This window comes from Styela clava, chromosome 11, assembly GCF_964204865.1.
Source record: "Styela clava chromosome 11, kaStyClav1.hap1.2, whole genome shotgun sequence".
Lineage (NCBI taxonomy): Eukaryota > Metazoa > Chordata > Ascidiacea > Stolidobranchia > Styelidae > Styela > Styela clava.
This window is the reverse complement of record NC_135260.1, coordinates 5,723,187-5,837,597: the sequence shown is the minus strand read 5'-3', so window position 1 is coordinate 5,837,597 and position 114,411 is coordinate 5,723,187. Positions and strand designations below refer to the sequence as shown.

General features: G+C 34.9%; 10 protein-coding genes across 11 annotated transcripts; 1 reads left to right on the top strand and 9 right to left on the bottom strand.

Annotated features, from left to right (window-relative positions):
- Window positions 1–1,741: 1,741 nt before the first annotated feature.
- On the bottom strand, window positions 1,742–19,717 carry LOC120346955 (uncharacterized). The gene is made up of 10 exons (XM_078117918.1): window positions 19,694–19,717; window positions 18,941–19,090; window positions 17,322–17,514; window positions 15,034–15,201; window positions 14,162–14,352; window positions 13,451–13,560; window positions 12,237–12,371; window positions 8,914–9,088; window positions 8,321–8,402; window positions 1,742–7,400 (listed from the first exon to the last, which is right to left on the bottom strand). Exons 2-10 carry the CDS (start codon window positions 18,992–18,994, stop codon window positions 5,443–5,445), a joined length of 3,066 nt encoding a protein of 1,021 aa, XP_077974044.1. The 5' UTR covers window positions 18,995–19,090; window positions 19,694–19,717; the 3' UTR covers window positions 1,742–5,442.
- A 14,561-nt stretch (window positions 19,718–34,278) lies between these two features.
- On the top strand, window positions 34,279–39,605 carry LOC120347072 (large ribosomal subunit protein mL64-like). The gene is made up of 4 exons (XM_039416894.2): window positions 34,279–34,426; window positions 36,352–36,527; window positions 37,302–37,463; window positions 37,988–39,605. The coding sequence occupies exons 1-4, from the start codon at window positions 34,358–34,360 to the stop codon at window positions 38,226–38,228; spliced, it is 648 nt and encodes a 215-aa protein (XP_039272828.2). The 5' UTR covers window positions 34,279–34,357; the 3' UTR covers window positions 38,229–39,605.
- Window positions 39,606–43,347: 3,742 nt separating this feature from the next.
- On the bottom strand, window positions 43,348–51,199 carry LOC144429678 (uncharacterized). The gene is made up of 6 exons (XM_078117848.1): window positions 50,953–51,199; window positions 50,188–50,442; window positions 50,043–50,096; window positions 49,299–49,364; window positions 45,590–45,698; window positions 43,348–43,898 (listed from the first exon to the last, which is right to left on the bottom strand). The coding sequence occupies exons 1-6, from the start codon at window positions 51,059–51,061 to the stop codon at window positions 43,817–43,819; spliced, it is 675 nt and encodes a 224-aa protein (XP_077973974.1). The 5' UTR covers window positions 51,062–51,199; the 3' UTR covers window positions 43,348–43,816.
- A 12,449-nt stretch (window positions 51,200–63,648) lies between these two features.
- Window positions 63,649–70,433, bottom strand: LOC144411732 (uncharacterized). The gene is made up of 5 exons (XM_078117897.1): window positions 70,291–70,433; window positions 69,729–69,974; window positions 69,382–69,642; window positions 68,563–68,791; window positions 63,649–66,021 (listed from the first exon to the last, which is right to left on the bottom strand). Exons 1-5 carry the CDS (start codon window positions 70,343–70,345, stop codon window positions 65,718–65,720), a joined length of 1,095 nt encoding a protein of 364 aa, XP_077974023.1. The 5' UTR covers window positions 70,346–70,433; the 3' UTR covers window positions 63,649–65,717.
- Window positions 70,434–72,221: 1,788 nt separating this feature from the next.
- On the bottom strand, window positions 72,222–74,724 carry LOC144429795 (uncharacterized). The gene is made up of 4 exons (XM_078118003.1): window positions 74,616–74,724; window positions 74,252–74,509; window positions 73,403–73,667; window positions 72,222–72,873 (listed from the first exon to the last, which is right to left on the bottom strand). The coding sequence occupies exons 1-4, from the start codon at window positions 74,722–74,724 to the stop codon at window positions 72,609–72,611; spliced, it is 897 nt and encodes a 298-aa protein (XP_077974129.1). The 3' UTR covers window positions 72,222–72,608.
- A 2,908-nt stretch (window positions 74,725–77,632) lies between these two features.
- Window positions 77,633–79,904, bottom strand: LOC144429794 (uncharacterized). The gene is made up of 4 exons (XM_078118002.1): window positions 79,883–79,904; window positions 79,439–79,702; window positions 78,939–79,137; window positions 77,633–78,581 (listed from the first exon to the last, which is right to left on the bottom strand). Exons 1-4 carry the CDS (start codon window positions 79,902–79,904, stop codon window positions 78,320–78,322), a joined length of 747 nt encoding a protein of 248 aa, XP_077974128.1. The 3' UTR covers window positions 77,633–78,319.
- A 4,561-nt stretch (window positions 79,905–84,465) lies between these two features.
- Window positions 84,466–87,881, bottom strand: LOC120347070 (uncharacterized). Of its 2 annotated transcripts, XM_078118084.1 has the most exons (5): window positions 87,157–87,881; window positions 86,757–86,837; window positions 86,533–86,676; window positions 86,260–86,452; window positions 84,466–86,107 (listed from the first exon to the last, which is right to left on the bottom strand). In XM_078118084.1, the coding sequence occupies exons 1-5, from the start codon at window positions 87,209–87,211 to the stop codon at window positions 85,798–85,800; spliced, it is 783 nt and encodes a 260-aa protein (XP_077974210.1). In that variant the 5' UTR covers window positions 87,212–87,881; the 3' UTR covers window positions 84,466–85,797. The 2 variants fall into 2 exon arrangements, with proteins under 2 accessions (XP_077974210.1, XP_077974211.1); XM_078118085.1 differs by lacking the exon at window positions 86,757–86,837.
- Window positions 87,882–91,674: 3,793 nt separating this feature from the next.
- Window positions 91,675–95,028, bottom strand: LOC144429925 (uncharacterized). Its single transcript, XM_078118174.1, has 5 exons — window positions 94,866–95,028; window positions 94,354–94,602; window positions 93,995–94,255; window positions 93,177–93,405; window positions 91,675–92,714 (listed from the first exon to the last, which is right to left on the bottom strand). The coding sequence occupies exons 1-5, from the start codon at window positions 94,918–94,920 to the stop codon at window positions 92,453–92,455; spliced, it is 1,056 nt and encodes a 351-aa protein (XP_077974300.1). The 5' UTR covers window positions 94,921–95,028; the 3' UTR covers window positions 91,675–92,452.
- A 9,737-nt stretch (window positions 95,029–104,765) lies between these two features.
- LOC120346958 (uncharacterized) lies at window positions 104,766–107,696 on the bottom strand. The gene is made up of 6 exons (XM_039416757.2): window positions 107,422–107,696; window positions 106,664–106,909; window positions 106,338–106,601; window positions 106,169–106,255; window positions 105,900–106,092; window positions 104,766–105,747 (listed from the first exon to the last, which is right to left on the bottom strand). The coding sequence occupies exons 1-6, from the start codon at window positions 107,474–107,476 to the stop codon at window positions 105,438–105,440; spliced, it is 1,155 nt and encodes a 384-aa protein (XP_039272691.2). The 5' UTR covers window positions 107,477–107,696; the 3' UTR covers window positions 104,766–105,437.
- Window positions 107,697–109,910: 2,214 nt separating this feature from the next.
- Window positions 109,911–113,440, bottom strand: LOC144429793 (uncharacterized). The gene is made up of 6 exons (XM_078118001.1): window positions 113,281–113,440; window positions 112,774–113,019; window positions 112,410–112,673; window positions 112,231–112,326; window positions 111,515–111,665; window positions 109,911–111,170 (listed from the first exon to the last, which is right to left on the bottom strand). The coding sequence occupies exons 1-6, from the start codon at window positions 113,390–113,392 to the stop codon at window positions 110,963–110,965; spliced, it is 1,077 nt and encodes a 358-aa protein (XP_077974127.1). The 5' UTR covers window positions 113,393–113,440; the 3' UTR covers window positions 109,911–110,962.
- Window positions 113,441–114,411: the final 971 nt, after the last annotated feature.

The window sequence follows — 114,411 nt, the reverse complement described above, 5'->3', positions numbered from 1 at the left end:
CCAATATTTAACATTTTTTTAAAGCAATTTTGCGATATTTGCAGTGAGACATAAATTCTTACGCTTTTTCTATTTACCATTTTTGAACGATTTACTGAAAACTGACTTTTCCTGACTTGCTATCAATAATCCTTTCACCAAATGAACAAATCGAGATGGATGACAATGCGAGCTTGTATACCTTGGATAACTTCGACAGCAAAGTAAGTCTGCAGAAAGATCCCTAAGATATCATTAGAAATCAGTTGCTGTTTTCATCTAGCCTTGTTTGGAGCAAGAGGCACGAGTAAGCGTCGTATTACGTCATTATACAAAAAAAAATTGCCCCCTCCAAATAAAGAGAAAATTTGAGCTGGCTATACGCTCTTACTCCACTATGGTGTACTTATTCGTTCCTGTCCGATTTCTCGACTAATATGGGGCTCAATAGCGTTTTCCCTTACATTGATGGGTATTGACAAGCTGATGATATATTTGACTACCTTGTTGGACACGGATCGTCTTGTTATTATGTTGTTCTTATTATAGAATTCTATCGTTATGAAAAATTTATTATACCGGACAAATTGCTTTGAAATTTTCACTGGTTGTTTCATGTAATTACGTATCTCCAATATTGCGAGATGAAGGTAATTTGTATATTTGATTCATGGTTTCAATCAATATTTTTAAAGAAATACCGTAGGAAATAGTTCGCAATGTGCAATTTCTACAATGATTGGAAATAGGATCGCTTCATTTTGTTAGATTACGAAACGACGCAAAATAGAATTTTCACCTTTTGGACTTCGCACTTTTATTTGGAAACACACTTTCCCGCACAAGTAAAATGTCGCAAGCGTGGATTTATTTCGAAATTGATTTTGAATATGAAAATTGGAGACTAGTAGAAATCACTCGCGCAACAAGGTTTTTATTAGGAATTTTAAAAATATATATTAAAAAAAATGACCTATCGTCTTGACTCAGTTCGGTAGTGACTACATATATGGATATCGATTGCCCCCCCCCCCCCCTTTTAAAATGTAAAAAAAAGCATTTTTCCATTTCGTGCATAGCAAATTTTTGTAGCTTGGGACGCTATCAAACCCACGTAACCCGTTAGGTGTTAGTAACTAACAGCGGGTCCTAGCGGTCCCTCCCCCCCTTTGAAAATTACTAGCTACGCCCCTGCAATCTTCTGATAACTTTTTTTCGGCATCGTTTTTAGATTGGTTACTTACTTACCAAAACCTCATATTTATCGAATACAGATACCACGAACCACACATACCGTGTTTCCCCGAAAATAAGACCTAGTCAATCACTCGATTTTTTTGACCTAGTCGATAGCAAGAAATCTCTTCTACACGTTAGAAATGATTAATCTAAAACGTGTGCGAGAGGAAAACGTGTTATTTAAGTAAATGGATATCGGTTTTCATATTTTGTATAATTGGAAATTTCATATTTCTCTACATTGTAATATTGATTTTGATAAATTAAAATAAGAGACATCCTCTGAAAATAAGCCCTGGTGTTATCTTTCGAAAGAAAAGTGAAATAAGACCCAGTCTTATTTTCGGGGAAACACGGTAGAACCAATGACATTAAACAATGTTTAATGTCATTGGTAGAACATAGAAAATAAATCTGATTAGATATTGTAATATTTCATATATATGCAACTCAGGAACATTACTGTTTCTATCCAAAAATATTTAGCATATACGACGATATGGCAATATAATCACGGGTGAGATTGGAATCATATTTTCAATTTATTTTCATAAGCAAGCTAGCACAAACACAACAACTCAAAAAATGCTTCTGATGTACAGCAAAACCGCAATAAAACACCTTTTAATTACAAGTCAATTAGGCAAAAGTGAAAAGTTTCATTTCATAATAAAATATGTCGTGTATCAAATCTTTCTATGTGATTACTGTATCTCAAGAGAGCAATGCCCAAGTGCATGGACGCGTAAAGATACTAGTACGGCCTGAGAACATCAAGTTTGTTGAGAATATCGGCGGATAATTGTGACGGAATAAAGCGTGTACATGAAGTGTTCCCATATTTTATTTAAAAAAGTGTTCCCATGAATTAAAATGAAAGAACAAAGTTGCATATGGAGTTCCATGAGCACACCCGATGTTAGCATATGAAAGCTTTCGCAGCTTTTAGCTTTCAAATGGATGTATTTAACCCCCAAAACAGCACTATTTTGCCAAATAAATATCAGCGACGGTACTGAGCAATACTGTCAAACATACAAATTTAGTATTGGGACAAAAAGATCCATAAATATCAAACGGAACTAAACATAAAAAAATTAGGTCACGAAAACAGTGAAAATGAACTTTCTAAAGTCAAATAAAGAATTTACGTTGACAAACAAGAATTAATTTCCGCGTGACTTTTAGCCAGTCATCTGCTGGCTGCAGCAAATATGCTTCAAAAAGCTCAGATGGACAAATGGCGCTGCATTACTTGCAAAATAACCAAAATTTGAAAACAAATTTTAAAGGATTGTTGAACTTACTGAAAAAAGAAATTCTTATCAGAATATTTGATTTGAATATGACAACTCATTGAAACTTTCTCTGCGGGGTATATTTATATTATAGGATTCACAGTTAAATTAAACCAAATGAAATAATATATATAATTTAGATATTTCATCTTACAAAATCCTAAACATCGCATCAGTGATGAAATTTAGCCAGTTATCTGGCGATTAGACGATGTTCCAATACTTAGAGTAGGGGTCGGCAACCTTTTGTTGCTCGCGGGCCAAAATTAAGGGTTACAAGTCATTGGCGGACCGCACATATTTTTAGATAGTTAAAAACCGAACGGATGATACGTTTTATAATAAAAATCAAGCAGTGATACATCTCTCGGATAGAATATAGATTTATTTCCTAATCGCATTGAATCTCAAAAAATTCCATTTTAATATTCGGCGCCATTGAACCCTTTGCACTTAGCATCAACTTTTCTGCATTTTGTTGCAATTCGTCTAATTATAATTAAATTATATTCTCATTAAGCGAGTAATTGTGAATTTTATACTTGTTGGATTATAATATAATTTAGTCTACACGTGTCTCACAATAAATTCTGATACGTAAAGGATATAATCGTCAAACAGCTGTTTTGTTACTATAATTCAGTGAAGCGTCGCGGGCCGGATTATATTACTCAGCGGGCCGGATCCGGCCCGCGGGCCGTAGGTTGCCGACCCCTGACTTAGAGCAAAGGCATAAATATGCTGCAAAAAGCTCAGATGGTTCTGCATTACATACAAAAAAAGCAAAATAATTGAGTTGGTTAGCTAACTTTAAAGGATTGTTGAACTTACTAGAAAAAGAAGAAAAAACTTTTACGGAATATATGATTTATGTATTACAACACATTTCACTTTAGGTGGAAAAACACGTAAGAAATAAGTTCAGTGTGGAATTTGATAATATACATAGCCTATTTGTATTGGTATGAAACCAAACGAAATATTCAATTTCATTTAGATACTTCATCTTGCAAAATTCCAAACAAAAAAATTAGTGATGAAATAGATAAGAAGAATATCGTGGCTGTAATAGAATGTTGATAAATCATTGTATTAAACTATTGTCAGATGTACGTGTTACTTATTTTAGGATGTATTTGAATAAAATACTTATATTTTGACAGCAGGAACCATAAAATTATTACTTTTGTGTGATAACAGCATTGGCTATTCCAGATATGTTTATATGTTCTGAATTGGGATAAGAATCGGAAATTAATTCTCGCGTTAAAAGTATGAAATTTAGACAAATAAATATCAGCGACCGTTCTGAATAAAGCTGTCAAGTAAAACATACAAAATCAGTATTCGGAAAAGTTCTGTTCAGCTAAAAACCATTCGAAAAATTAACCCCGTATTAACAAAAAATCGGACTCGGGAGTAAAAATACACTCTACATAGAGATTTAGGAAATACCATATTTTGACAACCGAAACGTTGTCGTAACAGGTATTTTCAAGTCTGGAAACTAAACTCCATAAAATGTGAGAATATGACTCCAACCCGAATTTCAAAAACGCGCAGAATGTAGGCCATCGACTCCGATGCCATTGTAGATAGCCCGTCATCCTGTATTCTATTTCGTGGGTAATTTGTATTGTATTGCATTAGCCACTAGGCAAGGGATGGCGAACCTTTTCAAATGAATGGGTCAAAAACTATATTTTTATCGCGTAACAGGAGAAAGAGGGTCACAGATATTCAATCAATGCTAGTATCTGTATGAAAAACATCTGAAACCAATTTTATAAGCTTCTGTTGGTGTTGGTGTAGCTTTGGGCTTTACTTATGCAGCACTTTTTTTATGACACTCGATTTTATGAAATTATTACGAAAACACGCATATGAATTACTATAAACGTTTAGGATGATGCGGCAAATTATTTTACGGTTCCAAAGAGTTTGGAAAGAATTCCACTCTGATTGTGTTATGTTTTTCGATCAGCTTAAACCACATTAAGGAACTTTTCACTGTTCCATTGTTATTTCTGATTTCTTATTCATTTTTTTTTTTCAAGTCTGAAAAATTTTGTGCAGACAGCGGGGCAAATTAACAATTTGAATATGAGCGATCGCAGCCTGAATGCCCAACTGACAGTACATTATAATAGTTTAATTATTGTTAGATTAATTTAAGGCCGGTTTTAAAAAATTTTTATCACTGATATGTTAGGATTTATTTTTATTTTATTCGTGCCTTGGCGGGTCACGAATAAAACGCAGTGGGTCACTATGTGACCCGCGGGTCTGTGGTTCGCCACCCCTGCTCTAGGCCCTAGTAGTTAGTGTTCAGATGTAATTGGTCTATTTTATGAATGGGCAAGGTTTTTGGACCAGGTGCCAGAAATTTTGCCCATCTAGACAGGCGGGCCATGTAAGTGTGACGTAAACGTTACATTTCATGAACAATATTTACAGTGTTAAAAAAGCAAAAGTGGAAAACAATGAGCCTCGCGCCAAAACCAAATTTAATCGCAATCTCAACAAATCAGGCGGGCCAGATTCAATTACCCGAAGGGCCGGATTTGGCCCGTGGATCGTAGTTTGCCCATGCCAGGTCTATATACTACGCCGGAGCTTAGTAGGGGAGTGTTGGAATATCCCTGAGTGTAAACCAGTCGTTTCCAACTTTTTGGTGGCGTTGATCTTCAATAAACCATTTGAGAGGCTCGAAGAACCCCTGTACAACAATTAATTGTTGAATAAAAGCAAACCTAGGATACCGCGATACTCCGGTGTAACCAATAATATGAGTTTCGCAAATAATTTGAAAATACTGTTGAACTTGATGGAGAAAAATAACAAATAAAACGATGCTAACACCTTCTTCTCTTGCAAAATGTTGAACTTTTATGGACTGAAGCGTTTTTATATAAGTAAATTGTTTTTATTTGGCCTTCCGCTTCTTTTTTATTGCTTTTTTGTCAGCTTTCTTTGCCTTCGCTCGTTTTTGAGCCTTTGGTTTGATCTTTTCCATCGCTTTATCTTTTCTTTGGTCATCCTGGGTTTCTGAAGTTGTAACATCGCGATAAACCACGCTGGGTATTAATACAGCCTTTTCGGGGGCTTGAAGTCGTCCAGGGCCATTCGGGTCCGGTTGTGGGAGTCCATGGGGTATTTCATCAGCGTATTCGTTTAACCGTCTATATTGGTTCAAAGAAAACGGTACCGGTAAAGGTGGGCTCCAAATGCGCGCAAATTCAGGTTCCGGGTTCACGAATGGAATCGAATTGGCAGGGAGATATAAATTGGCTGAATTCGGTGGGAATATATCGGAATACATGTGGTAAGATGGAGTACAAGGAATATTAGATGGGAATTGGGATACCGGATTTATTGACGGTGCCGTGTGAGACCACCAACAACATGGGTGTAAACGTATCCATGGCGTATCGAGTCTGTTCGGAGCGGGTGGAATTGTAGCAGGATCTTGGGGCTGCATTGGAGTATATATCGGATCTAGATCGGGACTTACCATATTGGAGCTATCTTCCTGGCCATTAGGGGTTACGTTCTGTGGTTCAAGTTCACTCTGTACTCTTTGTGATGATTTGGGAATCTGCCTCCATGGTACATATATATTCGTAGCTCTGGGTTTATTCCGACAGGGGAAGATGGTTTTGAGTTGAGTTTCTTGCTCTGAATAGGTTGGGCCTAAGTTAGGCTGTTGCGATATGTTTTCCTGAGATATGACTTTAGGAACCGTTTCTGATTGGCAAAGTGATTTCGTTTGAGTTTCAGGTATGTCCGCTGTTGTTTCAAGGTCACTTGAGATACTTTGAAGGTCAATCAAATCGTTTTGAATTTGATTTTCGTGACATCCTGTTGATTGAACGTTTGGTGAAAATTCTTCGGATATCACCTTTGGGATGGTTTCCACTTGAGGGCGTAGTGCGGCCAAGGAGTCTTGTTCTGGATTTGATTCAAATGGATGATTTTCATACTTTGGACATAAATACCCAGTCGAGCCTGTATCAGACGGATAACCAAAGTCAGACGAAGTGGAAAAAAGTTCTGGCGTATATGGCTTCTGCCATATGTGTGACATGAAATGTGCCGGTAGTGCGGAAAATTCTGATTCTGCTGCAAAATTACTGGGTGATTTCATGGACGGTGCCGGTTCCGAAATCAGAGGTGCTAATACCGAATGACGTGTTGATAATGAAGGCTGGTGACGTAGGGATGGGGGTTGAGCAATAAGTGATGACGTAGGTCCTGTACTCCAACTTTCATTATCATTGCGAGTATTTGTAAAATCCGGGCATCCACATCCAGAACCGAATTGCGCATTCATTGAAGATGTATTACGTGGTTGAAAGAAATTGACGCTAGGTTGTGAAAACACAAAATCGCCCGGTTCTGGAGACATGGGTTGGGGGCCGTTCGGAATGGGTCTTAGATTTTCCGAATCTCCGTAATTAGGCTCCGAATATGAAGATATGGTCGGACGTTCTGATCCTGACTCTGAGCTTGAACGATAAGATAACGACGGTTGAGCCTCTGGTTCGTATATGCTTGATTCATCCGAGCTGTAAGAATATTGTCTTCGCCTTTTCTTTGCCTTCCTTGCTCGGTTAACAATGATTAACAGGAATACAATAACTAAGATGAGCCCAAATGCGACAAAAAAAAATATTTTTTTCATTCCAGTGTTTTCTGGTGCTACGTTGGGCTCTGGACGAGGTGATGTAATGTTCGGCACTTTCGCGCAAACTGGGGAGAGAAATCGGCAAAAGGGGTCCTCCCTGGGGCAAGTGCTGTTTGGGTGTAGAGGAGGAATCATACCCATGTTAATTGTAGGCGAAGTTTCACAAGTCGGCGATGATAGATATTGTTTCTTGCCACCTAAAAATATATAATTCGTGTAAAGTGTAAGCTTTTCTGATTGTAGATTATAAGTGTTGAAATCGTAATTAGTTGCTAATGGTTACAACCAGTATTGAGATTCAAATTTTAGGGTTCTCTTTTTGGTACTCCCTTAGTATGTGTACCAGGTTAGGATAAGGGCATAATTGTAATTCCGATTTACCTTAATTTAGTTCTATTACGAGTTCGGGGACTGTCTGTGTTAGCCAAGTGATATATACCCCCTGCTCATAGGCTTCCGTCCCTTTATATAACATGATGTAAAGTAGGCGAACAAAATTAGTTACCTATATATTGGTACACATACGTCTGGAGCGCCCTCTTTTGTATAAAACTCGCTAACAACGGGTTCCCTACTACCCTCATTTAAGAGAACGCTTCACTTAAATCTAATATATATATATAACTTCCGAAACGCCAAATATAAAGCAAGTCAGCTGCGATGCAAGTTACCCATTTGCCTCGGTCGTCTCACGTCTAAAACAAGGACGTGATAGAGTATCATTCTTACAGCCCATGAATACGTTAGCGCAGTGGTTCTCAAACTTTTTAGGCCGCGCCTCCTTTTCAGAATTTTCTAGGTCTCGTGCCCCACTTAAAAATAACTAGGTAACAATAAGCTACAAAGAACAGATAGTAAGGCAAAGGTATGTTTTATTCAAAAACACGTTGAAAATATGTGAATGGAACGTAAACATCCAAAATTAAATAAATGTAAATATTTAAAATAAAGCGGGCAAGATCAAATCTAACAGATATTTTTATGGTTAATTAAATTCACGTCCCCTCGAAAAATTATCTACGTCCTCCGTGTGGGGCGCGCCCCAGTTTTCCGAAACCACTGCTTATTGCGAACCCTTTCAATACGGTCTTTTGAGTGAAAATATTCAACACGGTACCTGATATGCAAATTATATTCAAAGCGTCGAACCAGTTTGAAGAAACCATATTTCTCACAGTGCATAGCTGGCCCAGCATCACCTGAATTGAGAAAATATTGTTTAATTTTGAACCAATGTTTTCCGAACGAGTAAAAATCCCTCTCTGATGTTCTTGGGTAAGAAATATCACCTTGTATTAGGTTAGGCGTAATCTCACAAATATTGTCCAGTTATTTAGTATTATTATAATACGTATTTACGGAGATATTTTATGAACTTCTATATTCATTCTAGTAACGTCCACCCGATCTGTGTACCTTTTAAGAGTTTTTATACTTATTCATTTATTCATTCTACACTGACATCTCATCAAAAAATAAAACCCAAATTAAAAGATTTAGTTCAGTCAGATCCTAATCTGAAAGTTGTGGTATCCCTGCCATAAGATGAAATATTTATTAAAAGACAGTCAGACTGTAACTGGAATTTCCCATCATAAAGTCGGGCCCATATGTGAATATTCATAAATTTTAACTTGGCATATTTATCCCGGGGGAGAGGAAAGTAGATTAGACGGCTTAAATATATGGAGAACCTCAGCCCTCAGTTACCTGATATTTGATTGAGTCTTCATCACATTTCCAGTCATTGTCAGCGGTCACCGGTCTACCATGATATTTTTCGAGTTCTTTGTCATTCCTGGTCAACCAGAAAACCATATTGGCAAACCACTGATAATGAGGTGTTGAGAGTCGATTGGAACTGATGTCCAGGAAAGATAAATCGCTGTTAAAATATTTGTAATGTTAAGTTGTAATTCAAGACAATAAAGGGGGCTCCCGAAGTATGCGAACCAAGATGGCGGACATCGGAATGTAACATGTGTACTAGGTTAGGGTTAGGCCATAATTTTAGGTATAAATACTACGGGAGGCTCTTGGCTAGTCTTCGAACTGATAATAGCACTAAAATAAGGGAATTGGAAAAAAATTATCGCCTAACCTGTTACCCATGTTACGTTCCGATGTCCGCCATCTTGGTTCGCACACTTCGGGAGCATCCAATAAAGTCCATACGCGAGGTTTTATTTTGTAAAGGCTTTATTTTGCAAGGTTTTATTTTGTAAAAGCCGCATTCAGAATATCTTTTTTGCAAATGACTGCATTGAAAAAAGGGTGCTCCCGAAGTATTCGTACCTATGTGTACCAGATTAGGGTTGTTCAGGTTGTGCGTCATCTTGGTACGAATACTTCCGGAGCACCGAAAAATGTACTTATTTATATTAGATCGCATCTAAATTTACCGTTGAAATTTTTAAAGCGGAAATGGCAATAAATATTATTTTAATAATTTGTACCTTTTGTGTAAAGTTTAAAAATAAATCAAAATTTTGTAAGTTTTCACAACTTTTGCGAAGAGTTGGGGGCCGCACAATATCCTTTGGCAGTCGCATGCGGCTCGTGGGTCATCTATATACGTAAGTGCAAACAAAATCTTCAGTCTACTCTTGCCCGTGTTGTTATTTTTGTACGAGCGGTTAAGTACTAGGGCACCAACCAGAGTACTAGTTTGGACCCTTTTTCCCAGTAGTACATATGAGGCGCTTATTAAAACGCGGTATTTTATGCAAATTTGCTTCATGTAAGGTTTCACTCAAGTCTGGGCAAAGTCACGAGTGATCGCTGATATGCCAAGAACTAATAATTAAATACATACAGAATTATTTGGACGTTAGAATGCGCAAGAGTTTTTAAGCAACGCATCTGAAATTCCCACCTGGGACATATTTCCTTAAAACGTTATATCAAACAGTTTAAATTGGAGATGAAATTTTGCGCAGTTAGCCAATTTATTATGTAAATCCTTGTATTCGAGATACTGAAGTTTTTGAGGTTTCTTTATGGTTATCATTCGTAATTAACGCATTGGGTCCTCGTTTTACTCATAATAAGGCCATAGAAACTTATAAATGTTCAATAAAAGATTTACAGATTTTATTATGTGAGTGACTGTGTAACCCGACATATCGTTGACATCAGACGACGTAATGCGGAAGTTCGACAAAAGAGACGGATTGTAACAAGATGTTGTGAAAACAAACAAAAAGTGAGATATTATTTTCTGTTCGTTTTTATTGAAAATGTTTGACGCACGAAGCGGTGGAGAATTTCACGATAGATTACTCGATAGAATGATTATTTTCCGTAGACTCTTTATTTCCGTATTTGTTGTTAATCAGACATAAGCTCATGACCTAACAATCCAAATTTCGAATGATCTACCTTTGCTGACATTTCATCCCCGGAACAGTTTAGTTAGGATAAAAAACATAACAACAGCGCCACAATAACTCGGATATACCAGGCTGAATTTAGAATGTAGACTTCTTAAATAGTTTAATTTGAAGTATATAATAGTTTAGGTGTGCTTATACGGTTTGTGAAAGCCAGCTGGAAAACAATATATAAAAGGAAAGCGAAGATAAAATATATGGACACGAAAACCCATAATCGCAGTATTGTTAGACTAAATGCGCGATTCATTCGGAATATTTGCAAAATCAAAGCGGAAGACATCGTAGACGTAACGTGTGGCGAAATAAAAATAAAACAGCAAAAATGGGATATCGGACTTATGGGAATTAAAAACCCATAAAAGTAATCATAGCATTCTGGCGACCAATTCTTAAATCCTAAAATAGTAAAATTTTGAATTCGATCGGTGCATTACTTACGGAGAGAAGCGTTTTTCAGCATCAAAAAGTCGCCCTGACAACAACAACGATTTCAAACGACCCACATGACCACTTCGTGTGATATAATAGTTATCACTTTCGTGAAGGAGAAGAGCATTTAGGTTGAAGGTCGACAGAGACAAAGAAATACAATCGTCAATATTTTATTGGTTGAACAAGTTAAACAAACTTCGAGTTGCGAGTTATTCTGGTGGAAGTCATGAAAATCCACACAATGTTAATATAATTCCTATAAAACTTTATCACATCTCAATATGGTTTAATAATATTGGGTAATTTTGTAAATTTGCACAACATACTAGTTCAACAAATTAGACATAAAAAGAACGATACTCCCGTAGTATGTGTACCAGGTTAGGGTTAAGCCATAATGTTATTACAATTTTCTCTATTTTAGTTATATTACGAGTTCGAGACTGCCTGTGTTAGCCAAGTGAATATACCCCCTACACATAGGCTTCAGTCCCTTTACACAACATGATGTAATGTAGGCAAACAAAATCAGTTACCTCCATATTGCTACACACACTTCTGGAGCGCCAAGAGAACACACCTCATATATACAATATACATATACGGTCCATTCTCAAATCAAGGTAAATGAACTTTTCTGGCGGGAAAATTTCGGGAACATGTTCCTCAATTTAACGTTCAAAACTTGTTTCGTGTTTGCTTTTTGTTGGAGATGGATTATTTATTGACAGGAATATATAAAGTAATGACGTATGAAGTACATTAAAATCGTGTTGCCACAACATCACGATACGCAGTAGGGAAACTCAGGGGGTTCGCCCAGTTTGCTTGAGTCCAATGAGCAAACATTATTATGACTATCTGCAGAGGTTACGCAGAATACTTAATTCCCAATCCTTCCCCCAACGCCTTTGCGCTAGTGGTCTGTATGTGTATAACGCAAGGATACTGTAGCAAAAACAAAGATGACTATTCTATTTAAGAGTCTTGCTGCTCACCAACACAAATATATTTCTGTAACGTTTCGTCTAACCGAGGTCAGATATCTTCAGACAAGCATTTGAAACTATAGGCCTCGGTCAGATAAAACGTTACAGAAATACATTTGTGTTGGTGTGCAGCAAGACAAATCGAATTATTATATGAATTCTGAAATATTAGCTTCCACGATAATTCAAAATTTGAATTTTTTGATAAAACACTTACCATAAATTGGAAAAAGTGTTTTCTGGAATCGTCTTCAATCTGTTGTTGTTAAGATGAACCCTGACCAGTTCTCGGTTGTTCTCGAAAATATTTTCATTTAATTCAGTCAAGTGATTGTAGCTGAGATCGAGCGTACTAAAAATGAGGAGATAATGGCAAAATGAGATTTGGCAGTCATTGGCATGATTGCCCAGTCCTAGTCCATTGGTTCTCAAATGGTGGGGCGCGCCCAACAAGGAGGGGTGTAGACATTTTTTAGGGGGCGTAAAGCTAATTAAAAATAAAAATATTTGTTAGATTTGATCTTGCCCGTTTTATTTTGGATATTTACGTTCATTTCACATATTTAAACGTGTTTTGTGAATGAAACATACTTGTGACATCCTGTCTGATAGCTGTAGCTTATTGTTAGCTAATTATTCTTGGAGTGGGGCGCGAGACAGATTTTCCATTGTACAGCACGAAATGCTATTTTGCGAAGTGCTTTTTATAAAAAAAAAAAAAAACACTGTCCTAGTCGATGGAGCAGTTGTTCTCAACTCTTTCGTTAAATTCCTTCTTTCGTCTATTTTCCTATTTTGAAACTGTTTATCCCTCCCTCACTATGCATAAACACTAGTAAATTTATTCACTCCCGCTTTATGTTTGAGTAGTTTATGATATATGAAAAAAATAGGCATTATAGTAATAATGAAGAACTGGAGAATATTAGTAATACCACATCAAATACAATGCTTAACAAGGAGTCGGAGTGGGAACAAAAATTTCCGAAGTCGGTTGTGAATTGACACCGACTTCCCCAGCCTAGAGTTAAATAAAATAGGGAATTCACGAGAAGAATGTCTTTATGACTCGCAAAGTTTAAGTATTCGTCTATTGAACTAGAGTTATTATTTTATTGCAATTTCAAATTTGAATAGCGAACTTGCATGATATTATGTAAATTGTCAAATGTATTTTGACTGAAATTTGTAATTGCCAAGTTAGACCGTAACAGATGGCGAGTCCAGCCCGTAAACCCTGCAAATCCATGTGGTATCCCAGCGTTTAATAAAATAGGGAATCCACGAGAAGAAGAATTAAAAAAGTCTAGACAATTTCCTGTATCACTCGCAAAGTTGAGGTATTCGTCTGTTGAACTAGATTTCTATAATATATAGTTCTCTATAAAATTAATATTTTACAGGAGTTTCGAATTCCAATAGCGAACTTACATGATATTATGTAAATTGACAAATGTATTTTCACTCAATTCCGAAATTGAACTATTTCGCAGCTCAAGATTGTTGAGATCCATAATGTCTGACGGAAATGGGAGAAGAACCTTGGAAAATAATGGGTAACAATTAGTATTCATTTTGGTTTAATACACGACTGACATGGATTTATAACACCAAGTCCATGTATCACGGGCACGGGAAAACTACAGCCACATACGGCCCACAAAAGCATTTTGTACGGCTTCTCTGCCCTTGGAGAAAGTTATGAAAATTTTTTGCAACTAGCGCGCTTTTTAGAAAAAATATTTTCTGAACGCGGATAATTTTGAAAAAAAAATATAAATTTTCAGACAATAGGCAAATTTCAAACAAAGATTTATTGCGAGAGGTTTGGCAGCGCACAATTGGATTAAACAACTAAATGGAAAATACAAATTTAAGCGGACACAGTTTTAGAATCGCAATAGATTTTCTGCTGAAGCCTGGGAATAAAAAAATAATAACAAAATAAAACACAAGCCAAGTATCTGCACCGGTTTTGTGAAATCAGTGAACAATGAACATATTATTTAATATACAAATCATTCTTATTTGTGCTAATCTGGACAATTTAAAAGTGTCATCTCAGTCGTGAGCTCAAAACTCTAGTAGTAGTTCTTGAAGATTGTGTAAGACTAAATATAATAATTGATTCTGTATACGCACCTTGAGTTGGTTTGAATTGATGGTCAGGTATTTGAGTGATATTAAACCCTCAAATAATTTCATATCCAAAGATGAAATCGAATTCCCGTCCAGTTTTAGCTCTGTGAGTTTTGTCAACCCGTTAAATACGCCGGGTTGCAAGTCAATATTTTCGTTCCAACTGAGATCTAGTTTAACGAGATTCGTCAAACCTAAAACAAATATGGAGATGAATTAGGGCCAAAATTAGTGTCAAATATAAGATTATGTCAGTGTGTCTAAAACTGGGATCTCGGGGGACAACACATTATTTTAAAGGGCATTGACAGTAAGTTTTACAGTTTTTTAACTATGGTGCATTCAGTATTTTTTCCGTTTTTTGGTTTCATATCAACATAGTTGCAAAATATTTAATGATAAAAAACGTTAACGTTAACGCTTTCCTCTCCATCTGGATGAATATGTCAAATTTTATCTTATCACGGAAGTAGTGTATAGTCATATCGCCATGGATTAAATATTTCAGGCAACAAAAAAGTCAGTATCTTCTGAAAAAGTCGGCTTAATTGCGGCGATTGTTTTAGAATCCGTTTCCAACTTTGATTTTGATCCCCACGCCTGTTTTTAAAAATCCTGACTGCAGCCCTGCATGGAAGTAGCCAACTCCGGATTGTAAAAAATTAGACTCCGACTCCAGTTCCGAAATCTTTGTATTGGCCTATAAAAGTAGCCAACCCAGCTCTGAAAGCATTGATGTCAATTCATCACATTACAAAAGTCACAGACAATTACATGCCTTCCAAATATTCGAGACCCGATTCGAAAAAAAATTTCGATTTGATTCTAAAATCATCAGGTATTCGAAAATGCCCATCTCTACATAGATTACTCACCTCTGAAAGCGTTGATGTCAACTTTTTTGATATTATTATTTCTGAGTTTAAGAACCTTCAATTTGCTCTCCCCATATTCAGGAAGGTGAAACTCATCTTCTCCCAATGACGTCAGCTTGCAACCATTCAACGATATGTTGAGGAGGTTTGGGTAGTGTCGAAACATACCTGAATAAACCAGAAAAGGTCGTTATTATTAAGTTTCTTTCAGTTGTTTATAATGCAATAACAAGGATAAAGCGATGACTATACCTCAAAGCTTATCAAGTTTATTGTTTAGTAGTTTCTCCGTGTGCTTCCGAAGTATGTACATCAAGATGGCGCACAACTTGAACATTGTATGTGTACCAGGTTATGGTTCAGGTTGTGCGCCATCTTGGGGCACATACTTCGGTTACTTCTTTCTCCGAACCGAGATAATCTTAAAGATGAAGTAGATTTTGGCTTTCAATGATGGTCATTCCAACATACCGTATTTTACTCTTAAGGCGATCTTTAAATGTTTTTCTCGAAAATCGATCGCGCGCCTTATAAATATAAGCCAACGCGCATGATGTATGAAGCAGATAGTGCTTTTTGCTTCATCGCCTACACTCATAACCAGCATGGTACAGCTTGGAAACTCAATAAGTATAAGTATAAGTTTATTTCGACTCCATAATCAGCATAACAATAAAATGCTCGGTAAAAATAAATAAATAAAAACTGATTATGAAATCAGGGGAGCAAACAAAACCTTAGATAAGGTTTAACACGTACAGAATGTATATAAGATGGAAGAAGAAGCGGTACGTGTTTACTCACTAATCTAAGTACCTCATGGACGGTGCATTTTATGGCCCGTGAAATACGGTATATGATGGGTATCGAAGATGGTTATTGGTATTACATTATTGCTGATGAAAGACAAATAGTTAAAATACAGTATAAGCCATAGGAAGTATCTCGAAAATCAAATATTCTGGTTATCGTCTTTGAGTGAGAGAAAAGGAAATTAAGGGTAGAGAAGCGAGAGAACGAAAAAGGAGAGAGAAAAATAGAAACAAAATGAGAGAGAAAATCAAATATCCGGGTTGTCGTCACCTCAATGGTTGTCGTCTTGGAGTGAGAGAGAATAGAAAGAAGGGAAAACGAGAGAAATAGATTGAGAGAATAAAAAAGGAGAGATAGAAAAATAAAAACCAAACGAGAGAGAGACCCAGTAATAAGGGCGCTTCAGAAGTGTGTGTACCAATATGGAGGTAACTAATTCCGTTCGCCTACTTTACATCAAGTTGTGTAAAGGGACGGGAGCATACGGGCGAGGGTATATTCTCTTGGCTGACACAGACAGTCCCCGAACTCGTAATATAACTAAAATAAGGAAAATCGGAATATTATTATGACCTAACCTGGTACACCCACTACGGGAGTCTCGTAATAAGACCATGCTGATTTCATCACGTATAGTCGTATACAATAATTCATTTCTCCAGAAATAATTAAATTTCTATTTGCCAATGGAAGCCCAACTCATAACATTGACAAAGAAACACAAGACTTATTAAAGTAATATAGGAGTTATCAACAAATAGCAACGTTGGTCTTTGAAGAAAATAAAAATAAAACGTTTTCGCAGTTTATTATTAAATCAAGCGTTAACAATTACATAATAAATCATTTTGTTCGTGTACAAATTAGCAAATATTTTTAGAATGAGGAAATTTATTGGATGTTGAGAGAAAACGCACTGTTAACAGACAGTAATAAAGAGTTCTGAGGTTATGATATTATGATAAACTGCATATTGTTCCCGAGTCAACTCATTTGAATAAAATCATTTTCTACTAAACGTCCTAGGTTGGATTCAAAACAAGAATATTAAATATAATTGGCTTTCCACTGCTATTAAACTTACTACCGTTCAAAGGTCATTTGTTTTATCAGCTTGTTTGGTTCTCCCGAAGTATGTGAACCAAGATGGCTGACACTGGAACGTAGTATGTGTACCAGGTTAGGGTTAGGCTAAACTTTTATGCAAGTTTTTCTCATTTTAGATATATTACGAGTTCGGGGACTAGCCAAGTGACTCCCGTGGTATTTGTACCTGAAATTATGGCCTAAAACTAACCTGGTATACATCTGGGCTCACATACTTCGGGAGTACCGCTTGCTTATGTATATTTATATTTTATACAATGCATACAATACGAGGGGTTTCTCGAGTCTAAGAAATTTTTAATTGTGGTTCCGTTGCGACTTAAACTAATGCTACTGCTCTATTCAATTTTATTTTAATTCAATTTTACCTTTGTCGACTTTCGTGGTCGCTTTACTCAGCAAGATGGTTTTTATCGAAGAACCATTGTTATCCCACAGTAGATTGCCACACCAACCTTTGGCGTCCGTTTTCGGTTTAGGAAGGGAAATAACCGAACTTTTGGAGCAGTCGATCATATCCAAACTTTTGCAACAGCATGTTGAATAGCAACAAGTGGCGATCTGTGATAACAGAACATTTACCTAGTCATCAGAGAAAAAAGAGCAATCAGAAAAATATATTTTTGTGCTGGCAAGACTTATTGCACAAAAAAACCGAAAATCTTTACCAATATTGCACCACCAATATTACTTGTTGTGCAAGTTAGGGTATTATCTTGTTTTCGCCCTACCACTTATTTTTTACACTATCTCTTCGATTTTGTTTATGTTAGGCTAGAAAAATCAGGCCGGGTCATCGCTCAATTTTAATCGTTTATTCTCTCTAACAATTATTTACTAAAATAATACAAAGACATGTGAGGGAATAAGCAAATCAGACACAAAAATACGCAATTTCGAAACAATTTATACTGTCTGAAAACGAGTGTGAGAACGATGTTAATCTCCACTTCCCTGCGACATTTTAATGATGTTGCAACATTTTCATGTGATGTTCTCACGCTTGCTGTTTGTGACAAACAACTTGAGTATCCTTCATAAGCTGAATGCCGTAAACGCATGGATGGTCTTTCTAATGTGTACCCATGCACCTCGCGTGCGGAGTGAGGAAACCGCAGAAGGGAATTTCATAAACAGATTAGACACGCTCGTACTTCAAAGCTGAATCGTGAAACAAAACAGGCGTTTCATGTGATTTTGAAACCAAAAAATCTCTCAATAAATCTAGGATTGCAATTAGTAATAAATCAATGCGAATGTAGACTCAGCTATGCCCTAATATCACAAATGCTTGGTAGGCAACAACGAGAACTCACTAGGAATAACGTTATTGAAAACAGGAATGTAGAGTCAAGTAAAATATACAATCGTTTCCGATTCCGGATTATTTTACTCCGACTCCGCGTTAAGATTATTTTTAATTTTGACTCCGGATCCTAAAAAATTAGACTCCGACCCCAGCTCCTAATTTTTTGTTTTGGCCTATGACGTATGCAAACCTTTATTAATAGATAGATAAATACATTTAGTCAACTCGATGACTTTTAGGTGCCGAAGAAAATTTTGATTCCAATATCACTATTGAAAGTAAGAAATAATTCCGACTCTACAGAATTGATTGAAAGTAAATTGTTTCTGTAATCTTGCTGTTGTTGTTATTGTGAAAACATCGCTTTCTTTTAAACTACCGGAACAATAACTTCGAAATTTTCAGTAGTTAAAGAATGCTGTTGCCACCAGAAGACTATTACTTTTACCTATTTCAAAAATTAATGATAATTTTATACGATTCGTTTTCAACTTTTTAGTTTTGTGTGATTACGTCATCAGAATTAAAAATCGCATTTTAGCAATATGGTAGTCGAAGTTGTTAACTTTGGTAAGAAAGACTACGGGGAAAATTTATTACGACTTCGAGTCCTTATGTATCTAAAAATTGTCATCTTGTTATATTAATCTCTTCAAAAAGAAAGTCAAAATATCTTACCTCACAGATCATGCACAAGCATGCCAATAGAAGTGGATTTTTACAGAGAATCATTTCGCGTTTTACATCATGGAACTCGATTCACCGCAACGAGGGTTTACTTTTTCTTCTTTTATCTTTTGTTTCAAATCTCATGTTACAAAATTAAATCTGAAAAACATTAATTGTAAGTGAAAAAAAGTTGCAGCACCAACTTTTTTTATAATCTAAGTTTGAATATTATTTACGATCACGACACCCAAAAGTTACATCTGCTCGGACTGGATAAGAAACACATAATAGATCTAATGATTCGGGAATCATGTTTATATATACATGATGCACCAATGAATTGAGATATTTTATGTTTGATAGTCAATCCCGATAGTAACACTAAGATTTCGCGCCATAGAGGCACCAACCTTTTTCGGAGCTCCCGAAGTATGTGCACCATGATGGCGCACAACCTAAACATAGTATGTGTACCAGGTTAGGGTTTAGGTTGCAGGTTGTGCGCCATCTTGGTGCACATACTTCGGGAGCGGCCCTTTTTCTATAATAAAAGTTGCGAGGCGACCCAGAAACTCCACCTAAAGTTTCTTCTGCTTAGATTTTGCGACAAATAAGAAAAAGATCAAATGATCCGGGAGCAGTGACGTGTCTGGAGGTGGATCAAGTGGGCTGCCGCCTCGAGTAGCACGGTATGGGGGTGAGTTTGTTGCTTAGTTTGATGATTTGAACAATAGTATTACAAAAATTCTACTCTTACTTAACCTTTAATTCATTTATTCTCATGTATAACAACATCTATAATTTGTTTATACTCCAAATTATTTTTGAAGTATAAGGCAGCATTATCAGAAACTCGCTCCGGGCATCAGAAAAGTTCGACACACCACTGTTCGGGAGGCATGTTTATGCTGCGCCAATATTGAACAAGTTATCGTGCATCAATGAATTGAGCTATTATATTTATATGTGAGAATCAATCACGAAAGCGCAACTGAAAAGGGAACATACACGGAAATATTAAACCTATGACAAAGAGCATCAAGACTAAGACCGATCGTCAACATTAATCAGTGATTTATTATTTGCGTAAATGCGATTTCTATATTCTCATCTACCAAACAAAAGATTTAAAAAATAATGCTTAAAGTCAACAACGGGAACTAGCCAAGTGACTCCCGTAGTATTTGTACCTGAAATTATGGCCTAACCCTAACCTGGTGCAAATACTACGTTCCGGTGTCCGCCATCTTGGTTCACATACTACGGGAGTACCCGTTATACTGTACAGAAATGCAATGTTATATCGAACGATTTTGTCTAAAGGAGTCTTATATCGAACTAGACGAGGTTTGCCCCAACTTTCAATTAGTTTCTCTCGTCAAAAAATTGCATCAAAAACTTCTGCTTATTCGAAAGTCAATTCACCTACTGCTACGATCGTGTTCTCCTCAACCCCCGAGTCGTATATGTTTGTTTGTCTTGGACTCGCTAAATCTAACTTGTTTTACGTGTGATAGCTTAAATCTGACGCGTGATGCTTCACAGAACTATCAGTTACCCTCACAATACTTCTGCATTACCTTATGACCGCATATGTCACTAATCCGACCTTTCGATAAAATTACCCAAAGCACAGATATATATAAATAGTTCTAACCACAATATCTGTCGCGTAGTCTAGAAATTCCTGAATAAAATGGTTTCTACCAGTTAAACGAGCACATAGTTAAAGAGAAACGATCTAAGTTCTCGCGGGAAACTTCAAAAAGATGTTCTGAGAGAATGAGTAAAATTATTTTTTTTTATTTTTAAACTCCTGTAACTTCCTATGAAATAGTTTGGTAAAGTTTCTTTAAACTACAAATAAATATTAGCTTGAAAAAGCACATATTTATTTGCTACGTTTTAATAAAAACTCGTTCGAAATTCCAACATTCGTCCTTTGTTTTAAAATCTTTGATTTGTCAACGTTTCAGATGGGTAAACAGATACGAAACAAGGTGTTTCATTGCCACCGAGTCATGAAAATTAACTTAAAAGTTTTGGGTATTACGCGCATTCTAGGGGTAGAGGATATTCATCCTAAGTTTATTTTCAAGCCTATGGGAAACGCATTCGGTTCCTCATATTTTTTTGGTGCTCCAGAAATATTTGTACCAAGATGGCGCACAACCTGAACATAGTATTATGTGACAGGTTAGGGTTGTTCAGGTTGTGCGTCATCATGGTACGAATACTCCCGGAACGCCCTTTTTTCTATTATTTGCAATTATGAAACCCCCTACGTGCAAGTATTTAAGTCGATGCTTGTCGATAGTTTGTCGAAACTTTTGAATAACAATTTTTCCAAGATGGGTGACCACACCAAGGCTATACTTAAAATATTTTGAAACTCTCGACCTGTGATTTTTAACCTTTTTGCTGTTGAAGTGAAACCCCAATGTAACATCCCAGAGGCTCGAGGAACCTTTGTGCAATAGTTTAATTGTTTTTTCTTGTCTGATTGCGAAAACCATAAATATATATATTATATGTAAAACAAAATGTGGCAATTTCAATAATAGTGGCAAAACGAGTAGGTATTTAAATATATTTAAACAATTTACTCGGGCTTGAATGTAAACTTAAGAAACCCTGGGTTGCCGCGGAAACCCGATTTGAAAACATTTGGCGCATCGTGCTAAGCGTTGAGAATACTCTCGTAACAGCACCTCTATTTAATCTGCGTGGGTTCGCAGGTTCCAATCCCGTGTAGGATAATTATGTGCGAGAGGATTGATGGACTCCTTGCCGTCGTGAGGTGATTCATGCGGCTTCCTCCACTGCCAAGTCCATGCATCTGAAACAAATAACTTGCTAAATAATCCCAACCCGACAAGGACCGGACGGCAGGTCGTGGTTCGCCAAATGATTGAGCTGTCTAATCGGCATTCCTGGGATAGCGTATCAAATTTATACCTAGGAAAAAGAGCAGTTAGCTAGCATATAGTCCGGCTATACTTGACTTCATATGTCTTACTCATAACTAGCATATCAGGGCTACTCAACTATTTTTACCGAAGATCCGCATACAAAACTTCAAAAATATTTGGGTCCGGTCTTTCCAGAAATTATATTTCGCCATCCTTAAACACGCACTTCCTCGGCCGACTAATGATTATGAACTATTCAAGATTGTTTATTATGGCGTTATAGTTCTTTTCTTCATATATATTTAAATCTATAATAAAGTGATTTTATAGAAGGAAACTCCAAAAGTGGGTCTTATGATCCAAATTAAGAATTAGGCGCGGTCCGAATCGAATACCCGAAAGGTCCGGATTCAGACCGCGGTCCGCCAGTTGAGTAGCCCTGCTCTAGGGATCATTCGAATCGAAAGTTCAAATCAAACTGATCGGAAAATGTTTGAACATGATCATATTGCGGCATATATTCCGATATGACCGAGAGTAACTCCTTTGTGTCTGAATAAAGCACAGTTCCGATGAGGGCATTAAATTACTTAATGTCTTAATCCATGATTTAGGTAATTGTGATATCATAATATTACCGTCGTTCATTGTTTATGTCAAAACATTTGCTTTAATTGTAGGCTACACAAGAAATGGAATCCACATTTTGTTGTCCGTCGTACGAAAAGTAATTGGCACAAAAGAAATCTATCGAGCACATATCAGATCATATATCGTATCGCCCTTATTTGACCGAGACAAATACCTAAAGATCTATTTTTCCTTTTTCCCGAGAGTGGAATAGGAAGTTGCTGTGCTTAGCGACAAAATTTTTAAAAAACATCTCGAATTCTTATCAAAATTGTTCGCTTTGTATGAGAAAAAAATTATCTAATATTCATATTTTATGTCTATTTGCTGAGTAAAATTGGAATATTTTGTACAAAGCCCCCGTAACAAATAAAAGAATGTGAGATTTGAGAAAAACACCTCCGCCACGTTTTTAAGTGATAAATTGGAAATTATTTTATTGGGATTAGGGAATTATTTAAAATTTTGAATTTCCACCGCAATCTGCATTCCTAACCCTAACCGGACACTAATTTTAAAATTATTCTAGGACGAATGACTATACTTCTATAAATCAAGACATTAAATGAAATCCAGTTATATACCTCGTTGCCTCACAGCAAATGCGACTTGAGACCATATATACATCCCTACTACCAGCTATAGTTTCATTGCCCGGGTACGCGGTTAGGACTGTACGTTGTTTTTGATTCTCAGTGTAGCGGACGTATGATGCGTTTCTCGTTTTCGAAAATTACCAATATAGACTAAAGCAGTGGTTCCGAACCTTTTGTGTCACGTGGCTCCCCTTTTTGTCCAAACAATTCATGCTCAACAAAGTAAAAACACTCTGTGAAATAATTTTATCAAGCAATGAAACTGATAAAAACGGGGAGTTTTCTTGTGAAGGGAAAAATAAAATCAGTTTTGCGTCTATCACTTTGGCCCCCTTCAACTACTCTGTGCCCCCCTTCAGGTCTGAAATCGCTGGACTATAATCATCGATCGCAGCAACTTATCGACTATAACGAATAGCAGCATATTCAGCAAAGTTCAATTTAAGTCCTATGGCGAGGAATCAAATAAATTGTGTCAAATTACTGCAATATTATACAGTATCGTATTATGCGAACTAGGAACAGGTGTCCTATAAAATATAATTTGAATATGTAAAGATATGTACGTGTAGCTCAATCGGTGAAAAGTGTTTGATATGTATTTTAATAAGGTTCACAAGTAGCATAGAACGTGCTCTACATGCTATAGGTTTATATATACCCATAGTCCAACGAAGAAAACAATCGTTTCGAGGTTGACAGCTTAAATAATATAAAACAGAAAAACAATGCTGTTGAAGTTCCCTAATCGCAATATGATATTGTTTAAATCTCATCACGCAGGTAACTGTTTTAATATTGAATTGTCGCTACATTTGCTGCTTCAATTCAGCTACAAGGTGTCGCAAACTCATTAAGTCTTTCGCGTCCTCACGTTAACGGCAGATAAAAGCCGATATCCGTGTTCTTGTTGTGTTATATTCATTAATTTTTTATCGTAATTTAGTTTTGTGAGACGAAAATAACTACCTAGATCAGGTATATAAAACTGAGATATCGTCACGCTGATAACGAATTGCGTAAGTCATTTTTAGCAGTTTTGAGAAAAACGTAAAAAATTTCCTAATGATATTGTTATGCCATTGGGGGTCAATAATTTACCATGGTTCAATTATTTGATCGTAGCCGAATTTAAGTTAATTTGTATGACGCAGTTAAGTGACGTCATAATGGCGCACTGTGACTTAGGCAGAAATGTGTCTATGACTTGGGGACATACGCAATTTTGCAACTTTACTATATGCACCAGTCCTGAAAACAAAACATTCCAGAAATGAATGTAATTTTCAGTATCTACAATGTATAATCCCCAAAATAGCTAATCAGTTTCAATTACATTATTTTTTATGTTTAAAAATATATATTTCCTCAATATAACACGTTCTGCACACCCATCGAAATAAGACTAAGATTAAATATAAAAAATAAAACAGCAATGCACCCAATATAAAAGCCAACCAAGGTGAATTGGACTCGGACAGTGAATATCACAAGAGCACGTATTCTTATACTGTAGTATAAATTCGAATTAATACGCGCTAAGCTAGAATCCGAGATGAAAAGACTCGAAAAAACTTAGCAGAGGTTATTTTGCCTTTGTGACGTCACAATAGTCCCGCGGTAACAATGATAGTTCATTATGACGAAACAATTGCACAAATGTGCATGTCATACTAAATCTCCATTTTTATGGGTTTCGGAATTCTTGAAATAAAATCTGAGTTAAAAGACAGGTGCGCAGCATTACATAAATACCTATTTTATAAAAAAACCAAAAACGCCAAAAATGACTTACGCAATTCGGTTATAAGCGTGACGATATTCTAATGATATGCCGACGCACTGCATTTGCGGCCTCTAAATGAATAAAATAATACTGGGTTTAAAAAAATACCAAAGCCATCTATTTATTGTATCATTGCATCTAAGAATGTTATTGAAATTACCATTCGCATCGTATTGTGCATGCGGGGGCGATGGTTCATTGGCAGGGTCGTTGGTTTTAACTAACCGTGTTGGTATACAGCACTAGATGCAATGAAATCACGAACCTGAAAAAAATCGGTGGTTCCAGAATATAACTTTCACCGACGCATGCTCCTACAGAGCATTATCCTGAGATAAAAGCGTGTAAAACATCGTTTAAAAACTTATGAACTTGAATAGAAAAATTTAATCGTCAATTAGGTACCAGCGATGAATCGCACCCGCGATGACGTCCATTGATGTTAGAAAGATATCGTATAAATTGCTTTGTGTAGTTTTGTTTACGATTTCAATTCTCTAAAAAGTCTAATCTGACAATCCTAAATATAATATTGCCATAATATCATTATGCGATACAGCTTTATTGAACTAGAAATCGGAGTGTCTCGCCTTTAGAATACAATTCATCCGTGTCCCCTTACACACCCCATTTTTGTACAAAACAAATCTCCCTCGATCGGGGTTCTCCACAAAGATTGTTATTATTATACCGTGTTACATCGTTGAATTTCGTCAGCTGTGAGACAATGTAGCATACGAAATAAAGGAAAGTATTGTTAAATCTAATGACGTAATGCCCGCTGCTTTATTGATAAACTCTTCTAATTCCCGGATATTCCGAATATTAGGAATAATTTTACTTGCCAGTTATACCTTTATTGTTTTTAAATGATAATATATAATAAAAAAAAACGGTACTTTGATGGTATGTGTACCAGGTTAGGGTTAGGCCATAATTTTTTTCCGATTTTTCTTATTTTAGTTATATTACGAGTTCGGGGACTGTCTATGTTAGCCAAGTAAATATACTCCATGTCTAAAGGTTTCGGTCACTTTACACAACTTGATGTAAAATAGGCGAAAAAAATTAGTTGCTTCCATATTGGTACACTTTACTTATGGAGCGTCAAAAAATCTCTATTTTAGTTCATTTTGTGCTTGTCACAAATTTCTGCGTGTGATAAGTGAAGTTCCAATTTTCAAGACTTAAAATAAGACATCGACATTATATTATGCAAGCGTTATTGCTAGCAAAATTAATATTTCTTTCGAGATCTTTATGCCTCTAACTCCCGATCAAACAATATAATGTTTACCAAAGAAAAATTCAACCGAAAAAAGTAACTTTAACCTTAAACTTCTCTTGATACCAGTCCTTGCTTCATATATCGTAACCAAAACCATTCACAATAAAATAAATCCTGTATGATAAACTTATCGTTGCAAGCCCTTATTAGTCAGATTTGCGCAATTTTCCTACACAATTTGAGAAAGTAAAAGTTACCCAGTTCCGCTACGCTCCTACCGCAGATACTTCTCTCTTTTATCTAATGTTGCGTTTCAGTGGCGAACCTGTGAGATACAACACACAAACACTTCTGTATAACTACCCCAACTTTTCGCGTTAGCACGTATTCGTCTGATTGCAATCAAGCGCGCCCATGTCGAGGTTCTGCGTATTCTTTCATTTGGAGTAATAATTTTCATTTCATTTGATAAGTTTGCCTAAACGTTATGCTCAACGTTACCCTTGAACTTTTGCAATAGATTGTCAGCATATGCTTGAAGCATATATTGTTATTCGAGTTATCGGCAGCCAGCGTGTGTTAAAGGGTTAAAAACCCTATTATAAGATTAGCCATTTCCTACTTAGTCTGCTATTGAAAAATCCAAGGATACTTCGTCTTAACCCTTCATGTGGGCGTTGGGTTTGCGCGAACCGTTCTGGGAATGTCGGGATAATCAGCGAATCCGTATGAATCCTGCTACTACCTTGATCTGAAAACCGTTAAAGTACAATAAAAAGGATAATGAAATATCCAACGACTAATCAACGTTCCGTCGAATGCGCTCTACGGAGTATAAATAAACGAAACCCCAAAACGTACTTTCCTAATCTGTTGTCCGTGACGAACTACCGGTAATACTTCCGCATTACTCAGAGTGAATCGACCTTTATACATAATAGGGAACAGACCGTCAGTCATTGTGACCAAACAATTGTTTTATTACGTATGCGTGACATAATAATACCAGTTAATTAATAATTCTTGATAAGAAACACTGATTAACTGTCAATCACGTGAATAAATATTTCCAGGCCACAAACTTTGAAGTGTTTTCAACTTAAACTTCTCATTTTTGAGTTGAATTGGAGGCACTGGGCAGTGGGAAAGGAAGGAATTCCTTTTCTCCCAAGCCGTATCCCAGTTACATCTGAGTTCACATGTATGTAGTCTCTGTGCGTTTTACCATGAAAGTTTAAAATATTTACCAAGTGAATCATACTTTCTGCAACGCGTTCGGCAATTGTACTGACCAGTGATTCCGCTACATCGTTAAAATCACCCATCACCCCCCCCCCCCCCCCCTTTTTGAGCGGTGACACCACTCTTAACCCAAATATAATTGTATTTGAATATCCAGAAAATGGTGTACATACCAGTGCAGATGATCATTCAACTACGTAACACGTTTTATAACATTACAAATTATTATAATACTAATAGCAAAATATCAACAACCCCATAAATTAGGAAACACCCCTTTTAGAATGAAAATCACGTGAGCAAACAGGTTACGGCATAATTTCCACAAAAATAATTCATTATCGACCACAGTAAAAATACCGCTGACATTTTCCTCAAGTACCTGACCCCAAAAAGCATAACAGCGACTGCAAAACAATCGCGCCATGAGTCGAGTTTCAAGAGCGCAAACATTCTTATCAAATATAAATACTCGATAAGATAAAATCCCTGATACGCTGTTTCATGAATTTGCAGCAGGTACTGCAATTAGGCAGCATATAACCTCGGACTTGAACCCGGTTTCATTCATCCGATTGAGAAACATTGATTGTTGCCACATATGGTTAATATTATAATACAAGTATAAAAGAAATATCGGACAATAGATATATTACAAAAGTTTTCGTTACAGTGTCAGAAAAACGTAATGGGTCCAACTAATCCCTAACGAAAATAGGTATGCCTCCAAATTCTTATACATAATGAAAAATATGGGTTGAGAGTGTTCGAAGATCATTGAATACTTTCTGTTGGTGACCGTACATTTGAACCCATGTACATTTGAACCCATGCGTATATCCACGGGTTCAATCTATATGCGGGTGCCAAAACCCATGGGTTAGGGTTAGTATGGGTTTAACTATCCGTGAAACAAAAAAAAATCCATAGGTGCAATAGCATACAGGTGCAATTGTCATGGGTTCAAATGTACGTGGATTCAAATGTAATGGAACCCTTTCTGTTAGTTGAGCACGGGCAATAGAAGGTTTGTACAAACAGTCTAATCAATATACATTGCCTAATTACACGAACATTAACAAAGAAGAGTAAACTTTACATCGACCACCTGTCAGTTTATGATTAATAATCTACAAAATAGATATTTCGGGATTTCCTGATAATATTGACATACAGTTATAAATCATGTAATACGTCCTGATTGGCTAGGTGGAGTCTAATTTGCGAAGCGTGTTTGCTGCGTGTGACCCGCTCATACCACAAGAATAAAAGTAAATAGCAAAGCACAGACATAAGTATTCGTGGCAATATATCTTATCAGATTTATATAGCTAATGGAGGGTTTATTGTCTAACTCAACATTTATTAACCGGGGTTAAATCGTTTTGTTTTTACAATAAATAAATCCTAAGTAAAAACAATAAAAAATCAAATCTAAAGTACGTATCTGACAATTGAATTTACCATGCTCCGCCCCACATTGATAAGCTAGTCGCCAATATAGATAGCATTGCAGTAAATGAAAAGTAAATGAAGTTATTATTTAATTACGTTCGCCAATAAATAAGCAACATTAAGGGCGCTCCAGAAGTGTGTGTACCAATATGGAAGTAACTAATTTTGTTCGCCTACTTTACATCAAGTTGTGTAAAGGGATTGAAACCCATGGGCAGGAGGTATATTCACTTGGCTAACACAGAGTCTCAAACTCGTAATAGAATTAAATGAGGAAAATAGGAATAAAATTACGGCCTAACCCTAACCTGGTACACATACTACGGGAGTACAAAATTAAGTGCATGGGGATGAATCTAATATCCAGCTTTGCGGATGGGGTGAAAAGTGCAAAATAGATTAACTCAACTTGCGACTCTTTCTATCTCATGTTGTAACCTACCCCAATCCCGCATACGACTCGCAGGTATTAAGTGTTAAATTTATAAACTCAGACACTAGTCTTTCATACTAATGTACGTGACATTGGCGCGGCATTCATCCCTTGACTAGTAACACTCCTCTAACAAATTTATCTCCAGTCATATTCAGTTGCTCAGACAAAGAAACTAAGATAATTTGTGGTTTTGAGGCGAGAGTCGCGACCCAATACGTTGTCAAACTTTTTATTTTAAAAAAAAAATATGAGTTTACAGTGCGCTTATGTCAATACTAAATACAAATAAATGAACGCAGATACACTTTGATTGCACAAAGTCTGACGGGTGTTTTTTTGAGATGCCCGACATTGACGTCACGAATGTCTGGAGAAAGAGTATGTACCAAATGAATTCAAACCGAGCCCTAACACCAACAGGGCGATTGCAAGCAAGCACACTGATGTTGCTTTCATTTCTGCACAAGTGCTAATAGTTTTGCACTTGCATTAAATTCTCTGTTCGCGGTTAACTTTTATTGCAGTTGCGAGAAACTAGCGGTTTCTTCACTATGTATCAATATCGTTAACAACCAAAAAATCTATTTGCAATATTTATATAAGACCACAAACAACCACCATTCATGGTAAAATATTTGAATCTACTTAAAAGTTATGTAGCCTACCTCGCTTAGCAATAAAATTAATTTTGGTTTCGATTTCGATTTATATTCTCATTTTCATCCCACGACCCACCGCCACGAAGGTAATTAGTTAGCTATTAAGGTGCTGAGGGAAAAATTTGGAAGCAATTTTTGATTTCTGCAATAAAAGTCCGAGCACCCCAAAAAATTGTTCGCGGGCCGCAGTTTGCCGAATACTGCTGTCAAAACGAACAATTCAACCAATACACAATCTTCGTCTTTCCTGCCCCTCATTATTTGACATCACAGCGGTAACTGATTTGATACCACCTCAGAACATTCACGATTTCTTATCGGAGATGAATAATGCACAACAGCGTTGCATTAGTGTCTTTTTCCATATCTTCTTCTGACGAAGTTTTATCTGGTATCCTATTAGCCCCATTTTTAAATTTTTACGTCGTGATAATTTTTTCCTTTTTTTGCTCTATATATATACGATAGTGTGCTTTCCATATCATGCACGCCCTGATGAAGTTTTTCTAATTAGAAATCCAAAAGTCGTCAAATTTTATCGTTTTGCAAACACTGGTTGTGCTTTTATTTATCCTCGACGTGAATATACCAATGATATTTCTATTGCTATACTATTTCCTAGTCGAAGCGATGAACGGACTTTCCGCAAAATATGTTGTTTACCATCCATCAGCCATAAGGTCGTTTTTGTTTGCACTGTAAATATTATGAAAAGTTCCCCGAATGCAAAATGCGTATCAGTGCAAACTATCATATGATTCGGGGCAAATAAGTCGAGAGGGTCGAGGCTATTTTTATTTGTGCAAAAACCTCATTATTCTGGTCGTTAAATCAAAAATGACGAAAGTGTTGCAACAACTGAACAAATTTAGAAACAAAATTTTACAAATTTTTTTTTTTTTGCTCTGTGGGAAGCGACACATTGACGCCGATATTGCAACATATCAAAATATTAAAAAAAAATCGTCACGCGGCCGCGATCACAAAAACAAAACGAATCCCATTATTCTGGTCGTTAAATCATATGCAAAAATGACGACAGTGTTGCAATAACTGAACAAACTTTGGAATGAAATTTTACAAACGATTTTTTGCTTGACCCATTGATGGTGTAATATATCAAAATATTTGAAAAAATCGCCACGAAGCCACGATCACAATAACTCTACCGCAAATTATGCGCTTCTAAACACAAATGCTGCTAACAGAATATAATTTCATTTTGGGGCGTCAAGGCGTGTCTCAAAATAATTGTCATGGCCAACAGTTTATTTATTGAAGATATTCTGAGACCCGCGACAAAAGTTTATATTAAATATTTTGACACCAAGAATTGTATGAACAATAAAACTAAACTTTGTTCTTTCCAACTACTTTCCTTTCTAACAAAAGTCTACAAGCGCACAGCGGAACACAGATTGCCGTGTTTGACTAGCTCTCGACGCTGTTTATATGTTATAATATCAGTCGTACATTAGAACTTGAATATCCAATAAGATATCAAATCCCGCTCTTTGTTTTCAATGCAGAACAGCTAGTGACCTGCGATTTCCTCGGGTCAAGTATTGTAAATTTAATATCATTATTACATCACTATATGTATTTGATTTCCTTATTCGGTCATAAAACAAATATCAGTAAGGCTTCTGCTTTCAGTGGAAAGTTACAGCAACCCTCACGAACTTATGATAGAAATTATGGACAGTTTTAATTTATCATTGGGCCATATGCGAGAGCCCAAACAATCCTATCGAGTAAAAATAACGTTTTCTTTCTAAACAATGGCTCCGTAAACTTCATAGAACCGTGATATTGCACGCGTCAGTGACACAGAAGTGTAAACGGATAACATGGGTGAAAGGGCTTGGTTGACACTCGATATTAACCAAAGTTTTTTGTGTATTTTGTTTGCTCAGTTATTATATTGCGTGAATAAAATATGATTTTTTATTCAGAAGAAAGCATTTCGTAGGATTACATCATTGATTTTCAAGATTATGGTTGCCAACCGTCCCTCATTCATTTTTTTAAAAATAACATATATAGTTCGCCTTTTTTTTAGTATTTTCATTTTCATACTTTTTTTACGGGCGCCTCTGCTCGATAATTTTGGTTTTCCGCGGCTCTCCTCACACTGAAATACATTTTTCATAGTTTGTTGTAATTTGTATATATATCCAGTTCATTTTCAGTATAGTGGAAAAATAAATTACTGATTACTGATTGATGGACACGATATGTACATAAAGATCATTTTGTTGTTACTGTTTTATGTTGTTGTTCTTGTTAGTCACTCTTTCCTTCTCCTTGTTGTGAAAAATCAAGTTTCAATTAAATACTGGACCACTGTGGGATCTATGGAATTCGTTTTTTTTTGCGTGCGATGAAATCACCTAAATAAAAAATGACACACCTTGTGGCGGTTCCACGGGTACCTTTGGATGTCGTGCAAGTTCGGATAAAGTTTTCTCTGAATCTGTTATCATATTTAATCGCGTTATCCATTTTATTTTTTGACTAAAAAAAATCAAAATTCAACAAAAAATGCACCTTTTTTTTCGAGCGGCTCAAATCGACTTATACCGACGCTAACTTCGTCAAAATATCATCATTCGATAGCGGTAAATATTATTAAACAAGAAAGCTATACTCAAATATATATGGACACGTAGCGCCACATAATTTTGATGACGTCATAGCAGGAAATGAAAATAATAGCCTTCTGGAGAAAAATTCCATCTTCAACCACTGAAAATTTCAAAGCAATTGGTCCAGTAATCAAAGAGAAAAGCGATTTCTCCAAGACGTGTCAAAGAACAACATGAACAAGAACAACATAACAACAAAACGATCGTTATGTCCACTAAACGTGTCCAATAAACAAGGAGACTGATTGCGCGAGACAGTCGAAAAAATTCAAATTCAAACAAATGAATTTCATGAAAACAATAGCACAGACTTCTTCGTGTAAGCTGCACAGATAAGCGAATAAACGAATGGGTTCTGAAAAAATTAAACCTCTACAGATGCTTCAGGGAGCAATAAACGACAGAAAATTGCGTTTCCTGGGATTTATTGCAAGAACGGACGGTCTGATCAGAGAAAACGTGGACAAACCGAAACGAGGATGTCACACAATGTTAAGGACATGGCGGATCTCAGCATGTACCAATTGTTCAAAATGTCGCAGATCGGTAGCAATGGCGTCGATTTGAGTCTGATCGCGGGATGTCACAAGAGATTCTAAAAAACTTAACATCAAACAAATAAATTTTATGAAAATAGTAGCATCTCACGCATACGTTGAACTTGACGCCGCCCTGACGTTGATGACTAGTGGCGACGTAACGTTGCGGTATGTTAGTCGTTGGTCGCAGTTACAGATTAGGACACCGATCAGTTGGCGTAGATTTGAAAATTGCAACGAAATTCTCTCATTCGATGTTTGATTTGGTTCAAAATTGGTTAAATATTGTGGGTGGTACAGTTTGTTTTATCTGAGTAATGCTGAATAAATATAAATAACATAACCAGCAATAAATAAAAACAATCAATGTTGCAAGTGAGTCACGCGCAATGAATTTATCGAAAGCATTTCAGGAGTAATATGAAAAACTTATCCTATGGACCTTTCCCCGACCTTTGACCCCCGAAAAATTCCTCCTATACTTTACCATTGCAAAATTTTCGGGGCTATTTTAAAAGTGCTTTTGAGAGCTGGCGCCTTTAAAACGGGGTATGTGTTACAAACCATCATTATGATTCATCGCATACAACAACCTGTTTTTTAAAAATACCGGTAAAGAATTTTAGCCTAGTCTATCACAGCTATTTCTACTCTAATTTTTTATTACTGCAATTAAATTAAAACTCCTAGGAAGACAGAGTGATCATTGAATTATCTGATTTATATTTAAGTTTTCAAAACACAACAAAAAACTAACGAATAGAGTTAAAAAACGCAAAAACGAGGTAATGTTTACGACCACGCTTGAAAATCTGTCTGAGTAAGAAAGTGTCTGAGCGGATGCGAAAAGGGGGCATTGTTACGTCACTTTTTGCATCTTGCTGATTGGCCAATGTCACGAAGTAAACAAGGAAGTGGATGCTCGGGAAAAGGTCCATCGCTCTCTTTTTTTTAATAAAAAAAATTATCAGCCACATCTATGATAGCAGCCCTCCATGCCCTCCTGTTCATGCGTCAATATTACAAGGAACATCTAGTGTGTAAATTTCTGATATTGCTGGAATTGTTGAGTAAAATTATGGGAATTTGTCGGGATTTCTTCAATCTAGTTTCCCGGGATAAATATGTATAATCCTATCCTATCCTAGTCCCCAGACGTACCACATGTGCTATATGACCTATACCCTATGACTGTTGACCTTTTGATACGCATGATTTCACATTTGATTGACATGCTGTTTTGAGCGCTGCTATGAGAAAAGAAATTTTACCCAGAAACGTATAACGTTTGGAAAATGATGGATTTAGGCGGAGTTTCTCGCATTCTATTTCGAAATTTGCTCATCAGAAGTGCCACTTTACAGGTGAGCTAATTTTCTAGCATTTTGTGACTGCAATAAATATTGAAAATGTTTAAAAACTGAAATATAAATTAAAGTTTTCTACAACACCAATTACAGAATTACGGAATCCTACCACAGTATCACTGTCTGACTGTACCAATTGAAAACTGCACTCATTTAAGTTATTTCAGTATTTCAAAGCATTACAAAATGATAGGCTACCTATTGCAGTATTGATAACAGGTGAATTTGTTTCCCTCATGGAAAATGGGCCACACACTAAGCTAGGAAGGAGCTACATCCTCCAGATACTTGAACGTTCCTAATATATATATATATATATTGGTGTGAATACTTTGTTTCTATATTTAATTTAAGCTTGCTATTTTTATTTCTTTTTTTCATGCTGTGTTAGACCCTATGTAGGGTGACTATTTTGTTTCTATATTCTTATTTAATTTAAGCCTTCTGAAGTTCCAGTTTTATTTCATTTTTTTCATGCTGTGTTAGACCACTGAGGTGCACACCTCAATGTGTTAGACCAGTGTTCCCTAAACTATTTAGGCAGCTGGACCCCTGTTTGTGAATCCTATTTTTTACGGACCCCCATCCAATGCGTATCAATTTATGTGTCTAACTAACGAGGATGAATAATGTTTCATCCGGATTTAGAACACAACAACACAAATGACATTAATGTGAAGAATCAAATTGTGACAAGAAAAAAATGGCCTGACTCTATGGCAACGATGTTTGGCCAAAATAAAACTAATGAAAGTCTGGATCCATACATACTAAAGTTAAATATTAGTAGGCTAAGGGTAATGCGGTAAAATTATGATCTATTTGCACTTTGATGTCTGGGCTGTCGGTGGAACTAATTTAATTGTGTATTCTTGGATAGTCTCACACAATTAACTTGTTTTCACGCTTCTTTCTTGCCACAACGGGGCTCAAATGATTTTTGCAAAGTCGCACGAGATCTCGACTGGTGATAACTCAATAACGCATACAGTCAATTATTACTGACCATGTAGCTCTGTGACGGAGGTCTTCCACACAGACGCAAGGATCGTCTTCATCTTGTTTACGAATCTCCATGTGACAGTGAAATATATATATTTCAGACTCCTAATATCGCTGCGGACCTTCTCTGTTGTCGTCGCGGACCCCTGTTTAGGAAACCCCCATTGAGGTGTCGCTGCTCGATAACCAGTACTGGTTTTTAAGCGATTCATTCTGTAAATGCTATTCTAATTTTATTCTACACGTATATGTAAGTTGCGTATTTTCAGCATTGGCGGAAAAATAAAGTACTGATTACAGAGGTAGAAAAAATATCACCATCGGATTGAAAAAAAGGACCTAATCCATCAGGAATAAAAATTTCTCATTTAGGCCCAATATTTTTGTATTTCTTAACAATTCTCAAGGCTGATTCGAAACTAAATCAAAACTCAAATATCTTGTAATGTAATCTAAAAAGTCCGTGGGGCAAACCATCTGGGACGAAATGTCCATGGGGCAAAAAAAAAATTGTACGTCATCGTAGAAAAATTGAATAAGTAACTTTGTAAATTTGCCTTTCTGGCCTCCTGGCTACAATATCACTGTTAAAATTACGGCATACTCACAAATACCAGGACATTCATGGAATTTAGAACCATTAATTCAATCAATCAATTCATTTTGATACAAAATTGATGACCAGAGCTGCGAATTAAAAAAACTAAGCGAACTAAAAATGCTAGGATTGGATTCCTTGAAAAAATACATCATTGCATGCCAGACATCCATTTTATAGAATAATGAGATCTTGGAATCTGAAAACTGTGTCAAAAAGGCTGTAAAGAGTGTAACTGACAGTTATGGCATTATATCTTAAGCACAAGATTCTCTGCCAGATTTTCCCATTATCATAATTAAAAAAAAATTTTATAATTAAGGTTAATCAGCAATGCCGTTGTTATCTCCCGTACAAACTCCCGGACAACATGAAGAAAAGATTGGATCGGCACAGAAAACCCTTCATTCCTGGGGAAACAACATCTGAAGAGTTTCTTCAAGATTGGCAGAAAGAGCCAGAAAAAGTCGCAGAGTACAAGAGATTAGCTTGGGCAAAGTGAGTCTAGGATAGGATAGGATTCTAGGATAGGATTTAAATATTTATTCTGGGATGATGAAAACCGAAAAGACGGCTTAATTGTATGGCGAACCGCAACCTCTCGTCTGGTTACCGGTCCATTTCAGGTATACGATTAGTTAGTAGTTGATTGTTTTCGATAGCATGGACTTGAGGGGTGAGGAAATCGCAATCGACCAGCGGTTACATGAACCACCCTACGGCGTCAATGAGTCCAGCAAATACAGAAAAGCTTTTACTGTTTACTTTTTTCTATTCACTATTTTTGTTATGTTGAAGGTTTAGCCTACATATCATGATAATTGACTATTCTTTCTTTTTTAAATTCATTATTAATTTTTTGAAATAGCTTATACCACACAATATGGATGTCTAATAAGCTTTATTTTAATGGAATTATCGCTATTTGGAAATATCCATTTTAAGAATTTTGATTTTCTAAGTAAAATGTACTATATGGTGCTAATGGTATACAGTGCTTTTTTTAAGTAAGTTAAAAAGTTAGAAAGAAGGTTAATGCACAATAAATTAAAGTTGATCATCAAACTTACTGGCAACTACTGAAATGCCAAGATTCGAATGATTTTTACACAAATTTCAATGTCACATTTTGGATTAAAAATATCTAATGATCTATTCCAATCTTTAACTCACCAATTTAGTATATGAGTATATGACTTATTTTTATTATTTTTTACCTGTGTAGCTTACATTTAATTTATTGAAATTTCAAACAAACCACTTTTATTTCAGATTTGGTTCAGCATCAGGGGTTGATATTTCATCCATTTTACCGACTAAGAAAGATCTTGAAGAGGAATGGGAGGCGGAGAAAAGATGGTGGCCAACATTGGAAAATATGAAGAACAGGATGAAGATGAAACAAGAACAACATGCTGCTAAAAAGGCTGCATAGTAAGTGGTTAAGTTGTTGTGCATTATGAAAGGCTCTGAATAAAATATTGCATTCATTATAATTGTACGAAACAGTGTTGGGAGAGACTCGGTTGGAGTCATTATGTAGCCAAATTCATGTCATCTAAATGGAATGACATCGACTATATTAACTAGGGTAGGATTTACGTATTTATCCCGGCGAAGAGAAAACCAGATGACGTAATCATATGGTGAACCACTCTCTCATCAGATTACCAGTTTTACCAGTGTCCATGTCGGGATAATTATTTGTTTCAGATGCACGAACTTGATGGTGGAGAAAGCCATAACTGACCAGTGGTTATGTGAACCATCCTACAGTGTTGGGGAGTCCAGCAATTGACAACATGCTCCTACTCGAACAGTGCATTTATTCAATCTAAAAAGCTCCTCATCTTTTAAACCACTGAGTGGCCTGATTTAAGCGAGCAGCAGCAATATAATTAGTCAATGCCCTGATTTATTCTTCATGATAATTGAATTAACTATTGATGTTATTTCAGTGAAAAGAGAGTTGCTGAAAATATGGCGAAGATGCCAAAATGGATAGCTGAGTGGGAAGACCAACAAACAAAAGATGCAAATCGAGAATTAGCTAAAGCAGAGCAATATCAACAAAATATGGAAATGGCTTTAGAAAAAATGAATTACAAACTAGACCCTTCGTCAATGGAATTTAAAAAACTGTTTAAAGAACAACAATTACAAGATAAACTTGCGAAGAAAAAGTTACAAAAAGCTTAATTGGAGAGTGTAATATTGGCTTACGACAGAGGTTCCCAACATTTTATAGTTTGTGGCCCCCTCCAGTGTTTTTTACCACTCCAATAATACGGACAATGCAAGAATTGCGCATATTAATATAATTACGAGGCCTATCTCACAGTTTTGTCAAACTGTCGTTAAAGGTGGATCGTTATTTGCAGGTAAGATGGCCAGCCAATCACAAAGGTTAGGATTCACAGTACATAGAGGTACATAGAATGTTTTTTGATTTGTAGATTCCGAATTCCATTTGGCTCCTGGCATTGTGGGCCCCCTGCAACTGCTCCGTACTCCCCTTGCCTGGTTGGGAACCACTGGCTTCAGGTGATATTGAGAACATGGTTTATCAAATTTGGTGATAATGTCAGACTTTGGAGTGTGGACAATGTTTGTCAGATTTCTAGAAAATTAATTTTTTATAGCTCTATTCGGAAGGGTTGTTATGTTATTTTTATTTTCCATGGTGAGATTTATCCAGAAATATCAAATATTCAAATCAATTCTGAAATCTAACGCATTGAATATACCGTAGATGCTCGTTTTACCGCCCAATCTTGATTAAGGGCCCGTTTGAATAGCCGCCCGTGTGAACAGAACATAAAAATAAATAAGGGCCGGTGCTTGTATACCTGCCCGATGTAAAAGCTGAGTGGTAGAGTACAATAGGAAATAAGAAGCGTTTTTGTCACAACGCTTTTGAATTTTAAGCGCCGGTTGATAACACACACGCCTTTCGGCGTCCAAGTACATAACAGATAGCATTGATTACGTAACACCATGGTTCTCAAACTGGGCATCGTGACGCCCAAGTGCGTCGTTTCAATATTGATAGGGCGTCGCAAAACTTTTCTTCTTTTGTGGATTTGTACCTGCGATGCGTAGAAAAAGTCAAAATTTTTGTTATTCTTGTTTAAATCATACTTGAGAACTGGAAATAACAATAAATTAAGTATTCTAACGATCGAAAATAACGAGTGCCCGTGCTTGAATAAGGGCCCGTTTAGTGAGTTGGTTGAAAAAAATATGGGCCTGGGCTACAAAACGAGCAAATACGGTATATACCAATATTCGTTCACTTTTAAATAATTAACTAATTGTATTAGACGTTTAAAGGTTTACTGTACTGAGTAAGCTCCTTTATTATTATGTGTAACTGAAGGTGCTACCATAACTGTTAATTTTCCTGTATTTCTTGTGTATATTTTGAAGCCTAAAGTCCGCTTTACTACTTTGGTTCAATTATACAACTGTTCTAATTGATTCTCTGTAATACTATTCGGCTAGCTATTGTAATTGATCAAAATTTTTATTATGATTTCCTATTTTGTTTTATAACATTTCATTTTTCATTTATAGCATTTGTTGTAGTTGTTACTTATAAATAGCTGAAATGAATTTTCAGAAAAGATAATTATTCATTCTGTTGATCTCTGGATTTCACATGGATGAACTGACATATTTCATATAAAAGTGAGTGACTGTTATTTCAAATTTTAGGTTTTGATTTACATGCAAATTGTAATGTGCATTAGTCTATGTCTGATCAAGGCTGGGGATTTGATATGAAATCACATTGATTTCGGCTTCAGCTTGGTGTGATGGATTGTGCCAAGCATTAGGAATAAGCTTGCCACAGCACCTCTGATTATCCTGCGTGGGTTTGCTGGTCTAAATCCCACTCCTTGCTGTCGTGGGGTGGTTCACCTAACTGCTGGCTGCTCACGGCTTCCTCCACCATCAAGTCCATGCATCCAAAAACAAATACCTCTGCTAACTACGCTCATACCCGTCGTGGTTCGCCATATGATTGAGCTGTTTTGATGGCTTTCCTGATGTCCAGGATAAATATGTAATTCTGAAGCCTTTGACATTTTTGAATGTGACCACTATCATGAAACATCACGTCAAATGCGGTTTCATGGAACCTGGACTCAAAACTGTGATAAAAGAGTTTCAAATTTGGAACTAAACTTATATATATATATTTACCTAGGAAACATTTAAACTGATGTTAGAAAGAATAGATTTCATAACATCATTAGAAAATAAATATGAAAATAAATGTGAGTAGATTATTAGATTGTTAGGAGATAGAGCCACAAAAATTCCTAATAGCTCGAGCTCCATCTAATAGGGTAATCTCAGCTCCAGATCCCTGTCCCTGGGTCTGATGGCCCAGCGATTAATAAAGCACAATGCTAATCAAACTGCCACTGTAGGTGCTTAATTATTGCTAAAAATTGGCCACATCTTATTTTCTCGAGCTGGCTTGATGCGGGAAAATATTGTACTTTTGATACTTTTATTTTGATTGTGTATCGATTATTTTTTGAAGATTATATAACATAGAATTCAACTTGAATTGAAAATTTTCAAATAAAAATATTTTGTATTATCCTAATGCTGTTTTTTTTTTTCAGGTTTTCCACTCTTTACGCACAAAATCATTTCAAGACAACTCTGTTTTCATTCACACAAAAAAGAACGCATGAAAGAATGAAAAATGCAAAGAATGCAGCAATTAGTGACTCTGAAAAGTTTATCGGTAAGAGACTACTACCTTTTCATTCTTTTTCAAGTCAATCACTATTTTGAGAAATGCTACTGGTCAGAACTAGGGCTGAACATTTTCATATATTTCTGACTCAAACTGAATAATATTTTCTATTTGAATACTTGGTAGATGTAGGGGGTGGTATATAGCTTGCTGTTAGCTTTGAAACTATTTGTGAAAAAGTGTATATATTTCACTGACCATCTGTGCTTGCATATTCACCACTCTCTGGATATTCAATTACAATTTTTAGTTCAAGTTTAGAATTGAAGTGTAGTGTCACACATCAGAATTTATTAGGGGACGGGTTGTGGGGAATAGGGATAAGGAGAAGAAGGTTTTCACCCCTAGAGGAGGTGTAGGGTAAGCACTCACTGAATTGTATAGTTAAGCAAGGTCATAGCATCTTATCAGTAATAGCAATTCTCATTAATCTGCTTCTAATGCTACACCACCAAAAGTTATGGATTGCATTAAATCAGTGGTACCCAACCTTTTTGTTGGAATTATTCCTTTGCCTATTTTGGTACCTTTTTATTCCTACCTATGCATAAAACTACTTTATTTGTTCAAACTTCAATTGTTCTCTAGCTAGGTTAATGAGAAAGTCACACCAATGTTTTCCCACAGTTTAAGTTGTTTGTTATGTGTTCATGAATAAGTATTATAGTAATTATAAAAAACAAAAAAATATCAGTAATAGAATAACAAATACAGAGCAAGATTCCTGAAATCGACATAAATCATCCCGGGAGAAGAATCACCCTCCGTTTGGGCAATGTTGACTTAAGTATTTCTCTTTAATATGGCATTGTATCACAAGCATTCATAGCTATCATTATTTTATTCCATATAAAAATTATATATCAAACCAGAAGCAAAAATTTGAAACAGGAATAAAAAGTTATGATATGTACACTACATGTAAAATATGTGCAATAACAAAAAAATAAATAAATCAGCAAAAATTTAATTATTAAAATTGATAGGGGATCGAAAGTGCTGTAAGATCTCTAACACTCTAACGGGTCAAGTTTAATAAGGAGACTGCGTTCAGGAAATCTTCTTTACATAAAGGCTGTTTTGAGAAAAGTACTCAATTTCTTTTCCAAAGACCATATCATACTGTTACGTTCAGTTATATGTTAATATGTAAAATATCCCAAATTAAAGTTTTTCAAAGAAATACAGGGTGTCTATGAAGACTCTTTACAATTTCAATTTTGCTCTTAAGTCATTCTCAATATATCTTGATCATGTTTGTTGTTTTTTTAATCAGTAATTGTTTTTACTTTATTTAATACATCTGTGAGGGCCAAAACAATATATGGTATGGATAAATTCCCTTTGCAATTACTTTGCCTGATGAAGCAAAGTAAGTAATTCGGTTAAAGTTCATGAAAAGAATGATATCAATATTAATGCATTTGATGAAAGTCATCAACCAATTTATCAAATTGAGTGAAAATTAGCTTTACTGATTTTCAAAACTGACTGCACATTTATGTCCATGATAAGGTTTTTCAGTTTAGGAAGAGTTGAATCTAAATTTGTGAGAAATTTTCACAGCTTTCTCCAATAGCAGAATGGGTACGCTATTTTACTCAGCGTGAAATAAGTTTATTAACATTCTAGATACAATTGTAACATAAATTTTTAATAAACAACATGAAAAGGGGGATATATAACATGCCTTTTTTCGTCAGTTTTCCCAAAACAATGTTCTCACACAGAATTTGGAATATCTTCACTGTGATTATTTTTTTAAGAATTTGAAAACATACGAATAGTCCTAGTTTTCAGTTGTGTCAATCCCTAGCTGTAAACATGTCAAAGGGAGAGAAGACATGGAGCATAGTTGAGAATAAAAATGAGTAAAACTATATTGATAAAAATAGAGCTCGTATTGGTGCTTAACTGAAGAACATAGAAAAAACTAACACAATTTTTCTGTTTTGGCTCATTTTTTGTCGGTAAATTGAAAAACCCTCATTTATAGGGCTAAAGATTGGCCTCTGCTCATTTGCTGAGTCGGCCTGTTAGCCAGAAAATACGTAAATATAACAAAGTAAAATCTGAATATTTTAATATAGAGACATAAAAAGATGAACATTAGATTCTATAGTAAGATGAATTGGGAAAATCAGTAATGCAGCATATGATGTACAGTGACAGTGGTTTTCAAACTTTCTGGTCACGCTTCCTTTTTAGAATTTGTCAAGTCTCGCACTCTATCTCGAAAATAACTAGCTAACAATAAGCTACAAATGACAGATAGTAAGGCTCCACACTAAGGATAATAAGGATACAAGCACAACAGCGCTATGCAATCTCTAAACCAGGGTGGTCCAAGGTTGTCGGCTCCGCGGGCCACAAATTTATTTTTTCATTGTTTGCGGGCCACAATAGTGCCAAGAATAGGTAAACAGTGCAATACAAAACAAACACTTTTATAGTGCAAACACATAGTTATCAGACATAGCCATCCCAGTCGAATAGAATCCGCATTCGATTTTTAGTTTTCCATGATGCCTATATCTATAATGTTGGCATATATTCCCGACCAAAAAGATAGAAAGCCAGATAATAATTTAGACTGCCAAGCACATCATTCAACTTCACTATTTGCCTCGGCTACCCATAACCCTAGTCAGTTCAGTGACATTAGTGATGTAACAATATGTCAAAAGATTTTTCTGATTAATTTTATTAGTACGAAACAACACGAAATGCGATTTATTGATTACACTCCGAATGTGACGCGGGCCACAGATAAGGAAGTGGCGGGCCACATGTGGCCACATATTTGTACACGCCTCCCTTTTGGTGCACGCCCATCGTTTGAGAACCACTGATGTAGGATATGATTTCTATATTTATCCCGGCAAGAGGAAAGCCAATAAAATGAATAATATGACCATATTATGGCGAAACAGCCAAGCAGTCATGGGAACAGTTATTTGGAATGTGGTAAAGTAATTTAGTGGACAGGGAAAGAGTTTTGTAAATTGCTTCATAGATCAACAAGTTCATTGATTTCTGCCGGGAAGCTGTTTTGTTGTTGTCCAGTTATTGTCACTTTTGCTCTCTTTCTTCTAAATTCAAAAATAATGTTCAATTGGTAACTTGGATTTTTTATTGAAGAAAAATTATATTTGAAAACTTCATTTGATCATTTTGACTATCAAATTGATTACCACACAAAGTAATGACTTTTTATTCACAGCTGTTTGAGGGAAACTTGAAATTTCAATATTTGCTCCTTTGTCAAGAAACTGTGCACATCCAATTTTGCAATTGGTTTATATTAACCTCCTGTGTACAGTGTACTTACGTGTTTTCATTTCCATGGGAACCTAAACTCATCGTGTACGAAAATTTGTGTTTGAATAAAGAATTGTACCGGTAATTGAAGTCTAAAATTAGGATTCTTTTTTTATAATGCTGGGGTGCTTTTGCCCCAATCGTTAGTATATTGAGATTTGAAAATTTATGTTAAAAAAGTTAGCAGACTTATCAAGCTTGAGTGAATTATCGATGTAAGTATATGTCTAATAAGCACCGCTGATACTACTAAATTTATGTGAAAAAAAGCAATGCACCTACTTATTTGGGTACTGTCACATAAATGGCCTAATTATTTTTATTTCAAATCAAGTATTCATATCCGGTATTCAATCGATTTAAAAATGACCCCTACTCCCAATTGTGGCTTCTAAATGCAAGTTCAAAAAAGTTTAGACTCCAACCTAGAGTAAATCAATTTTTGACCTCAAATACATTGCCATACGCAAGTCTCATTCAATTACTATTAGTGTAGGTTTTGCAACACCTTCTTCAATTTCTTTTGGTAGATTTGTATTTGTACATATGCAAGGATGCTGTAGCAGAAATATACATAAGCATTCTATGCAATTCAGGACTCCTTCAACACAAATGTATTTCTGTAACGTTACAGGAATACATTTGAGTTGGTGTTGAGCAGGAGCATTGCTTATTACTTATCGATCTTTAGATTGGTATTTCGGTAAGTATGTTGATTTGTCTGTCTGTTAGATGCACGCGATATCTCACAAAGGCGTGGTTGAATCTGCTCCAAATTTTGCATGTGCATTCATCATATCTCGGACCAGAAGCCTATTGATTTTGGATGAATTATGTTGTATAATTAGCGAGTTATTAATTAATTAGTGATGGGACACGCGGTGTCACTATAGAGTCATGAATCGAAACCGCAGTTTCGATCGATAAGTCTTCGGTCTCTGACCGATATTCTCTGTCGAAAATGTTTGGTTAATTCAAATACTTTTAGGGCAGGGGGTGCAAATTTTTGTTGTCAGTGATCCATGTAAACAACTTCAGGCATCTAGCCGTGCCACACAAAAAATTTAGTTTATCAATGCGGCAAAGACGAGAGAAAAGAATGTGGCTATTGATTATCCTTGCAGTAATATCGGGAAATGGCGAACAATTTAACGCAGCAACAAGAACAAAAAACATTACGCATTTTCATCCTGATGAGCGACCTATTAAACATAAATTGTCGGATTTTATGCTTCATATTGAAAAATCTAAGTGTTGACAAGGGCCACACTAATTGTCTTGGCAGGCCAGGTTGTGGCCCACCGGATACCTGTTGCACTTGTTTTAGAGTCAGTAATTTTGAATTTGGTTATTTTACTTTAATTAAGAATCCGAAACTTCTTGCTACTTAAACATCCAATAACTCACTAGTGATATCTTTGAGATGTACTCATAAATTGCTTGTACAGTTAACTTGTATTACCTTATAATGTAGAAAGCAATGATTGGTATGGTGATTACAACTGCAGACACTAGGACAGCGATGACGATCAGGGTTGTAGGGCCTGCTGTTCTTGTTGAGTGACCTTCGGCTGTTAAAATATTGAGGATAATTTAAATCAAGAGGTCTCAAATTGTGGTACATTGTGAGAGATTTCTAGATGTCCTGAGGAGCTTCTAGAATTACTGGAACGCAATAGTTTTGGAATTGGAACATTGGAACGCAATGTTTAATTTTTCTCTCTTTACCTCTCTTTACCTCTCGCTTTACCTGTGTCGGAACTCTTCATTCCTTTCCCACTATGCATAAAAACTACTTTATTTGTTACCGCTTTCGTACTGTTTTAGTGTCTATACTATGTAGAAGTGTTATAGTGGTAATGATAAAATAAAAATTTTAGTAATATTACAGAAAATACAAAGCAAAATTTCTCTCCACGTCTGAAATTCCTTTCTAGCCGAAAGTCTCCATAACAATTTTAGCTATTCAGTAGGGCTGTCCAATACCGAATAATTTTTTGATTCGAATCGAATTGAATATTTTCGCCGAGTCGAACGGAATAATCGAATATTACTGCACAATCCTAAATCTGTCTCTGTTATACAATAAACGCCTGTCCTTCGATGTTGTGGTAACCTATGTGCAGTTACGTACATCTGACTTACTGCTGGTATTTTGCAGTACCATGTTTTCAGATTTATGAAAGGAGATCACATGCTTGTATGAACCAGTCAAAAGTAGGGTTTTGAAAACTGTTGGGGGTTGAGAGAAACAATTGCACAATTCAAAAATTGCACTCTCAATTCTAAATGATTAGGTTTTAATAGGGCATGCGAAGCCTGTAGATGCTATTTTAATCTTATTATCTCATGTTTTTTTGTGTAAATTTCAGCAAAATGATAGCAATCATTAATATAGATAAAACTGTTGCTCAAATTCAAAATTGCATTTAACAAATTCAAAGCTAGTTTGATGACAATATTATTTTATATTGTTAGTGTACAACAGCCATCAAAATGCAAGAGTGCAATTATATGTTTTGGTAATTTCCATTGATAGAAGGTATTGCCATCATAAGGATCCCACAATACCTGTTTCAGATCATTAGAGTTGCCTATACCATGTTCCTATGATAACTAACTCCATAGCTTCAAATTGATTCTATTTATAGAACTATAGTTTATTAACGGCACTAAATTGCCCTTTTCTCCTTGTTCTCTCTCAAAAACGTCATTACGGATTATAACTTTTAAATTATGATGACCATGCATGAAATGGCTAATCACGTGCCACCGGGCATTAGGAATAACATGTTTATCGCAAAATGAAGGTGAGAGAAATATCAGGAAACCAAGTAAGCCGGGAGCGAGAGTGGTCTAAGCTCGAAGCGCCACCCCTTGCCTGATGAATAACATCCTGTAAAGGTAGTTTCAATCCTTTTCAGCTTTATGTACCTAATTTTAGCGATTCGAAAATTAGCCGAAAAACGATTTGAATAATTTGCGATTCGATTCGATTTCGAATATTTGGTTCGCTTGGAAAGCCCTACTACTCAGTAAAAAATAAACTAATGTTTGATATTCGGTGAATAAATTTGGTGCTCCTGTAGTATGTGTACCAAGTTAGGGTTCAGGTTGTGCGCCATCTTGGTGCACATACTACTGGAGCCTCAAAAATTTTGGGTAATTGGCTAATTTCTCGCAACTCCTACTCAATTAATGTTAAATCCATGAAAAAATAATATTGCTATTCATATATTTACGATTATGCAATTTTTTTTATACGGGCTTACTGAGGTAAAAAAAGAAAAGCCACTGATACAAATGCAAGTAATTTAAACTGTATCATACCAAAGGGAAGTTATTTCCATTGTATTTACATACAGTCCATTGGGCATACTATGACTATTCTTCAAATTGCATACAAAATATTTCAAATTAATTCAAATTTTTTATTTTGGGGTTCCATATTCATATTTATTATGCATATGACTAATAATAGTGATAGAATAATATTTGAATTCAAATTTTATTCGAATACCTGTTATGAATAATTTTTTTTTATATGTTTATCGCAATGTTTTTAGTGAGATAAAATGGTACTCCCGTAGTATGTGTACCAGGTTAGGCCATAATTTTAGGTACGATACTACGGGAGTCACTTGGCTAGTCCCCGAACTCGCAATAAAACTAAAATAATGACAATTGGAGTCACTTGGCTAGTCCCTGAACTCGCAATAAAACTAAAATAATGAAAATTGGAGTCACTTGGCTAGTCCCCGAACTCGCAATAAAACTAAAATAAGGAAAATTAGAATAGAATTATGGTCTAACCCAGGGTGGTCCAAACCCAGGCCCGCTTCATTATCTGTGGCCCGCGCCGCATTCGGAGAGTAATCAAAATATCGTATTTTAAATTTCTTCTCATAAAATAAATCAGAAAAATAGTTTGACATATTGTTGTTATAACACTATTGCGACAGAATTGACTAGTATGATGGCTAGTTGAGGCGACTAGCGAAGTTGAATGATGTGTTGGGCAGTCTAAATTGTTACCTGGGTTTCTATCGTTTTGGTCGGAATATATGCTAACAATATAGGCATGATAGAAAACTAAAAAATCGAATGCGGATTCCATTAGCCTAGGTTGGCAATGCCTGATAACTATGTGTTCACACAATAGAAATGCTTGTTTTGCACTATTTATCTATTCTTGGTACTATTGTGGCCCGCGACCAATGCCAAAATAATTTTGTGGCCTGCGGAGCCCACAACTTTGGACCACCCCGGTCTAACCTTAACACATATTACGTTCCGGTGTTCACCATCTTGGTTCACATACTACGAGAGTACCGATAAAAGGGGTTGGTAAAAGCCAGATTTCTATAGTTTTTGCTTTTTTTTCAACCATTTCTGGCCGCAATGACCTAGTTGTTAAAGCATTGGACTTCACAATGCTAGCATCTCAGGTGTAAAAGTTCAAATTCAAATCCTATACCCACCATCTCACCCTGATTGTTATAAAGTGAGTAACCAATGCCGAAACTGAAAAAATATAGTCTTTTCGAACTAGTGAATCTTTACCAAAACATTTATTGCTTGCACAGAGCTTTGTTCGGAGTGGAAAGGCGTATAAGAAATGTTTATTAGGATAGGATTTACATTATTCTCCTGGGAGAGAAGAAAACCGATAAACGATTTAATCATATGCTGACCCACAGCTTCTCGTCCGGTTAACAGTCCGTGTTTGAAGCTGCAAACTCACGCAGAGTATTCAGAGGTGCGGTGGCGAGCTTATTCCTAACACTTAGCACAAAATGCCACACCGCCAAGAAATAAATACATCTATAATTATTGTTTTTATGGGACATTGTTCAGAGTGAAATACGTATAAAAATTGGGATAAAAATGTTCTTAAAAAATTCAGCTGGAATTGGGGTTCACAACCTTCTTCTATGAACGGCCTCATGATGTTTTCGTAGAAGGACTACGGCCGCCAGTGAAATCAAGGGACAAGATGATGGTGTCACAAAAAATAATGAACATAGGCAAGTACGTCTTGTGATGTGCGTATTTCACAGATAAAACCCAAACCATCACGGCTGCACATATTGTCTTTGACGGCCGCATGCAGCCATTTGGCCGCAGGTTATGCCCCCTGGATTACAGAATATCATATTTATTAAACTTACTGGTATCTTCGATTATGTCATTTTTTGTTGTTGTTTCTGCCTGTTCTTTGCTTCTTACTGTATAGCCTATTAAAACCAAAAAAATTTAATTAATTTTCAATTCTAGATTGCCAATATGTTTAAATCAGAGGTGCACAAAACAGGCACTCCTGTCGTGTGTGTACCAGGTTAGGGTTAAGCCATAATTGAATCCTGATTTTCCTTATTTCAGTTCTATTACGAGTTCGGGGACTGTCTGTGTTAGCCAAGTGAATATACCCCCTGTCTGTCATAGGTTTCAGTCCCTTTACACAACTTGTTGTAAAATAGCAAACAAAATTAGTTACCTCCATATTGGTACACATACTTCTGGAGCGCCCCTAAAATTGCACGCTATTAGCTCGAATGTGGCACACGGATGGTTTGGCAAAAAAAAAGTATTGTATGTATAATAAATCCTAATAACTTTTGTCAAAATCATTTTAAATCACCATGTTTATTCATACATTGCTAGCTTGTGGCCCTGTTATCAGAAGGTAGTAGCTGAAAATAAGTATACTACAGTAGCGAGTTTGGTAGGTTGGTAAAAAACATTTCTATTTGGGGTAAATCGCGATAAAGCAGATTTTTGTGAGTCGTGGTAAAGTTGAAGTCCATTTACACATGCCTAGCTTCTTGTTCTATCTGAAGCAGAAACTAACAACGAAATACCAAGTAATGTTAATGTCTGATTTTGATACCTAAATTGTTTCAGTATATATTCACCTTGTGTAGTCTGCTCATACTGTTGCGTTGTGCTAATGTCTGTTGTCTGATATCCTAAAAAACAAGAATAGACAATTTTTAAACTACTACTGTAATACATTTTGCACTGTTTTTACCGCCCTATCGATTCATTTTTTTAACTTACTTGTTGTAAATGGCTCAGCACAATTGATCACATGATATTGTATTGTGAAGGATTTTATGTAACCAGCAAAGTTTTTTGCATAGTATTGTATCTTGTATGGGCTTCCTCCAGCATTATTCCATGGAATGATTGAATCACAGGTGTGATTTGCAACTGGAATTTTCTCTCTGGTTTTGTTGATGTTGCAAATGGTTGATGCAGTTGCAAATACGAGACAGTAGTTGATTGCAAAATCACATTTGTGAGAAGCAGTGCCTGTATAAAAAATAATATCATTACATTGATTTTAGTGTCATGGTGGGGCTTTGCTGAATATTCGAATAACGGATAGCGAATACTATTTTACTATTCGAATTTCCGAATTTCCATGCGACCTGCACTGCTTTGCTTGGACATGTAACTCACTAAATTAATCAATTGAATTTTATAAATTGATCTACGTCTCTCGCTGAAAGATAGAAGCTACAAATTTGAGTAGCCGCTGTCTATGGGGTATGTGTTTTTTTTTTCTTTTTGCACCTAATATATTGTTTCAATTCCTAATTTTGCGTAAACAAAGCATCGTATTGCTACTGATTTCTTCAGTCTTTCAGTAATTTTGAAGAGGTGTGCCCCTCTCTGATGTTCTGGACTCATGTTGTATATTGAAAATATTCGTTATTCGACTATTTGGTATTCATTAAAATTATTCGAATTATTCAAAAAATATTCGATTTTGTCCAACCCGAATCATGGATAGCATCAGTGAATAGTCAGTCTACTTACTTGGGAATCTGATTTCTCCAGAGCAGTCTCTACTTCCACTACCAGTTGTCCTTGGCAATGAAACGTTTTGTAATAACAGAACAATTGCAGTTTCGTGATCTGTGTCCATACTTGTTGGTATCGTCCAAACACACGTGCATGCATATTGATTACTTGGTCCATATGTGATATTATTGCTCTCTGTTCCAATTTTTGCATTTGTACAGTCAGTGCATTGTGCTGCTTCATTCAGACAATAACAAAGACCTATAAAGTTGAATATTTATTTTTATAAATTTTCACAAAATAAGATTGAGTTGAGTCAATTTACTTGTATTATTTGGACTTTTGGATTTTAAAACGTGATCCTTTCCCCAAATAAAAATTATCTTCGTATTATCTGATAGAAATCTGTGTTTGTTTTTTCATTTTTGTTTATTTTTCAATTTATTTAATTTTAATATGTTGATGTACTAACTAGCTCAGGGGAGGGCAAGGTTTTCGAACCAGGGGCTGAAAATGTTACCCACCTAGACTGGCAGGCCTTGTGAGTACGACGCAAAAAGTTACATTTTATGAACAGAATTTTATTTACAGTGTTACAAAAGCAAAATTGGAAACAATTGGCCTCATGCCAAAACTAATTTTGATCACAATTTCTCTTCTCATCAAGCTATTTGTTAGCTAAACCATAAAAATTTGAAACCTTAAGTTTTGTCCCCATAACGAGAAAGCATGTAGCAACCTGAAGTACAACTTGCACAGACTATGAACATAATCCAACAAGGCTATTGCACCATACAGATTTTAATAACAATGGCTACGTAGTGCATGCAAAATTGGTTGAAAACAAAAATTCATGGCAATGTCAGGCAGGCTAGATTGTATTATTCAATGGGCCACCAGATATGGCCCGCAAGTCGTAGTTTGCACATGTCAGAGCTATCTTCTACCTCCAACAAATTTTTCTCAAGCGTAGTATTATTTGGCTTCGTTCTTACGTACCGGTAATATATTTCGTCTGTTTAATTTTTTTTTCATTTCGGCTTGATTTTATGAAATTGTAGAGCGTATGCTTATGCTAGTTAGGCTTGCTTGTCAAGTTCACATACACACATACACATCTTTAAAAATGTCAGTAGTATACTCTCGCAACTTTCGCTTGTCACATGGGAGAATTTTGTCATTGAATACGGTCGATTTTGTCATGTCAACCAAAGAAGGTTGTTCACTCCTGTACCAGGCCATCACCCCAGTCCAGAGTGGCCCATAAAACAGATTCCAGTTCATTTGGAAGATATTTCAGAATCCAGAAATTACATAACTTTTGTGCAAACTGTCCCTGATTGCTGAAACTTTCGTGTACAATAATACATGAACGAGAATATCGGTCAGAGACCGAAGACTTATCGATCGAAAGTTAGGGGATCATCCAAAACAGCGCTCTTTCTTCATAGTGACAGCTTGTGTCCCATCACTAATTAATTACCTAATAACTTGCTAATTATACGACATAATTCATCCAAAATCAATAGGCTTCTGGTCCGACATATGATGAATGAAGTTTTTTTTGGTATTTGTGGATTTTGAAGTCTAACCCTTCAAGTTATCTTTATCAAATTCCAATTGCCATTAAACAATATTCCTCTCTTTATTTTAACACAAAAGAACTTCTTATTTTGCTTCAATAAATCTCTTGGAACTTACCTGAAAGCACCAAAATCAACGTGTAAATGTTGTCCATTCCCCAATGTTTTTTGCGTTGTCTTGCATTAAGCTGATTGCCAGTATGAGCCCTGGAAACTCCAGTCAATGCATTTTAATTATAAAGAATCCATTCTATTTCCTGCTATTGCTACACTTCCATTTGAATATTATGCCAACTGTTTATTTTGAATTCAAATTATTCTTTATAATTAGGCTTTGTAGTTTTGTATATCCCTGCATTTCATTTGCAAACTTAAACACCTTTCTTCTTATTCATTTAGTCATATAATCTTCCAAAACTTTAATTTTCAATTCATTTATTTTTCAAATGATATCCGTATAATCTGAATCATGGTTGTACATTATGAAATTGTCTGAGTATTTTTGTCTACTTGTCATTGATGTTTCAGAGCGGTGGTACTCAATCAACTGCACCGAATACAAATTAATATTTCTGTATTTCATCCCTAAAAATGGAGCAAAAAGTTTTGAAAACTAAATTGAAATCTATCATATTAAGCAATATGATTCTGTGGATTTTTAATAAAGAATCTTTGTTAAGGGATATTAGAAATAAAATAAATAAGCCATTATAATCGTGAATGGCATTTTTTATGTATTTATTTTTACTCGGCCATTTTGATATATAGTTGTGATAGCATTCTGATGTATCATGTATCTGCTTCCTATATCACACTACAAAAATAGGCTGGGCCATAGTTTTAGGTTTTCAATACTACCGGAGGTACTTGGCTAGTCCCCGAACTCTAAACAGAACTAAAACAAGGCAAATTGGAATAAAATTATGGCCCAACCCTAACCTGGTACACATACTACGTTTCGATGTCCGCGGTCCACGGTCACATTCCGTGCGGACCGCAGAATAGTTTTAGCGTACGCTAAACCATTGGCAGATATTCTTTTATATTGGCAGAACATTTTTAGCTATTCCAACTGGGGTCATGATCCCTATATTTAAACCCTTTTCCTAATCCTGATATCGAGAATTCTATTGGTTAATATATTTGAATTAAACTCGCAGTATTTTGATCACTTTTGAATATTCCCATCTGCTGGTTGCAAGGCCTTCTCAAAATATTTATGGCTCTTCAATCTCGCAACCTTTGGACCACCCTGCTGTATCTCATATATGTCATTGTATTGCAAGCAGTTTTAGTTATTATAATTTTATTCCATATAAAGGAGACAAATAGCAAGTAAAAGATGAAGAATGTTGGAATTATTTAAATGTGCATCCATGCAACCACAGGTTCAACAAAATTTTGATAATTAAATAGTTGTTAAATTGATATGAATTTGAAATTGCTGTTTAGTCATTAAATTGAAGCAGTTTTAATATGTGTGAGCCTTAACAATTTACACTATATAATTCGATTGGTAGTTGTAAACAGCATAATTTTGTTATCTATCTTATGTTATCTTTTGTTATTCTTTTGTTATCTACCTTATCTCCAACAAGCACATGTTTGGCATTCATGACGAGCGAATTTTGATTTTTTGAGATTTTGATTCACCCTCATCAAATTTGTCTCTTTTTGTTGTGGAATTTTGTTCTTGAGTGTTTGAAGCCTTGGATTTTTTTTTTGTGAATTGATAAGAATGTTCAATACTCGAATTGGATTGAGTTACAGTAGCCTTTATATTAGAAAGATATAGCTAAATAGACCTACCTAATTTACAGATTTAGACACTTTTTTGTACACTTAGTTTACTATACAATGCTTTATTTTACCTATCAATTTTGTGAATCGGTCTGTTGTGTTGGATAAGTGAGTTTTTTATTTCATGAATAATTCCTAATCGAAAACTGATCATTTTCAGCAACAAATTTAGCCTTTTAAATCCACCGATGCGGATCAGCGGTTCTCAAATTTTCATGATCATCGACCAACTTCCAAAGACTCTCAGCTCATAAAAATACCTTGTTTCACTATCTCATTTTTCATCATTTAACAGTTCTTTTTAATAAAGAGAAAGATCCTTTTGATAACAGTAATAAAGGAGTCAATGAATGAGAGAAAAATATAATGCATTAAAAATAATTGATGCCTCATAAAATTATTTAATGCCTCATATTTAAAGAATTAACAATTCACGGTTCATTTACTTTAAATTAATGTAGTCATTGTGAATGGTACCTTGTTGTGGCTTTTGCTTATGGCCCCCAGAACACTACTCCGTGGCCTCCTAGTGGTGCTCAGTTCTGAATCCATGGACTAAATTTTTGAACTATCCTTGGATTTATGTAGTGTTTATGTATACAAAATTCATTTTAGTTTTAGATTTCAAAATGTGAGTATTGAACATCTATTCTATCGTAAATAAATACATATGCTTGACATGCATTTCTAAAGTTAACTTTAGTTAATAGGCAGTACCTTATTATGAAGAGTGCAGCGGTTGCCATGGCGATTAATACTGCAGGCACTATGCCAGCGATAATGATAGTACTGGATTTTATTTGTGAGTGGTCATCACCTGGTAAAATAATACAATAATTTCAATTGTGAGAACACTTTTCCATATATAATGCTTACTTGAGCCTTTTGCTCTGAGTAAGGTCCTGAACAAGTAACCACTGATATCTCACGATATGTAAGAAGCTACGCCTATTTGGAGGTACCGTATTTTTTCATTTCTGCAGTGTTTTCCCAATTTATAAACATTCTTGGTGAGGTGAGGGGCTTCAACCAAAGATGTATAATCTGCAATGCCAGGACAGTTAGGTTTGACGCTCCATCTGTGCATTAAAATTTTATTTGTTTTTATTAGCTTGGAAACTTTTGAAATTTCCATACCTTCATAGATATTAAGTTTTTTGATACTCAGAAAATAGTTCATTATTATTCAATAATGAAGTTTAATCTATCAATCAAGATAATATACAGGGTGTAAAAAAAGTTACGCAAAATTACGAAATTTTTTTTGTCATGCCAACGTTGAAAAAAGGTCCTTTTAAAAAGCATCATTCGTGAAATGTTTGAATGGCATTTCACCGAAACTCGATACTGTTGAGAGGTCTCAGTCCTTAAATGTTTGGGGTTGCATTTCATCTTAACTTCTGTTAATTTTGCATTACTTTTTTAACACCCCGTACATTATATAACCAGAAGATAATTATTGTGACAGAAATTCTTTTGCTCCTTGTATTATCCTGCACACCATCACAGGAAATATTATATTTAATTGGGATGTCTATTTTACTAGCAATTCACCTGATATTTCACAATCAATTACAAGATATTGTATAGTGAAGTATTTCATGTAACCAGCAAAGTTTTTCGCATAGTATTCGATCTCGTATGGGCTTCCACCAGCTTTATTCCATGGAATGATTGAATCACAGGTGTGATTTGCAACTGGAATTTTCTCTTTGATTTTGCTGATGTTGCAAAGGGTTGATGTAGTTGCAAATGCAAGACATAGTTGCTTGCAAATTTACATTTGTGAGAATCAGTGCATGTGATAAGTAGATAACTATCACTCACACACAAATAGAATCAATAGTCATGGGACATTTACTGTACATTTATTAAACAGTAATGCTCATAATAACTGTAAACAGAAAGAAACGAACGTTAATATATGCATGTAATGGGGATAATTATATATGCCCCCCCAAGTCTTTGAGAAGAATGAATCACAAGACTGAGTAGTCTTTGAATGTTCAAGCCATTACTGCGTTGACTGACTTCGTGTTCTTGGTAGAGCATCAGTGGATTCTCCGAGTCCAGGCGAGTTATGGGGCATAAGAGCCCGTAGTGCACGAGGCAATTTTTGTGTAGCTGGAGCAACGTCTTTGTGTCCTGTGGGAGGTAGAGGTCTTGGCTTTGCAATATCTTGCTGGTTCATGACTGGTTGTGAGAGTTTGGTGACTTTAATCTCAGTCTGAGGAGGCGGAGTCACAGGTAGCTGGGGCACGAATTGTGCCTGATTGTACGTATTGTTGTGTGTTGACTTTGTGAGTGGTTCACGGTCGATGACTGGTTGGTATTTACGTAAGAATTTACGATTTCTGAGAGTGACACGACCGGAACCATCTACTCGAACCACATATTGATCGAATTGTCGCACCTCAATGACAACTCCAGTTTTGTCCCATTTTAGAGGGTGTGGGCCAGTCTGATTTTGGATGCGAACATGGTTGCCAATAGATAATGGTGGCAGAGATCGGGTGTGTTCGGTTAGGCGCTCTGCAGCTCTCATATGCCGATGGCGTAAGGCATCTTCCCTGGCAATCAGTGTCTCGCGCCATGTATTATGTGGTTTGTATTTGCCAGGATGGATGGGGATGAAATCACGTATGGCACGGCCAAAAATGCACATAGCAGGAGATAAGCGAGTATCCCTGTCGGGAGTATTGCGGTACTGAAGTATCGCTCGTTGAAAATGATCGGTGTCGAGTGAGCCCTCTTCGTCAGTGTTATTGGTGATGAGACGTTTGATAGTTTTGACGGCAATTTCAGCTCGTGTGTTGCTGTGGGGGAACGCCACTGACGATAAGCGATGTTTAACACCCCAATTCTTGAGGAAAGTGGTTGTCTCCTTCGCAGTAAACTCTGGACCACCGTCAGAAGTGAGTTCGTCGCTAATCCCAAAAGTAACAAATGTTCGTCTTAAAGTCGTGATCAGTCCAGCGGCTCCTCCTTTCGCTTGTTCAACAATTGGCCAGTTACTGTATCTATCTACTGCCACCAAATAATGTTTACCTCTGTAGCTAAAAAAATCCGCTGCCAGGCATTCAAAGGGATACATTGGTTGTAGAGGGGGAGTTGGTGGGGCACTAGGTTGTGAGGGGGCCATTCTGTTACAAGCTGAGCAGTTGTTGCGTAGCTTGATGATGGCATTAGTCATACCGGGCCAGAAAAAGGAGGATTCTGCACGACAGCACATTGTTGATACTCCTTGGTGTGCAGAGTGTAAAGTTTTGAGTACCCTATCTCTTAAGGAGGGTGGAATGATAACGCGATCCTTGTAGAGACAGACACCGTCAAACTCTGAGAGATTGTCACGGTATTGATGAAAGGGGCGAATTTCAGTGTGGATATCTGCTGGTCGGTCTGGGAAGCCGTCTTGGATTTTGTCGATAAGAAAACGCATTGATGGGTCGCTGGCTGTGGCAAGCCGTATGTCATTCCATGTCACATTCTTGATGATTTCTTTTGTGGAATCGGTTGAATAAGAGCAGATTTCCGCTGTTTCGGGGTCGAATGTGCGAATGGCGGTGAAAATGGCGCCTGAGTCAACGTCGTCAGGAAGCTCCAACATGTTTGGTTCGCCAACTGGGTGGCGTGATAATGAGTCTGCAGCGACATTGCGAATGCCAGGCAAATGCACGACTTTGAATCTGTAGCGCAGACATTTCTCCTTGAGATTGCGAAGGCGAGGATTGGCAATGTCGTTTAAGCAGCGATCGCCCAAAACCTTTACTAAGGGCCTGTGATCAACAGCAATCATGAGATCTGAACAGCCTAGTACAAAGTGTCGTGCTTTGTCAAGTGCGTCCACGACAGCTAGTGCTTCCCCCTCAATTGGCCAGTAGCGAGATTCAGCCCCGGAGGTGAAACGACTGCCAACCAGTGTAATCTTCCAGCCAGTTTTACAACAGAAGGGTTTAGCTGAAGTGCATTCGCAATGTTTCTGCATTAGCCAGAAACCAACACCGTCCTTGCACCAGTCAGTTACAAGGCATGTGGGTCTTGACTTGTTAAATATCTCGACGCCCTTCTTGATCTCATCTACAATGACAGCCTTCGATTGCTCAAAAAGGTCGTCAAGTTGTTTAGTCCATACAAATGATGTTTTAGATTTGAGGAGAGATCGGAATGGTAGCATGTGTTTTGTGGACGCAAAAGCGTATGCAACTTGGTTGACAAGTCCAAACCAACTTCGAATGTCTGTAATGTTTTTTGGGGTTGGAAAATCTGCTATCGCCTGCAGTGTTCTTGAGCAAGGACGAACTGCTGTTGGTGTGATCTCGAAGCCAGCGAAAGCTACGATTGGTGATGCAAATTGGAATTTGGTGGGGTTTTGAATAATCCCATTTCGACCACATTTGTCTAGCCATTCAATTGTTTGAAAGAATGCTTCTTCCGTGTCATTGGACCATATGAGAGTGTCATCGACACATTTAGTCTTGTTGTGTATATCAGACACTATTTCGTCAAAACGACGGCTATACCCATCACCTGATGCGACGTATCCCTGTGGTGCTACGCAATAGCGATATCGGCCCCAGGGGGTAATAAAGGTGGTGTAGTGACGGTCACTTGGGTGTAGGGGCACTGCATGGTATCCATTCCATGCGTCGAAAACTGTCTTTAAAGTGTTTGGTGGGACCGCTCTAGCTTGATGAAATGGTGACTGTGTATGATGTGTTTCACGTGTAGAGTGTTTATTCAGTGCTTGGAGGTCGACCGTGCGGCGTGGTTTACCAGACCTTTTCGCGCAGATGACCATTCTGTGGCACCATGTTACAGGTTCACCAATTGGTACAGGTTATATGACACCAAGTCTGCAATCCTGGTCCAGGCCTGACTTTACCTCATTTTGCCAGTGTATGGGGATGGGAATTGGTGTGTGGTGGGCGACCGGTCTTGCTTCTGGATCCACCATCAAACGTAAGGGAGGACCACTCATCCTTGGCAATGGTTGATGTTGACAAACGTTGAATGAGCTTGATGCGTAATAAGTGAGGATCCATTTTTCCAACTTTTCTCGGTTTTCGTGGGTGAGTGGAAAAGGTGCCGAGGTTGGGATTGGCGGAGGTGGTTCTCGTATAGGGCATCCGCACGGGGCGACCATGTCCGATCCGGTGTGTATAGGAGACGAAGTTGTTTTAGACCTGTAACCCTCTTTATGTTCGCCAATTGTTGGGAAGGATCGAGATATGAGGCCGAGTGCTTTACAAGCCTGTTGAGATAGGTAGAGCCTATTCGTTGAGTCAGTGAAGTATACCAATTGGCGTGTTTCAATTATCGACGCGCTTGAAGGAGCTGATATTCTCAGCGAAAGTGCGCCTATGATCTGAATACGACGGCAGTCAGCTGCACTCATCTGCAATTTTACTGGGTTCAGATGCTGTGGGCCAAGACCCAGCTTTTCCAGTAGATTGATGCCAGCGAGGCATGACTGGCAGCCAGTGTCAGCTATGGCAGGGAATGTGACAGAACGTGTTGGGTTTGAAATTTGAGGGCTTGAGCCAATGAGACGAGTATCAGATGGGTCATGGAGGATTGAGACATTAACACTTGGCTGTGGGTCAGAGGCTCTTCTTTCCCAGATATCACACAGTTCGTTATAAATGTGATGGTCAAGTGTGACGCTGCTGGCCTCTGGACTTTGGGAAGAGCTGTCATCTACTGAGCAAAGTGTTGCAAGGATAGAGGCCGCGTCTTCAGTGTTTCCAGAATCATTGTGAGCTTTTCGTTTTGGGGAAGGAAAGACCTTACGATCCCGTTGTCGCAATTTCCATTCAGGTTGGCGGCATAAACTTCCAAAGTGATTTTTGATCCCGCATCTTGAGCATGTTTGGCCATATGCTGGACAAGATTTAATTCGATCTTTGTTGCTTCCATGCTTAGATTTCCCACAGTATTCGCAGGATTCGCGTTTGTCACGAGCCCTATCCCGTTGCTTTCGCTGGTAAGAACTGTTTATAGCAGCAGAGGTGTCATGTTCGGTGAGGCGATGTGCTGAGCGTTTGCCGCTTTCTTTTGCCTCGATGAATTTGATGGATTCCTCTAAAGTTATTTCCTCGTCGGCCTGTGAGAGGAGATCAAGACGGATGTCGTCATCATAGAGGCCCCAGACAAGTGCGTCGCGAATCATGGCGTTACTGTAGTCTACATGTGTTTGGGGGTCACATTGGCATTTAACATGAAAGCGGCAAGTGCTAGCTTGCCCACGCAGTCGTGCCACGAATGCTCGAATAGGCTCGTCTCGATCTTGTTGGAGCTTGTGTAGTTGAAGTCGAGCTACCAAGATGTTCTCCTTTCTGATCGCTAGAGACATTATGTTTTTTAGGATTGTGTTTTCATCTGATGTCGATAAATCATAGTATGTTCGTGTGAGGTCTCGTCGCAAATCTTCAGTACAGCAGTCTAAAAGTTGATAAGTAATATCAGGATCAGTTATTCTTGAAGCACATTTATATTCCTTCCATCTTTGTAAGAAATAAGTCCACTCCTCTGCAGTGCCTCTCGGTGCGATGGTTGGACGTTTTGGTTTTTCTACTCTTACAGTCTGGTTGATAGGAGTAGAGTGTAGGGCTTCCTTGTGGAGCTGAAGTAAGGCTACTGCTGCGTTATAGTCTGCATCATCAGGTGTAGAGTAATCACAACCGGTCCATGGGCATTGTACAGAAGGCATCGTTTGATTATGAGCATAGATAACTATCACTCACACACAAATAGAATCAATAGTCATGGGACATTTACTGTACATTTATTAAACAGTAATGCTCATAATAACTGTAAACAGAAAGAAACGAACGTTAATATATGCATGTAATGGGGATAATTATATAATAAGTGCATAACTGTATATCAAATTGTATATTTAAATTGGGTATTCTGTACTACCGGTAATTCTCAACAATTCAATACTTACTTGGGAATCTGATTTGTCCCGAACATTCTGCCGAACTGCTAGTTTTAGTATCTATTGGCAGTGAAACGTTTTGTAACAACAAAACAACTGCAGTTCCATGATCTGTGTTCATACTTGTTGGTATTGTCCAATGACACCAGCAGTCCAGTTCGTTACTTGGTCCATATGTGATATTATAGCTCTCTGTGCCAAGTATTATTGTTAGGCAATCATTGCATGTTGCTGCTTCATTCAGGCAATGACAAAGAGCTTCATAGTTGAAATGTGTCATTAGCTTTAATTAATATTATATTGAGCCTATACCAGTGTTTCACAAACTGTGATGCGCATCCCACAAGGGGGACATGGACAATTTTTTGATGGGGTGCAGGCTAATTAAAAATAGAAATATTAGATTTGATCTTACCCACCTAATTTTGGATATTACCGTACATTTCTTCATTTTAGATATCTACGTTCCATCCACATATTTTGAACGTGTTATTTGAATAAAATATCGGTATTTTTGAGGTGGGGAGCGAGACCTGACAAATTCTGAAAAGGGGCCGCGACTTGAAAAGTTTGTGAACTACTGGGCCCTATACAGTTTGTAATAATTGTATTGTTTTAGTGTAGAGGTTGCTTTGTGATTGATACTTTTGAATGCTTGAACGCGAAGACTTTGAACATGCTTAAATTAGAAGACTATTTATGGTGTCAACTCTAAGCTTAGATCTTCAAATTTTGTAAAAATAATTAAGACATGGCTTGAAATAAACTTGTTAAAAAGGCCGTATCCCAGACAATATAGAAGCTTATACGTCGTTTTTATTTACCCCTTCCGTTTTGTACAAGGCTTTTTACACAAGCAGCCACAGATATCTAATGATATGTAAGAAGCTTCTTTTTTAGAAAGACTAAATATTTCCAGTTCGGCATTGACTGCCTAATTTATCGGATAAACTGGATATGAGACACGGGTCTGCTCCGAGAGAATTTTGCTTTGAGAGTATTGAGTGGTGATAATTTAATTCCTTTCAAGCACATGTACTTTAAAGATTGGACACCCATAACATATAATAAAAATTATAACAATAATATTTATGAGTTAGATGTATTTTTAGGATAACAAATAAAAAAGAATTCACATTTTTCTTCTTTAAATCCCTCAGAACTCACCTGAAATGACCAAAATCCACCTATAAATGTTATCCATTATCCAGAGATTGTTGCTTGCATTAAGCTTTCTGTCTTTTGAGCCTTCAATCAGTTTAAATCATTGACTGCTTTTACAACAACTTATTAATTTTCATTAGTATGATAACTGAGTGATAAAAGAATGTATTTGGTACTGTATTTTTGAATATCACTATTTATATGAGTAATTTTTGAAAATTTGTGGGCTTTAATTTGTAAATTTTTACAGTAAAGAGATATTCTAAAACGAATATAAGCTCCCACAAATTGATTTCATCTTTTTTGGTTTTTGAATAATATCAAATTCCATTCAGGTTTTCTTATAAACTTCATACATACGTATTCTATACTGCTTTACAGCTGCAATAGCCAAGCTCACACTCTTTCTTATGATCCAATAGTTGTTATTTCATTACTTCATATAGTATAGTCTCTTGTTGCTGTTCTTTGTGGGCGGGATAGGTTAGATTATTATTACTATTACAATTAACCTATGTGATTTCTCTTAAATTATTTTTGTTTTAAGTCTATTGTTTTTGTTCTTTGTGGGCGAATACAACTTTACCTGGTGTCATTATACTCATGACTCCAATGTTAGAAACAGATTGAACAATAATATTTTACATTCGATTAGTATTATTATTACAATTAACCTAGATGATTTCTCTTAAACTATTTTTGTTGTAAGTCTCTTGTTTTTGTTCTTTGTGGCCGGGATAGGTTATTGCAGCATTACCTGGTGTCATGATACTTATGACTACAATGTTAGGAACATATAGTACAATATTGTTTGACATTAAATTAATATTGTTATTATAAATAACCTGAGTCTTGCTGCACACTGACACCAATATATTTCTGTAATGTTTCGTCTGTCCAAGGTTAGACTTTCTCAGATATAAATTATTTCACTTCATATATTATTTTTGTTATCCCTTGCTTTTTCTCTTTGTGGGCGAATAGGTAATCACAACATTTCCTGGTATCGTTATACTTATGAGTTATGACTCCTATGGAAGGATTGTTTACTTAAGTTTGGCACTACATTGACAGTGGTTGTAATTTAGCCTGTAATTGTTATCCAAATTCTCAAAAGCAGATTTTTGTTTCAATATGCAAAAACTCAATATTTTACAATAAATTTATTGATTTCAAATTCAAACAATAGCAAATTAATTATGATTTGACCAAAAAATTATTGAAATATTAGAAAATGGAACAGGTTTAAAATGACATGCAGAAACGGTCACAAATTTTAGTTTGAAACTGGTAGTTCCCAAGAAGAACCAAATATTTAAATTGATTCGAAAATACAGGGAGTCCTCGACTTACGACGTAGTTCCGTTCCCGAGATTCGGTGTAACCCGAATTTCAGTGTAAGTCGGAACATTAAACTGTACAGTGGTACAGTGCATGAATTACTCTATACACATTGTACTGTATTGTAAAGTATGGTACTGTACACTTCTAAAATGTACAAATAATGTAAATAAGTACTTTATTAGAAAAACAGAAAACAATTCCACATCACATGGATAAAAGCAAACACTGTACAGTATCTTAACATCTTTTTTTGCTTTGAGTCCATTACAAAGGGCAAAAGTAAAAAAAACGATCAAACAAGTTACGAAAAAACCTGCTTAAACAACCAAAATGACGAACAGTATCACTGAAAACTGTGTACAGTACTGTATCACTGGAACTGTGTACAGTACTGTACTGTACCATGTGACTGGAGCTTAGTGATTATTCAATCATAATCGTAATAGTTCGCAATTGGTCATTTACGTCATTTACGATGTAAATAACGAAAACCAATGAGCCCAGAGCTCTGATTTTCTTGATCACAATGATGTCGCGACCGTCGTAACCCGAGGACTCCCTGTAATTATATTCCATATTTTGAATTATTGAATTTACGAATCAGGATAGTTTCATTTAAATAATTATCCTTGTTACTTGTCAGGATTTTATTTCTATCAACAGTAAACACACAATAATATAATTGCATAGTAGTAGTAATACTATAGGAGCATTGCATATTTCTCATAACTTTAATCAAAGCAAGGTCCCGATCCCTTTCACAGAGATTCCAGTAGATAGCAGTTGACATTGGGTCAGAAACAATTCAATGTCATGCTGTCAGAGGGACATCTGGAAGGAGGTAAACCCAAAAGTAAAACAACATGGAAAATTGTTGCAAAACTGAAAAAAAGTTTGGAAAGTGGAACCTCTATTATGGCTTTATATTTTGGTAAATAAAAAACACATTCATTTAAAAACTTTTCTGTTTGCCATCATGGTGAGCACAGTTCCATTAAACGCTGGTAATCAGGAAATATGTAAGAAGTGGGACAGACAGTCCTACTCAGAGCATTGCATCTGGACGCTTTTTTACTTCATAGTCATCTTGAGTAAAAAGTTGAAACTTTATCTCATATTTCTGCTTAACTCCTAATCCTATCCCTTATGTCTATGACCCTATATCATGTGAAAAAATAATAAATAAAACTATGAACAGAATATTCAAATACAATAAACCAACTATTTTTATCGAAGATTTGCATACAAAACTTCAAAAATATTCAGATTGGGTCTTTCTAGAAATTATTATGGTGTTATTACTTATCGATCTTGATCAGTAAGTATGTTGAGTAAGGTAGATCATACTTATCAGTAAGGTATTTGTCTGTTTGTTTGTTTGTTTGTCTGTTAGACACTTTCGAATGTTACACGATATCTCAAAAAGCGAAGTTGAATCTGCTCCAAATTGCATGTGAATACATCATATCTCGGAACAGAAGCCTATTAGTGATGGGACACATGGTTTCGCTATTGAGTCATAGTGAAGGAATCGTAACCACAGTTTCTGTTTTGGGGTATCCCCTAACTTTCGTAGTTGCGAACGTTCGATAAGTCGGCGGTCTCCGATTGCTATCTAGTAGTTCTTTTCATGGATATTTAAATCTATTTAAGTTATTTTATAAAAGGAAACTTCAAAAGTGTGGCTAATGATCCAAAATAAACCATTAGGTGCTGTCCGAATCGAATACCCTAAAGGTCCGGATTCGGACCACAGTCCGCCAGTTGAGTAGCCGTGCAATAAACTATGAAATATTTTCAAAGAAGTAAATTACTAAATGCCATTGCGGTCAAAATGACATGAACTTGAATAAATAAATGTTTATGAGAGAAGTCCATAACTTGGTTCTACCCCGAAATAAGTGAGTTTTTTTCAATTCAAATGTATTGGATGAATTTATTTCATTCATTCATGCGTTTTCATATTGGCTTCCACTTTTCACAACCTCATATTGTTGTTCATTCTTGTTATCAACTTGAATCGGAACTTCATATCCACTTTGTTCATTCTTGTTATCAACTGGAATCGGAACTTCATATCCACTTTGTTCATTCTTGTTATCAACTTGATTCGGAACTTCATATCCACTTTCATCTGATGTTGGTGTGTAGTTTTCATATGTTGTTCGATCATGGACAGTTGGCTGCTGATTTTGACTGCTTCCCATTTCCATTGAATCTTTGTTTTTCGGTTCCTTGTTATGGTTGCAATACCTGGTGTTTGATTAAAATATAAGTTACCGTAGTTGATACATATATGTATTTGGTTTAATATCTGCTTCTTTGTCTCACTGGATTTACTTGGCATTTTTAGATGGAATGGATCTGAAACTGTAGTTATTATAAATTTTCAATACAAGAGTCGAAAATAATCTGTCAAAAAGTATATCATAAAACTTGGAAGTTCGCAAATTGTAACATTTTCATACCAAATATTTAATTATACAAGAGTAGCTGAGCTTGAGTTTGAATTTTTTTCGAACCTGAATTGGAATTTTGTCAACTCTGTGCTGAGGCAGGTGTTGGAGTCTGCCGGTAATCTTTTTTTCGTACTGTACCAGGGTTGTCCAAAACGAATCGAATATTCGAAATTATTCGAATATCAAGGTATTCGAATACCTTTTCGGCTCATTTCCGAATAATTACGAATAGTAGTCACTTTTCGCCGTAAACACGGTGTTTCGTTTTACCGGAATCTTCAAACGACTTTTTACGCTTTCTCACGTATTAAATGAAGATGAGTCGGCATTTTGATTGTTTATATTCAGCGCGAATGTACGTCGCATAGTGTTGCGACACATTTGCACGTTTGCGTTGTTGGACATTGCCGACATTCGTCTTTTAATTCACAAAATCATTTCCATTAGTTGAAAAATCGACAATCACCGTATTTCCCGGCTAATAAGTCGCTTTTCTAGACCCAATTTTGGCTTGATTTTTTGGGGGGAGGGGCGCCTTATTGAGAAAGCATGTTTATTTTATTTCTATGTGGCCTGCTTATTTTTCGCATTAGTCTTCTCAAGCATAAGTTGTGTTAAACCTTATATTTGGTTCTTATGGGTCTGCCAATCATGATATTTAATCGTAGGCCGGTTATCGTTACTTAAAAGAGAAAACACGGCCACCGCCACCGAGATAAAGTAAGTGATTTATGACCCTTTGGTTTTGCCGATTCAGCAGAAAACGACAGGGACATGAAACACAGCTGTGAAATACCCCGTGGACATACCGTGTGGTACTTATCACATTCCAAAATTATTTCAACATTCGGGTTGATAGGTTGTCCAAAATGATTGCCGCTTTATAATTTAAATTTACCGCTTCGTTGTTAAGAATAGTTAATTCCGTGAGTATGGTTCTACCAAACAAACATGATCTGGTTCTGTTCTGACCCTATAAAATTATAGATTGTTCAAAATGATTGTGATTTTTAACTTAAAATTACCGCTTTATTGTTAAAAATAGTTAATTCTGTGAGTATGATTCTACTAAGCAAACGTGATCTGGTTCTAAACATTATTATTAGCGCATATTAGCATAACTGAACAACAGGGAATAATTTTTCTACCCGTCTTCTTGGAGGCCTATATGGGAAACCCCCTTTTTTGAGTGCTAAAAATATACATCGTCCTATTTGCCATGTAGGCTTATTAGCCGAGAAATACGGTATTTATAGCCGTAATTGTTACGATATCCAATAAATTGTCACAAGTTGGGAAACAAGTTGATTTAGTAGAAAAATACTTTCACCCGCTTTCTGGAAAATAATTTAGATAATGAGGGTCAAAAGTATCGATAATGAAAGTATTAATACCAAATACCACGGGTATTTGTGGGCATGAAATGTGTGGTAAACTGCCCAATTATAATTAATTTCGGATTCGTATTTACAAAAATTAAAACTATTATAACTCAAAAATACAACGGCGATTTGTGGACTTGAATGTGTAATAAAGTATAAATTATTTTTCCGACTTGTGACAATTTTTTCGAGTACGAAAATAATAATCAAAAATTAATTATATTCGGGCACAATATCACGCTATTCTGTGGATATAAATTGTGAGGCAAACTCGCGATTGATATTAATTTTTGATTCCTATTTTCGTATTTACAAAATACAACGGTGATCTGTGGACATTGAATGTGTGGTAAACTACCCGATTATAAATAGTTTTTGAACCCTATTTTCGTATTTATAAAATAATAAAAGTATTATTACACAAACATACAACGGCGATCTGCGGACTTAAAATGTGTGGTAAAGTTCCCGAATATATTTACTTTTTGATCCGTATTTTTGTACTCACAAAAAAATTGTCACAAGTCTGAAAAAGAACTCATACTTTATCCCGCTTTTTGACAAATAATTTGGATAATGGTTGGTATTTAAAAGTATGGGCGTTTTACTAGGATGATTTTGTGTTGCGCAAGCATTCAAATCCATCACCGATACCACTATTTAAAATGCCTTGTCGTATTATTTTAATTCTGTTAATTAATACAACTCATGTTATATAAACTATATATCGCAATAATCTGCAAACATGAAATGCCTGGTAATATAGCCAGGTTGTAGATAGAAGTTATTCCATTGTTTATTGTATGAAAATTCCTTCATACACTTAGATTCTATTACTGGATTTTATTTTCGAAGTATTCGAAATTTCATATTCGAAAATAATAATTTCGAATGTATTCGAAATAGTGAACTATTCGGTATTGGCCATCCCTGTATACAATATCTATGCTTACCTTGGTATTATGAACGTTAACAAAGCTCCAACGATCAAACTCACAATTCCTGATACTGGGATAGCGATGATCAGTGATGTTTGGCAGCTGCAGCATTCACTATTTTCAGTTGAACATTGAACGTTGCCAGATGTTCTGGTTGATTCAGTGGTTGAGTCAAAGTATATTTTATTAGATGATGTATCTTTTTGATGAGTTGTTGTTGTTGTTGCTTGCTCAGTTATCGTGGCTAAAATTTTGTAATAAAAGTTTGATTCTCACATCCCGAAATTGAGTTATTTCGTTCAACAAGAGCAATATGGGCATGGTCGCCTGACCCTAGTGGTTAAGGTGTTACACTTAAACTGTGTTGACATTGTAGGACTGACATGGGCAAACTACAGCCCGCGGGCCAAATCCGGCTTATTTGGTAGTTTAATTTGTCCCACCTGATGCTGCCATAACCAAACTAAAACTAAATTTTTAAATTTTTGATATTTTAGCTAAAAAATAGTTCAAAGAATTTGTTGAGATTGCGATTTATTTAGTTTTGGCATAAGGCTTATTGTTTTCCACTTTTGCTTTTGTAACACTAAGTATCGTTCATAAAATGTAACTTTTCGCGTTATACTAACATGGCCCGTCATTCAAGTTGGGCAAACTTTCTGGCCTCTAGTCCAAAACCTTGCCCACTCCTGTTGTAGGATACACATCTCAAGTTCCCCCCATCCCACCACCTCACCCAGGTGTGATAAATATGGTTCTTTATAGATTGGTATATCTGTGATTACTTGAGCATAAGACATGATTAAGCATTGTATAAAAAATGAAATTACTCACTGAGTGCAGGTGTGGTTGTTGGTCTGCAATCTATTACAAGATATTGTATTGTAAAGTATTTTGAGTAACCAGCCAAATTTCCTACATTGTATAGTATCTTATATGGACTTCCTCCAGCTTTATTCCATGGAATGATTGAATCACAGGTGTGATTTGCAACTGGAATTTTCTCTCTGATTTTGTTGATGTTGCAAACGGTTGATGCAGTTGCAAATGCAAGACAGTAGTTGGTTGGAAATTCACATTTATTAGAACCAGTGCCTGCAAAAGTATTTTTTAAATTGTTGTCGTATATTAGAATAGCGTATGGTAGTATAGTAATAATGAAACATATTAATATAGCTAACTTGGGAATCTGATTCTTCCAGAGCAATCTATACTTCCAGAACCAGTTGACTTTGGTAATGAAACATTTTGTACCAACAGAACAACTGCAGTTTCATGATCTGTGTCCATACTAGTTGGTATTGTCCAATCACAGTTGCAGTTGTATTTATTACTTGGTCCGTATGTGATATTCTTGCTCTCTGTTCCAAGTTTTGTAGTTGGACAATCAGCACATGACAATGCTTTATTCAGACTGAGGCTAAGTGCTATGAAGTAATAAGTTTTTCAATCACATTCCAAAATCCATCAAATATTTTTGCATTCTCACAAAGCCAAAAACATTTTATACATATATATTTGATATTTTCTCTATCTTGTTACAGGATTTGAAAGTTATAATGTGTAAAACTTTATTATTCTAGTTTTTAAACAATGGAGCAATCCTATTATATTGAAAATCTAGATTAAAATTATTATTTCATTAATGACTTTGGATGAGAATTCATTGGGCTATTATGTTTTTGGTTAACAAATGTACATTTATTTCTTGATTTGTAACTATTTATGAAATTATGATCTCACCAATTTTCTGCATAAACAACCATTTGCAATTGAAGAGTTCTGGATGTTTCCACATGTTGTGTTTATCTTCAGCAACTTCTTTAAACTTCTCTTTGTTTTCTCTCCAATCCCTTAATCCATTACTCAGTACTTACATAGATATAGACAAAATCTAACTGACAAAATACAAGACCTGTCCCAACACTTAATGTAACAAGCTTCAGAATCTCTCCTTGTTAATGTGAATCAGTGACTGTTAAACACCATTTTATGTTGCTACTACGTAATGATTACTGATATTAATATTATGATTAAGAATGTGGGCGAAATGTCATTACAACATTGTGATAATCTGCTTGTGGCATGTATTATCTTGACATTTTGTAATGTTCGTCATTTCTGTAGGAGTGTAAGAATTTCTTTGTTGATGGATATTATTTTGAATTGCTAATATACTTACTCATTGATATATCTATTGATTACTCGGCGCTCCAGTAGTATATGTACCAATATGGAGGTAACTAATTTTGTTCGCCAACTTTACATCAAGTTGTGTAAAGTGACTGAATCGTATGGGCAGGAGGTATATTCACTTGGCTAACACAGACAGTCCCAAACTCGTAATAAAACTAAAATAAGAAAATCAGAATAAAATTATGGCCCAACCCTAACCTGGTACATATACTTTGGGAGTACTGATTACTCAACTATAGGACTGGGTCCTGTTCTGAAATGAGAAAATACTCTTGTAGGCCATTTTGAAAGAAAGCATTTGAGATGTTAAACCTACTGTAAAGTTTAAGTGAGATTCCCTTGTCAACCACATTGCTGGAAAATGAAGCCAAACGAAACTTGAAATTGTCATTTGCGTATTACTGGAATATCTTGTAAATTATCAGTACAGGTTGCGTGAGACTAACTCCCAACCCTTTCTCAATGCCTTTGCGCTAGTGGAATCGTATGCAGATAATGCAAGGATGCTGTAGCAGGAATAAAAATACCATACTATGCAATTCAAGAGTCCGTTTGTATTTTTTCGTCACAATCTGTTTCTAAATATAAATAATTAACTCATTATTTAGGTCACAGTTATTTTCAAACAAATTTATTTATCGTCACATTTAAACCGCATGATTGTTCTTTTCTTGTCATTGTTGTAAACTGCTTGTCTGAGGAAGTCTGATTTTGGTCAGATGAAACGTTACAGAATTATATCTGTTTTAGTGTGTACCAGTACTCTTGAGTTGCATATCTTGTAAATTGTTGTTATTTATTTCAGTCTGCTAATAATGTCCAAACTTATAAATTCTGGATAATTAATTCAAACGAGTTTCCCCCTATGACTAATAATGGAAACTAAAATTATTAGCAATGCTCACGAATGATTGTTTCATCAAATACTGCTGATTATAGATATTCATTATATAACATACTATGAGCGTCGTTGATTCTGGTATATAGGTAGTTGATTTATCACTCATAGTTGAAGAAAGTGTCAGAATGTCGACTGACAATCATGAAGTATGCCATCTTCAGATATTCTTACATTGCAAGATAAAGTGTTTTTTTAGTAATACTGACAATTATTTTTGCTTATCAGTTTATTAGTTTAAATTAAATTATAGTAATGTAGGTTGATTAAGCAATGAATTCATGTGTTTATTTTGAGTTGGAGCTATATCTTGAGTCACCATAACTGGTAGATTATTTAACTTTTGAGATCAAATTCATTTTTATTTGCCTTCAACTGACAATAAGGAGTTGGTACAGTTGGAAACTGAAAAAATTATGTTATTTTATTTCATTCATATTTCAGTAGATAAGGCTTTGATTGGAGTCAGAGTTTTATTATGATTTGTGATTGCAACATTGATAACTTTTCGTACTAATTTTTGTAATTGGGTTTGTAATCCATGTGTTATTAATTTGTCTTCTTCTTTATTTGCCGATGTGATATATAGAGTGCTGTAAAGGGGCTACAGTACATATAGGTTTGAAAGCCACTGATCTAGACACTATCATGCAAAGATCTTGATTGGTCCACACACTCACTCACAGATTGCTATATTAGTAGAATATGCTGAGTGGCTGCTTGGGCTAGAACTTTTCCCAGATAAGGCACTGCATGGAAAAGTTCTTTGAATGTATTAATTATAGACAAATGTAAATTGATATAATTTAATATGTAAAACGTTGTTGAAGAATATATCACAGATACGAACAATTTCTAAATTGTTCTGGAGAGCTGATCAAAGTTTAGTTCATGTTTTTGCCAAAATTTATGTTACAAAATTTCTGTGGCATAGTTTGTGACTTTTAAAAAAGATATGTCAAAGCTTTCAATTGTCATATTGATATTCCTTTCCAGTTGTTATAATCTCATATTGTTGTTCATTCTTGTTATCAACTGGATTCGGAACTTCATATCCAATTTGTTCATTCTTTTTATCGACTTGATTGAAATATTCATATCCACTTTCATCTGATGTTGGTGTGTAGTTTTCATATGTTGTTCGTTCATGGACAGTTGGCTGCTGATGTTGAATGCTTCCCATTTCCATTGAATCTTTGTTCTTTGGTTTCTTCTTGTTGTATTTGCAATATCTGGTGTTTGATAGAAATATAAGTTAATGAAAGATTTTTGAACATTTCTAATTTTGACATCCACTTGATTACATCACTTCGCCCCACACAAAAACTTGAATTTAGTATTTGAGGTTGCTATCGAAAACATGGTCGGACTTAGTTATTATTAAAATTATGAGTTTGCAAAGCACAGTGTTCATAGTTAAAATATTGTCATCGAACAGTATCTGGATACAGTACCAAGTTTTTTTTTTTAAACTTTGAATTAGATTGGTAAAACTTGATTCAATAGAAAATGGACATCAGGCGATAGAATCAGTGGTCATTTTTAATATTTGTGGAGTTGAGAGTTGAGGTCAAAATCTTGTCAACTCATGGTTAACAGCTTGAGACTGGACTGGGTTAGAATTTTGATTGTCTTACAATCAGAAGATAGAAATATAACTGACTTAACAGTACTGGGTTGAATCCTTTGTTGATATCTTGTATTCAAACATACTTGAGTAACATAAATGGTATTCATATAATTTATAACATCTATGCTTACCTTGGTATTATAAACATCAACAAAGCTCCAATGATCAAACCCATAATTCCTGACACTGGAATAGCAATAATCAGTGATGTTTGAGAATAGTTTGGTACTGTATTCTCTGATTCTTCTGTATTCTGTGATACTTGGGTGCTGGTGCATTCACAGTCTTCAATGGAACATTGAATGTTGTCAGTGGTTCTGGTTGATTCAGTGGTTGGGAATGTTTCATAAGATGATGTATCTTTTTGATGAGTTGTTGCTTTCTCACTTACCGTTGCTAAAATTTTGTGATAAAAGTTTGATTCTCACATCCCAAAGTTGAGTTATAGGGTTTTAACAAGAGCAATAGGGGCATGGTCGCCTGGCCTTAGTGGTTAAGGTGTTACACATAAACTGTGTTGACATTGTAGGACTGTCATGGGCAAACTACAGCCTGCGGGCCAAATCCGGATCGTTTGGTAGTTCAATTTGGCCCACCTGATGCTGCCAACTAAACTAAACTAAAACTAAATTTTTATATTTTAGCTAAAAATAGTTCAAGGAATTTGTTGAGATTGCGATTAATTTAGTTTTAGCACGAGACTTATTGTTTTCCACTTTTGCTTTTGTAACACTAAGTATCGTTCATAAAATGTAACTTTTCACGTTATAATTACATGGTCCGTCATTCTAGGTGGGCAAACTTTCTGGCCCCTAGTCTAAAAACCTTGCCCACTCCTGTTGTAGGTAACACATCTCAGGTTCCCCCCATCCCACCACCTCACCCGGGTGTGATAAATATGGTTCTTTATAGATTGGTATATCTGTGATTACTTGAGCATAAGACATGATTAGGCATTGCATAAAAAAAAAATTACTCACTCAGTGCAGATGTTGTTGGTGTGCAATCTATTACAAGATATTGTACTGTGAAGTATTTTGAGTAATCAGCACGGTTTGCTGCATAGTATTGTATCTCATATGGACTTCCTCCAGCTTTATTCCATGGAATAATTGAATCACAGGTGTGATTTGCAACTGGAATTTTCTCTCTGATTTTGTTGATATTGAAAATGGTTACTGCAGTTGCAAATACAAGACAGTAGTTGATTGCAAATTCACATTTATGAGAATCAGTACCTGTAAATGTATTGATACAATTTTGTATTCACTAATGTTTTTAACAATTGTTGCTGTGTATTACAATAGTATAGTAATAGTTGAGTGGTATGATAATATAGCTCACTTGGAAATCTGATTTCTCCAGAGCAGCGTGTAATTCCAGTACCAGTTGTCTTTGGCAATGAATAATTTTGTAACAACAGAACAACTGCAGTTTCATGATCTGTCTCCATACTTGTTGGTGTTGTCTAATCACAGTTGCAGTTGTATTCATTACTTGGGACATATGTGATATTCTTGCTCTCTGTTCCAAGTATGATATTAGAGCAATCAGTGCAGGGTGCTGCTTCATTCAGATCAATACTAAATGCTGAAAAGGGATCAAGTTATTCATTTGCTATATAACTTATTTTTTTTAATTGGAAGTACTACGAATTTTAAAACACATTTATAAATCAAATATATTTTATAATCCTTTTTCAATTGTATTACAGATTCTTGAATCCATGAATAATTGTATAAAACCTAGTTATTCCTTTTTTAAACATTCGTGTATTTGAAAGACGAGGTAGTTAAAATTGTATAATATTTTAATATTGAATCTGGATGTGAAATATGTTTTGAAAACAAAAGTTAAATAACCTCAATTTATTGTCCGCGATTTGATTTTAAAGAAGTTACTTATTATGATTTGATGAGACAATTTCAAATTACTGTAATTGTAAATAATTTAAAACTTTCGAATACCAACTAATAATACCCATCAGAGTTGGTTGTGTAACAGCAGAATGTGTAACTAAACTTAATGTAAGTAAGATCTCAACAATTATCTGCACAAACAACCATTTGCAACTGAAGAGTTTTGAATGTTTCCACATGTTGAATTTATCTTCAGAAGCTTCTTTAAACTTCTCTTTTTTTTTTTTTTTTTTTTCAATCACTTAATTCATTAAACAGTACTAACATAGATAAAGACAAAATCTAACTGACAAAATACGAGACCTGCCTCAACACTTGATGTAACAACCTTCTGATTTATATTCAGAATCTCTCCTTGTTAATGTGAATCAGTGACTGCGAAACATCTCTATCTGGTTGCTGCTACGTAATGGTTACTAACTTATATTTATTATTTGGTTTGAATGTGTGGGCAAAATATCATTACAACATAGCGAGGATCTACTTGTTTCATGTATAATCTTTGCAGCTTGTAGGTGTGTGATCATTTCCTTGTAACTGATAAGTCTGACATTTGAATCATGGGGCAACCAGCTAGATTTGAAACTGGTTTGATTGATCAGTACGAGTTAGCAAGCAAGATCACTATTCAGAAATGGGGAAGTTATTCCGTAATAGGCTATGCTACGAGACATACGAGTTAGCAAGATCACTATTCAAAAAAGGGGAAACTATTTCATAGGCTATGCTACGAGATAAGATACCAAACCTACAAAAATCTCAATGAAATTTCTTTATTAGTCACATTACTGGGGTCAATTTGACGAGAGATTAACTTGATATCATTGACCTTCTATTTCTGAATAAATGTGGATCTTGCCCAGCATGTCTTACACAACCGCAACATTGCCACTTGTTTTAATTGTGAATATCACGTCATATGAATACACTAAAACTTACAAGTGGTGTATTGCAGTGATCGGGAAACTATGAGCAATCGAACGACCTCACTTTTATCGCATAAAAACAAAATTGCTTATTAATTTATTATTATCAGCACATTCTTTGTCATTCTAATGGCTGGGTACTCCCGAAGTATGTGAGCAAAGATGGTGGACACCGAAACCTAGTATGTGTACCTCGCAATGGAACTAAAATAAGGAAAATTAGAATAAAATTATGGCCTAACCCTAACCTGGTACACATACTACATTCTGGTATACGTCATCTTGGTCACATACTTTCTGGAGTACCATTTGCTGTTGTTTGACTTTCAGTTTGTTGTGAGTGGGGTAAGTGAAAGCAAATATCAGTTGTATGTCATTTACTTGCTGAATGAGCCAAGTGCTTATTGTAATTATCAATTTAGTTTAGTTTGGTTTTTTAAAATTAAGCAACACAATACCTTGGAAACATAGTTGGCGAGAAGGATCGAACATTCCAAAGTGCTTGAACAGAAAAATATTTTTTGTTAAGCATTATTTCAAAACCTGTTTGTTAGATCAGCCAAAAGAAACGAAAGGGCGATATTTTGAAGTTTAATTTAGAAAATTAATATGGTATGTACCTTATCGACAATGTGTATATTTGCCCCAGTATTACATAAAGTTTGAGTCTACATTATGATAATATTTAAATATTTTGAATATTTTTAATTTAAAATTACAATCCACAATCTATATTGGATTATTTAAGAATAGAAGAATACAATTTTTAATACAATATTCAATATATGTTGGACAGCTGTTAGATTAGTTTTGTCTTCATAGATTTCGGTTTTCATTTTGCTCTCATTTCGATCTACTTATCATTCATTTCTAAATTTATCCCAACTGTTTATGTATTGCTTAGAGTTTGCTGAACTGCAATGAATATGCTGATTATGATTCCAGCAGTCTCATTTTGTCTCACTGGCTGTTTTGGCTAGAGAGATTTAGTTTGTAACATAAGTTGGGTTAACAAATTATCATAGTGTTTTAATAAATTAATGGTGCTAACTGTGTGTATAAAGTTGTGTATTCAATTTGTAGTTTTCATAATTTCCATTGACTGTTTATCTGGAGCCTCGATTGGAGTGCAAGGTGTTTATAATATGACCTGCTTCTTACATTGAATAAATCTAATTTACAAACCAGAAGAAGACTTTTATGAATAGAAACTGTAAATATTTATTTGACATTTGTATAATTTATTTCATTCATTTCACAGAATCTTTGAAACAACATAATTCTCAGAAATGCAAGTTGAAAAATTAAAAGAGAAACAAAAACGAAATCAGAAAACAGGCAAGAATACCTATTATAGAATCATTTCAAATTCATTGCAATTAAGAAGCCTGTAATGATACTGTTATTTGTCAGTCACCAGTTGTGTAAACTAAACTTTGTTATAATAGGAGGCCAGTAGCGTCCTTCTGGGAGTGAATGAGTCACATTGTAGGGGGGGGGGGGGGGGGGGGGAATGCTTTCTCGAAAAAGTCAAAATTATCGCAAACCAAAATAATTTTTGCAAAAAGGAATTTAATTTATTTTGGTGCAAGTCATCTAGCAAGTTACGGTACCTACTCATGTATGAAGAAGTAGAACCATGAGGGTTTTTAGCTTTGACATAGACAAATGAGTGATCTAAGATTGTACCTGACCAATTTATCTCTGGACATTGACTGTCTCACAAATACCATATTCTATTTTTTTAATTGGGTTTGTAATTCATGTGTTTTCAATTTTTCTTTTGCTTCATTTGCCGCGGGCGATAATGATATACAGAGTGCTTTAAGAGGGCGACAGTACATTGTACATATAAGTTTGAAAACACTGATCTAGACACAAATGCAAAGATCATGATTGGTGCATTGGTTATCTACTCATGCACACTTACTCTGTGGGTATCTATTTTGGTAGGATATGCTGAGTGTCTGCTTAGGCTAGAATTTCGCCCAAATATGACACAAGTAAAACTTCATTGAAAGTAATAATTGTGGATAATATTAAATTGATATAATATATGTAAAATGTTGTTGATGAATATATTACAGATGCAAACAACTTCTAAATTGTTCAGTAGAGATGATCAAATTTTAGTTCAAATATTTTCCAAAATTTATGTTACAAAATTTCTGTGACGCAACTTTGGGACTGTGTAAAAGAGCTTTCAATTGTCATATTGATATTCTGTTCCGCTTCTCACAACCTCATATTGTTGTTCATTCTTGTCATCAACCTGATTCGGAACTTCATATCCACTTTGTTTCTTATTATCAACTTGATTCGGAACTTCATATCCACTTTCATCTGATGTTGGTGTGTAGTTTTCATATGTTGTTCGTTCATGGACAGTTGGCTGCTGATGTTGAATGCTTCTCATTTCCATTAAATCTTTGTTTTTTGGTTTCTTGTTGTTGTTATTGCAATACCTGGTGTTTGATGAAAAATAGATTGGAGATAAAATTATGGATTTGATAGAGTTAGAGGCTGATGAATTGACTTTCTAACCTAACGTAACATTAGTATTTTTATCCAGCTGTAGATAACATCAAATTTTTCTGAAACTAGCTTATCGCAGATTTTATTTTAAATTATTATCAATAATAGGTTTTTTTCATGTAAAGTAAAACTCAGAGTTGGAACCTGGAGCCCAAAAAGTTCGGATGCAGCACATTTGGAAGATAAAGAATATTTCTGACCCTAATAAGAACTCTGTGTTATTAAATTGCTTTGAAGCTTCCAATATTTCCAATAATATTCATCTTGAATATGACATCTATGCTTACCTTAGTATAATGAACATCAACAAAAATCCAATGATCAAACCCACAATTCCTGATACTGGAATAGCAATGATCATCGATGTTTGGGTACTGCTGCATTCACTGGGACATTGGATGTTTTCAAATGTTGAGGTTGAATCAGAATATTGCTTCCCAGATGTTGAACTTTTTGTTGTTGTTGTTTCCTGTCCAGTAACTGTGGCTAAAATTTTGAAATAGACGTTCAAATCCTAGGTTGTAAAATTGGGTTATATTGACTTCAAATAGCAATATGGGCGCATTAGCATTGCTGTTAAACCGTTTAACCAGACTGTGTTGACATTGCAGATTACACATCTCGACTTAATGCACTTCTAAATAGAATTGTCAATGTCAAACTGCATCGATTCTGGCTATACTATTCAAATTTCACATATTTTCATATCAGTGACTGCTTCAACAGGGCCTCGTTTGGAGCACAAGGCTCTCAGATACGCGTCATATGAAATATATTAATAACTCACATAGTGCAGGTGTGGTTGTTGTTTGTCTGCAATCTACTATAAGATATTGTATTGTGAAGTATTTTGTGTAACCAGCAAAGTTTTTTGCAATGTATTGTATCCTGTAAGGGCTTCCTCCAGCATAATTCCATGGAATGATTGAATCACAGGTGTGATTTGCTACTGGAATTTTCTCTCTAATTTTGTTGATGTTGCAAATGGTTGATGCAGTTGCAAATACAAGACAGTATTTGATTGCAAATTCACATTTGTGAGAAGCAGTACCTGTAAATGTATTGATACAATTTTGTATTCACTAATGTTTTTGATAATTGTTGCTGTGTATTACAATAGTATAGTAATAGTTGAGTGGTAATATAATATAGCTCACTTGGAAATCTGATTTCTCCAGAGCAGTCTGTACTTAGACTATCTGTTGTCCTTGGCAATGAAACATTTTGCAACAATAGAACAACTGCAGTTTCATGATCTGTGTCTATACTTGTTGGTATTGTCCAATCACAGTTGCAGTTGATTTCATTACTCGGTTCATATGTGATATTCTTGCTCTCTGTTCCAAGTTGTGGGTTTCTACAATCAGTGCATTGTGCTGCTTCATTCAGACCAATACTAAATGCTAAAAAGGAATTGAGTTATTCATTTGCAATATAACTTTTTTTTTTTAATTGAAAATACTATGAATTTTAAAACACATTTATACATTTATAGTTTTATACATACATACAATGTACTTTTTTATGTAAGTAGAATCTCACTAATTATCAGGATAAACAACCATTTCCAAATGAAGAGTTTTGAATGTTTCCACATGTTGAGTTTATTTTCAGCAACTTCTTCAAACTTCTCTTTGCTTTGTTTCTTCAATCACCCAATTCATTACACGATACTTACATAGATGAAGATAAAATCCAACTGACAAAATACAAGACCTGTCTCAACACTTGATGTAACAAGCTTCTGATTTATATTCAGAATCTCTCCTTGTTAGTGTGAGTCAGTGAATATAAAACACCTCTTTCTGGTTGCTACTACGTAATGATTACTGACTTATATTCATTATTAGATTACACAATGTGGGCGAAATATCATTACAGTAAGCTTGATGATCATCTACTTGTTACATATTATCTTGGCATCTTGTGGGAACGTAATAATTCCCTTGTAAGTAATATATCTGACATTGGAATCATAGGACAACCAGCTAGGTCTTAAACCAGTTTGTTGCTATTGATCGATGAGTGCAAGTTAGCAAGGTCACTGGGTCCTGTTCAGAAATGGGGAAATTAATTAACAGGCTAGGTACCAAAGAATTTTTGAGATATCAAACCTACAAAAAATTTGAATTAGATTTCTACATTAGTCACATTACTGGGGATTGTTTTATGAGAGATTAACTTGATATCATTGACCTTCTATTTCTGAATAAATGTGGATCTTGCCCAGCATGTCTTACACAACCGCAACATTGCCACTTGTTTTAATTGTGAATATCACTTCATATGAATACACTAAAACTTACAAGTGGTGTATTGCAGTGGTCGGGAAACTATGAGCAATCGAACGACCTCACTTTTATCGCATAAAACCAAAATTGCTTATTAATTTATTATTATCATCACACTTCTTTATGTCATTTTATTGGCTGGGTGCTCCCGAAGTATGTTAGCCAAGATGGTGGACACCGGAACCTAGTATGTGTACCAGATTAGGGTTAGGTCATAATTTCAGGTAAAATACTACAGGAGTCACTTGGCTAGTCCCCGAACTCGTAATAGAACTGAAATAAGGAAAATTAGAATAAAATTATGGTCTGGTATCCGCCATCTTGGTTCACATACTTTCTGAAGTACCATTTGCTGTTGTTTGCCTTTCAGTTTGTTGTGAGTGGGGTAAGTGAAAGCAAATGTCAGTTGTATGTCATTTACTTGCTGAATGAGCCAAGTGCTTATTGTAATTATCAATTTAGTTTAGTTTGGTTTTTTAAAATTCAGCAACACAATACCTTGGAAACATAGATGGCGAGAAGGATCGAACATTCCAAAGTGCTTGAACAGAAAAATATTTTTTGTTGAGCATTATTTCAAAACCTTTTTGTTAGATCAGCCAAAAGAAACGAAAGGGCGATATTTTGAAGTTTAATTTAGAAAATTAATATGGTATGTACCTTATCGACAATGTGTATATTTGCCCCAGTATTACATAAAGTTTGAGTCTACATTATGATAATATTTAAATATTTTGAATATTTTTAATTTAAAATGTAGACAAACAATGAATTTAAAAAATTAATCCTCAAATAATATGAGCTCAAATCATAAATCAATGTAGCAGAGTGATTTACTATTTTGTTTATGTGACAGTTAACCTTCTACACAGTAGTCCATTCATTTAATTATTGTGTAAATACTTATTCCCTATTTTAAACTGTTGGGATTCTCATTCTTAATCTTTTATTCTGTCCATAATGTTATAGCAATTTTTTTAAAGTGCGTGTATGTTTTGGGTGGGGCCATATCCACAGTCACCATAAATGGTAGATTATTGTACTTATGTGTCACATTTATTTCTCATGTTACCGAGAGGAGTTGGTAGTGGTTTCCTTTTTATTATACGTATTTTTATAAACCCTGGTCAGGATTTTTCATTACATTGAACATATATAGGAATCAGATTTATAAATGTTGCTTAATTCTTTCTTAGTATAATTCGGATATCAGGAACATTTCCTTGCTCCACAATCTATAATTGGATTATTTAAGAATAGAAGAATACAATTTTTAATACAATATTCAATATATGTTGGACAGCTGTTAGATTGCAAATATTTATTTGACATATGTATAATTTATTTCAGACAGGGGATATATTCAATTGGCTAACATAGACAGTCCCCGAACTCGTAATAGAACTAAAATAAGGAAAATCATAATAAAATTATGACGTAACCCTAACCTGGTACATATACTATGGGAGTACTGATTACTCAACTATAGGACTGGATCCTGTTTAGAAATAATAAAATACTCTTGTAGGCCATTTTGAAAGAAAGCATTTGAGATGTCAAACCTACTGTAAAGTTTAAGTGAGATTCCCTTGTCAACCACATTGCTGGAAAATGAAGACAAACCAAACTTGAAATTGTCTTTTGCGTATTATTGGAATATCTTGTAAATTATCAGTACAGGTTGCGTTAGACTAACTCCCAATCCTTTCTCAATGCCTTTGTGCTAGTGGAATCATATGCGTATAATGCAAAAATGCTGTAGCAGGAATAAAAATACCATACTATGCAATTCAAGAGTTCGTTTGTATTTTTTTCGTCACAATCTGTTTCTAAATATAAATAACTCATTATTTGGGTCACAATTGTTTTCAAACAAATTTATTTATGTCACATTTGAACCGCATGATTGTTCTTTTCTTGTCATTGTTGTAAACTGCTTGTCTGAGGAAGTCTGATTTTGGTCAGATGAAACGTTACAGAAATATATCTGTCTTAGTATGTAGCAGTGATAATGTCCAAACTTATAAATTCTGGATAATTAATTCAAATGAGTTTCGAATGACTAATAATAGAAACTAATATTATTAGCAATGCTTACTGATGATTGTTTCATCAAATACTGCTGATTATAGATATTTATTGTGTTATGTACCATGAGCATCGTTGAATCTGGTTTATAGGAAGTTGAATTATCACTCATAGGTGAAGAAAGTGTCAGAATGTCAACCGACTAACAGGAAGTATGCCATCTTCAGATAGTCGTACATTGCGAGATGAATTTCTTTAGTAATACTCACAGTTATTTTTCGCTTATCAGTTTATTAGTTTAAATTATATTTATGCAGTTTGATGAAGCATTGAATTCATGTGTCTTTTATATTGAGTTGGAGATATATCCAGAGTCACCATAAATGGTAGATTATTTATCTATTGAGGTCAAATTTATTTTTATTTGCTGTAAACTGACAATGAAGAATTGGTGAAGTTGGGTAGATTATGCTTTTTTGAATTCAGCTGTTTTGTTTTTTTGAGTAGGTAAGGTTTTGATCAGAGTCATAGAGTTTCATTATGATTTGTGATTTCTGCCGCTGATAACTGTTACTTTCGTGAGTAAATTTCCAAAATTCACTTTTTTATTTATTATTTTGTGCTGAGCTTTTATAGGAGTGAAAGTTTTCTGGGAATATAACCTTCCCTCTTACATTGAATAAATCTTCTTTACTAACCAGACTTTTGCACTTTGAAAACTGCCAAACTTTATTAGACATGAATGTATAATTTATTTCATTCAATTTACAGAATCTGTGTTGTGTGACAACATACTTGTTAGAATAGGAAGTTGAAAAAGGAAACAAAACAGAAATTAGAAATCAGTCGAGTCATTCTTAGAATGTAGAATCATTTTCAAATTTAATGCTATTAAAATACTTGTAAAAATACCGAAATTTTTCAGTTATTAGATGTTCATAAATAAGAGATGGTTGTAAATTAAACTTCTCCTCAACAGTAATTAATTAATTAATTATCAAGTGGTTCTTGAGTGTTTGTTTGTAATTTCACTTTTGAGTTAGTTTTATTGTGAGTAGGCTGTTGTTGTCATAAAAACATACCGCTAGTCATCTTGACATCTCAAGCAAAAATTTATTGGTCCATTTGTCCCTACTCATGCACACTCACTCAGTAAGTATTTATGCTAGTAGGATATGCTCAGTGGTGGAATTCAGCTGGTTCGCTTCGGTTCTATAAAACCGTCTCACAGAATTTTATGAGATCAGTAAACTGGTTAGCATTACTGGTTACTGTCAATGGATTTTTGCATCTTATCTGCTGCAACTAAACTTTTTCAGTCATTTTCAAATTTCATTTGAAGTTCAGTTTCAAACCTATTCCATACTACTAACTGCTTTAAAACTGCGAGATTATGGGCGATTAGGTAATCACAGCATTTTCTGGTGTCGTGATACTTTTTGTCGTGACTCCCATTAAATATTGTTTAATAATGTTCAGCACTCAATATTTTACAATAAATTTATTTATGTTATATTTAAACAATAGCAAACTGATTATGGTTTGAACAAAACAAAACACTAAGATATTTTAAAAAGACATGCAGAAACAGTCGCAAATATTAGTTTGAAAGTGGTAGGTTCCCTGGAATGTCCAAAATCAATTACCGGTATTCAAATCGATTCGAAAATAATTATATTTCGTCTACTGTATTTGAATTAACAAAAAAAGTTATCCATATTTTATCAGTCTTATAAAGCCAAAAACATGTTTATATGTATAGAATTGATATTTTCTCAATCTCATACAGGGTTGAAAATTATATTGTTGGGATAGTTTCACTTGAAAAATCAACCATTACACCAATTTAAGCATGTATTATTTGTTTTTCTCTTTGCCATGATATGAAATTCTTTTCTGTTTTTTTTTTTTACTTCTATCAGAAGTCAACACACAAGATTATTAATGCATGGGTCTAGAAATAATTATAGTAGGCAATGAATATTTCTCCAAAATTTAATCAAAGAATGGTCTCAAGCTCTAGAAGTTTGAAAGACTTAAAAAAACTGAACTGCTTACTAAAAAGACTATTTTTTGTAAGTGTCAAATGACATTCTAAGGGACAGTGTTTCTAGTAGATAATGACTTGAAATAATTGAGCACAATGCTATTAGGAATACAGCTAGGACACGTAGGATGAAGTTCATTTCAAACGCTGAAGTGCGTACTAAAATGTTTTAGCCAAAAAATTGTTGTTGAAAGTGAAACCTGTACAGAGTGGAACTATCATAGTTTCCTAAATTCAGTATTTACGACTTTTGCTCATAATTATTGATGTCTCGATGTTAGCTTTTTTAACTCAATTGTTAGCATGACTTTATAACCCATTATTAGTTCAGCGAAGCTTAAAGAGCTAAATAGTGATCAAATTTTTCAAGATATTCAGAAACATAATCGTTCATTTTTATTCATTATGAGCACACTTCCATCAAATGCAGACAAACGGAAATATGACAAGAAGGGGTACAGACAATCCCTCTCAGATTATTGCTTTTTATGGACACTCAAATATATTAATATACTTACTACTCATATTTAGTTCAAAACCCTATCCTTCATATATTATGTGAAGAATTCTGATAAAACAATGATCTGATTAAAAAAAATACAACACAAATTATAAAATCTTCCACAATTTGTCATTGCTGCAGTCAGAAGTCAAAATGAATTGGACTTCAATACAAATAAATATTTTAGTTTTTCATGAGAGAAATCCATAACTTGTGTTTTTTTCTAAAAAACACGAGTTTTTCAATTCAAAAGGTTTGGATGAATTTATTTCACTCATTCACGCATTTTCATATTGGTATTCTGCTCCGCTTCTCACAACCTCATATTGTTGTTCATACTTGTTATCAACTGGAATCGGAACTTCATATCCACTTTGTTCATTCTTGTTATCAACTGGAATCGGAACTTCATATCCACTTTGTTCATTCTTGTTATCAACTTGATTCGGAACTTCATATCCACTTTCATCTGATGTTGGTGTGTAGTTTTCATATGTTGTTCGTTCATGGACAGTTGGCTGCTGATGTTGGATGCTTCCAATTTCCATTGAATCTTTCTTTTTCGGTTTCTTGTTTTTGTTGCAATACCTGGGTTGAAAATATTAATAAAAATATTTATTAGCATATTGTTGAACCACATCCAAACGAAACCTTGAAATTGCGCCAAATTTTCAAAACAATATTCAAAGTGAAAGTATTGTGGAGAAATTATTGCTACTAAGTGTTGTTTTACTTGTTACCTTTGTATGACAAAGATTGACAAAGCTCCCAAGATAAAAGCAACTATTCCTGACAATGGAATTGCAATTGTCAATAAATCAGAACTTCCATTGGTTCCCGTGGTAACTGTGATGTTTTTGTCCAAATCAGTTGTTGAATGAGATTCAGTTCTGTCTGAATCAGATAGTGTTGTTTGCTGCTCAGCTCCACTAACTGAAATTTATGAAGTTTAGTTTTTATTATGATTGTGTATTGGATAATTGCTATTGTTTTGACAAATAAAATTTCATTACTTTTGTCTTTTGTATTTGGTCCAGCTTTCAGTGTTGTCGGAATTTCCGTTTGTAGACCGTTCAGCTTTGTAGTCTGTTCAGCTTTGAGTGTTGTCGAAATTTCTTCTGGATATTTTGTTGTTGTTTCCCATCCATTTGTTGTTGCTGTAATTTGAAAGGAAAGTTTATTTCAAGATTGGATGTTTTACTTTTGAACTGAATTTTTTATGCTGTTTAAGATTTACTTGGTTTAGAAGTGGTTGTTCCAAGTATTGGATTTGAACAATCAGTGCAGGGTGCTGCTTCATTCAGACTGATGCTTAGTGCTATAAAGAAATAAGTTTTTACAATTACAACATTGCGAAATCCATCCAATTTTCATCAGTCTCATAAAGCCCAAAACAAGTTTATATGTATAGAATTGATATTTTCTCAATCTAATACATGGTTGAGAATTATATTGTATAAAACTCCATTACTCTTCTTTTTAAACAATTTAGAAATCTTATATTAATGAAAATCTAATATTAAAATTATTATTTCATGAATGACTTTGGATGAGAATTCATCAGGCTACTATGTTTTTGGGTAACAAATGTACATTTATTTCTTGATTTGGAACTATTTATGTAAGTGGGATCTCACCAACTATCTGCATAAACAACCATTTGCAATTGAAGAGTTTTGAATGTTTCCTCATGTTGAGTTTATCTTCAGCAACTTCTTTGAACTTCTTTTTGCTTTGTTTCTTCAATCACTCAAATCATTACACAGTACTAACATAGCTAAAGGCAAAATCCAACTGATAAAATACAAGACCTGTCTCAACGCTTGATGTAATAAGCTTCTGATTTATATTCAGAATTTCTCCTTGTTAATAGGAATCAGTGACTATGAAACACTTCCCTCTGGTTTCTATTTTGTAATGATTACTGCCTTATATTTATTATTATAATTAGGATGTGGGCGAAATATCATTACAACATAGCGATGATCTACTTGTGTCATGTATTGTCTTGGCATTTTTGTTTGTCATTTGTATAAAAGTGTAAGATTGCAAGTGCTTGATGGACATTATTTGGAATTGCTAATATACTTACTCATTGATATATCTATAGATAACTCGTCACTCCAGAATTGTATGTACCAATATGGAGGTAATTAATTTTGTTCTCCTACTTTACATCAAGTTGTATGAATTGATTGAAACCTATGATGTGGTATATTCAATTGGCCAACACAGACAGTCCCCGAACTTGTAATAAAACTGAAATAAGGAAAATCGGAAAAAAATCATGGCCTAATCCTGGTACATATACTACGGGAGTACCGATTACTCCACTATAGGACTGGGTCGTGTTCTGAAATGAGAAAATGCTTTCGTAGGCCATTTTGAAATAAACCTTTTGAGATGTCAAAGATACTGTAAAGTGATATTTTATTCTTAGCCACATTGCTGAAAACCGTTTGTGGAAGATTTTTAGTCAAAGGAAACTTGAAAATGTCATTTCTGTATTATTGCGACATCTTGTAAATGGTGTGCTAGGTTACGCAAGACTAATTCCCATCCGTCTTCTATGCCCTCTATGCTTGTCGATTTGTATGCGTATAATGCGAGGATGCTGTAGAAGGAATGAACATTACTATACTTTCCAAGATTCCTGATTGTTGTAAACTCCTTGTCTGAGGAAGTCTGTCTTTGGTCAGATGAAACGTTACAGAAATATTCTTGTAAATTAATGTTCTTTTATTTCAGTCTACTAATAATGTCTAAACTTATAAATCCTAGAAAATTAATTCAAACTAGTTCCCCTCTACTAAAATTATTAGCAATGCTCACTGAATACTGCTCATTCTGGTTTATAGGAAGTTGAATTATCACTCATAGGTGAAGAAATTGTCAGAATGTCAATCGACAATCAGGAAGTATGTCATCTTCAGATATCCAGCCATCTTCTATCTATAACTATTTATTGAATTTTTTTTAATGGGTGTGGGTTTTAGGGTGGGGCAATATCCACAGTCACCATAAAAAGTAGATTAACTCACTCATCAGTCACATTTATTTTCCTTTTTATTGAGATAATTGGGTAGTGGTTCCCCTCATTCATATTTTTATATTTTTTTCTTAAATAAAATACAAAAAAAAAAAAAATATTTATATATATGTCATATTTTTATATACTTCACTCAGGTTATTCTCATTACATTGAACATATATAAGATTCAGATTTATAAATGTTGCTTATCTCTCTCCTATTATAATTCAGACTTCAGGGAACATTGCCTTGCTTCACAATCTATATGGAATTATTCAAGAATAGAAGAATACAATTTTTAACACAATATTCAATATATGTTGGACAGTTTAATACCTGTTAGATTAGTTTGGGCATCATAGATTTTGGTTTTCATTTTGCTCTCATTTTGTTCTACTTATCATTCATTCCTAAAGTTATCCCAATCGGTTATGTATTGTTTAGAGTTTGCTGAACTGCAAGTATTATGCTGTTTATGATTTCAGCAGTCTTATATGTTTCACTGGTTGTTTTTCTACAGCTTCTGCTGGAGAGATATAGTTTGTAACACGAGTTGGGTTAACAAATTATTATAGTTTTAATGAATGACAAAGCTAACTTTGGGTATAAAGTTGTTTATACAAGTTGTATTTTTCATAATACCCTGTGGCTGCTTGTCTGGAGCCTTGATTAGATTGAAAAGTTTATATAACTGTGGTCCCCAACCTTTTCTGTTTCACGGGGCCCTCTACCGGACAGTTTTAGCCCACAAGGCCCCCATGTTTATCATTAATTTTGGATAAATCTCATATTGAATAAATCTAATTCACGAAGTAGAAGAAGACTTTCGTGAATAAAAATTGCAAATATTTATTTGACATATGTATAATTTATTTCAGACAGGGGATATATTTATTTGGTTAACATAGACAGTCCCCGAACTCGTGATAGAACTAAAATAAGAAAAATCGGAATAAAATTATTGCCTAACCCTAACCTGGTACATACTACGGGAATACTGATTACTCAACTGTAGGACTGGATCCTGTTTTGGAATGAGAAAATACTCTTGTAGGCCATTTTGAAAGAAAACATTTGAGATGTCAAACCTATTGTAAAGTTTTAGTGAGATTCCTTTGTCAACCACATTGCTGAAAAATGAAGCCAAACGAAACTTGGAATTGTCTTTTGCGTATTATTGGAACATCTTGTAAATTATCAGTACAGGTTGCGTGAGACTAACTCCCAATCCTTTCTCAATGCCTTTGCGCTAGTGGAATCGTATGCATGTAATGCAAGAATGCTGTAGTAGGAATAAAAATACCATACTATGCAATTCAAGAGTCCAATTGTATTTTTTCGTCGCAATCTGTTTCCAAATATAAATAATCAACTCATTATTTGGGTCACAATTGTTTTCAAACAAATTTATTTATCTTCACATTTGAACCGCATGATTGTTCTTTTCTTGTCATTGTTGTAAACTGCTTGTCTGAGGAAGTCTGATTTTGGTCAGATGAAACGTTACAGAATTATATCTGTTTTAGTGTGTACCAGGACTCTTGAGTTGCATATCTTGTAAATTGTTGTTATTTATTTCAATCTACTAATAATGTCCAAACTTATAAATTCTGGATAATTAATTCAAATGAGTTTCCCCCTATGACTAATAATGGAAACTAAAATTATTAGCAATGCTCATGGATGATTGTTTCATCAAATACTGCTGATTATAGATATTTATTGTATAACATACTATGAGCGTCGTTGATTCTGGTATATAGGTAGTTGATTTATCACTCATAGTTGAAGAAAGTGTCAGAATGTCGACTGACAATCATGAAGTATGCCATCTTCAGATACTCTTACATTGCAATTTAAAGTGTTCTTTTAGTAATACTGGCAATTATTTTTGCTTGTCAGTTTATTAGTTTAAATTATAGTAATGTAGGTTGATTAAGCAATGCATTCATGCGTTTATTTTGAGTTGGATCTATATCTTGGGTCACCATAAATGGTAGATTATTTTGCTTTCGAGATCAAATTTATTTTTATTTGCCTTCAACTGACAATAAGGAGTTGGTACAGTTGGAAACTGGAAAAATCATGTTATTTTATTTTATTCATATTTCAGTAGATAAGGCTTTGATCGGAGTCAGAGTTTTATTATGATTTGTGATTGCAACATTGATAACCTTTCTTACTCCCTAAATCAGGGGTTCCCAAACTTTATTGGCCGCGGGCCAAAATTAGAATCGAAAGGGTGTTCGCGGGCCGGAAGAGTGTAGTGCCCGAAGGTGTGCAACGGTTTAGCTGGGGTTCTGTGGATTCACATTTGACATTTTTTTAAACATGTTTGTTTGATTCATAATGGCGCTTTATGTCGTATTGTTTTATAACTTGAATAGTTCGTTGGCAAAGTGGACAAATCGCTGAAGTGTGATTCTTTCCAATACAGAAATACGAACGATGCCATTTATCGGAGTAACATCTGTTTTCGGAGTCTTGTATATTATTCGACATCTCGAACTTTTCTTATACGGCTGATAACTGAATTACTGCCCTATGTAATCCTAATACGGTACGTATAATTGCGATACCGGCATAATCGAATTGTTACCATGAACACGAGCTTAAACTGTGATAATGACATAACAATTGGCGGTTTCTAGATTGTAAAAAGGTAGAAACAAAATCTATCTCATTGTTTCACCTAAGCTCGGCGGGCCATTTTAAATTGTTACGCGGGCCGGAGTTGGCCCGCGGGCCGCAATTTGGGAACCCCTGACCTAAATGAAGAAAACTAATCATTATTGTGATTTACTTTTCTTTTCTACTATTTTGGTTAAGTCTTTACAAGAGTGAAAGATTTCTTGGGATATAACCTGCCTTTCCATTAAATAAGTCTTCTTTACTAACCAGACTTTTGTTCATAAAAACTGCCCAACTATATCAGACATTTGTATAATTTATATCATTCATTTCATAGAATCTTTGAGACATCATAATTGTTAGAAGTGGAAGTTGAAAAATCAAAAGAGAAACAAAATAGAAATAAAAAAACAGGCAATAATACTTATTATAGAAGCATTTCAAATTCATTGCGATTAAGAAGCATGTAAAAATACCGACATTTGTCAGTCACCAGTTGTGTAAACTGGATTTTGTTATAATAAGAAGCCAGTAGCCTTGTCTTGGGGTTAAAGGAGTCACATTGGAGGTAGGATTGGGGGTAATACTTTCTTGAAATGGTCAAAATTATCACAAACCAAAATGAATTTTTGCAAAAAGAAGTTCAAATTATTTTGTCGCAAGTTATCTCAAATACCTACTTATTTGCGAAGAAGTAGAACCATTGTTTTTTTTTAGCTTTGACATAATCAAATTGCCCATCTAAGGCTGTACCTGACCAAATTATCTCTGGACATTGAATAAATTTGCTGAAGATCCCAAGCTAATTTGGCTCACAAATACCATGTTCTATTATTATAATTTTTGTAATTGTGTTATTAATTTGTCTTCTTCTTTATTTGCCGGGGGTGATGTGATATATAGAGTGCTGTAAAGGGGCTACAGTACATATAGGTTTGAAAACACTATCATGCAAAGATCTTGATTGGTCCACACATTCACTCACATATTAGCTATATTAGTAGAATAAGCTGAGTGGCTGCATTGATAATTTTCCCCAGATTAGGCACTGCATGGAAAAGTTCTTCGAATCGAATGTATTACTTATAGATAATTGTAAATTGATATAATTTAATATGTAAAACGTTGTTGAAGAATATATCACAGATACGAACAACTTCTAAATTGTTTCGGAGAGCTGATCAAAGTTTAGTTCATATTTTTGCCAAAATTTATGTTACAAAATTTCTGTGGTGTAGTTTGGGATTTTTAAAAAAGATATGTCCAAGCTTTCAATTGTCATATTGATATTCCTTTCCAGTTGTTATAATCTCATATTGTTGTTCGTTCTTGTTATCAACTGGATTCGGAACTTCATATCCATTTTGTTCATTCTTTTTTTCGACTTGATTCAGATATTCATATCCACTTTCATCTGATGTTGGTGTGTAGTTTTCATATGTTGTTCTTTCATGGACAGTTGGCTGCTGATGTTGAATTCTTCCCATTTCCATCGAATTGTTGTTCTTTGGTTTCTTCATGTTGTTACAATACCTGGTGTTCGATAGAAATATAATCAAAGTTAATGATTACCATATGTATTTACTTGATACTGTAATTGAGACTACCGGTAATCATTTGCTGTTTTAATATCTGCTTCTGACTTCACTGAATCTACAATAACAGTCAAGTTTGGCATATTTAGTTGGAATTGGATCCGAAACTGTAGTTAATATAAATTTTTTTGTCATCAGAGTCAATAAATGTATCCAAAAGTTTGCCATGAAACTTGGATTTTGCAAATGGCAACATTTTCAACAAAATAATTTGTTATACAAAATTGGCTGAGATTGGGTTTTATTTTTTCAAACTTGTATTTGAATTTTGTCATCATTGAAGCAGGTATCACTCCCAGGTGGAGAGTGGCACACATTTTTTTTGTACTTGATAGATTGCCCACTTGGTAATTTATGCATTTTCATTGACATTCATTTATTATACAATATCTATGCTTACCTTGGTATTATGAACATTAACAAAGCTCCAATGATCAAACCCATGAATCCTGATACTGGGATAGCAATGATCAGTGATGTTTGGGAACTGCTGCATTCTGTGTTTTCAGTTGAACATTGAACGTTGCCAGATGTTCTGGTTGATTCAGTGGTTGAGTCAAAGTATATTTTATTAGATGATGTATCTTTTTGATGAGTTGCTGTTGTTGTTGCTTGCTCAGTTACCGTTGCTAAAATTTTGTAATAAAAGTTTGATTCTCACATCCTAAAGTTGTGTTATATCGTTTTAACAAGAGCAATATGGACATGGTCGCCTGGCCCTAGTGGTTAAAGTGTTACACCTAAACTGTGTTGACGATGTAGGACTGACATGGGCAAACTACAGCCCGCGGGCCAAATACAGCTTGTTTGGTAATTTAATTTGGCCCACCTGATGCTGCCATAACCAAACTAAAACTAAATTTTGTTGTTTTAGCTAAAAAATAGTTTAAAGAATTTGTTGAGATTGCGATTAAATTTAGTTTTGGCACGAGGCTTATTGTTTTCCACTTTCGCTTTTGTAACACTAAGTATCGTTCAAAAAATGTAACTTTTTACGTCATACTTACATGGTGGTCATGCTAGGTCTAGGGGGGCAAAATTTCTGGCCTCTAGTCTAAAAACCTTGCCCACTCCTGTTGTACGATACACATCTCAGGTTCCCCCCATCCCACCACCTCACCCGGGTGTGATAAATATGGTTCTTTATAAATTGGTATATCTGTGATTCATTGAGCAAAAGACATGATTAAGCATTACATAAAAAATGAAATTACTCACTGAGTGCAGGTGTGGTTGTTGGTCTGCAATCTATTACATGGTATTGTATTGTGAAGTATTTTGTGTAACCAGCAGAGTTTTTTGCATAGTATTGTATCTTGTATGGGCTTCCTCCAGCTTCATTCCATGTAATGATTGAATCACAGGTGTGATTTGCAACTGGAATTTTCTCTCTGATTTTGCTGATGTTGCAAACGGTTGATGCAGTTGCAAATGCAAGACAGTAGTTGCTTTGAAATTCACATTTGTATGCATCAGAGCCTATAAAAGTATTGATACAATTATGTATTTACTAATGTGTTTTTTTATTGTTCCTTCATGTTAGAATAGCATTAGTAAAATTGTATAATATAGCTTACTTGGAAATCTGATATCTCCAGAGCAGTCTGTAGTACTCGCACTACCTGTTGTTATTGGAAGTGAAACATTTTGTAACAACAGAACAACTGCTGTTTCATGATCTGTGTCCATACTTGTTGGTATCGTCCAATCACAGTTGCAGTTGTATTTATTACTTGGTCCATGTGTTATATTCTTGCTCTCTGTTCCAAGTATGATATTGGAGCAATCCATGCATTTTGCTGCTTCATTCAGACCAATTTCGAGTGCTAGAAAAATATCTCATATTCAAAAATACAGATTTTAAATATTGTGAGTTGAATAAGTCTTCTCTCCACGGTATATGATCTAATTATTCACTATCCAATTTTTCAAACATTGGGAAATTGAAGAGTGTAAGCTATCAAAATTAATATATTTTTGGTTGAATAAGGCTGAGAATTTGATTGATAAATATTTCCGAAGTGAATATCAAAAGTCGTTTCTTTGTCAAATTTGAAATACAAAAGTGTTCATGTAAGTGAGATCTCACCAATTATCTGCATAATTAACCATTTGCAATTGAAGAGTTTTGAATGTTTCCACATATTGAGTTTATCTTCAGCAACTTCTTTAAACTTCTCTTTACTTTTATCTTTAATCACTCAATTCATTACACAGTACTAACATAGATAAAGACAAAATCCAACTGACAAAATACAAGACCTGCACCAACACTTAATGTAACAACCATCTGATTTATATTCAGAATCTTTCCTTGTTAATGTGAACCAGTGACTGTTAAACACCCGCTTTATGTTGCTACTACGTAATGATTACTGACTTATATTAATATTATGATAAAGAATGTGGGCGAAATATCATTACAACATAGCGATGATCTTCTTGTGCCATGTTTTATCTTGGCATTTTGTAATGTTTGACATTTGTATAAGAGTGTAATTTGTTAATTTTGATCATAGGTCAAACATTCCTTAAACAGTTCAGTTGCTAGTGGTTGATGGATATTATTTGGAATTGCTAATATATTTTCTCATTGATATATCTATAGATTACTCGGCGCTCCAGAAGTGTGTGTACCAATATGGAGGTAACTAATTTTGTTCGCCTACTTTACATCAAGTTATGTGAAGGGACTGGAACCTATGAACAGGGGGGATATTCACTTGGCTAACACAGACAGTCCCCAAACTCGTAATAGAACTAAAATAAGGAAAATACTCAACTATAAAACTGGGTCCTGATCTGAAATGAGAAAATACTCTCGTAGGCCATTTTGGAAGAAAACATTTGAGATGTCAAACCTACTAGAAAGTTTAAGTGAGATTTCTTTGTTAGCCTGATTGCTGGAAACCCTCTGGTGGATGATTTCTAGTCAAACGAAACTTGAAATTTTCATTTCAATATTATTGCTACATTTTGTAAAGGGCTGTTCTTTTATTTCAATCTACTAATAATATCCAAACTTATAATTCTGGTCTATTCAATTCAAGAGTCTTGCTGCACACGAAATTGAATTAGTTTCCCTCTATGACTAATAATAGCACTAATGAATACTTAAATTATTAGCAATGCTCAGGGATGATTGTTCAACAAATACTGCTGATTATAGTTATTTATTGTTTAACATACTATGAGCATCGGTGTTTCTGGTATATAGGAAGTTGATTTATCACTCATATGTGAAGAAAGCGTCCGAATGTCAAACGACAGTCAGGAAGTATGTCATCTTCAGATATTCGAACATTGCAAGATAAAGTTTTTTTTCAGTAATACTGACAATTATTTTTCGCTTATCAGTTTATTAGTTTAAATTATAGTAATGTAGCTTGATTAGGCAATGAATTCATGTACCGGTATTCCTTTATCAAGCTATATCTTAAGCTATATCTAGAGTCACCATAAATTGTAGATTATCCAGCTTTTAAGATCAAATTCATTTTTAATTGCCGTCAACTGACAATCAGGAGTTGGTAAAGTTGGAAACTGGAAAAATTCTGTTTTTTCATTTCAGCAGTTTTGTTTGTTTCAGTAGATGAGACTTTGATCAGAGTCGCAGAGTTTTATTATGATTTGTGATTGCAACATTGATAACTTTTCGTACTTCCTAAATGAAGAAAACTAATCATTATTGTGATTTACTTTTCTTTCCTACTATTTTGGATAAGTCTTTATAAGAGTGAAAGATTTCTTGGAATATAACCTGTCTTTCCATTGAATAAATCTTCTTTACTAACCAGACTTTTGTTCATAAAAACTGTCAAACTATATCAGACATTTGTATAATTTATTTCATTCATTTTACAGAATCTGTTTGACAACATTATTGTTACAAGGGCAAGTTGAAAAATCGAAAAAGAAACAAAAAAGAAATCTGAAAACAGGCAAGAATACTTATTATAGAAGCATTTCAAATTCATTGTGATTAAGAAGCATGTAAAAATACTGACATTTGTCAGTCACCAGTTGTGTAAACTGGATTTTGTTATAATAAGAAGCCAGTAGCATCGTCTTAGGGTTGAAGGAGTCACATTGGAGGTAGGATTGGGGGTAATACTTTCTTGAGATGGTCAAAATTATCACAAACCAAAATGAATTTCTGCAAAAATGAGTTCGAATTATTTTGTCGCAAATTATCTCAAATACCTACTTATTTACGAAGTAGTAGAACCATGTTTTTTTTAGCTTTGACATAATCAAATTGCCCATCTAAGGCTGTACCTGACCAAATTATCTCTGGACATTGAATAAATCTGCTGAAGATCCCAAGCTAATTTGGCTCACAAATACCATGTTCTATTATTACAATTTTTGTAATTGGGTTTGTAATCCATGTGTTATTAATTTGTCTTCTTCTTTATTTGCCGATGTGATATATAGAGTGCTGTAAGAGGGGCTACAGTACATATAAGTTTGAAAACCACTGATCTAGACACTATCATGCAAAGATCTTGATTGGTCCACACACTCACTCACAGATTAGCTATATTAGTAGAATAAGCTGAGGGGCTGCATTGATAATTTTCCCCAGATTAAGCACTCCATGGAAAAGTTCTTCGAATCGAATGTATTACTTATAGATAATTGTAAATTGATATAATTTAATATGTAAAACGTTGTTGAAGAATATATCACAGATACGAACAACTTCTAAATTGTTTCGGAGAGCTGATCAAATTTTAGTTCATGTTTTTGCCTAAATTCATGTTACAAGATTTCTGTGGCATAGTTTGTGACTTTCAAAAAAGATATGTCCAAGCTTTCAATTGTCATATTGATATTCCTTTCCAGTTGTTATAATCTCATATTGTTGTTCATTCTTGTTATCAACTGGTTTCGGAACTTCATATCCACTTTGTTCATTCTTTTCATCGACTTGATTGAAATATTCATATCCACTTTGTTTATTCTTTTTATCGACTTGATTCAGATATTCATATCCACTTTCATCCGATGTTGGTATGTAGTTTTCATATGTTGTTTGCTCATGGACAGTTGGCTGCTGATGTTGAATGCTTCCTATTTCCATTGAATCTTTGTTCTTTGGTTTCTTCTTGTTGTTATTGCAATACCTGGTGTTTGATAGAAATATAATCAAAGTTAATGATTACTATATGTATTGACTGTAATTGAGACTACCGGTAATCATTTGCTGTTTTAATATCTGCTTCTGACTTCACTGAATCTACGATAAACAGTCAAGTTTGGCATATTTAGTTGGAATTGGATCCGAAACTGTAGTTAATATAAATTTTTTTGTCATCAGAGTCAATAAATGTATCCAAAAGTTTGCCATGAAACTTGGATTTTGCAAATGGCAACATTTTTAACAAAATAATTTGTTACACAAAATTGGCTGAGATTGGTTTTTATTTTTTCAAACTTGTATTTGAATTTTGTCATCCTTGAAGCAGGTATCACTCTCAGGTGGAGAGTGGCACACATTTTTTTTGTACTTGATAGATTGCCCATTTGGTAATTTATGCATTTTCATTGACATTCATTTATTATACAATATCTATGCTTACCTTGGTATTATGAACATTAACAAAGCTCCAATGATCAAACCCATGAATCCTGATACTGGGATAGCAATGATCAGTGATGTTTGGGAACTGCTGCATTCTGTGTTTTCAGTTGAACATTGAACGTTGCCAGATGTTCTGGTTGATTCAGTGGTTGAGTCAAAGTATATTTTATTAGATGATTTATCTTTTTGATGAGTTGCTGTTGTTGTTGCTTGCTCAGTTACCGTTGCTAAAATTTTGTAATAAAAGTTTGATTTTCACATCCTGAAATTGAGATATATCGTTCAACAAGAGCAATATGGACATGGTCGCCTGGCCCTAGTGGTTAAGGTGTTACACTTAAACTGTGTTGACATTGTAGGACTGACATGGGCAAACTACAGCCCGCGGGCCAAATTCGGCTCATTTGTTAATTTAATTTGTTCCACCTGATGCTGCCATAACCAAACTGAAACTGAATTTTTAAATTTTTGATATTTTAGCTAAAAAATAGTTCAAAGAATTTGTTGAGATTGCGATGGAATTTAGTTTTGGCACGAGGCTTATTGTTTTCCACTTTTGCTTTTGTAACACTAAGTATCGTTCATAAAATATTAACTTTTTACGTTATACTTACATGGCCCGTCATTCTAGGTGGGCAAACTTTCTAGCCTCTAGTCCAAAACCTTGCCCACTCCTGTTGTACGTTTCACATCTCAGCTTCACCCCATCCCACCACCTCACCCAGGTGTGATAAATATGGTTCTTTATAGATTGGTATATCTGTGACTCGTTGAGCATAAGACATGATTAAGCATTACATAAAAAATGAAATTACTCACTGAGTGCAGGTGTGGTTGTTGGTCTGCAATCTATCACAAGATATTGTATTGCGAAGTATTTTGTGTAACCAGCAGGGTTTTTTGCATAGTATTGTATTACAGATGGGCCTGTATGGGCTTCCTCCAGCTTTATTCCACGGAATGATTGAATCACAGATGTGAGTTACAACTGAAATTTTCTCTCTGATTTGGTTGATGTTGCAAATGGTTGATTCAGTTGCGAATGCAAGGCAGTAATTGCTTGAAAATTCACATTTGTATCCATAAGTGCCTGTAAAGAGCACATTAGTATTCTTGAATAAATTACAGTCGAACCAGGAAAACTAATATTTGTAGACATTGGCGCATTCAGAGAGGGGTTTTCAGGTTCAACCCCTTATACAAAAATTCTGGATTACCGGAAGAGTACCAGCTGTTTTTGTGTATAAATTTACATGCATACTTTTGTTAAAACTGCCGATTGTTTTTTGTCGGCTTTACATGGATATTTATGATTTTTGAAAATGCTTGCCACGGCCTGCGGTCTTGCTTGTAGACCAATAATTGTGATCGTATTCAAGTATTGCACTTACTTGGGAATCTGATTTCTCCAGAGCAGTCTGTACTTCCACTACCAGTTGTCATTGGCAGTGAAACATTTTGTAACAGCAGAACAACTGCAGTTTCATGATCTGTGTCCATACTTGTTGGTATTGTCCAATAACAGTTGCAGTTGTCTTCATTACTTGGTCCATATGTGATATTCTTGCTCCCTGTTCCAAGTATTAGGTTTTTACAATCTGTGCATTGTGCGGCTTCACTCATGCTGATGTTAAGAGCTATAAAAATAATTTATGCAAGGTTACTCAAAAAATATTATATGTATTTCTTAATTACTCCTATGAGAATGGAATCAATATTTGATTTTTTAACACTTGAACTTGTGTTTATGCACAATTGTACACAAAAGTTTCCGAAAACTAGGCCGTTTTGCACAAAATTTATGTTCTCACTAGAAGATGTTCCAATTGATCATCTTAGCATTGGTGACAGGCTTACACACGTTGCGCAAAATTGTATCATTTTGAAAATTTTTCGTTCAAACTGGACGTGAAACTGATGAGAATTTATTGGGCAAATTTTTATTTAGCTATATTAAGGACTCATATTAACGAATTTGATCACTTTAACAGTAATCAATAGTACAACTTAAAATCAATGAAATTGTAATTGATTTGAAAATGCTTCAAATAACACATGTTTAAATATTGTTATCTCTTCCCATCTTTGAATGGTTTGTATATGTACCGTAAGTACGATCTCACCAATCATCTGGATAAACAACCATTTGCAATTCAAGAGTTTTGAATGTTTCCACATGTTGAGTTTATTTTCAGCAACTTCTTTGAACTTCTCTTTGCTTTGTTTCTTCAATCAGTTAATCCATTACACAGTACTGACATAGATAAAGACAAAATCTAACTGGCAGAATACAAGACCTGTCTCAACACTTGATGTAACAAGCTTCTGATTTATATTCAGATTTTATATTCTCACCTTGTTAATGTGAATCAGTGCCTTTCATGAAACACTTCTCTGGTTGCTACTACGAATTGATTACTGACATATTTAATACTAGATCCAAAATGTGGGCGAAATATCATTACAGTAGATTGATGATTTTCTGCTTGTTTCACATATTATCTTGACATCTTGTAGGAGTCTAATAATTTCCTTGTAAGTAATAAAGCTGACATTTGATTCATAGGGCAACCAGCTAGATTTTAAACTGTTTTTGCTATTGATTGAAGAGTAAAAAGTTAGCAAGGTCATTGGTGCTGTTCAGAAATGGAGAAATCATTTTTTAAGCTAGGCTGCAAGAAATTATTGAGATAGTAAACTTACAAAAAATTTGAATAAGATTTTTCCATACTATTGGGGACTGTTTGATGAGAGTTTTACTAGATATTGACAATCCATTAATGGATAATTCGAATCTTGCCCTGCTTTTGTATCCTCTGCAACCATGCCACTTATTCTAATTGTATGAATTTCACTCCATGTGAATACACTAAAGCTTACAAGTTGGTGTATAATATCAGTGGTCACCAAACTGTGGCCCTTGTCGGCAAACTGTGGCCCTCTTTCAATAACCTAACTTTTATCACATAAAAACAAAAATTGCTCATAAATTTATTATTAATCTGCGCATGGATTTATCTCATAACAATGGCTGTTATTTAATGTTAAGTTTGTTGTGAATGGGGTAAGTGAAAACAAATGTCAGTTGTATGTCATTTACTTGTTGAATGGGACTGCTACTTGCATATATCAATTTTGTTTGGTTAGATTTTTACAATTCAGCAATGCAATGCCTGGGAAACATATAAAAGTTTGCGACAAGGATCAAACATTTCAAAAATATTTCTTGTTGAGCTTTATTCAAAATCTGTTTGTTAGATCAGCCAAACTAGTCAAGAGTGCACAATAATTTGAATTTTAATTTGGGAAATTAATGTAGCTCGCACCTTATAAAAAATGTGTTAGTTAATATCAATTAAAATTATTTATAAATGAATAGTTTGAATTTAAAATCTAGTTGAATAATAAATTTAAAAAATCAATTCTCAGATAATCCGAGCACAAATCATAAGTCGATGTAGCACGGTGGTTCACTGTGTTGTCTATATCAGTGGTTCCCAACCCCTGTCATATTGCGACGTCTTTCGCGGCATCTTGGTGCCGAGTAATCACACTTTTCGTTTTTTTGGCTCTGATTCCTCCCGAGTGCGCTTCATCAAATCTCGCAAATATGACCATCCATATAAAACGGTATGCATATTTTGCATAGGCTATTTCTTTGTTTAAACCAGAAAACAGTCTAGATTAGTATAATATTCCAGTAAGTAAGATATGAACTTGTTGCGACCCTGCAGGGGGTCATGAGACGCGCAAAGAAGCATGGGCCGCTGAGATCTTTTCCAGTATTTTGGTCAGACACAGTAGGATTATGAGCCTGGTCACAAATTACCGACGACTTTGTCATTGTAATTTGTAATGTAAGTAAATTCATTTTGTTTGAAGCGATCATCTGCAGAAGAGGTAATATGATAAATCAGAAGCAAAAGAAAAAGCTTGATTAAAACTGTGTCCAGATTTAAAAAAGAATCACTGTCACAATTTTGGATAGCTCTGATAACGAATACCCATCGCTAAGTAATCGAGCAATCAAACTGTTGTTCGTATTTTCAACCAGTTACTTATGTGTTATGCGATAAAATATTTTCATCACTAGCTTCAATTAAAACTAGCAAGGAAATTGACTGCACACCGCTGCAGAGCTATCTGTTGCAGAAACATTTTTGAAACCTTGTTTACAATCCTATATTGGAAACGAAACAGCAACAAAATTCCCACTAAAGTTAATTATGTTTGTTAATGATTTGGCATGTACATGTTTTTATGTGAGATGTTTTAATGTGTGCCTTTATTACGCATAATGGATGCATATCATTACATTTCATTACGCAAATATATGGTATTTTTTTATGTTTCACCCATTTCAAGTTTTGGTTAGCACATTATTTAGTAGTTTTGCTTTGTGTGTAATGTTTTTAAGTGCGCCTTTTTTGTCTAGAAGTATATTGAGTGACAACATTGCATTATGTTACGCAAATATATGTTATTCTTTTCTGTTCCAATCATTTCTATTTTTTCGCCGGTCCTAGAGTACATTCAATTTAATTTTACCGGTCCGCCAGGGTAGAAAAGTTTGGAACCGCTGGGCTATATGAAAGTTACCCTTCTACACAGTTGGCCTCAATTAATTATCGTTTAAATGATTAACTGTTGTTAATTGCCATTCTCTATCTTTCAACATGTCTACAATTATTTAATATTTTTTAAAAGTGGGTCTTTGTTTTTGGTATGGGGCAATATCCACAGTCACCATAAATGGTAGGTTACCTAACTTTTGAGATCAAATTTTTTTTGTTATTATAAAGGAACTGAAACCTATGGGCAGGGGCTATATTCACTTGGCTAACACAGACAATTCCCTGAATTGTAATGAAACTAAAATAAGGAAAATCGGAATAAAATTATGGCCTAATCCTAACCTGGTACATATACTACAAGGGTACCCATTTCTCAACTATAGGACTGGTTCCTGTTCTGAAATGAGTAAATGCTTTCGTAGGTCATTTTGAAAGAAAAAATTGTCAAAGATAGGTCAAACCTACTGTAATAATAATTTCTAATCTTATAAATCCTGGAAATTGATTCAAATGTGTTTATTGTATAATTGTATAATTCTGGTATTCAGGAAGTTGAATTATCACTCATAAGTGAAGAAAGTGTCAGAATGTCAACCGACAATCAGAAAATATGCCATCTTCAGATATTCGTACATTGCAAGATGTTTGTACATGCAAAGTGTTTTTTTAGTAATACTGACAATTTTTTTTTTTCGCTTATCAGTTTATTAGTTTAAATTATAGTAATGTAGCTTGATTAACCCTTTCTGTGCGGTGGGCACGTATACATACCAACGACAAAAGTCGCTAGGTTGCGGCGGGTACGTTGATGTACTCCACTGTTTTATTTAGCAATTGGTCGCAAACTGTTGGTCTAGTTTTTCCGGGTTTTATCTTCTTCGAGATTAACATAAGCGACGGTAAATCTCGCTTTCGTTTATGACGGGAATTTTATTTGCGGCGGAACGAGGGAGTGTTTTTTAATTTATGCAAATTTCGGTGTTTTTTGGGTGGTAATAGAAGACATATTATCCCTTCTATCTACCAAAGTATTTTGAGTTAGATCACGAAATTGCTACAGCAATATTATGCTATTGTTTGCCAACCACGAAGTGGTAACAGTAAAGGATTTAGCGAATATTTCTATTTTTATCACGGTTTGAAGTTTCAACTCCCAAGAAAAAAAAATGCCATTTTTCTATCCGGTTTGTGACTCAGACCACCATTTTAAAAAAACATTTTTTTTTAATCGCCAATTGCAAGCTCTTTAAATAAGCTTTCCATTGAGCCGTCAGTGGGCAGCAGAGCATCATTAGTTTTTCGTTAATCGATCGATTAGTTGTGGGGGTACAAATGCATAAAATCGGGGTAGCAAATACGATTATTTAATAAAAAATAAAATTCGCATGGAAAGGGTTAAGCAATGAATTCACGTGTTTCTTTATTTCAAGTTGGAACTATATCTTGAGTCACCATAAATGGTAGATTATTTAGCCTTTGAGATCAAATTCTTTTTTTTCGCCTTTAACTGACAATAAGGAGTTGGTAAAGTTGGAAACTGGAAAAATTATGTTTTTTTTTATTCCAGCAGTCATATAGTTCAGTAAATAAGGCTTTGATCAGAGTCAGAGTTTTATTATGATTTGTGATTACAGCCACTGATAACTCTTCTTACTTCTTAAATGAAGAAAAACAATCCTTATTGTGATTTACTTTTCTTTTCTACTATTTTGGTTAAGTCTTCATAAGAGTGAAAGATTTCTTGGAATATAACCTGCCTTTTTCATTGAATAAATCTTCTTTACTAACCAGACTTTTGCTTATAAAAACTTCCCAACTATATCAGACATATGTATAATTTATTTCATTCATTTTACAGAATCTGTGTGACAACATAAATGTTAGAAGAGGAAACTGAAAAAGGAAACAAAACAGAAATCAGAAATCAGGCAAGTCATTCTTAGAATTTAGAATCAGTTTCAAATTTAACGCTATCAAGAAACTTGTAAAAATACTGACATTTGTGGGTTATCAAATGGTCCTTAATAAGGAAGGGTTTTAAATATACTTCTACTTAGCAGTAATTATTTGAAGTTACTTAATTAATTAATTATTCAGTTGTTTTTGATTGTTTGTTCGTAATTTCACATTTAAGTTTTTATTGTGAGTAGACTGTTAATGCCTCAGAAGCATAGTCGTCTCGACATCTCATGCAAGAGATCTCGATTGTTCTATTGATAATCTACTCATGCACATGGTATGATATGCTGAGTGGCTGCTTAGCTAAAGTTTCACCCAGTTAAAACAGTGCATGTACAGTTTTTTCAAAGTAGTTATTACAGATAATTGTAAATTGGTATAATATATGTAAAATGTTGTAAATGAATATTTTACAGATGTAAACAACTTCTAAATTATTCAGTAGGGCTGATCAAAGTTTAGTTCAAATTTTTGCCAAAATTTATGTTTCAAAATTTCTGTGGCAAAGTTTTGTGACTGGGAAAAGGATCTGTCCGAGCTGTTAATTCTCATATTCATATTCTTTTCCAGTTGTCATAACTTCGTATTGTTGTTCATTTTTGTTATCAACTTGAATCGGAACTTCATATCCACTTTGTTCATTCTTATTATCAACTTGATTCGGAACTTCATATCCACTTTGTTCATTCTTGTTATCAACTTGATTCGGAACTTCATATCCACTTTCATCTGATGTTGGTGTGTAGTTTTCATATGTTGTTCGTTTATGGACAGTTGGCTCTGGATGTTGAATGCTTCCCATTTCCATTGAATCTTTGTTCTTCAATTTCTTCTTGTTCTTGTTGCAATACCTGGGTTAAAAATATTTAATAGCATATTGTTTAATCATATTCGAACAAAACCCGGAATGACTTATGCCTATTTCTCAAAACAATATTCAAAAGCAATATACAAATTGAAAGTAACGAGGGGAAAATATTGCTACTGTTATTTTACTTCTTACCTTTGTATGAAAGACATTGACAAAGCTCCAAAGATAAAACCAACTATTCCTGAAACTGGAATTGCGATCATCAGTGAATCAGAACTTCCATTGATTCCCGTGGTGATGGTGATGTTTTTGTCCAAATCACATATGGAATGAGAATTAGTTATGCCGGAATCAGATTGTGTTGTTCGCTGCTCAGCTTCGGTAACTAAAATTTATAATAATTTTGACTATGATTGTGTATTGGATGATTGCTATTGTTTCGACAAATAAACTTTTATTACTTTTGTTTTTTGTAGTCCGTTCAGTTTTTTCTGTTGTCGAAATTTCTATTGGATTCTTTGTTGTTGTTTCCCATCCATTTCCTGTTGCTGTATTTTGAAAAAAAAAGATTCATTTTTAGTGTTGGATATTTCACTGTTAAACTGAATGTTTTTGCTGTTTATGACTTACATGGTTTAAAAGTGGTTGTTGGAGATCTGCAATCTACCACAAGATATTGTATTGTGAAGTATTTTGTGTAACCAACATAGCCTCTGGAATAGTATTGTATCTTATATGGACTTCCTCCAGCATTATTCCATGGAATGATTGAATTACAGGTGTGATTTGCAACTGGAATTTTCTCTCTGATTATGTTGATGTTGCAAATGGTTGATTCAGTTGTATAAACAATACACTGGTAGTTTGCAAAATCACATCTGTGTCCACTAGCACCTGCACAAAGTTCATTTTCATTAACAACTAGTTTTACTTTTGTAAGAGTATTGAATACTCACCTGGAAATCTGATTTCTCCTGAGCAGTCTCTACTTCCACTACCAGCCGTCATTGGCAATGAAACATTTTGTAACAACAGAACAACTGCAGTTTCATGATCTGTGGCCATACTTGTTGGTATTGTCCAATCACATTGGCAGTCCCGCTCATTACTTGGTCCATATGTGATATTCTTGTTCTCTGTTCCAAGTGTTATTTTGGGACAACTAGGGCATTGATATGCTTCATTCACATTGATCATAATAGCTGAAAAAAATATACAAGGTATTCATTTCTCATTCTGTATAATTTATGCTTACTGTAGATTGGTGTAATATTTTCAATATTCACAATTAATATATAAAGATCATTTCGGATTTCTTCATTTTGACTGCTAGTTTTACTATATCGGTGCAGTTGTGTGTTCATAGCATCTGTACCGTTCACCTTCAATCAATTGCTTTTCATGGACTGGTACAAGATATTTGTTGTCCTACCAGAACAGGTTAAGCCCACTTTTGAGCACTACATCTAGAATTGCAGTAATATGTGCTGCTTTGGGTACTAAATATTTGGTAATATATAATAATAATACTTCTGATTACCCTGCTCTGGTTCATAAGTTTTAATCTTGTAGGAGATAAACTAGTTAACTATTCCCATATCCAACATGGAACTGGCATAGAGGCCATAATTTGTCATATGACAAGATGATTTGCTCTCTTCCAGTATAAATATGAATAAATCCTATTAGTATTCTATGTGGAAAATGTTTTTACCAAGGAGAATCCATATGCTGCTTTGGCAGGTCATCATTTTTAATATTGAATCCATATCTATTTTCTCTGAAGTCTCTTAGGTAGAGATTTTAAATCTAAGATGCAGCCCAGACTGTAATGCAGATGAGTAATGTCACTTCCAAGAATTTACCTCAGTCTTCTTTACAAAAATATTTTATTTCAAGATGTTACATTCTAAATATATTTCTACTGAGCTTGAGCTAACTTTCAAATAACCAAAAATCTTCATTTTATCAACTGTCAGAGATATTGAACCAAGATGTGGTCACAGTTCAATGCAAGTGAGTAAAGTCAAGAATCTACCCCTTATCTTCTTTACGAGTCTTCTATTTTGAGCTTTAAGATTCTAAGTTTGTTTCTACTGAACTTTAGGTTTCTTTCAAGAATCTAAAATATTCAATATATTTGTTAGATTGTTAGTAATATTTAACCAAGGCGGGATCCCCATGCTAATACACTTGTAACGTCACTGTCAAGCATTTACCTTATTAACCTTCTTTACTGAAATCTTTTATTTTGAGATCTTGCATTCTAAGTTCATATCTGCTGATCTTTAGGTCTCTTTCAAAGATACCAAAATCTGTAATATAACAATATAACATATGTTCAATATGATATCTCACTGACATAAAAGGTGGTTGTGTATAATGCAAGTGAGTAATGCCACTGTCAAGAAACCTTCAGCTTTCTTTGCTAGGATATTATAATTTGGAACATTACATTATAACTTTATATCTACTGCGCTCAATCTGCCTTTTAAGGATCTGAAACTTTTAATTTATTAACTGTCGAAAAACCTTAAATTTATCGACTGAGATATTGAATCAAGGCAGGGTCACACTTTAAAACAAATTAGTTAAGTCACTGTCAAGAATTTACCTTAACCTTCTTTACTGAAATCTTTTATTTTGAGCTCTAAGATTCCAAGTTTATTTCTGCTGATCTCAAGATCCCTTTTAAGAATCTTAGATCTTCGATATATCTGTTAAACCGATGGAATTATTTAACCAAGGCGGGATTCCCCACCTAAAACACAAGTAACGTCACTGTCAAGAATTTACTTTTACCTTCCTTACAAAAACATTTTATTTTAAGCTCTCACTTTTTAAGTTTATATCTGCTAATCTTTAGGTCTCTCTCAAGGATCCAAAATCTTTAATAAATCTGTTAGACTATTAGAAATATTTACCAAGGCGGGATAATATACATAATACACTGTACACTATATTACACGAGTAACGTCAATTTTCAAGAATTCACCTCAACCTTTTTTACTGAAATCTATTACTTGTATTCTAGGTTTATATCAGCTGAGCTTTCGTTCTCTTTCAAGGATACTAATCAAGGATACTAAAATCTGTAATATATCAATTGTTTAATATAATATTACACTGACATAAAAGGTGGGCAGCATACTGTAAACTGTTGTCTGTAGTTAATTGAATATAGGTCTGTCATTTCCTTATCACATTGTGTACATTATAGTAATTTTAATTTCCTTTATCATATGTTGACAGTTGTGTCATTCAGGCGTTCGTGTAGCTTCCACTAACTGTATATTATAAGAGGATATGCATTCTATCTGTTATATTCAACTCTTGTTTTGCTCATTATTCTTGTTACATCAATGCACATCGAATTATATGTGTCGTATCAAATCAGGCAATGGCATGAATATAGGCATGAGTCTCAGTTCAAGTCTGAGTCGTTCTTTTTATAATTTTTTTTTGGCTTTTCTTGATCATTTCCTTGATGAGAGGTGTGGGTTGATTATCATTATTTGGATTCCTTTCATTATTTTGGCTTTTTTTTATTGTTTCCTTGATGGACGTGTGGGTTGATTATCATAATAATGGCATGGCAACTTTCTAATAATAATAGCATGAAGTTAAGAATATAATATACCAACGCCAACACTATGAACCTACCATATTGCAAATATAATTCAATCTTTCTGAATATACGAACTTTCTCTCGGTACTCCCGTAGTATGTGTACCAGGTTATAGTTAGGCCAGAATTTTATTCTGATTTTCCTTATTATAGTTCTTTTTCGAGTTCGGGGACTGTTTGTGTTAGCCAAGTGAATATACTCCCTGCACATAGGCTTCCGCCCCTTTACACAACTTGATGTAAAATAGGTAAACAAAATTAGTTTCCTCCATATCGGTACACATACTTCTGGAGCGCCAAATATACTATGGTTTTAAAAATAAAATGGATGTCTCCCTGACCCTTGACTTCAGAAAAAATATATTCTAAGCCTCACCATTGTAAAATGTTTGATGCTGATATTGAGAGTGTTTGTTATATTATTATATATTAGCTTGTTATATTATCTGTTGCTGATTTACAATATTGATTTTTGATTGATGCAACTAAACTTAAACTCTTCAGAAGACAAATTTTCTATTGAAATATTTGATTCATACCTGAAATTTGGAAAACACAACTAAAAACTGACAAATAGCTAGCAAATTCCTAGAAAACTAATGTTTAAGATCATGTCTGAAAATTTTTCTGAATAAAAAAAGTGTTGTGAGCATCTGGTAAAATTTTAATTGTTACAACACCTATCTATGACATCTTATTGATTAGCCATTGTGGCAGAAGCAGATCTTAGGGGACTCATTCATGGTCAACCTTAGCCAGTCAAAGGTAAACTAATCACTTAAGTACCGATCCCAGCAGTACATTGTGCAAAGCCTTGTTCAGCCCCATGAAGCAAAGTCTTTTTCTTATATTTGATATGTACTTTATTTATATAACACTAGTACAGTTGGAATATTGGAAACTACTATTCGTTTTTGTGAAATTTGTCATTTCATGCTGTAATAGTAATATTTGTGTGAAATGGGAGTCAGCTAAGCTTTAAAATTATGTTTGCACCTCTGATTATCGCAGGTTCGAATTCTAAGGAAGATAACTATTTGCAGGAGAATTGCTGGACTCCTTGCTGTTTTAGGGTGTATCTAACTAAACTGTCACAGCTTCCTTCATCATCAAGTTCATGCACGACTGACTTGCCATTTTCAAAACGATGCTATTCATATAACTAACACTTAGCGTCATGTCTAAACTTATTTCTCATGTTACATGACAACATAATAAAGCAATAAAAAGTTAAAAATCGCTTCAAAGCACTTCCAGTCCCGGAATGCAACACCAAAGAGTACTGAAGCCCATTAGAGCATAATGGCTGGAAAAGGGTTTTACTGGCTGAGCCATATCACCCACGCAAGCATTACGAAATAATATTGTGGTGAATGATGATGTAACTGACATGCAATATTGCATTATGAAAATGATGGATTGACAAAAATAAATGATAAAATTACAGTATAACAGTATAAAATAACTCAATAACTCAAACAAATATAGCTCATTTTGAGGAAGAGAACTATACTTTCTTGTTCATGTTTGTTTATATAGTTTCCAGTGACTAATTGATGGAGTCACATCATTCTTATTGTCTTCATGTGATTAGCTAAAAAATGCTTTGATAGAGCTTATTTCTTCTCTTATTTTTCATATTCAGATTCCTTCCCACATTTTATCTCTTCATATGGTCTTTCATTCTTATTATCAACTGGAATTATAACTTCGTATCCGTTTTCGTTTGAAGCTGGTTCATGATTTTCATATGCTGCATTTTTCATGGCGTTATATTGATGCTGTTGACTGCTCTGCGTTTTCATTGAGTTTTTCAATTTCTTTTTTCTCAAGAATCTATAAATTTTGATAATGTGTGTTATGGTGCGCTGATCTTTTTATAATTTATTTGACTGGAATAACAATGTAATTTTATTTGTTTCACTAATTTTATTTGAAATGATACAAAATAAAGATTTTTTGTTTTGTATTGAGCAGATTGTCCACCAAATGAGTGTAAAAGGCAATCTCCGTCAAAAATAAAAACATTCTTTTCAGTAATAACAAAATTCTGGTGATATTGCATTGGTTAGCCCTTAGAGAAGGTTTTGAAGGTGTTTAATTTTTTGAGCATCAAGCAAGCTAAACTGAATAGTATATTAACCTTAAAATATCTTAATTTTACGAAACTGTAATTTCACCTCTGCATCAAGCAAGTTGTCAGAACTCCAATGATGATTCCGACAATTAATCCTGATGCTGCACCTACTGCAATCATTGTTAGGGATGTAGAATCTGAGTTTTCAATACATTTTTTATCACTGGCAGTTTGTTTTGTGTTTGTAGCCATTTCTAGAATTAAATTATTATGCTTCTTGTAATTTTACACAATTTTTGAATCGTTTTATAAGACTAATTATGCGCCTTACGCACTCAACAAGGCCACAACAAGCAGTCACCTCTGAGTAAGGATCTACTATTGTTTGGAAGGTTCGGCATTGCCTACCCAATTTTGTGCGCTCCAGAAGTACTTGTACCAATATGGAGGTAACTGATTTTGTAGGTAAATAACTTGTGTAAAGGGACTGAAGTCTATGGGCAGGGGGTATATTCACTTGTCTAACATAGACAGTTCCCGAAATAGTAATAGAACTAGAATATTGGAATATTGGAAAATTGGAAAAAAACGACCTAACCCTACCATTATACATATACTACGGGAGTACCCAATTTTGCCACCCTGTGTTAAACTGCCAAACATTGCACACGAGTCTGTTGTTTACATACAAACTGTATCTAATCTTAAAAACAACGGCACTCCAGAAGTGTGTGTACCAATATGGAGGTAACTAATTTTGTTTGCCTAATCGATTATTCACATACAAAATTAATCTTGAACTTGTTAATTCATTCATACCAGTAGTTTTGGCGGTTTCAAAAGTTGTTGTTTCACATATAATTCTTGCAAGTGTTAATGGAACCTTTGTTGTTTGTTTCTGTTGCATTGTTGTTGCTGAATATAAATTTAACCTTTGTATGAGAATAAGAAAAATGTGTGTTGGTGTAGATTTGCGAACAGTAAAGTATATTGCTTACCTGGTTTTGGTGTGGTTGTTGAAGATCTACAATCTATCACAAGATATTGAATTGTGAAGTATTTCGTGTAACCAGCAAAGTTTTTTGCATAATATCGTATCTCATATGGACTTCCCCCAGCTTCATTCCATGGAATGATTGAATCACAGGTGTGATTTGCAACTGGAATTTTCTCTCTGATTTTGTTGATGTTGCAAATGGTTGATGCAGTTGCAGATGCAAAACAGTTGTTTCTTGCAAAATCACATCTGTGAGAATCAGTGCCTGTAAAAGTATTGATACAATTATGTATTTACTAATGTGTTTTTTTATTGTTCCTTCATATTAGAATAGTATTAGTAAAATAGTATAGTATACGGCTTACTTGGAAATCTGATTGCTCCAGAGCATTCTGTACTTCCAGTACCAATTGTTCTTGGCAGTGAAACATTTTGTAACAACAGAACAACTGCAGTTTCATGATTTGTGTCCATACTTGTTGGTATTGTCCAATCACAGTTGCAGTTGTGTTCATTACTTGGTCCATATTTGATATTCTTGCTCTCTGTTCCAAGTATTGAATGGGAGCAATCAGTGCATGGTGCTGCTTCATTCAGACTGATGCTTAGTGCTACAAAGAAATAAGTTTTTTAATCAAATTGAAATATCTTGCAAATACTTTTGATGGTTATTCAAGGTTATTATATAAAACTTTATTATTCCTATTTTTAAACAATTGAGCAATCCCATAATAATGAAAATCTAGTATTAAAATTATTATTCCATTAAATGACTTCGGATGAGAATTCTTCAGGCTATTATGTTTTTGTTTGACAAATGGCAACTTATTTTTTCAGGTGTAACTTTTATGTATCGGTAAGCAAAATCTCACCAATTATCTGCATAAACAACCATTTGCAATTGAAGAGTTTTGAATGTTTCCACATGTTGAGTTTATCTTCAGAAGCTTCTCTCTGCTTTGTTTCTTCAATCACTTGATTCATTACGCAGTACTAACATAGATAAAGACGAAATCCAACTGACAAAATACAAGACCTGTCCTAACACTTAATGTAACAAGCTTCTGATTTATATTCAGAATCTCTTCTGTTAATGTGAATCGGTGACTATGAAACACCTCTCTGGTTGCTACTAAGTAATGATTACTGACTTGATATTCATTATTAGATTTAAACATGTGGGCGAAATATCATAACACTATCATAACACTAAAGCTCGATGATCATCTACTTGTGTCACATCTCACATGTTATCTTGGCATCTTGTAGGTTTGTGATCATTTCCTCGTAAGTAATAAATCTGACATTTGAATCACAGGGCAACCAGGCAGATTCAATACTGTTTTTTTTGCTATTGATTGATGAGTATAAGGTAGTAAGGTGACTGAAATGGGGTTCAGTGTTCAGAAATGGAGAAATTACTTCATAGGCTAGGCTACAAGATACTATTGAAATAGCAAACCTACAAAAAATTTGAATGAGATTTCTTCCATAGTCACATGACTGGGGCTATTTTGATAATACATTAACTTGATATTGAGTTAACCTTCTATTTCTGCATAATGTTAATCTTGCCCCGCGTGTCTTACACTTTGGCAATATTGGCACTTTTTTTAATTGTATGTATCATCTCACTTCATATAAATACACTAAAACTTACAAGTTGGTGTATTGGTCCTTCAATGACCTCACTTTTATCGGATAAAAACTCAAATTGCCTATTAAATTTATTATTATCTGTACATCGATTTATGTCATAATAATGACTGTTGTTTGACTTCAGTTTGTTGTGAGTGGGGAAAGCGAAAGCAAATATCAGTTGTATGTTTTTTACTTGCTAAATGACCCAACTGCTAATTGTAATTATCAATTATCATTGTTGTAAACTACTTGTCTGAGGAATTCTAATTTTGGTCGGACGAAACGTTACAGAAATATATTTGTGTTAGTGTGCAGCAGGATTTTGAATGTCATATTATGGTAGTTTTATTCCTGCTACAGCA

What these genes read in the sequence shown, in the direction of transcription:
- LOC120346958 (XM_039416757.2), bottom strand. Translation starts at nt 107,476, where the DNA reads ATGGATTCAATATTAAAAATGATGACCTGCCAAAGCAGCATATGGATT. An exon ending in AGGAGAAATCAGATTTCCAG is followed by an intron (nt 106,602 to 106,663) that starts GTGAGTATTCAA and finishes AACTTTGTGCAG; the next exon opens with GTGCTAGTGGACACAGATGT. An exon ending in TCAATGTCTTTCATACAAAG is followed by an intron (nt 105,748 to 105,899) that starts GTAAGAAGTAAA and finishes TTTTTAACCCAG; the next exon opens with GTATTGCAACAAGAACAAGA.
- LOC144429795 (XM_078118003.1), bottom strand. Translation starts at nt 74,724, where the DNA reads ATGGAGACAGATCATGAAACTGCAGTTGTTCTGTTGTTACAAAATTAT. An exon ending in TGGAGAAATCAGATTTCCAA is followed by an intron (nt 74,510 to 74,615) that starts GTGAGCTATATT and finishes ATACATTTACAG; the next exon opens with GTACTGATTCTCATAAATGT. An exon ending in TTGATGTTTATAATACCAAG is followed by an intron (nt 72,874 to 73,402) that starts GTAAGCATAGAT and finishes ATCAAACACCAG; the next exon opens with ATATTGCAAATACAACAAGA.
- LOC120347072 (XM_039416894.2), top strand. Translation starts at nt 34,358, where the DNA reads ATGATGGATTTAGGCGGAGTTTCTCGCATTCTATTTCGAAATTTGCTC. An exon ending in AAGAGATTAGCTTGGGCAAA is followed by an intron (nt 36,528 to 37,301) that starts GTGAGTCTAGGA and finishes CTTTTATTTCAG; the next exon opens with ATTTGGTTCAGCATCAGGGG. An exon ending in GCTGCTAAAAAGGCTGCATA is followed by an intron (nt 37,464 to 37,987) that starts GTAAGTGGTTAA and finishes ATGTTATTTCAG; the next exon opens with TGAAAAGAGAGTTGCTGAAA.
- LOC120347070 (XM_078118084.1), bottom strand. Translation starts at nt 87,211, where the DNA reads ATGAGGAAACATTCAAAACTCTTCAATTGCAAATGGTTGTTTATGCAG. An exon ending in AACAACCACTTCTAAACCAA is followed by an intron (nt 86,677 to 86,756) that starts GTAAATCTTAAA and finishes TTCAAATTACAG; the next exon opens with CAACAACAAATGGATGGGAA. An exon ending in ACCAAATACAAAAGACAAAA is followed by an intron (nt 86,453 to 86,532) that starts GTAATGAAATTT and finishes CATAAATTTCAG; the next exon opens with TTAGTGGAGCTGAGCAGCAA.
- LOC144429678 (XM_078117848.1), bottom strand. Translation starts at nt 51,061, where the DNA reads ATGGACACAGATCACGAAACTGCAATTGTTCTGTTATTACAAAACGTT. An exon ending in GTATGAGCAGACTACACAAG is followed by an intron (nt 49,365 to 50,042) that starts GTGAATATATAC and finishes TGGTTTTAATAG; the next exon opens with GCTATACAGTAAGAAGCAAA. An exon ending in ATTGCTTTCTACATTATAAG is followed by an intron (nt 43,899 to 45,589) that starts GTAATACAAGTT and finishes TTTTGAATTTAG; the next exon opens with AAGAAAGAGAGCAAAAGTGA.
- LOC144429925 (XM_078118174.1), bottom strand. Translation starts at nt 94,920, where the DNA reads ATGTGGAAACATTCAAAACTCTTCAATTGCAAATGGTTAATTATGCAG. An exon ending in TGGAGATATCAGATTTCCAA is followed by an intron (nt 94,256 to 94,353) that starts GTAAGCTATATT and finishes ATACTTTTATAG; the next exon opens with GCTCTGATGCATACAAATGT. An exon ending in AACAACCACACCTGCACTCA is followed by an intron (nt 93,406 to 93,994) that starts GTGAGTAATTTC and finishes ACAAAATTTTAG; the next exon opens with CAACGGTAACTGAGCAAGCA.
- LOC144429794 (XM_078118002.1), bottom strand. Translation starts at nt 79,904, where the DNA reads ATGAAACTGCAGTTGTTCTATT. An exon ending in GAAACTGCAGTTGTTCTATT is followed by an intron (nt 79,703 to 79,882) that starts GTTGCAAAATGT and finishes ATACATTTACAG; the next exon opens with GTACTGCTTCTCACAAATGT. An exon ending in AACAACCACACCTGCACTAT is followed by an intron (nt 79,138 to 79,438) that starts GTGAGTTATTAA and finishes TCAAAATTTTAG; the next exon opens with CCACAGTTACTGGACAGGAA.
- LOC120346955 (XM_078117918.1), bottom strand. Translation starts at nt 18,994, where the DNA reads ATGATTCTCTGTAAAAATCCACTTCTATTGGCATGCTTGTGCATGATC. An exon ending in GCTTGTGCATGATCTGTGAG is followed by an intron (nt 17,515 to 18,940) that starts GTAAGATATTTT and finishes CTGTTATCACAG; the next exon opens with ATCGCCACTTGTTGCTATTC. An exon ending in GACCACGAAAGTCGACAAAG is followed by an intron (nt 15,202 to 17,321) that starts GTAAAATTGAAT and finishes TGGTTTATTCAG; the next exon opens with GTATGTTTCGACACTACCCA.
- LOC144411732 (XM_078117897.1), bottom strand. Translation starts at nt 70,345, where the DNA reads ATGTGGAAACATCCAGAACTCTTCAATTGCAAATGGTTGTTTATGCAG. An exon ending in GTTGTTTATGCAGAAAATTG is followed by an intron (nt 69,975 to 70,290) that starts GTGAGATCATAA and finishes ATTACTTCATAG; the next exon opens with CACTTAGCCTCAGTCTGAAT. An exon ending in TGGAAGAATCAGATTCCCAA is followed by an intron (nt 69,643 to 69,728) that starts GTTAGCTATATT and finishes ATACTTTTGCAG; the next exon opens with GCACTGGTTCTAATAAATGT.
- LOC144429793 (XM_078118001.1), bottom strand. Translation starts at nt 113,392, where the DNA reads ATGAATCAAGTGATTGAAGAAACAAAGCAGAGAGAAGCTTCTGAAGAT. An exon ending in TGAAACCGCCAAAACTACTG is followed by an intron (nt 111,666 to 112,230) that starts GTATGAATGAAT and finishes ATTTAATTCTAG; the next exon opens with AAATGGCTACAAACACAAAA. An exon ending in ACAACTTGCTTGATGCAGAG is followed by an intron (nt 111,171 to 111,514) that starts GTGAAATTACAG and finishes CAAAATTTATAG; the next exon opens with ATTCTTGAGAAAAAAGAAAT.